This window comes from Onychostoma macrolepis, chromosome 22 (assembly GCF_012432095.1).
Source record: "Onychostoma macrolepis isolate SWU-2019 chromosome 22, ASM1243209v1, whole genome shotgun sequence".
Classification (NCBI taxonomy): Eukaryota; Metazoa; Chordata; class Actinopteri; order Cypriniformes; family Cyprinidae; genus Onychostoma; species Onychostoma macrolepis.
In genome coordinates, this window is record NC_081176.1 from 11,707,392 (window position 1) to 11,849,955 (window position 142,564).

Consider the following 142,564-nt stretch of genomic DNA (forward strand, 5'->3'; position numbering starts at 1 on the left):
GAAAATGTCCAGGATGGAGGGGAGAGGGGCACCGATGATCTTAGCAGCTGTGTTCACTGTCCGCTGGAGGGTCTTGCGGTCTGCTGCAGTACAGTTCCCGTACCAGACAGTGATGCAGCTGGTCAGCACACTCTCAATGGTGCCCCTGTAGAAAGTGGTGAGGATGGGTGGAGGGAGACTTGCTCTTTTCAGCCGGCGGAGAAAGTGTAGGCGCTGTTGTGCCTTCTTGGAGAGTGACATGGTGTTGGTGGTCCAGGTGAGATCCTCTGTGATGTGCACCCCCAGGAATTTAGTGCTGCTGACTCTCTCCACAGTCGTGCTGTCGATGGTCAGTGGGGGGTGATCACCGGAGTTTCTTCTGAAGTCCATCACAACCTCCTCTGTCTTACTCACATTGAGGGACAGGTTGTTAGTGCCACACCATTTCGCCAGCTGTGCCACTTCCTCTCTGTAGTGCGTTTCATCGTTGTTGCTGATGAGACCTACAACTGTTGTGTCATCAGCGAACTTGATGATGTGGTTGGAGCTGGACTTGGCAGTGCAGTCATGGGTCAGCAGCGTGAAGAGCAGCGGGCTGAGCACACAGCCTTGTGGGGCACCTGTGCTCAGTGTGGTAGTGCTCGAAGTGTTGTGGCCGACACGGACTGACTGAGGTCTTCCGGTTAGAAAGTCCAGAATCCAATTACAGAGGGAATTGTTAAGGCCCAGCAGGTTTAGTTTGTTGATGAGCTGTTGTGGGATTATTTTGTTGAATGCTGAGCTGAAGTCAATGAACAGCATTCTAACATAAGAGTCTTTGTTTTCTAGGTGGGTAAGAGCCAGGTGGAGGGTGGAGGAAATTGTATCGTCTGTAGAGCGGTTTGGACGGTATGCAAACTGGAGCGGATCGAGTGTGTTGGGGAGGCTGGTTTTGATGTTGTGCATGACTAACCTCTCAAAGCACTTCATCATGATTGGAGTCAGTGCTATGGGACGGTAGTCATTTAGACAGGACCCAGGTGATTTCTTTGGTACCGGTATGATTGTTGTGGATTTGAGACATGTGGGGACGACTGCCTGGCTCAGCGAGGTGTTGAAGATATCTGTTAGGACATCTGTCAGCTGTTCAGCACAGTCTTTCAGTACACGGCCAGGTATGTTGATGGGACCCGCAGCCTTGCGTGGGTTGATCCTAGATAGGGTCTTCCTTACGTCGGCTGGAGACAGACAGAGCGCCTGGTCGTTGGGAGGTGTGGGCAGTTTTTGTGCAGGTGTGTCATTCTGCATTTCAAACCGTGAATAAAAGTGGTTGAGTGTATCTGGGAGGGATGTGTCATCATCACAGGCCTGTGGCGGGGGCTTGTAGTTTGTGATGGTCTGAATGGCTTGCCACAGACTCCGTGTGTCTCTGCTGTCTGTGAAGTGATTGTTGATTTTTTGAGCATATGACCGTTTTGCATTTTTGATGCTGCGGGACAGATTGGCTCTTGCTGTTTTGAGGGCTGCTTTATCTCCTGATCTGAACGCTTCATCTCTGGTCTTTAGCAGCCCACGAACCTCTGCTGTCATCCATGGCTTCTGGTTGGCGCGTGTGGTGATGGTCTTGGTGACTGTTACACCATCAGTGCACTTTTTGATGTAAGCAGTCACAGTTTCAGTGTACTCCTGCAGGTCTGTGTGGTTGTTGTAGGTGGCCGCCTCTTTAAACATGTTCCAGTCTGTGTCCTTTTGTTGTCGTTTAGCCATGTTTCAGTGAAAACAGACACACAACAATCCCTTGCCTCATGCTGTGTAGACCGACTGAGTTTAATTAAGTCCAGTTTGTTTTCCAGAGAGCGAACGTTTGAGAGCATGAGTGTTGGAAGAGCCGGTCTTGTGGGGTTAGCCCTTAGCCTGGCTCGTATACCTCCGTGCTTACGGCGCTTCCGTCCTCTCTCACACTGCTTGCGACGCCGCCTTGTGCGGGTAGCGTCAGTAGGCGAGGCCGTGGTCTCGAGGTCCAGCTCCAGCAGTAAACAAAGGCCTCGTAGCTTCTCAGTAGCCGCCGGCGAGAGTTTGTGTTTGTATATGTTGTCGATATCCAAAAGGCTTTGGCGATCATAGATGTATCCCGGAGTGATCTCCTGATGAATTAGCGGTAAACTGACATTGTTTGGAGACGAACAGACGACATTAAAAGACATAAAAGCACCGTCTTTTGGACCCGGAGAAACCACTGCGTCTGAGCGCGCCGCCATCTTTATTTACCTCATTGTATGTTCACAATGGAGCGGTTCATAGAGTTTTATTTTGAACTTGCACTCAAAGTACACTGTTAGACATTTCAAAGGGTTTTTACAGTAACTTGCCAGTAAGTTACTGTAATTAAGATTTACACTAGCAAACTGCATTTGATTTATCAGTATACTACTGTAATTCATTCATTTTTATATAGAATTCATTTTATTTTTCTCTACATAGGTACTACTGGCATTAAATTAAAACAGACACAATAATTGCAAAATATCAAATACTTTATTTAAAACACTGCATGTATAACACTTAGAAATACAGACTTCCAATGCTGGAACAGTGCATCTTCACCATTTCTCCTGTCTTAAGACGTTTTGCAGTGCATTATGTTGTGTCCTCTGGATTCATCCTCACAAAGAATCTTTAGGCAACAGAAACATAATGGGGAAAAAGACAAACAGCCAAAGAATACATAGCCCTCTGCAAAACCCAGGTGCTGCTCCAAAATGTGGCCACCATCTTTGCTCACCATCCACTTTGACAGAAATGTCTTCTCTGAAAAACAAGTAGAAGAAATAGCACACTTTTAAAAGGCAAACCTCATATAGAATACACAAACCTCTCAAAACCATAGCTGTTCTCTTAACATGAATTATCCGTCTCAGGTTGGCTGGCCTGCTCATGTCTTTCTTGATGCTTCATTGCAGTTGCCTTTAAAACACAAATACAAAAAAATGCAGTAAATTTTAAATTCCATTAAAAACTATAACAAACAAATTCTAAAACTAGAAAGGCAGCTAGCCATAAAACTAGTTTAACCTAGCTAACATACGATTTTATTTTCTCAGGCTACTGGCCAACATTAACTACTAACACCTGAACTAAATTTCACATTAGTTAATCTAATGTTAATATAAGATAAGCGTTGCTCGTTAAAAACAATTTTAATTCGGTAACTTAATTCAATAAGCTGACAAAAGTCGTTTGAAACGACAGCGCAGTTTACCATGGTAAAGTTCTGTAGCCGCCATGTTGACGAGTAAATGATTAAACTGGTGTGCAAAAATCTGACACAAACACACAGACAAACGTACACATATTTTTACCTTGCTTATTCTCTCGTAAGGTGCATCGACACACAGTGCAGATGTTCTCCGGAGCTCTTCCACTCTCGCGGGTTCATCCCCGGGCAAAACCGCGACTCGACAACTGACAACAATATAGAACCCATTATATATATTATCTACAGTGGATGCGGACAGTAATGTGATGCCCCGGTATATTTCTGATGTACAGATGTACTCTGAATCTGACACAAAGTACAGACGGATTTCCCAATCATTACATGCCATGTAACACATCCAGTAGTCAGCCAAGCTGCTGAGGCGTTGTAGACACAGTGCAGGGCAAATTGTGTCAATCCAAATGTAAGAAATGAGGAAAATAAAACGACCTCAGTATAATGGCGCCAAAGAGACCATTACAGCAAATACAGTAGTATACAGCAATTAAAAAAAAAATACAGTAAGTCTCTGTATGTGGGGTCTGACGTCACAGAAAATTCCCATGATGCAAAGGGTATTACAGTTATTTACTGTAAAGGGAATTTGCAATATTAAACTGGGTGATATACAGTAAATAACTGTGGAAATTACAGAAATGTCTAACAGTGTAATACAGTCAGTGCTTATTTCGAAGCACGGTTTTGGGACATTCTAAAACGCTTAATGTGGCTTAATGTTTTAAAACAGTGACATTGGAGGACTAAATTCGATAATAATAAATCCTGATAAAAATTATTAGGCTAACATTAATAACCTTATTAATAATATTCCTATTAATAAAGCAGAATATGAACGCAACGCCCTGCACGTTAAGAATTTCTTCCCCATAGAAAACGCTTAAGGTAGGCTATAATGAAAGGTTCATGCAGCTCGTATGTTCACAATGGAGAGGTTCATAGAGTTTTTATTTTGAACTTTGACTCAAGTATAAAGAAATACAGTCAGTCAGAGGTTAGTTCAAGGCACGGTTTTGGGACATTCTAAAACGCTTTAATGTGGCTTAATGTATTAAAACAGTGACATTAGGACCAAATTCGATAATAATAAATACTAATAAAATTGTTAGGTTTATATTAATAACCTTATTAATAATATTACTATTAATTAAGGAGAATAGCCCAGAATATGAATGCAACGGATTTGGTATTTTTAAATCACTGTTTTCATTATAGCCTACCTTAAGCGTTTAATGGGGGAGAAAAAGCTTAGGCTACGTGCAGGGCGTTGCGTTCATATTCTGGGCTATTCTGTTTAGTAATATTATTAATAAGGTTATTAATATTAGCCTAATAATTGTATCAGCTTTTATTATTATCGAATTTGGTCTTCCAAGTCACTGTTTTAAAACATTAAGCCACATTAAGCGTTTTATTATGTCCCAAAACCGTGCCTTGAACTAAGCACTGACTTATTAATTTATTTAAATCCAAGTTCAAAATAAAACTCTATGAACCGCTCCATTGTGAACATACGAGCTGCATGAACCTTTCATTATAGCCTACCTTAAGCGTTTTCTATGGGGAAGAAAAGGCTTAACGTGCAGGGCGTTGCGTTCATATTCTGCTTTATTAATAGTAGTATTATTAATAAGGTTATTAATGCTAGCCTAATAATTTTTATCAGGATTTATTATTATCGAATTTAGTCCTCCAATGTCACTGTTTTAAAACATTAAGCACTGACTGTATTACTTTGAGTGCAAGTTCAAAATAAAACTCTATGAACCGCTCCATTGTGAACATACGAGCTATAACCACTGCAAGCTGCAAAGTAAACAGGAAGCGTTTGTCCGAACTCAAATGGTTTTGCGAGAGAACGCAAAAGTTTTGCGAGGGAACGCAAATATCTTTGCGAGAGAACGCAAAAGTTTTGCGAGGGAACGCAAAGTTTCTCGAGGGAACGCAAAAGTTTTGCGAGAGAACGCAAGACATTTGAAAAAAAAATGTCCCCTCCCACCCTGAATTTTTTCCATTCACCCCGAATTTTTCCCACCACAATGTCCTGTAAAGGGCTCCGTAAAAATCAGTATACTGTGAAGTTAAAGTTAATTTATGGGATGATACAATGTTATATTAATTTTTGTCATTGTAGCCAAAATTATGTAGAATTTGAAAGAAAATGTTTTAAATGATCAGAGTGTTTCTACTATCTCTGTTCCATTTTTCTCACATTCAGATTAGCAGAACTGTCTTCAGCTTTTAGTCAAACAGGAAACTTAAGTGTTCAGCAGGAAGTTAACCGTTTATTTTAGCAGAAACACCTTGAGCTCACATTAACTGTTTCCACAGTTATTTGCCGCCTGAATGAAGTGTGAAGATCTAATCTGACCTTTCTCTCTGATCATTTTGGTACTTTAGTGTGCTAGTAGCTACATTGATATTAGCATACTTACTAGAAGTACAAGTAAAAAAAAATATTGAACTTTATTTAAGTATACTTAATAAAATGAACGTGCAATATATTTTTAAGTTTACCTTATGGGTACATCAGAATGTGCTCTTAGTTCATCTTTTGGAGTGGATATAGACCATTATACAAAAACAACAAAAATATTTCACAAAAGTTTATTTTCTGTGTCCTCATCGCCCCCTAGTGTCCTGATGTGAGAATGTCTGATTCTTCAGTAACGGACTGATGTTGACCTCACAACACTGCAGCCACGCCCACCAGAGCAGAGACAACCAATCAGAACACAGTTTCCTGTGGTCTAAGGGAAAAACACCCTTATACTGTAACAGAACTGTTCAAAATCTTTTAAAATAGATGTCAGTAGATATATAGGGATTTTTTTCATAAAGTAAAATATTGGTTTGAACAAGTCAGGATCAGAATGTGTCTTGTTTTTGACTTTGAGACTGCAATTCTTCTAAAGCAGAAGACAATCCTGGAGCGCCACCTAGTGACTAAACATGAAAACATGTTTTGTTTTATATGTCTATGTATTTTTTTAATGTGTCAAACTACCATCCAATGTTATTTTACATGAATTAGTAAATATTATGTGATAGGAGCCAGTGTTTCTCACACTGAAAGATGGTCTTGTGTTTGTAAAAGTTCAACTTAGGTATGATTGAACTATTTTGACCGTTAACTGAATGTTTTAATCTTTTAGTGTTTGAAAAGAACTGTGCAGAGTAACCTAGAATTACAGAAGATTTATTATAAATTGTATATAATTCGATGATGATGATTGACTGAGAATTGAAATATGTAGTTATTTGAAGTATCTGCATCCCTGAAGATACAGTGATGGAGAATAATTGTGCTGTTGATCTGAACATCAGTATCATTACCTGCATCACGTTCAGATGATGAGGGATTTTGTGGAGTGACGGCAGGAGCGGGTGGAGGAGCTGAAAAATATTAGAGAACCACAGACTGAGAATAAATCAACAGTAAGTAAAAGGGCTGCTTCATTTGTTCAGTGTTGAATGAGAATTTGTCAGTTTATCTTGTTATCAGAAATTTACAGTTGACACTAGAAGCTGCTCTGGTGGATCTGCTGCACTGTCTCACTTAACCTTTCTCTGAAGGAATAGAGGGCAAGAATAAGGTTACCATGAGAGCTCTACTCACCATCAACATTAACACTGAATCTCTTGATTGACTCCCGATTCTCACTTAAGGTGCTTAGTTGATAAAGCCCAGAGTCTGTGGTTCTGGTGTTGGCGATGGTCAGAGATCCATTCTGATCCAGCTTCAGTCTGTCTCTGAATCTCCCATAATTATCATATTTAGAAATGTTCATGAGCAGTCTAGCAATGCGATTGACTCCAAACCTCCACTCGATCTCATCATGTCTCTGTATTTCAGTATCATCAGTGTTTAGAGTGACAGATTCTCCCTCCATCACTGACACTGACTGAACTCCATCAGCACCAAACACACCTGGAGAACAAAGACGAACAGAGAAATAAAGTAATAAAGCATCAGAACAGAAATACTATATAGACGATACATACTTTTCAGATGACTGATTCAAATAAACTGATTCCAAAAGGTTTTTATAACCTACTTTCAATCCTGAAATGGATAGGTAACATCTTAAGTGTTACAGAAATATGTTGGGCTAATGTTTTTATTGTATAGAAAGGCAGTTTACACACGTTGGAAATTCAAAAACTGTCTCAATCGCTCTTAATTCACCCCAGGTTTTATTTAATTCTGTATTATTCATTATTATTTATTTGTGGGCAGTTAAGACTAGCAAACTAGGCTGAATTGAGATGTTTTGTCAAATATATTCTATCAATATGTGCTCAATAACTTACTGTGCTCTCAAATAATATTTTAGGGTGGATAAAGCCAATTTAAAAAGAGCAAATGTATTTTACAATGTTTTATTTGCTGTAGGCTACACAAATCATCTGATGCTTGTTAAAGTGCGTCATTATCGCCCCCCTAGTGTCCTGATGTGAAAATGTCTGATTCTTCAGTAACTGACTGATGTTGACCTCACTGTAGCCACGCCCACCAGAGCAGAGACAACCAATCAGAACACAGTTTTCTGTGGTCTGAGGGAAAAACACCCTAATACTGTTCAATAATACTAGAACTGTTCAAACTTCAAACTTTTTCAAAAGGTTTCAATAGTTGTACTGGATTTTACAGACTAAAATTCTAGTTTGAACAAAACAGGATCAGTGTCTTGTTTTTTACTTTAAAACTCGGGTTCTAGTCTGGTCTTCAAAAGCAGATGACGCTCCTGGAGCACATTCTAGTGACTAAACATGAAATATCTCATATCTGCAATGTTATTGTGCATTGTTATTGTTATTAGGAATTAACTGAGCTCTAATTAAGGTTTTAATATATTGTGTTTTAAAGCAGTTAGTGTTCACTTTACTGCCATCTGATGATCATAACGATGAAGTGCGCCCATCAAAGCTGTTGTTTCATTTATGTATATTATTTATTAAAGTACATAGCCAACTGTATACCTAACAAATCATGCAGATCATGTGGGACAAAAATAAATGTGACAAAGAGAGGACTAAAATAATAAAATAAAATAAGAGAATAAAATTAAAATAAATTAGTAAACAACAGAACAGTGTTATTTGTCAGTGATTTAATGCGTTGAGTGTGTCTGTGTCAGTCCCGATTTAGATTCCTATTGAATGCATAATTACATCAGAGAATCCAATGTTATACAGTGGGGAAAATAATTATTTGATCCCCTGCTGATTTTGTAAGTTTGCCCACTTAAAAAAAAAAAAAAAAATTTATGGTGGGTTTATTTTAACTGATAGAGACAGAATATCAAACAAAAAAAAAAAATCCAGAAAAAAACCAGCATACAAATGTTAAAAAAAGATTTACATTTTAGTAAGTCAAATAAGTATTTGATCCCCAAGCGAAACATGACTTAGTACTTGGTGCAGAAACCCTTTTGGCAAGCACAGAGGTCAGACGTTTCTTGTAGCTGGTCACCAGGTTTGCACACATCTCAGGAGGGATTTTGTTCCACTCCTCTTTACAGATACTCTCTAAATCATTAAGGTTTCTTGGCTGTCTCTTGGAAACTCGAAGTTTCAGCTCCCTCCACAGATTTTCTATAGGATTGAGGTCTGGAGACTATCTAGGCCACTCCAGGACCTTAATGTGCTTCTTCTTGAGCCACTCCTTTGTTGCCTTGGCGGTATGTTTCGGGTCACTGCCATGCTGGAAGACCCATCTTCAGTGTTCTGGCTGAGGTTCTCGTCCAAGATTTTACAGTACATAGCCCTGTCCATTGCCCCCTCAATGTGGTAAAGTCGTCCTGTAAGTCGTCCATGTAACCACAGCACATTCTCCCAAGCCTTCTCTGAATCATTTAGATGTTCATTGGCAAACTTCAGACAGGCCTGTACATGTTTTCTTGAGCAGGGGGACCTTGCGGGAGCTGCAGGATTTCAAGCGTAGTGTGTTACCAATGTTTTGCTTGGTGATTGTGGTCCCAACTGCCTTGAGATCATTAACAAGCTCCTCCCATGTAGTTTGGGGCTAATCTCTCACCTTTCTCATGATCATCCTTACCCCACGAGGCGAGATCGTGCACGGAGCTCCAGACCAAGGCCGACTGATGGTTGTTTTGTAGTTCTTCTATTTCTGAATAATCGCACCAACAGTTGTCTCCTTCTCACCAAGCTTCTTGCTGATGGTGTTGTGGCCCATTCCAGCCTTGTGCAGGTCTACAATTTTGTCCCTGATGTCCTTTGACAGCTGTTTGGTCTCGCCCATGGTAGTGGAGAGGTTGGAATGGAAGATACAGATTCAATGGACTGGTGTCTTTTATACATATAGCGAGCTGAAATTAGGAGCATCTTCTTAAAGTGACAGGACTAATCTGTGTTCCAGATGTGCACATAACCAAAATTTCTGCTGGTTGGTAGGGGATCAAATACTTATTTGACTTACTAAAATGTAAAAAATAAATAAATAAATAAATAACATTTGTATGCTGTTTTTTTCTGGATTTTTGTTTGAAATTCTGTCTCTATCAGTTAAAATAAACCTACCATAAAAATGATAAACCCTTCTTTTCTTTTTTTTAAGTGGGCAAACTTACAAAATCAGCAGGGGATCAAATAATTAAAAAAAGAAAACAACAAAACAAAATAAAAAATTAATATGACTCAAGACAGTATAGGCCTGCAAGATATTTTTTTTTTATTTTCTACTCACCATAGACAGTAAGACTGAATGTGTTGAGCGGTGTCTCTGATCTGCTGCTGGTGACTTTATAAAGTCCAGAGTCTGTGGTTCTGGTGTTTGTGATGCTCAGAGATCCAGTCTGATCCAGCTGCAGTCTGTCTCTGAATCTCCCATCAGCACTATCAGCATAAAACCTGGGCTTATTGTCCTGTTTGTTGATCTTAGCTAGGAGATATTGTTAAAATCTCCACAGTATCTGATCATCTCTCTGTATTTCTGTAACATCAGTGTGTAGAGTGACAGAATCTCCCTCCATCACTGACACTGACCGCACTTCATCTGCAACAACAAACACACCTGGAAAACAATAACAGATTTTTCATTTTTTTTTTTTTTTATGTAACAGGGCCAGGATGTTGATATTTGTTGTCAGTGTGTTGAGGTGCTGACTGAAATTATATTTTTCCCCTAATGGTTGTGCTTTTTTTACAATCATTGGTCCCTGTCTTGTCTTTCTTTTTCTATAAATACTAAGTAGCAGGATTTATATATATATATATATATATATATAGATGTTCTGTTAAAATTGTATTAATGGCATATTACATACGAGCAGACCTTTTCGAACCCAGAATACATGGCTGAAGAAAGCATTTTCAGGACATTAACAAGAATTACATAATAATGTTTCTGAGATCAAAACTATACAAAAAATAACCATGGATTAACCACAAAAAACAAAAACAACAACAACAAAAAAACAATAATCAACCATGCTTTGCGGTACACTGACCATATTAAATCTTTTTCTAAGAAAACAGACAGATGGTAAAGTTAGTACATTCACAAAATAAGAGAACAAACGCGAATACGCATTTTCTAACGGTCCCTAAAACGAAAAACTTACCGCCGACAAGCAAAGAGAAAAGAAAGATGAAAATACTTTTATTCATGTTGCTCTTGAGTTCAGGCTAATAAAGATTATCAGGGGTTTTCATTAATACTTCAGCTGATCCTATAGTGCCAATGGACTTCGTTTCTGGGCGGTGTCTCGGGGGCTCGTTCTGCCAATCCCAAGCAGCAGTGGTGGCGACAGGGGGCGGGGCTTGGTGACTGCGGTCAAACCAGCCGCACTTTTTTTTGACTTATGCGTCTAATCGTGCACTTACGGTACGGGTGCTGAGAGCGGTCTAAAAAGATGTAAAGAGGCTGTCATACCGGCGTTTCCCTTACACTTTTTTACGTTTTTTTTAATTTTAATGTTCGCAAATACATTATTTTTGTACATAAACGTTTGTATTGTACATTAATTATCATATTAATGTTAATAAATGTTAATATTAATGTTGTTTATTCATTGTTATTTTTTATTTTTAATGTTTGTGTGTGTGTATGTACAGTATATATGTATTATGTGTATTATATTACATCTCATTTTCAAACACTCATAAAAAGCTTTTCTTTATGGGTTAGCTCATTCTTTCAATTAATATTTGATCCTGACTATCAACGTATTCATTTTCAAGTCAATTTACTTTGCAGTTTCAGAGAAAATTAAAGGCAATCACCCCAAACATTCTTGCACTTGGATTATTTCTGTATATTCAAACACTCATAAAAAGTGTTCCTTTATAGGTTAGCTCATTCTTTCAATTGATATATATTCAGAGTAACCCTGACTATCACTGTGTTAATTTTCAAGTCATTTTACTGTATAGTTTTGAAGATAACTAAAAGTAAAATCACCCCACACAACAAAATGCGTCCTACCACTTGGATTATTTCTATATATTCACTCATAAAAAGTATTTTGATATTTTGGGTGATTTTGCTTTTAGTTTTCTCCAAAACTATACAGTAAAATGACTTGAAAATACTGTACTTTAATGGATACAGTACTTTAATTGTAGTTTAGGTGAGGGAAATCTAAAACGACAGCGGACATGGAGACACGGGATGCTATTCGCTCTGTTGTGGAGAATATTCCCGCCATTTGTCAACTGAAACCCGAACAAGAAGAGTGTTTGGTTCACATTTTGAATGGAGGTGATGTTGTGGCCCTACTCTCGACAGGTTTTGGGAAAAGTTGAATTTATCAACTGTTACCAGTACCGTTTCTAGGCATAGGCGAGCTAGGCGGTCGCCTAGGGCGCCACCAGCTGAAGGGGCGCCAATGAGCGCACGTACTGGTACTACATTTTAGCAGGGTTGTGATAAAGAGTGGCACGGTCACCCTGAAATATGACTGCCGCCCCCACTGGATCCCCAACATCATTGGGCTAGAGTACTGTCAATCTGACGATACCTGTATGCCATTGGGTCAGAGCGCTGTCAATTGCTGCCTGATCGTTGCATGCTTGCATTCGGAGCGCTCATCAACGCCATTAGATCAATGGGCTCTGTTAGTGCTTTGGCAAGGTAACGCTTTTTTTTTTTTTTTTTTGCCATGCAATAAAGCTAAGTTCAAAGGCCAATTTAAAATATTGGTACAGTAAATAAAGTGCACAAAATCAGTATTTTGTTTAGGCAGTATTTGTGGCAGTTGATAAATCGTGTAGCGAGATTTGTCCAAAAGGTGTGCGTTTTTGCACCAATGCATTGTTAAAGGATCAGCGTATCATGTAATATTCCCATATAAACTTTAACAGCCAATTAAAAAATATTGGTGTAGTAAAATTTGCTAATTCACGAGATCAATACATCCTTTATTAAACTGCTTTGTCGAGTTTAATACATCTTTATGGAGGTGTCGAAATGCTGATCGATTCATTCACATCTAACACAGCACTTAATGGGAGATGCGTCATACACATAGAGGGCAGAGCGTCACGTTATTTAAAGGGGAAGTTCACGGGTAAATGAGTAGCAAAGGATTAAGTAGCTGTATTGATTACTTTTATGCCACTGATCAGGCTTTTATTTGTAATTTGGGGCAACAAAGGGTTTTATAGGTTTGACTGAAATAATAATGCAATAACTGACACTTTAAATCAATGTTTCAAGCAACAACAACAAAACAATTGAACAAAAAAAAAAAAAAAAAAACAGATAAAGACAAAAAATAGCCATTGATAGCATATAAACATGTATCCAAATCCATATGTAATCAAATTAATTTATGTGTGATTTATGTGTAAATTATGTGCAATGTCTTAGCTACTAGGCATTGTTACACAGGGCTATACAGGCATCTAGTGGCAACACAATGATATTACAGATAATAAATTGTGCAAAATTTTTCTCTTAAAGGGATAGTTCACCCAAAAATGAAAATTATGTCATCATTTACTCACCCTCAAGTAGTTCCAAACCTGTATGAATTTCTTTTTTCTGCCGAACACAAAGGAAGATATTTTGAAGAAAGTTTGTAATCAGGCTGTTTTGGGGCACTATTGACTTCCATAGTAGGAAAAAAAAAAAATACTATGGAAGTAAATTGTGTCCCAGACCTGCTCTGTTTCCCACATTCTTCAGAATATCTTCCTTTGTGTTCAGCAGAACAAAGACACTCATACAGGTTTGGAACTACTTGAGGGTAAGTAAATGATGACAGAATTGGGGTGCCAATAGGGATTTCGCCTAGGGCGTCAAATTGGCTAGAAACGGCCCTGACTGTTACCGATCGTCAGCGAGAAACTGGGGAGGCCAAAGTCCGGCAAGGCGATAATTGTGATTGTGTGTGTGTGATGTGATTACTTCACATAATCTGCAGAAGTCATTCACAGCCATCTTCACTCCGGTATTTCGCTCGATGGTTTTGTTTTCGCCGCATACCTGTGTTTACAGCGGAAGTTCGAAGCAGCTGAGCCGGCGAATAACATACGTCATAACCAACCGTTATGTGATTGGCTTACGGGTACACCAATGATTTTAAACTTCAGACAAGCGCCCGCCCACGAGAAAGTAAACGCTTGTCAATTATGCCCTTCCAGACTCTGTCTACGAAGCAAAGCGAAGTAGCAGAGTTTGGTATTACCAGGCTAACCATAGGCAGGCTAGGGGAACTCATATTAATGTTTAAAAACCTCATAAAGTGACATTTTCATGCCATGGGACCTTTATTTGGTCAATTTGTCCACGAAGGTCTCGTGTGTGATCCCAATTTTTTTTAATTACAGTTTTTCTCAATTGCTAACACGCTATAACTGATTCATTTGGCCCAATTTTCCAAACCATTCATACAGTTCTCGAAACAAAGACACATTTCTCAAAACGTTTAACACATTTCACCTGTTTACACACGTTCCAATTTGCTCAGTGTTTTCTGCAAAACCCTACACAAAAACGCCATAATTTTGCAGAGGTTTAACCATGTTCTTATTCAGAAAACACAAACACACAATATAATTAACTCAAGCATCAAAAAATTAACACAAATAGCACACATTTATTCATGTGTGAACATATAGCAAAACTGACGACACAGCAGTCAGAATTTTAGGATGATATGCACAGGAGCACAAGTGATTATGTGTTTTGCTAAATGAATCCTGGTGGATGAAAATAAACATGAAGAGGATGAGGTCAATGGTCATTTGTTCCTGATGAAATACAAAGCACTATAGTTGAGCATGTTCTTCTGCATGCACTGACCATGAGGGAAGCTGGCCTACAGGCTCATCTACAAGTTGCACACCCTCAAAGTCATTACTGTTGAATTGATTTATAGCCAAGTAGTCCTTACATGTACTCTATTTTTGCAGAACTGAGAGACGACTGTCTAGGCGAGGCAGAGAAGTCTTTTGTCAGAAGACTAAGAAACTGCTATAACAAATAAGGATACTACCAATACTGAGGATGCTGAATGAATGAATGAATGAATTTGTTTATTTATTTATTTACAGTAACTGACAGTATATTCCAATGTGTGTTTACTGTAAATTTAGTTGTTTGGTCGTTGATCTTTTCTCTTCTAGTGCTTTTCATCTACTGTAAGATTTTTTTACAGTCGTGTAATGAAAGAAACTTTTCCTAAAGTTTATTGCTGAATTTTACTGTATCTGCACCCCTCTATTTATGTTGTATACTGTAACAGTCATTGACTAGCAAAAGGATTCCTATTTCCCAAAAGAAGGTTTTTGTAACAGTGTTGATCTCACTAGTGTTGTCTAGACAGTGAAGTAGTGTGTGTATTTGGCATTATTGTTGTAACAAACTTAAATTCTTAAGTTTTAGATTTTATCACAAGTTAAAACTGTAGAATTATAAAAAAAAAAGAAAAAAAAAATACATTTGTCAAAATATGCTTACAGACAAATCTGACCATGCTATAAAGAAAAGACAAAGAAGGAGACAGTAATCATTTATTTCTAACAAAAACATCTAATTTCAATAACTCAATAAAGTAAAATGGTACCGAATGGTGCCAAACAGGTAAGAATAAACAATAAACCTATCAAGTAGCATGTTCCAGACATTTTTTGTTTGGAATCATCAACAAATCTTACGACTTTGATCTGACTTTGAAGTGTGTGTGCGCGAATGTGTGTGTGTGTGTGTGTGTGTGTGTGTGTACAGGTGGCAAACTTAGTAAAAGTAGCCAAGTCTTGTACTGCTCAGATTAAGGAAACTATTTAAAAAAAAATAAAAATGATTTGGACCAAATTTGTCCTGAAGAATGTTTGATGGTTAAACAAATATGATTTTTATTTCACTTAAAACTCACAATATGGTATAAAGCACAGATTAAGTTACTGTGGTCAGTACATCATTTGTGACGAAACAGATTCACAGAGAGTTTGATCATTGTTCTGTGGTGAAACATGTGTAAACTACCTCTGTCATTTCAGATTCCTGTAAGAAACACAAACACAAAGAAATCTGCTGCAAATGCATTGCACCTGAGAATCATTAGCAAACAAATGTGCAAATTGAATACTGAGTCAGTGTATGATTTTTGTATTGTATTGTATTGCAATGGAGGAGTCTCTGTGTCTTTTATGCGTTTAGGACTTTTATTATGAAATTTTAGAATGCAAATTTATCAACATTTTAATACCAGCAAACAGTCACAAAACAACTGAACTGAAGAAACCATAAAACATGTTCAACATTATAAAACAACAGTTAGCACGTGAAGCATGATGTTTTTGGAATGAAATAACAGCATATATTGCATACTATTTCACAAACTTGTTAAACATATTTGGTATTTAGTGGTGTTTAACACTTACCGCCATCTGTTTGTGGAGTGACTGAGGACTCTCATATTCATGGATCTGAGCTGAAATGATACATATCAAAATATGTATTTTCTCTAGAATATTGTTGATTCACAAAAAGACACATTGTTTTTGCAGATAGTTAAGCTTTAAGTGCACCTACCTGCCTCTTTGTGTTCTCTGCACACACAAAACATCCAAATTAAAATCATATACAACAGAGCTGCAGCAGCAGCTGAGATCAGCACTATCAGAGATTCACTGAGTAATGGATGAGGTGAAGGAGGTTGTGCTGCAGCAATGGCTAAAGAGAGATAGTCATTAGTGCAAGTGAATGTATCAGACACCTGGAAAACAAGATTAATAGCAGCTAATTTAAATACATTATCACTCTACTAGAAGTAAAGACAACATAAAAACACGTTTATAACTCACCTGCCAGAGAACACAAACTCAAAGAGAACAAAATAAACTTGTGAAACATTATCTCCAATAGCTTGAGATAAAATCATGAAAATATCTGTAAATAATCTGAGGCAAAGAAACTCTTCAGTCTGGGACAATAATGTTGTGTGTGCCACAGTTCGTCAGCAGGACCGTGAACTTCAATATGCTTCACACTCTAACTAGTCACATGATACAGTCTATGAAACCATATCATTTATGAAATCTAAATTGATTATCATGACAACTATAGCTTACGCCAAAATAGTTAATATACATATGGGATCTTCCAATGGTACATGTTTTGAGATTTCTCCAGTTGTTGCTAATGCCAATGTCCTGAAGTTTTACCAGTTATATTTTAGAAACAATATCTGTCATAACTATGGCATAAAAATATATTCACTTTACTGATGTTTGTACGACACCTGACCAAAGTTCATACATTTGTTGATGTGATCATGCGTAGCACTATTTGATTCATTCTTTTGCTTGTCATTTCACACTGCCTATACATTTGTCACTTTAAGGGCCAATGTGCTTCCTACAGAAATATATATGACTGTCATTTCCAGCAGACACAACTTAAAATTACAGTGATGAAATCAAATGGTAATACCATGGGGCCATTGATATATAGTCTAGTCTCGACATGCATGGCAATGCATGGTACAGTATTTTCTGCAGCTTATTGAATGTTGGACATTTTCTCTCTCTCTCTCTTTTTCTTCTCACTTCTCATTTCACACAAGAAGCAACATCATGTAGAGCAATTTGACAGTCTATTTCTGGTCTCCCAGCTTTCAAAACCAAGACCAGCAGAACTTGGCTGGCTTGTTAAAAAGCATCTTCATCGCCCCTAGTGGCCTGAGAATGTCTGATTCATCAGTAACTTAATGGACAATTGTTGACCTCACAACAGCAACCACAAACAGAGCAAAGACGAATTAGAACAACGTTTTCTGTGGCCTGAGGAAAAACACCCTAATACTATAACAAAACAGTTTAAAAGCTTTTAGTAGTTATAACCCTGTTTCACAGACTAAAATAGTAGTTTGAATAATCAGCATCTTCTTTGGCTTCAGACCTCCAAACTGTGCACTGGTCTTCTAATAAAGATGACGCTCCTGGAGCTCCTCTGACTAAACATGAAAACTTATTTAAGCATAGCTATATTTCATGCATGCTGGTTTAACTGGGCCCAGAAAACTGATTAAAGGTGATTATATAGGCCAATAATAAATCAATATTGCAGTCTACAGTAGTGATATTTGCATCAACTGTCAGTATACAAAAATATCAAATATGTGACCCTGGAGCACAAAACCAGTCTTAAGTCGCTGGGGTATATTTGTAGCAATAACCAAAAATACATTGTATGGGTCAAAATTATCGATTTTTCTTCTATGCCAAAAATCATTAGGATATTAAGTAAAGATCATGTTCCATGAAGATATTTTGTAAATTTCTTACCGTAAATGTATCAAAACTTAATTTTTGATTAGTAATATGCATTGCTAATAACTTCATTTGGACAACTTTAAAGGCGATTTTCTCAATATTTTGTTTTTTTTCGCACCCTCAGATTCCAGATTTTCAAATAGTTGTATCTCAGCCAAATATTGTCCGACCCTAACAAACCATACATCAATGGAAAGCTTATGTATTCAGCTTTCAGATGATGTATAAATCTCAATTTCGAAAAATTGACACTTAAGACTGGTTTTGTCGTCCAGGGTCACATATATGCATTCTGGACTGTACGGAACACGTTACAACTACATAATTAAAAGACGCCATCAACATTTACCAACTAACCAAAACCCTACTCTAGTATGCTATAGGTGATAGCGTTGGTAGCACATCATGCAAGAAAGAATTACAGTTTGTTGTGACTGGATCCATGACTTTTTAATTTCATGAAAGGTAACTGTGTAATTACGGTAACAAATAAAATTGATGGCAGGGCAGAGTTTGCGCTTATCATGCAATTGGTAGACTTCATGCCATATGATCTATTCCAACCACTGATCTATAAAAAGCCTCTTTCACACAGAGCATTGAAAAAGGAAAACTGCCATATGCAAACACGTCCCAGGATTAACGCTGGTATGGGGACCTATGTTTCAGACCTCTTCACATTAGGCTGTCCCAGCACTGATCACTGTTGTATCATCTGCAAGTTTTGATAAGGGAATTTGAGCTGTGGGCGGAAATTAAATCATGGGTAAAAAGTGAATACAGGACAGGGCTCAAGACACCACTGTGGTGCTCCAGTATTCAGGGTCAGATTTCTTGGTCTGACAGTCTGTGACTGTGTTCATCACTGTGTGACTGTATGAAAATGGAATTAGTCTACAGAATATAACATAATTTAATGCTGTCATCATATGGCTTTCAAACCAGTTAACTGCTATCAGAGAGATTTCTCCAGGGTGTCTCCATGGATGCCTTGTTTCAGACAAATGTACTCTCCAGATCAGGGCCTGTCCAAACTCTGTTGGTACTCTCTGACACTAAAACACTTGTTTTTCAGTTGATCTCAACTTCACTTTAGAAAATCAAAGAATAGTTAAAAAAAAAAAAAAAATATTATAGAATATGAAATACTGCATGGAATTAGCAAATAAATTACATTCTTGTTGTTTTACAGTACACAAAATTACCACTAGATGACATCCCAACTCCATTTGCTAATTTGAAGACTTAACACATTGTAAATGAATGCTTTGGACTACTGGTCTAATTCTGGTCTATTTTAAATGAAGACAAGGTTTCACTTTATTTTGATGGTCGATTCCAAGGGCCCGGTGTCAGAGGGGACATCCAAGATTTTTACACGATTTTTACCAAGAGGGGCCCGAGTAAATATGCTGTTCAGGCAGCCCACAAACCATAGCGGTGCCCCTGAGTAGAGTATTAGTAGACTGGTATGATTAGGGTTAGAATAAGTTGACATATACTTGCAAAGTTACTTCTAGTCAGTAGTAGAATGTCTGTTGGGAGACCATCACAATAAAGAGTTATCAGATATTAATCAAACAGTCTACTAATACTCTAATGAGAGTTAGATGACATGTAGGTGCAAGTTATGTGGAAGAATGACAATAAAGTTGAGCTGAATTGAGTTGAGCTACTTATTGTCAACAGAATGCTCAAAAGGGACCATCAAAATAAAGGGTTACCAAAGACACTTAGGAGTATATTGTTGAAGGGAAAGCAAGTATCAATAAGTGACATTAAAACAAAGTTATATAAGCTTATTGTAAAGTAAATGTACTGTAAAAGTCACAAAGTAGCAGGTCTTAAGCAAAGGCATCTGATGTCAGTGATGTTATCTGTTCAGTCACTAGAGGGAGCTGCAGTTGTCATCTGCTTTAGCTGATCATACTGATAGAGAGTTGCATAGAGTATGTGCGATCTTGTCCTGATTCTGTTTGCAGGTCTACAGTTATTATCTGAAGATGATGACGAATTACACTAATGACCCTTTACAATTTAAAATGGTATGACGTAACACATCCTCCTTCACAGAAATCACGTGACTTGGAGGGTTTGACAAGAGCTCGTGAAAACTACCTGATCGCAGCTGTCTTTCAGTTCGGATGCGGCCAAGCGCGACATGATGAGGAACCATTCTTTCCTTGTTTGGGTTTTATTACTTGTGGACGGTGAGTCACATTTATTTTCATTCATTCAACACTTTTGATTTGCTGTGTATACTAAATCGGGAACACAAAATTCGTATTTGCTCTATGATCTTATTCTCTACAAATTACACTATGAATAAAGACAGAGGACATGCACCTTGCGTGTATTTTGGGGGTTAGTTGTGCACGCGCGTGTTTTGCAGTGAACACTAGAGGTCGCTTGTATTAATATTCAATTAATATTGTTATAACATCAGTGATTTTCGTGAAAACTGATAGCAACACAAATGCATTGATTACTTGTTTTTGTAGGCCTATAATAATATGAAAAACACTGGTCTTTAGTTAGGTTTTGTGAGTAGTTGTTTGTTGTTGTTGGTCGGTTTGGGTGCGGCATAGAATAGACAAGCAGATCACATTAATAACTCCACTCATATTTATCATTTACTTTTCTTTCTTTATCATTTTTTTCCCTTTTTTTATTTGTTATTGTTTGTGGGCGATGAGTGATGTTCCATTGTGTTGTTTCGACACAAGCCTACCGGAAATAGAAAAAAAAAGCAGTAAACCACCAACAGACTTCTAGAAAGATTGATGTTTTAACAACAGTGAATCAGCTGTACTTGTTCAGAATAATAATGCCACCCCACCCTTAAACATTTTTATTCGATATATTTTATTCAGGCCCTAATCAAATATGAAACATTTTAATGAAAAACAGAAAATAATATTTGAAACCAACCCATACAGAATAAATAACTCAGTCTGTCAGTTGAGTCAAATAGACTCTACCCTGCCCTATTTTGTAAGTCGATGTGTGTTCAGTAAAGTACAATGTTTGCAGAGCCCTGTTCTGTTATTTAACATCCATTAACATGTTTGCGAATCCATTCATGAGCCAGTGGTGAAATTTTACTTTTGTACCTCAATTTTGTTGTTTTGTCCTGTAAATCCTGTTTATTTTTACACAACTTCCACTGTCACCTCAGGAGGGTGGTTACATATGTATAGTATACTGAATATTATTGGCTCTCTGACAAATTGCCAGTTATGTTCTAATTTGTAAGTCATGGATAAAGGTGTCTAGTAAATTTATAAATGCAATGTAAATGCATGATGAAGAAATGAGTCACAAGAAATGTGAACTTTTTGAATCAACAGTCACAAGAACTTGATTAATGAAGAATCTTTTGGATCATTTTGTATTTATTCACATCAATTTGTATTTATTCTAGAATGCTAAGGGTAATATTTCATGCAGGTTCTTTGGACTGATTGATTTTCATGCAGTAGGTTTTTAAACTGTGCTATTTAATTGAACATTACTGATGTCTATGCGTGTATTAATTTATTTGAGCATGTTTTTGTTTGCAACAACATGTACACCGGGTCTGTACAACTTGCACATCCAGTGACATTTAAACCACTTTTTCTTTTAACACAGCAGTGTTTACTTATTTCAGTGTCATGATGTGATCCCATTCTTCACTTATATTACAAAGCAGTACCCCATATGTATATATAACTATAAAAATGGCACTACCATAATAACAGGACTGTTTGGGTGAATTCACAGTAACATTTGTTGTACTGTAAAATAATGGATTTGTACTGCAGAAGTACAATACATTCCAGTATTATCATATATAGTACAACACTTTTACCACAATTATGGAGCTAGAATGGAATGATATCTTACTCAAGAAACTGCATCATTAATAAACTTTTTAAGCAAAATTTCTACACAAATGCTAGTGAATATATAGTTTGGTTTAGTAAGAGGAAAAAGTTACTGTAAATATACACTTTTAATTGTAAATACTGTATGTGTTACTATAAGAATAATCTCAGTCTGTTTCTGTTTGTTCTGCAGGTGTGTTTGCCATTGATGAAGTGTCAGTGTCATTAATGGTGAGAGATTCTGTCACTCTACACTCTGGTGTTACAGAAATACAGAGAAATGAGAAGGTGCTGTGGAATATTCAAGGTGAACACAAATTCTTAGCCGTAATTAATAAAGAAGACAATGACATCTCAGTACCTGGAAATAATGATGAGAGATTCAAAGGCAGATTGGAGCTGGATGATCAGACTGGATCTCTGACCATCACAGACACCAGAATCACAGACTCTAGAGTTTATGAACTACGGATCAGCAGCAGCAATGACATCAAACACAAGAGATTCAATGTTGCTGTCCACGGTGAGTAACTTAGTATGATAATTATTAACTGTCTGGAGATGTTCTGGAAAAATCACATAGTTACTTTTATGAATAACCATTATTTACTATATGAAATATTTTCTAAGCTTTTTTTATTCTTCAAACAATTACATAAAAACACAAAAAGTCATATGGTGTGTTGCATTACATTTCTTGAAAATTTGGATGAAAATTTGAAAATTTAGAAATTTGTATGACTGATTCTGAACTCAATTATTCCCACAAACCCAGATGTTGTGTAGAAATTTGAATCTGTATTTGAATAGCTGAAATGCATTTGCAGTTTTAATTTATGTTTTAAGGGATACCGGAACTATAAATGAGAAACAGGTATACAAATACAGATTCACTGTGTACAAATACGGTGTTTTGTGAAAATTACATTAAGGGCATTACGAGATTAATCTTCATTTTAAGCAGGTTCTGTTTGTTCTCCTCATGTGTTTGTTGCTGTGACAGATGTTGTGGAGTCAGTGTCAGTGATGGAGGGAGATTCTGTCACTCTACACACTGATGTTAAAGTAAAGGGAGATGATCAGATACTGTGGAAGTTTGGAGATCAAGGCACCATCGTTGCTGACTTAAACAGAATCACTGATGCGAGATGGAGAGACATATTTGATCAGAATGACAAAACTGGAGACCTCACCATACACAGGAGATTACAAAATGGAGATGAAGAACCGAAGTATGATCTTGCACAGGAAATTCCGCATTGCTCTTAGTGGTGAGTGGATCACATTTTCTCTAATGTTATGCGATTCAGTTATATAGTTATATTATTATCAGCACGCGGTGAACCGTTTAGGTGCTCAAATTAACAAGTTTACACTAAAATAAAAACATTTAGTATTAAAATAGCCTGCAGGCAGTAGCCTATTTCAGTTAAAGGAGGATAATTAAAGTTTCTCAGCGTTTTGAACCTGATGTTTGAAACCAACATCATAATCCAGTGCTAGAGAAAAGGTCTCAGAACCTCACAGTTACAACGTATTGTGTTTGGGTAAAATGCCCATTTAAGGCTCTGAAATACACATTACAGGCCTCTCTCTCTCTCTCTCTCTCCCTATATATATATATATATATATATATATATATATATATATATATATATATATATATTATTTTATTTTTTTATCAATTAATTTATTAATTAATTTTTTGATACTGAAATAGAAATATGAAGTTTCACCACTCATTATCAGAGGGTGTTTGTTAATGTACTAGTAGTCGATGACATAAAGTAAACACAGGGCACAATTTTACAGCATGCCTTTATTTATTTATTTATTTATCAAAAACATATGCTCCTTTAAGACAGACAGTTCCGCTGAGTGAACTGAGCTCTTAATTCTTTGTCAGCTTGTCTCGTTTGCCTTCTCTGTCTTCTGCTGCTGGCTGTCTGTCTGTCTATCTGCCCAATGCGAAAAAGCATCTAAAGATGTACACAGTTGATCAAATGTAAAAAATTACAAAGCATTTCTTGATTAATAATAAAATAATATTTTTTTTTCACAAACTTGAGACCCTACTATGGTATTCATACTCTGAACCTAAACAATTACTTGTGTGATTAAAAAAGTAATTATTCATATCTTTTAGTAACTTGTATGCTCTTCGCATGTTTTTGTTTGCTGTGACAGATGAAATGAAGACAGAATCAGTGAAGGAGGGGAAATCTATCACTCTACATACTGGTGTTGTTGAAATACGGGGATATGATCTGATATTATGGAAGTTTGAAGACTATATCATGGCTAGGATCAATAGAACAGCCAATCGGTTCTCATTATATGACAGTGCTCATGGGAAATTCAAAGACAGACTGGAGCTGCATCAGACTGGATCTCTTACCATCATTGACACCAGAACCACAGACTCTGGAGTTTATCATCTAAACATGAGCAGCAGCACACATACCGTTCAAAGGACATTCGGTGTTACTGTCAGAGGTGAGCTACAATCTTTCAGTATACTATTTAGAACTGTGCTCAGTCAACAACGAAGATAGGAAATAAACACTATCTAATTGATGAAGAGACATCTGATAAACAATGCCAGCACATTCTCAAAGAAGAATGCAGACCTTCACTCAGGTTATATAGTCCCGATGTTTCTAGTGTTTGTTACTGATCAGGCACATTCACACTAATGACTGTCTCTTTTTATCATGGTACAGATCTTCGCTCAGGTAATGTAGTGCTGATGTTTATACAGTGTTTGTTCAGATACACATTTAAACTAATGACTCTCTCTTTATCATTATGGATTCTCTCTTCAGGTGCTGCATCAGGGATACGTGGTGCTGGTGTTGGTCTGGTGGTTTGGGCTGTAACTGCTTTTTTGCTGCAAGATTTGTAGACAACCAAGGCAAAGGCGTAAGTATTGCATACAAATGATACAACAACAGATTTTTTTAATCCTTAAAGGAAGTGAAAAACTGTGGTCAGGTTTTGGTTTGATCTCACCAGCATTTCAGACTGTCAACAGATTCTCAATGAAATGAATCTAACAGTATATTTATATATTATTTAAAGGTACTTTTATCTATTCAAGGATTTACTCTCTGCTACAGTAATGTCACGCATTTGAGTTATCACTCAAAAGTGATAGTTATATCTAGATATTTTCACAGTGCCACACAATCTTTTAAAAATATGCAGAGAAATGCATTAAATGTGCTTTCAATATATAAAACTATATGAATGCGTAGACATACAGTATCTGCTTACATGTAAATATATTAACAACAGCTACTGTTTTTTTAAATCTAAGTTCATACGAGTGCTAGAAATCCTTGAAATGCATGAATTTTAATTTTATATTTTATATAAAATATATATTTTTTAAAATAAAAAAAACTAAAATATTTATTTTATTTATTAAAAAAAGTATTTTATAAAAAATGTAATATTTTTATTTATATTAACCAGGTTATGTAGGATGTCTAGACAGTCTATACAGACAGGTTGTACATTTTGAAAGTGAAAGTGAAGTGACCAAGTATGGTGGCCCATCCTCGGAATTTGTGCATTTAGATGCACTTGGATGCATTTAACCCATCCAAGTGCACACACACCCAGAGCAGTGGGCAGCCATATTGCTGTGGTGCCCGAGGAGCAGTTGGGAGTTTGGTGCCTTACTCAGGGTCTCACCTCAGTCATGGTATACAGACAGGTATTAAGGGTAGAAGAGAGCGTTGGTTATTCACTCCCCTCATCGACAATTCCTGCTGGACCTGAGATTCAAATCTGCAATCTTTGGGTTACAAGTCCAAGTCTCTATCCATTAGGCCACGACTGCCCCTTTTGAACCATAAACGTGTTTTCCTTTAATTTGTCACCCTTCTGTAGAATGACATCACAAAGCATATGTTTTTCTTAGCACAATATAATCTGATTTAAAGTAGTATATTTGTCTTCATAAATAGTGATTTACCACAGCTGGAAGGTGCTGGAAAAGTTTGAAAAGGCCAATAATCTATTGCCATTTACTTTACACTAAAAACAAATCAACTTGTTTTCCACAGTGTCTAAAAGTAAAATTGGTATAGGCTAAATAAATAAATAAAATGATTGAAAATCATCTAAATGAAAATCAAACATATAAAGATATATGAATATTATGTTGATTGTATGTTTTGCTTATTTTGCAATAAGTTTCCTTATTCTTTGATTTTGTTTGGCTGCAGAATCTGCTGTTTCCCAACTACTGAAACAGAATTGAAATCAACCATCTTTGCTGCTGAGCTGAGTAATTGTATCTTAATGATTGTGTTTTCAATCTGTGCTTAATGTAAATTTTGCACCTTGAATGTAAATGTAAAAAAAAATCTTAAATGTGAGATGAATGTAGTGAGATGTATCTAACTGGTGTTTTCAAACTCATCTTTAAAGAAAACCCAAACATGAAATGAATGAAAAAGATAGTTTTGAGTCTGTGTGGAGAATCTCCACACAATAAATGGCTCATATGCTCCTCCTCATGGCAACAATACCTTTGTATGGTACCCTGTAAAGACCAAAAATAATTCACATTAAAAATGTGAAAATCATAAAACATTGTTCAGACCATCTTCTGACGTGGTCAGTTTATTTGCTTTAGAGTGGCTGAGACTGCTTAAAAAATTTGTTTGGAGCATGCACAAATAATGTCAAAATTCAGACCCTTGAAATAAGCTATAGATGTGAAAACAACCTGATACATATATTGCTGTACTGTCTGATAAATAAAACTGCCATCTAGTGGAGAACTATTGACTAATGGTTTGATTCTATTCATTTAGAAAAATGTAAAAATCTGTTTTTTTTTTTTGAATATGCATGTAGGCTACTTGAATGAGTGAAATAAAAATACATATTAAAATTGCTTCAGTTTTATAATTTATTTATAAAATACACATTGTATTAATATATTTATGTTACGGTCAATCCACTAACAACTGGTTATTCAATATATATACAAGCAGGGCCTATGTCCCTAGTTTTTACTGAACTGTACAATTAACAGTGTTTTACTGTAAAGTTACATAAAATGTACAATGATTTAACAGTTTTTACCATAGCATTTTACAGTCTTTTACAGTTGCAATCACAACTATGTTTACAGTGTAGGAGCGGTTTATTATGCACCTGTAACACAGGCCTATCCTTACAGCCGTGTATCTCAGTCATATATAGCCAACAGAAGGGTTGAGCGTCATAAGGGCTTATTCTTAGAAAAGTAGAGAGGAACTGAAATCTGAATATTTGGTCAATACTTTCTCTAATGATTTCTTTTATTATAAGACAAAATAACAGAAAGTTTATTCTTCCTTAACAATATCTGATTCAGCAACATTCGATACCAATTTCTGTGATCTTCTGTTCTGTTCAGTTTTTCTGTATCTGATGTCATACACAAGAACAACAACAGCAGCTGCTGCAGCCACGCCCATCAGAGCTGTGACGACCAATCGGATCACAGCTTCAGTCCTCCCATAAGAGTGGTAATAGTCTGAGAAATCAAGCACACCAAAAAAATAAATAAATAAAAATACAACAGATCAGCTCAGTAAAATTTTGTACACACACACAATCTGTAAATACACCACTGATGTACCTGAACTCAGCCAGCATAGTTGATCGATGTCCAGATGTTTGGTCTTGTGGCTAACAGGATTGTTGACTACACAGCTGTAGGTGTTTTATCCTGATATTCCACCTCCAGAGGTAGAAAGAGACTGATGCTGAGATCAGACACACTGATGCTGGACAATAAACTGTTTCCTTTGTACCAGGAGAGAGTCACATGACTCACATTCAACACTGAACACATCAGTGAACATTTTGAGAGTGATGATCTTTCTGAAGAAGAGCACTGTGAAGTGTCACTGAAGATGACAGGAATAGGTGGAAGAGCTGGAAAAAACAAAAACAAAAAGTCCAGCAAGAGAGATGCTTACAGTACTTTGTCAGTCATTAAATGTGCCATATGATAGTTTGCTGTGATGTCGGTAAGTGATTTGTGATATCAGACAGTATTGTGATGCCTGTCAGTCATATCATCACACATAGATCGTATTGTCTTCTCTCTCAACATTTATAATAGATTCAAATTTAACATAGAAGTAATCTAACAAAAGTAATCTTGAGATATCATTATGGCTAAATATGACTTGTTGCCTAATAACATGAATGTGAAAGGACAGGACAATGCACTGCAATAATTTACTCACCATAAACAGTAACACTGAATATCTCGGTTGAGAACCCCTTTTTCTCATCCATGATAGTTAGTTTATAAACTCCAGAGTGTTCAGGTCTGGTGTTTGTGATTGTGAGAGATCCAGTTTGATTATCGAGCTGGAGTCTGTGTATGAATCTCCTATCAACACTACAACTTGTATTGAAGGCCGCTCTCTTGATTCTAGCTATGAGAAGGTTTCCATATCTCCATTCCATGTCATTATAATTATGTATGTCAGTAACACCAGAGTCTAGAGTAACAGAATCCTCCTCCATCACTGACAGTGTCTTTTCTATATTTGTCTCAGCAACAAAAACACCTGCAGAACAAAAAGGGAATATATTTTTACATAATACACTTGTTAATTCCTGTTTGTTGATAATGCATTAATATTAAATCATGCAATGTGATTGTATTATTATAGAAATAAACAAAGCCAGATTGAGAAATGCTAATTGTCATTTTTAGTTCATATGCCCAATGCATTATAATGTTAACGGATGTAAATCCTCTGATTTAAACATTAGTACCCTTTGATTTCAGTGACGTCACAAATATGTACTTACCAACCAGATGACAAAAACACAAACAGAAGAAAATAAACGCGCGGATCAGTTTCCTCATACTTTTGAGATAAATCGCTTAGTCTGCATTCGAATGTGTAATTAATCCTGCTTTACTATCGTTAATAGCATGCTATCAGATAATTTGAGGTTAAGAGTCAAACAGAGAAACTCTCCCAGTCAGCGCGCCCCTGTTAATGTGCACGCGACTGTGTACGAGAACGCGCTCAATTTTACAGCTTACTCTCTCTCTCTCTCTCTCTCTCTCTCTCTCTCTCTCTCTCAAACTAATAGTATTGTGTTAAATAAGTCTCAAGATGTGTGATATATAACTGAATGATTCTCCTGACTTATCTTTACTATTAAGCTCATAGTCGTGCTGTTATTTTTCTGTTCAGTGTTGCAGCAGTTGTTTGGTTCAATATTTCCAATCTCTGTGTAGAGTGGAAAATAATATCTGCAGCACACAATAGTAAACACGTTAAGTGCAAGACGTTTGTCCACTCAGAAACCACATTCATTTGTGTTATTTTGGCAGTAAACTGACCTGAATTAAACTCAGACCGCAGCAGGTTTCACTTTGACTCAGAAACAGAGTTGCAAGAGACTCAGATGCATTCAGCGGAAACAATTGTTTTGTCTTGCAAGTCATCCTAAATGTATATTGGGGTTCAGCATCTTCTGTTCATAGGGTTACATACCCTGTCTATGGGGAACAACAGCACTAAAAAACTCTCCTCATTTCCATCCTTCGTAACCTCACAAAAGAAGCTGAATGGAGTACACTGAAGAACAGACTTACAGACTTGACTCAAGTTTACACATTAATTCTTAATTAATTCATTAATTCTTCATAATTTTTTTTTCTTTTCACTTCTTATTTCATATTGACTGAACTTTATTTTTTGTCACTTTGAGTTCCATTGACCACATCCTGTATAGCTGTTTGATAATATCTTTCTCACTTTCAACAGATACAAACTGACCCTAATTGTTCTTATATTTGAATTGTCTGTCTGTGTGTGTGTGTGTGTGTCAGAGGTGTAAAGAGTACCTGAAAACCATACTTGAGTAAAAGTAAAGATACCTTACAGTGAAAATTACTCCACTACAAGTTACAAGTCACCAATTCCAAAACAACTTGAGTAAAAGTCTTAAAGTATCTGATTTTAACAGTACTTAAGTATTTTACTTATACTAAATATAGGCTCAAAGATGCACAAGTCAAAGAGACATGCCAGTCAAAAACTATAACGTTGTGGAAAAGCTGGGGAAACAGGCAGAGGCAAGGATCTATGTGCAGATATTTCATGGAAAAACTAGAACAAACAATAAGCCAAAAACCAAAGGGAACCAACAAGACAACCATTACATTCAACAACTCACAGAGAACTAAAGAAACACTAGGGCTGTATATACAGTATACAGGAGGCTAACAAGCTGAACAAGATAAGATACAAACTGACTACAAGCACCACGGGAGACAGGAAGTGACATAAAAGTCCAAGACTAGGCACAGAAAACGCAAAAAAAAAAAAGAAAGAGCTGATTTGTGAGGAGAGCAATCACGCTTATTCTCTGAAACCAAAATAAACCTGAACACCTCAAAATTGCAAAAACAAAAAAAAAATATCCTTCAAAAAGTTCTCTTCAGTGTAACGGATAAATAAAATAATGTTAAGTAAAATTAAAAAGTCAAAGACTTCTTGCACTGGATGTGCTGGTTTCGGCCTCATTGCCAGCTGCAGTCATGTCCTCATCTCATTTACAAAACACCTGTGATTCACAACTACTTGCTAAGAAACTCACATTCACGTAAAGTAGCCTTGTTGACAAGTTTGGGTAAGGGCAAAATGCACAAGATATAGTACTTTCAGTGCCCTGTAGTTGGCAATATCACATCTTTTGTAACATAAATAAACTGCTGCAGAAAAGCTAGGTGCCATGCAAAATGTAATGTGTAACTGCAACACTCATTACAAATGTAGTGGAGTAAAGAGTACAGATACTCAGTCAAAAATGTAGTGAAGTAGAGAGTAAAAGTTGCTAATATCTTTGATACTCAGTACAACTACAAAGTACCCAAAAAGATACTTAAGTACAGTAATTAGTTACATTTACTCAAGTACTTTACACCTCTTGTGTGTGTGTGTGTGTGTGTGTGTGTGTGCGTGCGTGCGTAACCGATTTTTATCAATGGGGTCAATATAGTCAATGCACTGTGTATTTTGACACATTCCTCTTTTGACACAGTAGATCTGTGTAGGTGCCCAACACCCTATCACCAGTTTGCGGTTTGCCCTCTTTGGACCACTGTTGGTAAATTCTCACCTCTGCTGACTTCGAGCTCATAATCCTTGCTGTTTCAGAGATACTCTGACCTAGTCATCTTGCCATAAAATCATCACTCAAAAAAGTCGCTCAGATCTTTATTTCTAAACGTCCTGCATCCAACATGTTGATTACAATTGTTTGTTTACCATCTAATCTACCCAGACCTAATATGTGGCCTTGTTAGGAGTGACTGGTCTAATGTTTTGGCTCATCAGTGTATATATACATACATACATCGGATTGTATGTTTTACTTTATGTCTTCTCAGATCATCATCTTGAGTAGATATAGGCGAATGTATAAAAATAAACTAAATTATTTTCTAATTTGTCATCATTGCCCCCTAGTGTTCTGATGTGAGAAAGACTGATTTATCAGCAATGTACTAATGTTGACCTCACAACTGCAGTCACGCCCACCATAGCAAAGATGACCAATCAGAACACTGTTTTCTGTGGTCTGAGAAAAACAAAACAAAACAAAAAACATAGTGAAACTTTAATAAAACTATTGATTTTTAACTAAAAATATGTTTCAGTAGTTCTATTGGACCTTCTTTCACAAAATAAAATACTATATTAAACAAAACAGGATCAGCAGTGTCTTGTTTTTTTTTTGACCAGACCTCAAATGGGACAAAACATAGAAGTACAATGATTCTTTGTGGTGGCTTCTGTAGGCCTATGTGTTATTTTCATTAATATTCATTATTATTATTCATTGGTGGCCACTTGAGTTGAAATCAGTAAAACACATTCACCTGTTGTCAGCAGGGTAGAAAATGTTCTTTATAAAAATGTTTGATAACACATGTACTAGTGTAAAGAATGATTCATCAGTGAAGGACTGATGTTGACCTCACAACAGTGGCCATAACTATTCATAACACTGTTTCCAGTTTAGAATGTTTCAAAAAGGTTTACATTGTTGTAGCCTTGTTTCACAGACTAAAGTAGGCTACTAATATGAACACAACAGTGTCAGAGTGTCTCATTCTTCAGCCTCAAATTGTATGTTGGTCTTCTAAAGCAGATTACTCTCCTGGTGCGCATCCTGGTGACTAAGCATTAAAACATATATTTTCTGCAGCATTCATGGATTTTTTTTTTTTTTTCAAATTGAAAATGAAAAACATATTTCAAGCATCCTGGTTTAACAAAGCAAATTTTATAATACAAACTTGTATAATTAATAAATAAGTTGTGAGAATCACAACTCTTCCTCTCCATTTCTGCTTTTACTTAATGATTTTTTCAATGATGATGATCAAATTCAAAATTATGAGTATAATCACAAAAAAAAAAAAAAGTTTAAGACATTTATGTGTACAACCCGAATTCCGTAAATGTTGGGATGTTTTTTAATTTAAATAACGTGAAAATTAACAGACTTTCAAATCACATGAGCCAATATTTTATTCACAATAGAACATAGATAACATAACAAATGTTTAAACTGAGAAATTTTACAATTTTATGCACAAAATGAGCTCATTTCAAATTTGATGCCTGCTACAGGTCTCAAAATAGTTGGGACAGGGGCATGCTTACCATGGTGTAGCATGTCCTCTTCTTTTCAAAACAGTTTGAAGACGTCTGGGCATCGAGGTTATGAGTTTCTGGAGTTTTGGTGATGGAAATGTGTCCCATTCTTACCTGATATAGGTTTCCAGCTGCTGAAGAGTTTGTGGTCGTCTTTGATGTATTTTTCATTTAATGATACGCCAAATGTTCTCTATAGGTGAAAGATCTGGACTGCAGGCAGGCCAATTCAGCACTGGGACTCTCCTACTACGAAGCCATGCTGTTGTAATAGCTGCAGTATGTGGTTTTTTGCATTGTCCTGCTGAAATACAGGGGAGCATAGGTTGCTCTAAAACCTTTATATACCTTTCATCATTCGTAGTGCCTTCCAAAACATGCAAGCTGCCCATACCACATGCACTTATGCACGCCCATACCATCAGAGATGCTGGCTTTTGAACTGAATGCTGATAACACACTAGAAGGTCTCCCTCCTCTTTGGCCTGGAGGACATAGCATCCGTGATTTCCAACAAGAATGTCAAATTTGGACTCGTCTGACCATATAACACTTTTACACTTTGAAACAGTCCATTTTAAATGAGCCTTGGCCCACAGGACACGACAGCGCTTCTGGACCATGTTCACATATGAGCTCATTTAGTGGATAAAAGTGTAAAATTTCTCTGTTTAAACAATTGTTATGTTCTCTATGTTCTTTTGTGAATCAAATATTGGCTCATGAGATTTGAAAGTCTTTTATTTTTATTTTTATTCAAATTTAAAAACCCCAACATTTCCGAATTCGTGTTGTAGTTCTTTACATTACGATATGTAGTTAGAGTCCCAATTCATATTTCCATAGTAATCTAGAAAAGTTTGCACCTGGATCTGGGTTATCCAATGGAATGCAGTCCACACACAATTGGTAGACACCATAACATCTGATCTATTTCAGCCTCCTTATTGGTTGATTGTAAGTTTGAATTCTGTTATTTTGTATTTAAACAACTTTTGTATAAACAATTTACTCTTTTGTCCCAGATTAAGCCTTGTGTTCCACTGCGTGTCGACAAATATAAACCCTTTTCAAACTATTAGTTGTTTCTCATTTCTTCCTACCACCAAGTGTTGCTGTTGTGTGTTCAACAACAACTTTCACAACCAAAGTTATATTGTAGGTTTTGCTGTTTTAAATCTTGCATTCCTAAATTTGAACTCAAATGTATTAAAATAGGGTTCACAGAGTTTGTACTGAGTTTAGAAACGTTTCATTTTAATTTAAATAGTTGTAAATACTCCACAATGTTTGTGTTTTCATCTGAAGTGTAGACTAGCCTATTTTTAGAGCATTTGCTTATCCGCTATAAAGCTTGGATCCTGTTAAATGCTAGACATTTATAAAATGCCTTTAATATGTTTATGATTGAGAACGTGTCACGGATCAGTCAGGCCCTTCACTCCACCGATCACAGCGTTCCACCTCACCAGAGTTCTGATCACGCACACCTGCACCTGATCACTGCCTCATCAACACCCGCTACAAAAGATCCTCACACACTCACTTCACTGTCCGATCTCGTTTGTTTAACGTGGACTCTGACAATGCTGTATCCCAAGACCAAGAACATATCCTTCCAAGAGAATTGACTTACCTTATTTGCCTTACCTTCTGTGTTTCTTCCTCCTTGTGTCCTCCTCTTCTCCTAGAGTGCCTGTCATTGGAGTGTGTGAGTGTCCCTGTGGATTCCCCCGTCTTGTCTCCCAGAAACGCTGTGGAAAAGGAAAAAGATATCATCATCCTATCACCGATCCACGAACTACTCACTTCAGGATTATCTACTCACCTCTCCACTTGATCATCTAACGCCAGTGTGCTTCACCTGTTTAAATAAACCACTCTATATTCACCACTCACCTTCGTATCCGAGTCTATCCATAACAGAAGATCGGACCTAACACCGTCACTAACAGGATGAGCACCGTGGACCCCTTCCAGGAGCTGGTGGATTCTCTGAAGAAATTGTTGTTGCAATCGCCCACACCAACGGCACCACCAGCTCCACCACCACCACAGCCGTCAAACACCACCATGAGCACTCCCTCACCGATCGTCTTCGCCAGTCCCATGGCCCGGCCAGCGCCCTTCTCTGGTTCGGCGGAGGAATGCGATGGCTTCATTCTTCAATGTACCCTGACGATCAATCTACATCCCCACGTCTTCACCACTGACCAAGCGAAAATAGCGTATGTAGTTACCTCACTCACCGGGCCTGCTCTAAAATGGGCTGAAACGATCCTCAACCAGGCAGGACCTGCTAACCACACTTTTGCAAACTTCATCCACCATTTCAAGGAGGTATTCAGCGTATCGACTCGACTATGAGTGAGCAACTTTACCAACTTCGTCAGGGTACAAATCCAATCCATCAATACGCCTTGCAGTTCAGGACCCTGGCAGCCGCCAGCGGGTGGAATGAGCCCTCACTCATCACGGCTTTCCGCCAAGGATTAAACCCCCGCTTACGTCTACATCTCAGCGCATATGATGACAACTATGGTCTGGAGAAATTCATACAACTAGCCATTCGCTGTGCGAATCGCATTCAGTCTTTCCCTCCGGATCCAGCCTCAGCCATCGCTACTCCTCCTCGCCGACCAGAGACAAATGACCCTCCAGAACCCATGCAAATGAATTCCACTCGTCTACCACTGCCGGAATGACAAAGACGAATCTCCCAGAGACTATGCCTATATTGCGGAGATGGACATTGCGTGCTGGAATGTACCCTAAGACCACCACGCGTCCTGGTGAGTTCGGTACTTGCCACAATGCCTAAACTCAAACCTCTCAACTCGAGCCCTGCTTACTGCCTGCACAAATGTCATTACAGTCACCGTCCTCCTCGACTCTGGTTCTGCGGGGAACTTCATCTCGGGGAACCTCCTCCAGCAGCTCCGCATCCCTACCGCCAACACCCCGAAGATTTATGAAGCCCAATCCATAACGGGCCAGTCCCTCACCAAAGATTCCATCCGTCTCTGCACCGAATTGGTACAATTACAGATTGGGCAATTACATCGAGAGGACATCCAATTGCTGGTTCTGGAGGGTTCAACTGTGGACATCATTTTGGGTCGTCCGTAGCTGGTGCAGCATGATCCACACCTATCTTGGAGGACAGGAGAGGTCCTAAAGTGGGGTGAGAAGTGTTTCCCTCATTGTTTTCCCAACTTACCTCAACCGAATCGTCGAAGGTCGCCGCAGATCCCTATTGGTACCACCTCCATTGAGAGCCCTCAAGAAAAATTATCCGTCGAGATCCCTTCATGTTATTCCCACTTTAGTGACGTCTTCTGTCCGAAGAGGGCTGCCCAGCTACCACCACACCGGCCATGGGACTGCGCGATTGACCTCCTTCCGGGTGAGCCAGTACCACAGGGAAAAATCTATCCCCTTTCACCACCAGAGCAAAAGGCCATGGAGTACATTGCGGAGGCACTACAACAGGGATACGTTGTACCATCTACCTCCCCTGCTGCCTCCAGCTTCTTCGTGGCAAAGAATGACGGCAGCCTACGCCCTTGTATCAACTACCGGAAACTAAACGACATAACAATCAAATATCGATTATCCCCTTCCCCTTGTCCCAGCAGCTCTGGAACAACTACGCGGCGCCACCATCTTCACTAAGTTGGACGACCGCAGCGCCTACAACCTCATCCGCATAAGAAAAGGAGATGAATGGAAGTCTGCCTTCATAACCCCTACTGGTCATTATGAATATAGGGCGATGCCGTATGGGCTTGTAAACGCCCCTTCCGTCTTCCAGGGGTTTATGCATGAGGTGCTCCGGGAGTTCCTGAACCGCTTTGTAATTGTGTGTGTATATATAGATGACATCCTCATCTACTCCCGGAGCCTGGCCGACCATCGCCATCATGTTGCGGAGGTCCTCCAGAAACTCCGGCATTTCCAATTGTATCAAGGCTGAAAAGTGCAATTTCCATCAATCCTCCGTACAGTTCCTCAGATACATCATTGACCATCGTGGCATCCGCATGGACAAGGGGAAGGTGGAAACAGTCACCTCCTGGCCAACTCCTACCACAATCAAAGAACTTCAACGATTCCTTGGATTCTCAAACTTCTATCGACGATTCATTTCCAGTTACAGCACAACCACCAGCCCACTCACAGACCTCCTGAAAGGGAAAAACCAAGACACTCACCTGGAACCCGAAAGACCTTTGAAGACCTCAAGACCGCCTTCACCAATGCACCGCTCCTTGCTCACCCAAACCCGAAATTGCCATTCATCGTAGAAGTGGACGCATCCACCACGGGCGTAGGAGCCGTCCTATCTCAGCAGCAGGGGAAGCCTCCCAAACTCCATCCATGTGCCTACTTCTCAAAGAAACTCAGCCCGGCGGAGAGGAATTACGACATCGGGAACCGGGAACTATTGGCCGTCAAATTAGCCCTTGAGGAGTGGAGGCACTGGCTGGAGGGGGCAAAACATCCTTTTCTAGTTCTCACTGATCACAAAAACCTACAGTACCTTCGTGACGCCAAGCGACTCAACCCTAGACAAGCAAGATGGGCGCTGTTCTTCACTCGATTTCACTTTACGATCTCCTACAGACCCGGTACCAAGAATATCAAAGCAGACGCTCTATCTAGGATCCATGCACCAGAGAGCAACAATCAAGAACCCGAAAATATCCTACCTCCAGCGACCATCTCCAGCCCTATTCAGTGGACCTCTCCGCCAGTTGCCTCCTCCACACCACCCGGCAATCCGCCGGGCTGTCCACACAACCTCCAGTATGTATCCAGAACACAACGGACCCCACTAATCCATACCACCCACACCTCACTTGGTACTGGCCACCCAGGGGCCAACGCAACTTTCTCGCTGCTACGAAATCGCTTCTGGTGGCCTAACATGGCCAGGGACATAAGGAGGTTTGTGCAAGGCTGCCCAGACTGTGCCATTTCCAGAAGTTCCCGTCATCTTCCAGCAGGCAAACTCCACCCATTACCCATACCTCAACGTCCGTGGTCACACCTAGGAGTAGATTTCATCACTGACCTGCCCGCATCAGACGGAAAAACATGTATATTAGTCATCATTGATCGATTTTCCAAATCCTGTCGTCTCATTCCACTCACTGGCCTTCCCACAGCTCTCCAAACTGCCGAACTCCTGTTCAACCACGTATTCCGATATTATGGTATCCCAGAAGACATAGTATAGGATAGAGGACCCCAATTCATCTCCCGGGTGTGGAAAGCCGCCTTCTCTCTCCTAGGTGTGACCATCAGTCTCTCCTCCGGATATCACCCACAGTCAAACGGGCAGACCGAGTGCAAAATTCAGGAAATAGGGCGCTTCCTGAGAACCTTCTGCCATAGTCGCCAGAACTCCTGCAACCAGTTCTTAGGCTTGGCCGAGTAAACTCCAATTACCACCTCAATACAAGATTCACCCTACGTTCCATGTCTCACTACTAAAACCCTTCTCTCCACCTGTTTCCACAGGGCCTGACTTCGATGAAGAGACCCCTCTCCCACAAATCCTGGACAAAGGCGCAGTCTACCAGGTAAAGGAAATCCTGGAATCCCGGCGTCGTGGTGGCAGGTTAGAGTACCTCGTCGACTGGGAGGGCTATGGCCCCGAGGAACGCTCTTGGGTACCCAGAGACGACATCTTAGACCCAACACTACTCGAGGAATTCCATGCAGCACACCCAGATCGCCCAGCACCCCGAGGCAGGGGCAGACCACCACGATGCCGAGGTCGGCCCTCAGGAGCGGGCCGTGGAGAGGGGGGTACTGTCACGGATCAGTCAGGCCCTTCACTCCACCAATCACAGCGTTCCACCTCACCAGAGTTCTGATCACGCACACCTCCACCTGATCACTGCCTCATCAACACCCGCTACAAAAGATCCTCACACACTCCCTTCACAGTCCGATCTCGTTTGTTCAACGTGGACTCTGACAACGCTGTATCCCAAGACCAAGAACATATCCTTCCAAGAGAATTGACTTACCTTATTTGCCTTACCTTCTGTGTTTCTTCCTCCTTGTGTCCTCTTCTCCTAGAGTGCCTGTCATTGGAGTGTGTGAGTGTCCCCGTGGATTCCCCCGTCTTGTCTCCTAGAAACGCTGTGGAAAAGGAAAAAGATATCATCATCCTATCACCGATCCACGAACTACTCACTTCAAGATTATCTACTCACCTCTCCACTTGATCATCTAATGCCAGTGTGCTTCACCTGTTTAAACCACTCTATATTCACCACTCACCTTCGTGTCCGAGTCTATCCATAACAGAACGTATGATAACCTGCTTTTCAAAAGATGTTTATCAGATACTTTTGGGGGAGGAATATGATTTAGATGATCGTTCATCCAGCTAAATCCCAGTCAGCAAACAAATTTGGCCCAGGCTTGGCATGCATCTGGCACAGTTGGCATTCATCCGGCACTGGCATACAGCATGTGGGCCAAACATGGCCCAGGTTCGGCAGACATGGTACCGGGTTTAAGACGGCACACAAGACATGGGCCAGATGTCAAATGCAGTATTTGGCCCAGATGTCAAATGCAGATATGTGGGCCACACAAGTATTGCCGATCTTGACCCATATTTAAAATCCATTTCAAATATTTTTGAGTAAAATGCCAATGTTTCCCCATACAGAAAGGTAATATATTCACATAAATGTGAAACTGTTAAATATATTTTTAAAATGCATAACATAAAGCTCATACTGTGTGTTATTATGTGTTTGTATGCAAAATTATATTCATGCCTCATGATATTATATAATATATGATATTATATAGTATATTATAGAATAATATATTCTGTTTTATTTTTATATATATATATATATAATTTTCATCTGCCATTCATCCGGCACTGGCATACAGCATGTGGGCCAAATGGTACCAGATGGTACCGGGTTTAAGACGGCACACAAGACATGGGCCAGATGTCAAATGTAGATATGTGGGCCACATAAGTATTGCCGATCTTGACCCACATTTAAAATATATTCACATATATATTCACATATATGTGAAACACTGTTAAATATATTGAAATACATTTTGAAAATATATTTTTAAAATGCATAACATAAAGCTCATATTGTGTTTAATTGTGTTTGCATGTGAAATTATATTCATGCCTCATATGATATTATATGTTATATTATAGAATAGTATATCCTGTTGTTTTATTTATATGCAACTGACTTCAAACAATGTTTTGCATTCACTGCTTTCATATTCTCATTCAATTTACAGTTTGATGTAGGCCTACTAAACAATACATGATGAAATTTCAGGACATTTTATTTGACTTTTGTACTATTTATGTAAATGCGTAACTTTGATGTGTTTTAGGCCATGCTGGCCAATCAGAAGCCTGACAAAGTTTCAAGTAGGCGGAGATAACAGCGCAGGCTCTGACGTCACAAGCCAAAAACTCCGGTTTAGCTGTCTACATGATAACACTGCAGCCAGAGTTTTTTTTAAATCTTCACCCTGGCAGGAGTTTTTTCAAAATGTTCGGTTTCAGTGACCTGGGGCAGTGTTTGCGTGAGGACGAACGGAACAAACCGCAGAGAAAAAGCTGCTGTTTTGAAAATAACCGCGTTCGTGTGGACGGCCAATGAGCGCGCGCCTTGAGCATTCAAATCACATTTAAACTGAAGCGGAGGAGGTTACCATGGTAACAGGGCGTCAACTCACTCAGTTGACAAGTAACGAGAAGCTGTCTCTCTGCTGTCTTCACTGCTTTCAGGTAAGTTTAGTCCCTAAAGTTACACAAATAATATATACAACTGTTACTGACACGTTTCTGTTGAATCTTTACTTTACAGGAGTGGTATAGTGTCTTCAAAAAGACCGTTAGCATCACAACCGTTAACTATAGAGGCTAACAATTAGAGGTAAGCTAACTTATACATTTGAGCTCTTATTAATGAACATTTGAGCTTTTAAGCACCTTTTATGTGTAGATGAGCGGCTTTGATAGTTTTGTAAATGTTTTGCTGATACTTTGTCAATAGATAAATGGAAGTCACTATAAGCTAATTAATTTAACCTAAAAGTCTGCACTGTGGGGTCAATCGGTGACGTCACTTACATGAACTAATGGGCTGAAACTATTTCAAACACATTTTGAACTTTCATTGCAAACAAATATTGATCAATTGTACTATGATTTCAGGAGCGTCAGAAAAAATACCTAAAACAGGGAAGTTAAAAACAATTTGTAATGTGAGCTGCTGACAGAGATACAGGAAACACAGGTGATCTGAGAAGTCTTATTAAATAACTTTATATGAATTTTTCACAGTATATTTCAACTATATCATCATGCATCTGTAAAACCTAAAAATATGAATTCTGGTATCTTAAGATTTTTTGTATGTTTTGTATATTATTATTATTATTGCATTTCACCTCTCCTGTAGTTTGTTTATTTCTAATAATCCTGACATTGAATACTACATTTGTTGGCTATGTGACATATTGTTCCTATTCTTCCATGCTTATGGCTGTGCTGCAGAGCTGGAGCGGAGCAGATCTCCTGTCGAAGAACATCTCCAAAGCACCATGAACCATCTGACTAGTAAGTAAAACCTCAAACATTCAAAAGTTTGTCGAATATTCAAAAAAATATATCAAATAAATATCAAATATTTCCCAGACAGCAAGCAGTGTCGGCCCAGATCCGGCCCACATCTGGCCCGCATGGATTTCACGGGCCAGATGTGGGCCGGATCTGACTGACACTATGTTGCTGTCTGGGTTCCTGTATGTCCTACAAGGCCATCTTGTTTAACTCTGCTCTGAGGACACTTCATATACAACAACCTACAGAGGGGTCAATCATAATTCAAAAAAAGACACAGATGATAATAAAAAAGTTCTTTGAAATTAAAATTTATAACAGTAAGACAGAACCAGTACTGTGAATGCACCTCACTTCAAACTGTAACGGTCTGTATATTATTTTCTAAACTTTAAATGTAGTGAAATTTTTGTTCAAGCAGACTTTGTTGCTCGTGGAAACCTCACGAGCCTGAAAGATACTTAAAACTTAAAATATTATTTGCACTCTTGAAGACTGTTCACCAAATACTAAATTTCAGTCCAGCAGAATTTTCTGCACACTTCACCCCCGTGGCCAAAAATGAGCATTGTGAATGTAAGAGCCTCACACTACATTGTTTGTTTGAATTGTATTTCAGGGCAGTTCGTGAAGACGGATAACCTGGACAGAAGTCGGTTCCAGATCCAGCCTCCACACCAGACATCTCACTCACAAGGATTGCTGTCTACTAGATATTATGTGTACTCTTCAGACTTAGGTTCATGCAGATATTATTCAGGGACATGAACACTTGAATACTGCAAAATATACCTTATTTAAGAATTTTGTGTTAATTGTGAACATTAAACAAATATATTTATTTTACTGTTTTTGTTTTGTATTCCAAAGCACCTAAAAGCCAATTCACACTGCCATACTCCAACAGGGTGAACACACTGACCAAGCAAAACAAATAAGCATGTTTTTATAGTTTTTGTGAAAGTGTGAACTGACAATGCTGTATGTTAGGTGTGAGATTCATTCAACTTGGTTTGCTGATTAAACATGATTAAATATTTGTTCAGAATATTGTTGTTGTTGTGACTATTCATCTAGGAGGGTGTGTATCAAGTGGCTTGGTTATGGTTTTGTTGAGGCTGACATGTGGAACCCATCTGATCCAGCATATAGGACCAGAACAGGGCCAGCTATGGTCATACAGAACCTCAGATCCCACATAGCAATTTTTCTCTGGCCCAGCTCCGGCCCACACAATCAGCTTTTGCTTGGCCCACATACCGCAATGACTTACGGTCCTAGTATGTACCAGGTCTGGATTCCAGACAAGGGCCACACATAGGCCAGAACTGGCCCAATTCAGGGCCAGTTATGGGTAATTAACTTGGCTGAGACTTGGGCCAGTTATGGCCCATGTGTGGCCCTTATCTGGAATCCAGACCTGGTACACACTAGGATCTGGGCCAACACTATGTTGCTGTCTGGGCCAGAATAGGGCCAGCTATGGTCATACAGGTATGGTCCCACATAGCAATTTTCTCTGGCCCAGCTCCGGCCCACATAGCAATTTTCTCTGGCCCAGCTCTGGCCCACACAATCAGCTTTTGCTTGGCCCACATACCGCAATGACTTACGGTCCTAGTGTGGACCAGGTCTGGATTCAGACAAGGGCCACACATAGGCCAGAACTGGCCCAATTCAGGGCCAGTTATGGGTAATTAACAGCTGAGACTTGGGCCAGTTCTGGCCCATGTGTGGCCCTTGTCTGGAATCCAGACTTGGTACACACTAGGACCGTAAGTCATTGCGGTATGTGGGCCAAGCAAAAGCTGATTGTGTGGGCCGGAGCTGGGCCAGAGAAAAATTGCTATGTGGGATAATTGACCTACCTAAAGTGGCTTTAGGTAGGCCTAAATGTTATGTGTGTTTTTGATGCTGAAATAGAAGTTGAACTTAGGCCTACTACTTGTGCAATGCAATTTGCCAGATGGGTCGTTGCGATCTCTATTTTACGCACGTGAATTTGGATTTCTTCAGTCTGGTGCTTTTTGTTCTGTAAAAGACATTCCCTTTGGTAGGTAGGACCTTTGGTGTTTTTACGTTCTAAATGTTTTATATTTGATTATTAGATTGTGTATGTATGGTTCCAATGCAAAAGCCTTTAAAAGCCATCTTGGTCAAATGAGAACTATACTGAGTGTAGGCCTATATACTATATGTGTGTGTGTGTGTGTATGTATATGTATATATATATATATATACAGTATTAATGGATGGCACTGTATACATACATATACATGTATGTGTATGTATACAGTGTCCTCCACTAATATTGGCACCCTTGATAAATATGAGCAAAGGCGGCTGTGAAAATAAATCTGCGTTGCTTATCCTTTTGATCTTTCACTCAAAAAATTCACAAAATTCTAACCTATCATTAAAGTAAAACAACTGAATGTGGGGGGAAAATCTCATGATGTTTTTCTCCAATGAATGTTGGCCACAATTATTGGCACCCCTAGAAATTCTTATGAATAAAATATATCTGAAGTATATTCCCATTCTTTTTTACTTTTTTTAGCACACCAGGGTGACTAGGAGCATGAAATTGTCCAGCCATGACTTCCTGTTCCACAGGATTATAAATATAAGGAACACAAAGGCCAAATTCCCTTAATCATCCATCACAAGGTGTAAAACCTAAGAATATATTTCTGATGTGCAGAACAAGATTGTTGAGCATCACAAAATAGAAAGTGGCTGTAAGAAAAGAGTTAAATCATTGAAAATCCCCATTTCCACCATCAGAGGAATAATTAAGAGGTTCTAATCAACTAAAGATGTTAAAAATCTGCCTGGAAGAGGATGTGTGTCTATATCATCCTAATGCACGGTGAGAAGGAGAGTTTGAGTGGACAAAGACTCTCCAAGGACCACAGCTGTAGAATTGTAGACATTAGTTGAGTCTTGGGATCAGAAACCTAAAAAAAAGATATATATACATATATCTAACATCCCCTACATCACCACATGTTCGGGAGGGTTTCAAGAAAAATTCTCCTCGCTCATCCAAAAACAAACTCCAGCATATTCAGTTATCAGACATGACTGGAACTTGAAATGGGACTGGCTTCTATGGTCAGATGAAACTAATAAAAGAGCTTTTTGGCAGCAAACCCATCAGATGAGTTTACTGCTGGATCTTTAATGTTGTGGGCCTGTTTTTCTGCCGGAGGTCCTGAACATCTTGTTCAGATGCATGGCATCATGGATTCTATCAAATACAGACAGATAAAAAATCTAAACCTGACTGACTCTGTTAGAAATCTTATAATGGGCTGTGTTTGGATCTTCCACCAGGACAACAATCCAAGACAAACATCAAAATAAACACAAAAATGGGTCACTGAGCACAAAACTCAAGCTCTGAACTTTACCCTGGGAAAAGGACGTTGCAATAATTGGGTGCCAATAATTGTGGCCAACATGAACTAGAGAAAGCATTATTTCAGAATGAGATTTTCCCCCCACTTTCAATTGTTTTGCTTCAATGATAGGTTGGAATTTTGTGAATTTTTTGAATGAAAGATAAAAAGGATAAACAATGCAGATTTATTTTCACAGCCGCCTTTGCTCATATTTACCAAGGGTGTCAATATTAGTGGAGGGCACTGTGTATATATATATATATATATATATATATATATATATATATATATATATATATATATATATATATATTTTATACTATATATATATTTTTTTAGACTTCATCTTGCTCTGTTTGGTGCGGATGGACCCGGTATTATGCATTTATGCAATAATTAAATCTTGATGCTACTTTGACATGTTTCTCTCTTCCTACTGCTATAATCCACCTCTCTATTTTTCCTTTCGGAAAGTCATCGAATCGCAATGATGGATTTTCTTTTCCTGAACTGAGTTTGATTCAACTGCTTGTATGTGAAATGAACTTCATAGCTGATGAACTTCACATGGTGTACTGAATTAAATCAATACTGAACTGACTTCCCAGTCAACACGTGAGATCACGCGATGATCACAGTGATATCACACCATTCTCATACGGTGATCCTCACAGTGTGAGTAATATATGAGCTCATTGTGAACTCAAAAAGATGAGCGGGGTTCTTATTTCTGTTAGACATCTACAAAAGCGCTAATTGAGAATTAACAGATTTAGATGATGATGTTTTATTGTTTTGTTTGATGTTACCATCAATGTGAGTAGTGTTTGCTTTAGTTGGGCTCTTGACCCTTGACTTTATAACATTATGTTTTTTGGGGCTGCTGTAACTGTGTTTGTAAAGCACATTTGTTATGGCAAGAAAAACCAAAAAAGAGACCGCAACCAGGTGATATTGGTTTGTTACTGATGATAACAGCGCAACCATCACCTAGATTCAGCATGCAGTCTTTGTGAGGAGTTATTAATCTAAAGCTTTTAATAATAGCTCTGTGATTATACAGTATAGGCCCCAGCAGTGTCATAATTGTTTATTAAGAATTTTAAAAGCATGAGAAAACACAAACATTTTGAACTACTATGTCATTTAAACACAAAGAGAGACATCAAGAATCGGTGTATGAATCTCAACAATGGTGACAATCAAAAGCTTCATGCTGCAATGCATGCTGGGTACCTAGTCTCTGTGCAGTGAGTGCACTTTGACCTCACATTAGTATGAGCACACAGTGAGGGTGCTGTGAGGTTACACTTTTAGCTCACTGTTACCTCACATTGTGACCTCATCACGAGTATCCTGTGAGCTCATGGTGACATCGCTGTGAGATCAAATTGTTGACTGGGTTGCGTGTTAGCCTACAATTGTCTTTTTAAAGGCGCTTACAGCATAATTTGAATTTCTCATATTTAAATTTTGCATCATTAATTGTTTTCCCGTGTGTGAAGCTGCTAATTGAAACAATCTGTGTTGTATAAAGCACTAGAAATAAAGGTGACTTGACTTTTAATGTTGGAGCAAATGATAACACGAACATTTTTTGCTCTTCCATTCACAAAGTTCACCTTATTGTAATTTACTTCCGAACACTATTTGCATACATTTTGTTTGTGATTATTTATTGCACATTGAGATTCCAATAACTGCAATTTGTCCTCCCTGAAGCCAGTATATATATATATATATATATATATATATATATATTTTTTTTTTTTTTTTTTTTTTTTTTTGCTGATTGGATGACCGCAGGATTGCACAGTTCAATTTAAGAGACCAATAACGATTGTTATGGTTTATAATAAACAGCTTATTCGAAGCCACACTTTACTGCCATCTAATGGTAAAAGATGAAATGCAGCTGGTCTGATTCATTTAACCAGTCATTTAACGCCTTTTTGATTTTAAAATCAAATACGGAAACAAGTTTATGCAAAACTATTGTATTATTCACAAAGCTTACAACGCAGCTTGTCGCTTACATTAGGCCGGATTCATCATTTTAGATTTGCTACGAAACCGAAAGTGTTGAAGGCAGGCGATGAATCCATTCAGTGCAGAAATAATGGGTGGGGGAAGAAAAAATAAAAAATAAAGATAAGTAAAATATACTTCATGATGAGTTTAGGTTAATGGAGATGAAGTGAAGTTAATGAAATTGGTTATTAAACTGATCCGTTAGGACAGAGCAATTTGAGGCGCCCATTTCCGTAAATCACAATCAGATATATCAGATTTATAATGTACATATCATAGGTAAATTGATTAAGCCGACAGAATGATGAACCTGGTAAAGATCTAGCACAAATTAAGAATTGAAGACTCAATGTGCAGCATTTTTTTTTTTTTTTACTTTATTAAGGCAGAATGAGAATGTCAGAAAGTCTACCAGCAGGAAAGATCCGGGTCTCATTGTCATGAATCGCACCATGTGACAGGGTCGTAAATGGGAGAAATAGAAAGCATTCTTCAGCGTGCTGGGTGCTGAAGCTCGTCGTACTACTGCAAGTAAGTTTTAAATGTCCTTGATTACAGTTAGTGCTATGTGAATGAACAGTTAGTGATCTTTGTTTGTTTGTTTTTTAAATAATGTAGGCTATTACAGTTTTTTGTTTTTTTGTTTTTGTCTTTTCTTTTTCTTTTTTTCTTGATGATGCGAAATCGAAAGCTTGAACGGAAACAGTCAGGCGGGTAAGTACCCAAGCACGGGGTGTATCATCCGATCATTCGTTTTTTGATTTAATATTTTGTAGTAGACAAATGAGAAAACGGCGCCTATTTTCGTTTGTTCAGAAATTTTAATTTTTTGGATCACGGGTAGAACAGATAAATTACCTCAAAATTCGTTTTCCCCTTGTGGGCGGTCATGAGACGCCCCTTTCTGCCGATTGGTCAACCAAATCTGAACCCGTGACATCATCAGTTTTTCCTCTGTTCTGTTACAATAGTCCTCTGCTGCTATTATCAGTAGGCTATACCGATTCTTAAACTGTAGGGGGCGGGTCCTAGATCGGGATTTCGTAAACAATTTAAGCGCGTTATAAATGCCATTCCAAAAAGTTTTATAAATCTATTTGTAAATCTCTACAAAACTTTTGTTAACAAGCCAGATGGATCGTGAACTCTCATCACTTCTCTTTAATGGTAACGACCTCAAAGCTTCCCAACAAACTTATTCGTTCTTGTTTGTCTATAGACGGGCTTTCTTCTGTCTATTCTTTGCATCAGCTGGGCATGGCAGGGTATGATATGACGGCTGTTATAGCCTACCCTGCTGGCCCAGTAAGTTTGTTTGTTTAATTAAACTCAACTCATAAGGTGGCCCATTTTAACTGAAATTAATGGCTCATTTTATCTTAACACATTCAGGTAAATTGGGCCAGTAACTAAAAATAATTTTTCTTTATAAAAATCTGGATTATTTAACAAAATCAGTATTTTATCTCAGAGAGGCCATCAAGACATGGGTTATAAATCATTACTTCTAAATGTGCATTTGTTTTTTTATTGAGTTATCATCCTTATTATTGAGGAGTAATATTGGATATGTCAGGCCACTCACCTTGCCTTTTTCTGGTGTGGTCTCAGAATGAGGCATTGCCCCTCCCCCGTTAGCTAAATGTCAAGTACTGTTATGGCAACAGTTTGAAATTCTTTGCAGTCATTGGCTGTTAACTTTTAAAGAGATAAGCTACTTCAACCTTAAATGGCCCATTTTACCTGATGGCCCAATATGCCTGATATCACCCTACATACTCTCCTGAGTTTTATAATGTAGTCTTGTATTTTATTAAAATTGATTATAATTAGTATCTCAAAATATGCGCTCGTGCGCGGCGCGAGCTGCTGCCCACTCGTACATAGGAATACGAGATTTTCAGAAAAGTAAAAACTTGCCATTTCGGTTGTTTCTCACCAAACCCATATACCCTCAGAACACTTGGAATATACACCACAAGTTATTTTACGACAGATTTGCATCCGCTTCAAAAGGAAAATAAAGAAAGAGAGCATTCTCTGCCATTAAAGGGATAGTTCACCCAAAAATGAAAATTCTGTCATCATTTACTCACCCTCAAGTAGTTCCAAACCTGTATGAGTGTCTTTGTTCTGCTGAACACAAAGGAAGATATTCTGAAGAATGTGGGAAACAGAGCAGTTCTGGGGCACCATTGACTTCCATAGTATTTTTTTCCCTACTATGGAAGTCAATGGTGCCCCAAAACAGCCTGGTTACAAACTTTCTTCAAAATATCTTCCTTTGTGTTCAGCAGAACAAAGACATTCATACAGGTTTGGAACTACTTGAGGGTGAGTAAATGATGACAGAATTTTCATTTTTGGGTGAACTATCCCTTTAAATGGACAAGTACGAGCAGGGTGTGGGTGGGTGTGTGTGTGTGTGTGTGTGTGTGTGTGTTTCGAAAAAAGAAGGTATAGCCTTTAGAACAGGTGAGTTGCCCTAGTTCACACAGTTCCAGTATGGGTTAAATTAATAAGCAGACAAACGCGACTACAGTCAAGCACAGACCAGTATTGAAGTGCACAGGAAATATGCAGCAGTCATTTTAAAGCAGTTTATTTAATTAATACTGTGTATTAATTTATGTTCACTTGGATTGAAATGTCATACTTTTGATAAATAAAGAAAACAACAGCATGCAACACTTTTGGCACATCTCGGTCTCCCTGAACATCTTTCTGTCGCAAGCCACAAACACGAACCAATCCACAGTGAATACTTCACGCGCCTACTTTTAAAAGTCTACATTTAGATTATTTGGCGTAAAATGCATCATATAAGTCACTTTGGAAAAAATCACAGTATGTATCATGATAAAAAAAAAAAGTGACAACAGTCTGAAAAATATGGTAGGCTACAGCAAATTATTTCGAGGATCACTTTAAGAACCGCTGGTCTACACAGAAAAAAAGCCTTGTCTAGACTCTGCCCTGGTATGAGTTGTGTCGAGCTATTCATTAGTCTGCTTGTTTGATGAGAAAAAGAGGAAATGTAGTTGCAATAAAACGGTTTATGAATCCATACACCTGCAGCAGCGGAGGACTACTATTTTGCTGCACGGAACTGCAGAAGTACTGATGACGGCACGGTTGATCTTTGGCTGACCAATCAGCAGAAAGGGGCGTTTAATTCCGCTCACGTGTAGACATCGAATATTTAAGATGTTTATTCATTTTTCTATGCCTGAACGAAAAACGAAAAATTAAGCTGAATTCTCGTTTTTCCTTTTTTTTGAACAAATGAAAAAACGAACATAGGTGCCGTTTTCTCGTTTTTCTACTATCAATATTAAATAAAAAAACGAATGATCGGATATGATACACGGACCATGATGCTTTAATGTCTTTTAATTTGTGTCAAAAGAGAATGTTATAAACCAGCTGTGATTAAATAGGATATTTCAGTTCACATAGCTCAATAGCCTATACATTTAGGCTATATATTCAGCTGTTGTGGGAGCAGTTGAAATCAATAGGCCTAAATTGTGAGCATGATGTAATGATCCCATAACCTACTGTATTAAATGGTTAATTGGTTGCATAAATATGAGTGTAAATTCATGTAAAATTGCTATACAGAAAGTGAATTTTCTCCCTCTTTAATATTTCCAACGCTGAAATAATTTTAAATTATAGTTATGTTTCTATGTTTACAGCTATATGATATGAAGAATTGTCTGAAATAGGCCTACACTGTTTGGCTAAACTAAATTAAATGTAATATTAACGTTAGTTTCAGAGCCCGCGTGTTCTTTTTATACAGCTTGTTTGTTGCCAGCTCAACAATTGTCTTTTTTTTTCCACCTCATGTCCAGGTTGTGCTGAGCAGCTGAATGTCTTCAACACAAAGATAACTGTCCTGTATGGCAGTTTAGATGCAGTATGTCAGAGGAGCGAGGAAATAACTCTCCATCTGAGATGAGTGTCTCAGAGGAACAGAGGTAAGACTGAGTCTATTTTTAAAGAATCATTTAAATCACAACTTCAGTTTCAATATTGCAGCTAAAAGTTCAATAAGAAAACGGGATAATATTATGTGTTCCTTAATAACAGTCTATAAAATTCAAACACTTCTCTAGAGTCCAGAGTCCAATAAAGATGTTGTTTGCGCCTCAGTTACAACTTTCATTTCTCTGAAACAAAAAGGCATTCATAATGTCACAGCAATGGCGATAGTGATAACAGTCTATTAGCTGAGGTATTTAAACATTGGGGATCTGCCAGGTCTCACACCTTTGTTCCTGTTTGTGTTGCTCAAACTCAAACGAGTAGATCATGTTTTTGATAAAATATGTGTCTTTACTGAATGTGTGTTGCTTTACATGAAAGTGTATGCCACATGCTAATGAAATTTCTAGGACAGTTTGGTGGTGGTAATGTAAAAAGGGTTCAATAAGAGACATTTCCTTATCCAATCAAACTCAAAGTGACAAGAATATTAAGTTAATTATATCATGTCAAAAGATGAAAAGAAGAAAGAAACACACACACACACACACACACACTTAATATAAGTACCTCGTGCCATAAAATGTTTGTTTCTTTCTCTCTTTCCTCGTTGTGTCATTAGGGGAAGATCAGGCTCTGAGGTTTCCAGCTCTGAGTCTGTAAAGAGTGATCAGTCGAAAGGTGATGTGCCACTTTTCAATGAGGAAACACCTACCAAAAGGTATTTCATGTATTTCCTATTGTCAGACACACATAGACTGTGTTAGGAAGTATTTGATTTACTTTATCATAACAATTTAGAGTTTTGTTTCTCAAAAAAGCAATTGCTTTATAGCATTGTGATAGCTGTTGATGGGAGAAGAATAATAATGCATGGTTATAGCTTGTTAAATTGTACTTACTGTAATTACCATCTGAATGAAACCTCTTCAAATGAGACTGAGGAAACTTCTTTGTGTTATTAGTGAAAAATTGGGCCTACATGTGTCCTTCAGTGATAAAACACCATCACAAGCTAAAAGGTATGTTATGTGCTTTACATTCATTATTTACATTTCTTCACTGTGTGTCTGTGATTGAACTTGACGGATTAAACAGAAAACCACACATAAACACATTCATCTGTCCATAGTCATGAGAATGGCAAATGCTCTTCAAATGAGACTGAAGAACCTCCTTTAATAGTGTTTTTTCTGTTCTTGTCAGTGAAAGATCAGGTTCACCTGTATTCAGCTCTGTGTCTATGAAGAGTGACCATTCAAAAGGGGATGGACCAAACTTCAGTGAGAAAACACCATCATCTTCCAAAAGGTATTCTATTTATTATTTAGGTATTTCTTATTGTTGATCATGAACAAACTGTATGATGTATTATTATTATTTTTTTTTTTTTAAGTTTGAAGTCAACAATGTGTCACAGTTGGTTTGTCAAATCTTTGTCCAAATGTTTGGTTCACTACAATTTAACTTGCCACCAAGAAAATTGACAGAGATCATAAACTTGAAGTCATTAAACCAAAAGCATCAGAAGAAACTCACTTATGGGGCGAGCCTTGTAACTCAGTCATACTGAGTCAATAGATAACTAACACTCAGCGTTTGTAAGCGTTTATAGAAGTAGGAAATTAACTTTACTAGAGTCTAAAGTCCATGAAGGGATGCAGGCTGGTAGCTGGTAATTCATATATGGTGGCAGAACAAATGCTGATAAGACATGTCACTGCTGATAGTTGTGGTGTTTATGTAGGAAATGTTAGAATAAAATGGAATTAACTGCAGTTAATGGAAAATGCCACTCATATTGGGGAGTTTTGGAGTGGTGTTCAATAGCTAATTAGATAATTTCTTCTCTTGCAGTCGAGTGAAGAATAATAATGAATTATAGCATATTATAGCATGCAGAGAGAGAGAATTTGAATTTTAACCAAAAATGTATTCCACAACTTTTCTCAAATTTCTCAAAACAAGTCTAACACAATAGTAAACCAAGCAAAATTGACATTAAACACAATCATTGTAACAAACAAGAAAAAAATAAAAGTTCATCTACAACAGAGCAAATTGCATCATTGTAACACCACTGAACTGAAAAGAACATTAAGTCTTTCATCATCTTATAAAATTTAAAATCAACACCCACACTCTTGCTTTTATCCGATTTTTAAAAATAGATACAACTTCACATCCTTCTGACCCTTCAATTTTATTCCTCCTGCTTATATATACTGCCATTTTTGCTTCTCCCACAATGAAATTTAAAAGTTGACATTTTATCCTGTTTTTCACCACATATCGATATCCAAGAATAAAACTCTGAACAGTAAAAATTTCGTCTAGCTTACCAAACATCAATGTAAGAAAATCAAATAAATAACACAATCTTGTACACTCCATAAAACAATGAAAAATTGTTTCTCTTTTTTCACAAAAAGGACATAAATTAGAAACATTTGGATTGATAACATGCACAAAAGAATTAACAGCAACTGCACCGTGTAAAATTCTCCATTGGAGATCCCCCACCTTTTTTTCCAAAGGAGGTTTATAAAAAACTCTCCACACAGGTTTTATATTCTGATCCAAACCTAATTTGTCTCTCCAAACAGTATCAACTCTTCCGTTTAGAACTTTCGAGTTTAAAATTTTAACACAACTTCTGTACAATTGTTTGCTGTTAGCCTCATTAATAGTTAATTCTTCAACAATTCCCCATTTGCCCCTTTAAGATCAGGAATAACATAAACTTCTGGAAAGGGATCTTTATTATCTGGAACCACCCTTCACCAAAGCTTATAAGTAGAGACTTTTCTTCTACCGTAAGCTTCTGTTTTAAAAGATCCAGTAATTTCCCTGCTAATCTTGTTGATCTAACTCCAATGCAAGAAGCAACCTTTTGTGAATTATTTAACTCAGGACCCCCAGCAGCTATTATGTGACACAATTTAACTTTTCTTGCTCTGCACATTGCACTTTCAAAACCCCATGCAGCTTCACTTGAAACATCGAATCTAGCTCCAAACACAGTCGGTTCTTCTAATAACCAATATAAAGACAAACCAAAAGCCCCTCTTCTTTTCTTGAATAAACTCCATATTCTAAAGACCCCTTTATAGAAAGGAGTCAGTCCATTCAGCTGAATTTTGCTAGAGTCCATTAAAAACAAAGCAGAGTCCAGTCCCAGGCCTCCAACTTGACTCAAAATAAAATTAGCAACATTCCTCCAAACAAGATCTTCTGGTCCAGTTAAAAATCTTTGAATAAATTGTAAACGAAAAGTTGCTCCTCTGCTGGACAGATGTACTAGTCCTTGTCCACCTTCCTCCTTAGGGAGATAAAGTACACTCTGCGGCACCCAGTGAAACTTAGTCCAAAAAAAATCCACAATGAGAGCTTGTAGTTTTGCAAGTAGTCCATTTGGTGGCTCAGAACATGCCAAGCGATGCCAGAATGTTGAAGCCACCAAATTATTGATGACTATAACACGTCCTCTAAATGACAATTTGGGCCACAGCCATTTCCATTTTTCCAGTCGTCCTTTCGTTTTTTTCTAGAACACCCTCCCAATTTTTTTGCAATACTAAATCATGTCCAAGATATACACCTAAATATTTAAAGCCATTTTTCTTCCACTCAAGTCCAGCAGGTAAATTAGGAAGGCATTTACTGTCCCACTTTCCACATACAATGGCTTCACTCTTTTACCTTAGCTGAAGACAGCTTTCCAAAATCATCAATTATTATTCTTAAAATATCTACCTCTTCTTGATTATTCACAAAAACAATAACATCATCAGCATAAGCCGACAACTTAATTTTAAAATCACATTGTGGTATACTCCAGCCATCAATTTTTGCTCTTATTCTTATTAACAATGGTTCAATTGCTAAAGCATACTAAAGCATACTTAAAGCATGCTAAGCATGCCTGACAACGCACATCCTTGCCTTATGCCCCTTGTGATCTTAAAAGTAGCACTCAGGCCACCATTAATTTTAAGTATACTTTCAATGTTCCCATATAACACCCCAATCATTTTAATAAAACTCGGACTGAAACCAAACTCTCTTAGCGTTTGCCAGAGGGTAGTTATGCTCAACCCGGTCAAAAGCTTTTTCTTGGTCCAAGGAAATGAGACCAACATTTAAACCCAATGATCTAGAGATATCTAAAATATCTCTAATTAAATAAATATTATCAAAAATAGATCGATTACACAGTATGTCTGGTCCACATGGATGACCCAACCAATCGCCTCTTTTAATCTAATCGCTAAGGCTTTGGATAAAATCTTAAAATCAGAGCATAGGAGTGACACAGGTCGCCAGTTCTTTATATTTCTGGAGGTCACCTTTCTTCGGTAAAAGGTTGATTACTGCTCTTCTGCAGCTCATAGGCAGCAACCCTCTGTTCAAGCTGTCATTGAGCATTTCTAGCAGATCATCCCCTAGCACAGCCCAGAGTGACTTATAAAACTCAACAGGGATATCATCGATCCCCGGAGCTTTCCCAGACTCCATACTCTTTAGGGCATCATACAATTCACCTTTCGTAAAAGGTTTTTCCAGTTCAGCATTTGCTCCTTCTGGAACCTTAGGTAGACGCTCATAAAAGCAACTAGCTATCTCTTCCTCCTCCGTGTATTCACTCCTATACAGCTCTGAATAAAAAGCCACTGCTCTTTTCCTAATTTCCTTAGGCTCTGTAATTTCTATGCCAGATTCTAATAGCAAAGAATGCATAATTCTATTTTGACCATTCTTTTTTTCAAGTCCAAAGAAAAACTTGGTTGGACCATCCATTTGTGCTGCGCTTTGAAACCTTGATCATACCAGAGCACCCTGCACCCTAATACCCAACAAATTATCTAAAACTTTCTTTTTATTTTTGAGAATCTTAATACGTTCTCGGTCCCTTACAGATTCCAAGAAATTTTGTATTTCTAATATTTCTCTCTCTAGATCTTCCAACGATCGGGAAATGTTTCTAGAAGCATTGAGAGTGTACATACGGCACAGTTACTGTATCTGTATTTTTCCATAATCCCACCATTGCTGCAGAGAATCAAAATATGACTTCCTATTCTTAAAATCTTTCCAAAAAAAATTAAACATCTCACAAAAGGAATTATCTTGCAATAGACCAGTATTAAAGTGCCAATACGCACTTCTTGGCTTAACTTTATTAATAAAAACATTACAGCAGACCAAACAATGACCAGAAAAACCTACAGGTGAAATTGCACAACACTTAATAGTATTAAAATTATGTTTAAAACAATACCACCTGTCTAGTCTAGCCATTGTTACATGATATTCTCTCACTTGTGTCCATGTATATTGCCTCTGTGTTCTATTCAACACTCTCCAAATATCATACAAATCATGTTCTTTTATAATTTGTTGCAAAACACGTTGTGATTCCATATGAGGTTCTTTATTATTCCTATCAACACTAGCGTTTTCTGTGCAGTTAAAATCACCCCCAATAAACAGATACTCCTCATATTTGCAATTTTTGACTACATCTCTAACTTTATTTAGAAACAAAACCCTTTCACCTCCCAGAACCGGTGCATATATATTTATAAATACAACAATACAATTTTCAAACTCAACCCTCAATTTCAACTGTCCCTTAACTAAATTTTCCACTTCAAAAGAAACTGGAATTATATTTTTCCTTAATAAAATAGCTACACCTCCACTGGTATTAGTCTTATGACTCATAATCACCTCTCCTTCCCACTCCATTTTCCATGCACTTTCATTCTGCACATCAGTATGAGTCTCCTGAACAAACATGACATCAATATTTTTTTGCTTTATCAGTTCAAACAGCATTGCTCTTTTCCTTTGATCCCTTGCACCATTTATGTTCAAACTGCCCAGCCTTAAATTACTCATAAATAAATGAATTAAAAAAAAGACTGAGCATAACAAAAACAAATAATTAACAAAGAAAAAAGAAAACTTAAAGCATTGCTTTTTCACCATTCAACATGGTGGATCTCAACTTCTGAACAATTTTCTTGAGCCTGTATATTTCTTGTTCTGTAAGGCCCCCAATCCCTTTTTCTTTCATTGACACTCTTGCTGACTCTATAAACAACTCCCGATCAGGAAATAAATCCTCCACTTGAACTCCCTTCATTCCTTTTGTACTTTGCAAAAAAGCTTTAATCTTTTCAAGGGTATAGGCATTCCTTTCAGATCTCCTAAGAGAAACTGAATCAACTGAGCTCACTGATTCACTCTCACTCTCTATTAATGACTCATCAGAATTACTAGGATCATGGAGTTATATCTGACCAATCTTCTCTTTCATCTGTTTTTCCTGAACTTGTTCTTTCCTTGCTTTTTCCCCCCTTCTCTTCCCAGTAGTTTTTCTTTTCAGTGTAGGTGTTTTAAAAAGACTGTCATCATCCGTCATATCAATGTCTCTAGACGTTTCTACTTCCACAAGACTACCAACAACATCATTTTCTATTTCGGTTGTGTCCTGTACTAGTTTTTCCTCAGTACACTTGTTCACTTTTTTCACCATCCTCACCATTTCTATCCCTGTCCTTTTCTTGTTGGTCTTCAATCACATTATTTTCTTCTTGTCCCTCTCCATCATTATTATGAATTTTCTTCATTCTCTGGACAAGCTCGAACAAGATGTCCTACCTGACTGCACTTAAAACATTTAATTGTTTCTGATGTTACATAAATTACATAGTCAAAGTCATCAATCCTAAACTTTAGTACAAGATTCAACTCCTGTCCATTATTTAGAATCATATACACTTGTCTTCAGAAAGTGACAACGTGCTTAAGTTGCGCAGATTTGCAGTTTAAGACTATCTTTTTAATCTTCGATACAACTTTCCCATGCCTTGCCAGTTCTCTTTCAATTACTTCATCTTTGATAAATGGTGGAACATTTGACAATAAGATATTTTTTGCTGGTTGCATCAAAGGCATTACCGCTGTAAAAGCCTCATTTAAAACAATTCCACTTGCAACGATCTCATTAACTTTATTGACGTCATCTAATAACAAAACAATTGCACTGTTAATTCTTGATGCTGACAGAATGCTTCTGTGACCAACAACTTGTGCAACAGCTAAACTGCAATCTTCCACAGAGTAGCGTTCCGCGGGGACAACTTTAATGCCATGCCGCCGCGTTAGCTGATCAAGCGTCACACTTCCAGGCGCTGCCATTTCAACCAGCACACGCTGATCGACAGCGCCTTACTTTCCTTAACTGTAGCAAAAACCCCTAAAACAATCACAGATTCTACCTGAATATAATAAAAGAATAGAAAGATAAAAAAAACTTACTCAACTCACAGACAAACGCTCTCACTCCACCACACATCCAACTCCGCCCACTCGCTCCCAGCATGCACGAGAGAGAGAGAGAGAGAGAGAGAGAGAATTTTTTTGAATTTTAAGACTACTTTATTTAACAATTTTAACAACCATCCATACAATGGATCTTAATTAAAATCCACACAAACCACCAAATATATTATTCAATACAACTTGAAAAGAATAATTCATCATCTATAACAGTACGCAAAACATCTTCATAACTCCATACATCTTTAAAACCTTGAATATTATTCACTAATTTATAAAACATAAATTCATGTCTTATTCTTGCTTTAACTAGACTTCTAAAAGTGCCATCAACATCATTTCCTTCCTTCCCTTCTACTTTTTTTCCTTCTAGTTAGAACAATTGCAGTCTTTGCTTGGCCAACAATAAAATTTAATAAACATCCCTTTCTTCTACTTTCTTTCCAATATTTAAAACCATAAATAAAAACAACATTAGAAAAAACAACCTTGAAACCTACAAACAAATCTTGAAGTCTTAAGAACAAAAGACTCAATCTATTACAATACAAAAAACAATGAAATATTGTTTCTGTATTTTCACAGAAAGGGCACTTGCTTTCAACAGATCGATTAATAATGCTTACAAACGCATTCACAGCAACAATTCCATGTATTAGTTTCCATTGTAAATCTCCAGTAATTTTGATCAATGGTGGTTTATATAATTTTCTCCATTCAGGCTTACAATTCTCATCAATCCCAAAATGTAATTTCCAAGGGATATCTGTTTTACTCTTATGCTTTTCTTTATTCAAAACTTTAACACTCATTTCATAAAGTTTTTTCCCTGCAACTGAGCACATTTCCAAATCCTTTACTCCCGTATCATTAAGAAAAGGGTAAGCAAACTCCTCTTCTACAAAACTTAATGAAATCTCCATATTTGTGAAAGAGTCATTGTTATCAAGTGCACATCCATTGTCATCTCTCGTTATTAGACTCATCTCCTCTTCAGTTAAGAGCCTTTTAACTCTGTCCAAGAAAGCTCCAACTATCCTCCTTGATTTTATTCCCAGACGCTGTGCCGTTGCATCCACTTTATCAAAATCACATCCACAAATGTCCAACAATTGTCCCAAGGTGATCATTTTCACATTTTTCAAGCTTTGGGTTATTCCAACGAAAGACTTTTCACCAATGTCCAATCTTGCTCCTCCCACTAAAGGTTCCTTCAGGAGCCAGAACAATGACAAAACAGGTATCTTCCTTAATATTTTCATAAGACCCCATGCTTTCAAAACACTATAATAATACAGGGGTAACTCTTTCAACTCTTTGTCCACACACTTTGTCAAAAAAAGATTTTTAGCAAGTCCCATTCCCCCCACTCTCTCCAAAATGAGACTTGCTCCAGCCTTCCATACATTATTTTCACCATAAAGATACTTTTGTACAAACTGTAATCTGAAGGCTGTTTTTCTGCTTTCTAGGTGAACAAGCCCTTGCCCCCCTTCATCTCTTGGTAAAAACAAAATACATTGTGGAACCCAATGCAACTTATTCCAAAAAAAATCAACAATTAATGCTTGTATCTTTGATAACAAACCCATAGGAGGTTCGAGTGATGCCAAACGATGCCACAGTGTAGATGCCACCAAATTATTAATTATAAGTGTACGCCCCCTGTAAGACATTCTAGGTAGTAGCCATTTCCACCTTCTTAATTTTCCTTCAATAATTTCTACTACCCCCTCCCAATTTTTTTTAATATGCTGCTCATCACCCAAAAAAACTCCTAAATACTTGATTCCACCTGAAACCCACTTTAAACCTCCTGGCAACTGGGGTTTCCTCTCCTTCCACCCACCTATCTCTAAAGCAGCACATTTACTCCAATTTACTTTGGCTGATGATATTTTTCCATACTTCTCAACCACCATTCCCATTCTTTTAACATCTTCTTCTCCAGTAACAGCCACCATTACATCATCTGCATATGCAGACAAATATAATTTTTGTTCACCATACAAAATGACACCCATTAAAACCTTTTTCAATTTGAGTAAAAAAGGCTCAATTGCTATAGAATATAACATCCCTGATAGGGAACACCCCTGTCGTATCCCTCTATTAGCTCCAAAAGGAGCACTTAAACCACCATTGACCTTTACAATACTTTCAATGTCACTGTATAGCATCTTAATTAACTTAATAAATTCATAGGGAAAACCAAAACATTCCATAAATACTTGTGCTCTACTCGATCGAAGGCTTTCTCCTGGTCCAACGAAATGAGACCAAAATTCTGACCCGTCAATTTTGCCACTTCAAAAACATCTCTGATTACAGCTATGTTGTCAATTATCGATCTTTCAGGCACACAATATGACTGATCATTATGTATTATTTGCCCCATCAGTTTCTTTAAACGATTGGCCAAAGCTTTTGACAGTATTTTAAAATCAACACACAAAAGGGATACTGGTCTCCAATTCTTAATTTCCTTCAAGTCACCCTTCTTTGGTAACAAAGTTAACACTGCACGCCTACAACTCAAAGGTAACTTCTCCCTTAATATACTATCACAAACAACCTCCAAAAGATCACTGCCTAAGATGCCCCAGTATGCTTTATAAAAGCCTACTGTAAGGCCATCAATTCCTGGAGCTCTTCCATTATCCATACTTCGCAGAGCTTCATATAACTCATTCTTAGTTAATTGTGCCACTAATTCTGCCTTAGCATTTTCCTCTATTTGTGGTAAATCACTCAGGAAATCTTCACACAATTTATCATCTTCCACATATTCACTTTTATATAGCTCTCCGTAGAACTCAACAATTCTCCTACGTATATCTGATGCTTCACTTAACTCCTGTCCATTAATGTCTTTTAGGCAATGAATAGATCTGTTTTGGCCATTCTTCTTTTCTAAACCAAAAAAAAACTTTGAAGGAGCATCCATCTCAGAAAAATCCTGGAAACGAGATCTAATTAAGGCCCCTTGTACTTTATATCCCAACAGATTTTCCAGGACCTTCTTTTTCTCTTTTAAAATCTTAAAATGCTCATTTTTCCCTGTTACTTCAATCAGACCTTGAATTTCAATAATATCATTTTCAATTACTTTGATCTTTTTGGCCATGCTCCTAGTGACATTGAAATGGTATTGTTTACACAACTGTTGTATTTGTTTTTTCCCAATTTCCCACCATTGTTGCATACTTGAAAACATACTCTTTTTACCCCTCCATTTTTCCCAAAAAAACTCAAAACACTCTTTAAAATGTGAATCTTCCAACAAAACACTATTAAAGATCCAATATGCACTCTTTTTCTTTAAATAATTAATAAAAACACTAGCTGTTACCATTGAATGATCAGAAAAAATAACAGGATTAATATAACATGATCTCATCACTTGTAACTGATGTCTGAAACAATATATTCGATCTAACCTTGCCATAGATAGCAAATTCTCTTTTACATGCATCCATGAATATTGTCTAACATTTCCATTTAACTCTCTCCACACATCTACCAAACCATTTGCTTCAATAAGACGTATCAATGACTTCCTTGAAGCTGTGTGAGGTTCTACATGATTTATATCAATATCATTCGCCGTACAATTAAAATCCCCTGCCATAATGAGATAATGTTCAGGATCACATTCTTGTAACACATCAGTTAAGGTCTCTAAAAAAAACATTCTCTCAGCTGGTAATACAGGAGCATAAACATTTACTAAAGTAAATTAAATTTTATCATATCTTGCAACAACCTTTAAAAGCCTTCCTTTCACAACCTCTTCTACTTCATAACATGTCGGAGAACAATTCCTTGCAAAAAAAATTCCAACACCAGCACTCATATTAGTTTTATGACTTAGAACTACATTTCCATCCCATTCTTTCTTCCAATCAACTTCATTAACATTGTCACTGTGTGTCTCTTGTGCAAATACTATATCAATATTTTTAATTTGCAACATTTGAAAAAACTGGCTTCTTTTCCTTATATCTCTTGCTCCATTTAAATTTATTGTAGTTACTTTTAAATCAATAATTAGAAAAAAACACCAACTTAAAACCAGCCAAGCTAAACAAAACCTAGTTGCCTTCCATTTACTTTCCACCATCACACAATTGTTCTGTACGCAACTTTTGTACTATCTTTTTTAAACGATGTATATCCTGATTTGATAAACAACCCTCACCTCTCTGCTTCATCAAGAACTTAGCTGAATCAATAAAAAGCTCACGATCAGGAAAAAACTCTGTTACCACCACATCTTTTACCTTTTACATTTACATTACATTTACATTTATGCATTTAGCAGACGCTTTTATCCAAAGCGACTTACATTGCATTCAAGTTACAGTTTTTTTTACATTTTATCAGCTCTTGCTTTCCCTGGGAATCGAACCCACGATCTTGGCGTTGCTAGCGCCATGCTCTACTATTTGAGCTACAGGAAAGCACCATTTGTACTACTCAAAAATTTCTGTACTCTTTCTAAACTATATCCACTCTCTTTTCCTACTTCCTGTCCCATTGATTCCAACACTTCTACCTCCCCATAACTAAGAACCGACGAATCATCAGCAGAAGAGTCATCTGATACTTCATCTGCATCTTCTTTATCTTTTACTACTTCCTGATTTTTCCTAAATGCTTTAGACTTTGAACCCTTCTCACTCTTACCAGCCTTCCTTTTTACCACTGGAATTTTAAACATGTCAGTTTCCTCATTCATTATTATCTCTTCCTCATCTAACTCTATTTCCATACTTCCATTTGCTTCCCTGCTTTGTGACGTTTCAACCTCTATAATATCACTATCTTTAACCTCACCCCTCCTTCCATCCACAATTCCAATTTCCTCACTTTCTCTAAGATTTCCAACCATCAGCTCCTGATTACTTTGATGCGCTCGACTTTCCAACTCTAGCACATTAACAGCCCTCTCATCTTTGGCGCTACTTGTTTGCGCTCTATCCTGTACATTACTCTGCAAAAAAGCGCTACTTGTTTGCGCTCTGTCCTGTGCATCACTCTCCAAAAAAGCGCTACTTGTTTGCGCTCTGTCCTGCACATCCCTCCGCAAAGGAACAATCTGCTCAGGACACGCACGAGCTAGATGTCCCTGATTTCCACATCTAAAGCATTTCATTGTTTCAGTTGTAGCAAAAATGATATAATCAAAACCTTCAATCCTGAATTTCAGCGCAATGTTCAGTTCCTCCGTATCATTCTTCAAAATCATATGAAGTTGTCTTCGAAAAGAAACAACATGTTTCAGGAGAGGAGACTTACAACCTAGTGGTATCTTTTTGATTGTCGAGACAATTTGTCCATGTCTTTTTAATTCACACTCAATTATCTCATCACTTATGAACGGAGGCACGTTAGAAAGAACAACTTTCCTCGCTGGATTACCAAGCGGAAAAACTTGAATATACTCCTCTCTAATAACTACCCCTCGTTCAACAATCAAATCAACCTTCTCAACCATTTCCAAAAAAATTACCACAGCACTATTCATCCTTGCTGCGGACTTTATACTGCTGTGTCCCACTACCTTTCCCACAGCTAAACTACAATCCTCAACTGAACATTCCACGCCGACCGGTATTTTAATACCATGTCGCCTGGTCAACTTCTCAAGCGCCATGCCTCAAAAAGAGGCACTGGCCAAAGTCCGAAAAAAACCTTCAAACACAACTCTTAAATAAGTCTCTCTTTTTTTTTTTTTTTTCCCCAACAAACTCAAACCGAGAAACCATCCACTATAAGATAGACAAAGTTTGAAAGAAAGAAAAATTAACACTCACCACGCTCTCAACCATGCACCTCACCTCAAACACTCACCACACTCGCGCACGCGCAGAGAGAGAGAGAGAGAGAGACCTTTCAACATCTCTTTAATTACAATCCATTAACACAAAATACATACATTCAGTAACCACAATACATTACTTCAAGAAACCATTCGAAAAAATGAAAATAAATAACAGCTTCTTTTACAACAATATATCACAACCTCCCTCTTCATTGGGTTGACATAAAATATTTCCAACTCCCCACGAAAAAAAGAAAGACTCAGTATCATTCACCAATTCATAATACTTATACTCCATAACCAGCGTACTTTTTACCAGCGCTCTGAACATATTCAAAGGATCAGCATCACTATTAAACAGCATTTTGCTCTTTCTTGTCAACCAAATTGCCATTTTTGCCTTACCAAATAAAAAATTTATCAAAACAATTTTACTCTTGTTTGAAACACTATATTTTGGTCCAAAAATAAAAAAACTATTTGTAAAAATAAAACCAAAATTATTACTCAAATCTCTTAACACATCAAGAATTCCTGATAACCTTGAACATCCGATGAATATATGAGATACTGTTTCTGAAAGACCACAAAATAGACACTCTTCTCCTTGCAAAGGATTTAAATGAACTTTATAACGATTTGTTGCCAAAATCCAGTGTGAAATCCGCCATTGCAAATCCCCACTTCTTTTTTCAATTGGTTTCTTATACAATGATCTCCAACATCCTTTTGGAGAAGTACCCAATTCAACAAAATTAGTCCATTTGGTCTCTGGAAGGTCTTTCAATGCTCTTAAATTTAAAAATTTGACACAAACCAGATAAAAAGACTTCTTCGATATAACACCAAAGAGGCCAAGTTCAGGTGTTTTAAAAGAAAGTAATCTTCCATCAACCTCCTGCCAGTCTCCTACATTTACATCCACACTGATATTAGGGAATACATTCTCAACTATCTCTTCTTGCAATGGAATTACAGGAAACAACTCCTGAATCTCAGATAATAATTTTTCAACAGTCCGAACAGAATGAATACCAATCTTCATGGCCAGATTTTCTGCAGAAATCCATTGGTCCATTGACCTAAGATGACCAATTTTACATATTCCTGCTTTAACCAGGCTTGTGCAGACACCCTTAGATTTTAAAATCACACTGGATAAAAGAGGATTAAAAATTAAAGGTTCTTCAAGAACCCACTCATGGGTTATCTCAGACTGCTCTCTTTTAACAATAAATATTTGCCATGCATTTAGTACTGATGTGTAAAAAGGAGGAAGTCCATTAAGATCCACTTCATTCAAATTCATTAAAAAGAGGTGTCTATCCAAATTCATCCGCCCAACTCTCTTTAATAAAGCACAAGCTATTTCTGCCCAGTTCTGAGACTGATGATAGAGGAGTCTTTGTGCAGTCTTCAGTCTAAAAGCAGCTACTTTGGACTTAATGTCCATAAGGCCTTGGCCTCCTTCACTTAACTGCAGATACAACACTGACTCTCTTAGCCAATGTTGTCCGTTCCAAAAAAAGTCAACAAACACTTTTTGAATTTCCCTGAGGAGTCCATCCGGTGGATTCAACACAATCAGTTTATGCCATAGTACAGACGCGGCAAGATTATTTATAACCAACACTCTTCCTCTATAAGATAGTTGAGGTAAAATCCAGTTCCATTTTGATAATCTATTACAAATTTTGTCTTTTACACCTTCCCAGTTTTTCCTTTGATACACTTCTGAACCTAAACAGATGCCAAAAAACTTAAAACCATCTTTTTCCCACTTTACATTTCCAGGAATAACAGGTAAAAACATTGTTCTTTTGTCATTGCACCAAAAAGCTTCTGTTTTACTCCAGTTCAGTTTTGCAGATGATGCTTTCTCATATAAAGAGATACTGTAAATAACAACATCAATATCTCTTTGATCTTTCACAATTACAGTAATGTCATCTGCATATGCTGTTAACTTGAACGCATTGCAGTTACCATCAACCTTTAAACCAGTCAGATGTTTTCTTAATAGAGACAGGAGTGGCTCCACTGCTAAAGCATATAACTGACCAGACTGTGGGCATCCTTGTCTTATACCTTTAAGTAATCTTATTGGTCTACTTAACCCACCACCTATTTTAAGAATACAAGAGGCATTCATGTATAAGAGTTTGATCCAGGAAATAAAAACATCTCCAAACCCAAAAGCACTCATTGTTTCAAACAGAAAATCATGGTCAACTCTATCAAAAGCTTTTTCCTGATCTAAAAACAGAAAGCCAACATTCACTTCATATAATTTAGAATAATCTAAAATATCTCGAATCATAAAAATGTTATCATATATTGTTCTTTCTGGAATGCAGTAAGATTGATCTTGATATATTAAATCACCCAGTACAGTTTTCAGCCTGTTTGCCAAAACTTTGGCTATTAGTTTATAGTCAGTTGTTAAAAGTGACACAGGCCTCCAATTTTTAAGAACACTCAAATCACCCTTTTTTGGTAATAGTGTTAAAACTGCCCTTTGGCAACTTGTGGGAAGGCATTTTTCTTTAAAACACTCTTGGATCACCTCATAAAAGTCTTTTCCAATGTACTTCCATACAGCTTTATAAAAGTCCGCTGATAGTCCATCAATTCCAGGTGCTCTACCCAGCTTCATCTGTTTAACGGCATCAGTCAACTCCTCAAACAAAACTGAACTGTCCAGATTCTCACTCTGCATCTTAGTAAGAGTAGGCAGCTGTTGCAATAGCTGTGGAACACATTCAGTATCAGTTTCTTCTTTACTGTACAAATCTGAATAAAAGTCCACTGCAATCTTTCTCATTTGTCTTGAATCAGACGTCTTTAGTCCATCAGGTGTTGTCAAACAATACATTTCATTTTGTTGTTTTGACACTTTTTCTAAATTAAAAAAATAAGATGTAGGAGCATCCATCTCATGTACAGACATAAAACGGGATCTTATCAGGGCACCTTTAGCCCGCACTTGCAACAAAGATTCTAGATCTTGTTTCTTTTCACATAAAATGCCAGCTAAAGATGAATTAGAATGCTGAATCATACCAGATGTAATGTGAAAGATCTCATGTTCTATTTCAGAAATTTTTTGTTTTATTTTTTTCATTGAAAAACATGTATACTGCTGACAAAAATTTTTTATTTGTGTCTTTCCTATTTCCCACCACTGTATCAAATTGTCAAAATCATTTTTCTTAGAAACCCATTCATTCCAAAATAATTCAAATTTCTCATGAAAATCTCTCTCTTTCAACAATGCAACGTTAAATTTCCAATAAGGACTTTTGAATCCAGATTGTGTCAAAACAATATTGACTGTAATAAAATGATGATCTGATAGACAACATGGAAAAATATTACACCCCATTATTCTATTATTTTCAGCCCGGTTGACATAAAACCTATCAAGTCTTGCCACACTTATCATTCCTTGTGAAACTTTTGTCCATGTATACTGTCTCATATCTTTATTCCTATCTCTCCATACATCTACCAAATCATTCTGAATTATAATACTTTTTAAGAAAGAAGCCGATACAGAATGTGGTTCCTCATTATTTCTATCTAAAAGAAAATTAAGAGTACAATTCCAATCCCCACCAACAATTAAAAATCCATCCAAAGTATAACTTTTTAAAAATTCTCCTAACTTTCTAAACATTAAAATTCTATCTGATCCTTTATTTGGAGCATAAATATTTATAAAAACAAATAACTGATTATCAATCTTAGCTTTCACCATTAAAATACGTCCTTTCTCTATTTCCATTTCTGATAAAATGTTGACATTAAGGTTGAAAATAGAATCGCTACACCTGCACTGACATTTGTGCCATGGCTTAAACACATTTTTCCTTCCCACCACAGGTTTAACTCAGATTCATTTTTTATATCGCTATGAGTTTCTTGTAAAAACGTTACTTGAGTATCTTTAAGCCTAAAAATTCAGATAGTAAAGCTCGCTTTCCCCATCCCTCAACCCATTCACATTTAAAGATCCTAATCTAAGAATCTGCATTACAGAGGAGAGAGAAAGGAAACACAAAAAATGACAGAAAAGCAAAACACAAATAAAAATAAATCCCACACCCATGTGCTTTATTTTTTCCATTTCAACAATTTAACGTTACCTTTTGAGCTTTACGCACAGTTGTTAAAAACTTTCTCAGCCGAAATCTTTTTGTTTTGAAATGACGCCATAGCCAACCGCCTTCTGAGCGATCACTACTGATTTAACAAACTTATTAACATCTGGGAAGAAATTTACAACATCAACCTTCTTCCCTTTAGTTGAATCCAGAAACTCATTTAATTCTTCAACAGAATAAACGTCATCCAAAATCTGACTGCAATCAATCTCTGAAAACTCCGAACAATTATCACAATCTTCCATCAATTCTTCATCACTATTTTCATTCTCCACAGACACCTTTGACTGCAACCCACTTACACTCGGAACCACATCACCATAAACATGTTCATTATCCTTAACAGCAACAACATCGTCCTTCAAAACACTCGGGCCAACAGCATAATCACCAGCGCGCACAGATGAAATAAACTCACTCACCTCTGACTTTGAGCCTGGATCTACAGGACTTTGCTCGGCTGAAGAACTGGCCTGGGGAATAATGCTGGGTTCACCTGCCGAAGCCAAAGCCTCCGAATCCTCATCATTAGCCCCTTTTGTCTTTTGTTTCTTTTCTGGAATCACATCCCTTACAGCTGTAGGCCGTTTTTCCTTATCTAGACTTTCATTATTTTCGCTTCGATCGGTTCGCTCATCATTTCTGACGTTCTTTCCATTTTCTGATTGTTTCTTATGCGGACACGTGAGCTTCTTATGTCCCAAATCACCGCATTCAAAACAACGTAAACTATCTGTCGTTGCAAAAATCATATAGGAACTATCACCGTGTTGAATGCGAAACGAGATATCCAAAGACTCAGATTGCGTATTTAAAAACATAAAAACTTGTCTTCGAAAAGACAGCACATGTTTTAAAGCAGCGTTTTTACACCCAAGCGGAACCATTTTGATGGATCCAGCAAACTTTCCAAAGCGACTCAGTTCTTTTAAAATTTGCTCATTAGAAATGAATGGCGGCGCATTTGAAATGGTGACCTTAATAGCAGGTGCACGCAAAGGCATTACTTGCAGCAGGGTTTCGGAAACTACAATTCCTTTTTCAACAAGGCTGTTTACGAGTTTCTCATCTTTAAAGAACACCACCACAGCTTTGTTCATTCTAGAGGCCGATACTATATTTTCGTGCCCTACAATCTCGCCCATCGCTAGAAGCACGTTTTCTACCGTGAACGCTTGATCCGAAAAAACTTTACATCCATTCTTGACAGAGAAACCCGGCGCTCCCTCACCTGAGAGAGACGCCATGGCTTCCTTTGTCAATGGAGAAGTCACACCTGTGTTTTTCTTAAGACTAAATGATATACCAAAACGTGATAAAAATAAACCCCCAAAAACATAAATAAATAAAAAACAACCCAATAAATAAATAACCTTGAAACCAAATTCAAGCGTAACGCTCTCACACCTCACACCACACTCACTCCCAGCATGCAACCCAGAGAGAGAGAGAGAGAGAGAGAGAGAGCTTTAAGAACTTAATTGAACTTAATTAGAACATCAAATCCCTTCAAATGAAACTTATTTTTTTCATTAGCGAAAAATCTGGCTCTGATGTGGTCAGCTCTGTGTCTGTGAAGAGTGACCATTCAAAAGGTGATGGACCAAACTTCTGTGAGAAGAAAACATCTATCAAAAGGTATTTAATGTTTCCTATTGTTGGTCACACATTGACTGTTAGAAAGTATTTCAGTAAGTATTTATCATAAACCCCTACAGTTTTGCTTATCACATTTGCAATATTGTGTGTGTTTAAATAATGCGTAGTTAAACTGTAGTTTGTCACTGTGAATTGTATCTAATTATCAACTTAATTACAAAATATCTAAGACTGTAATAATTTTCTTAAGTTTTTGCTCTTGTGTTGTAAAAGATCAGGCTCACGTGTATCATTTAGTGAGGAAACACGATCACGACCCAGAAGGTATTCCACATGCTTTGTTACATTCTTTAAATTGTGTATGTATTTTTAATTTAGTGTTTCATGTCATTTTTTAAATATGTATTTTTATACTGTCTTTTATGTAAAGTATGGTGAAGCCAGAAACTATTTTCTAATGAAGACAAAGTAAACTGAAACCATTAATGTTTTCACTGTGTTGTATGTGATAGAACTTGAATGAATAATACAATAAATGTACAGCCATACTGCATTTAATTACCATTTGCAACTCCTGTTCAAAATTAGACTGAAGTAACCCCTGTAGTGAAACGGGTTTTTTTTTTTTCTTCTTTCTGTCATTAGTGTAAGATCAGGCTCACATGTATCCAGCTCTGTGTCTGTAAAGAGTGACCATTCAAAAGGAGATGGACCAAACTTCCGTGAGGAAACACCATGTAACAAAAGGTATTTCAAGTGTTTCTCAAAGCATTTTACAGTGATCCAGTGTTTAACTATGTAATAATATTATTCAACATTATTAAACAAGCCAAGCCCTATCTCAACCCCAACCCTATAATCAAAGTGAGTGATACAACAATGAAGGTACAGTAGATTCTTTGTTCATACAGTGACTTGAATATTGTATGTGAGCTGTTATGTGAATGCTTGAATGTAGCTGGAAGAATATCCTGTAATAGTTTTTCTTTCTGTTCTTTGTGTCTTTAGTGTAAGATCAGGCTCACATGTGTCCAGCTCTGTGTCTGTGAAGAGTGACCATTCGAAAGGTGACGGACCAAACTTTAGTGAGAAAAAAACATCACCTTCAAAAAGGTATTTCTTGTGTTTTACATTACAATGATGTTAATTAATCTCCTCACTGTGGTGTATGTGATGGAACTTGACTAAATACAATAATAAATCAGAGAACACAATGTCTCCTTTACTCTTTATTGAACTCAATCTGGAGCTTTATTACAGTAATACCGTTACACAGGCAACCACAAGGAGGCATAAATTCACCATGGAAAATAGATCATGCAACCAAACATGAATTTGTCCTTCCATTTATCTAATTAACATTTGCAATATTAGTCTAAAGAATCTCCTGTAATATTGTTGCTTTTTTTTCTCTATTATTTTTGTCACTAGTGTAAGATCAGGCTCACATGTGTCCAGCTCTGTGTCTTTGAAGAGTGACCATTCAAAGGGTGATGGACCAAACTTCAGTGAAAAAACACCATGTAACAAGAGGTATTTCTTCTCTTCCTCCAACCATCTTAAGGCCCGTTCACACCAAGCACGATAACGATAAATATATAGTTCTAAAAATCATTCTCAGTATTAAAGAATAGCAGCGTCCACACCACAACTAACGATAAAGGCACAAAGAAACGATATAGTTGGAATCACTTCCAGAACGATTTTTTTCCAGCTGATGAACGATACAAACACTGACAGCCAATCGGAATCCATCCTGCTATAATGTGCTCGAGAATTTAAAGCGGCAGACGCACGTGCACTTATAATAAACAGACGATATTGTTCGCTGGTGTGGACGCTAATATCGTTATCTTTATAGTTATCGTTTTTGGTGTGAACGGGGCTTTGCAGTGATCCATTGTTTATTTATTACTAAATTAAGCCAGGTCTGTCATCATGCATAACATACTGTACATACTGTAGAGAATTAAATTGACATGTATGATTTAATTCTGTAAGATTTGCTGAAATATTTGTCATTGTACTGCAATATCATCAAAACAACTAACAAAAGGTATTTCATATCTTTTGCATTGTAGTGATGTTATTTCCTCACTGTGGTGTATGTAATAGAACTTGACTAAATACAAAAATGAATCACAGAACATAATGTATTGTTTAATCTTAATGAACATATTCATTCAGTTACACAGGTAGCCACTAGGGCTCATACATTCACCATGGAAATACAGAACAGTTAGTTTTTCAACATAAGAGCTCTTTAAATATGACTGAAGTACCTACTGTGCTATTTTTGTTTCTCATTAGTGAAAGATCTGACTCGCATGTATCCAGCTATGTGTCTATGAAGAGTGACCATTCAAAGGGAGATGGACCAAACTTCAATGAGAAAACACCAACACCTTACAAAATGTATTTCTTTTGTTCTGTTTTTTTTTCTTTTTTTCACTTTTCTGTGCTAATAAAGTACTGCAGGTAGCAGTAAGCAGCTGGTTTGGCAGTGATTTGACCATATGATATTGACGGCTGTGAACCTGTTATTTTTATGTGATTTTCTTCTTTTTGTGTGTGGTTTAGTAACAAAGGACAGAAGACCACAGTAAATATTGGTGAAGAAATTAAACGTTGGGAAGCTCTTAAAGAACAGAAGGGATTGAAGAGTGATGTAGAACTGGCATCTTTTCTTCTCAATAGGTGGGAACACAATATACCACAGTTTTTTTTTTTTTTCAAATTTATAACAATAAATTACAAAATAAATGAATCTACTTTGCCAAAATGTGTAATTACTTTTTTTCCCCTTAAAATAATAAGCCAAAATACGTAACATAGTTTTGAAATGTAATGTGCTTTTTGAAGCAAAATTATCATGTGCAGTGATCCATATAACAATGAAAATATGAAAAACAATACCATTTTTTAAGTTAAATTCAGCACCTTTAAATAAGATCATACATTTGAGTCATCAGGTTCATGAGGAATTCATATGCAACTGTATTAAAGTCTGTTATTACAACCAAGAGGACAGTGCCTCCACATAACTCTGCCCCTCCTAGTAACTGAGCCAAAAGTTTGTATTTAAAAAAACCCCCATAAAAATCCACATTTATTTTGCTACCAGGGTTCAGTTTGAGAAATCAGACTCAAACTACAAGAATTACCGCAACCGCAAGAATTTCAGAGAAAATCTCCTCTGGATCTTCAAGGCAAGTAAAAATTCATAAATGCTATAATTAATTAATTAATTAATTAATATACTAAAAGGTTATTGAACAAATTGTGCTTAATTTTAAATAATTTTTTTAATACTTTTTAAAACGTTACTTAATATAAATAGATTATTTTTTCTCGTTAACTGATGTTCTAACAATCCCTCATTTTTTAAATCTCAACTCAAAAATAAAATAGTAGTCATGTTTCAGCCGTGTGACAAATTAATGGCAGTGAATACAAAAGCACATTAACTGAGATATCAAAAATTATGTTGATTATTGGATTTGATCCATACAAGGTTCTTGGTATCTCTGTTTGTGTGTTTGTATTCATCGCCACTTTACCTTGCTGATGGTCTATTCTGTCAGTGTTGGGAACCTTCATGAGTGTAAATTGTAGTATGCATAAATTGTTTATTTTAAATGTTTTAAATGTATAGGTTTTTTTTTCTTGCTTTGTTTTCAGGATCTTGAGAACAAAATAATTGTGTTTCTTAAAAATGAGCTAGAAAAGTTTAAGAAAATATTAAAAAGAGAGAACACACAGTACTTTGTGCAGGACTTTATAGAGGAGATGCGTGATATCAAAGAAGCAGCTCTTGATATGACACTCTTCTTCATGAGAGATATGAAGCAAGCTGAGGCTGCAGATGCTCTACAAGGTAAAAGGTTCATGGGCATAACAATCTTAAATTGTCATTTATATAATGTAAAATGGTGCATGTCTTGATGCATATCTTTCTATTTTTTGTTCTTGTTTGTGTGTTAGATGAGCTAGTCCTCATTCATCAGCGACCACTAAAATCAAACCTGAAGAAGAAGCACCAATCTGTATCTGAAGGAATTGCAAAGCAGGGTGACTCCAAGCTGCTGAAGAACATCTACACTGATCTCTATATGACTCTGGGTGTTAGTAAACATGTCAATACCCAACATGAAGTAAGACAAGTTCAGGCTGCTGACAGGCGACATGAATCAGAAGAGATTCCAGTTGAATGCAAAAATTTGTTTGAAGCACCTGAACAAGACAAGGAGATCAGAACTGTACTGACAAAAGGAGTTGCTGGCATCGGAAAATCCATCTCTGTGCAAAAGTTTATTGTGGATTGGGCTGACGGAAATGAAAATAAGGATATTACTTTCATATTTCCTCTTGCATTTCGAGAGATGAACTTAAAGGAGAATGAAAAACAAAGCTTGACAAATCTTATAAGTCAGTTTTTTCCAGAGATAAAAGGACTCAACCTCGCAAGAAATGATAAATTTAAATTCCTGTTCATCCTTGATGGTTTGGACGAATGTCGTCTTCCTCTGAACTTTGAGGATAATGAGACTTGCCGTGATGTATCATCACAAGTCTCTCTGGATGTTCTCCTGACGAACCTCATTAAGGGAAATCTGCTTCCTTCTGCTCTCATCTGGATCACCACCAGACCAGCAGCTGCCATTAAAATTCCTCCTGAATGTATTGACCGCGTGACAGAAGTACAAGGATTCAATGATGCACAAAAGAAGGAGGAGTACTTCAGAAAAAGATTCACAGATGTCGATTTGGCCAACAAAATTATTGATAATGTTAAACAATCAAAGAGTCTTTTTATCATGTGCTACATTCCAGTCTTCTGCTGGATTTCAGCCACTGTTCTCCAGAACATTTTAGAGGAGAAAAGAAAAAATGATCTGAAAAACAATAAGGCTGATGATGCCTCCAAAACACTGCGGGAATCAAATACTGAAGACACTCCCAAGACTCTGACACAAATGTACACACACTTTCTCCGCTTTCAGATCCTGCAGAGCCTTCGAAAGTATGATGGAAAATACAGACCAGATGTTTCCTGGGATAAAAACGCCATGCTTTCCCTGGGGAAACTGGCATTCCATCAGTTGCAAAGAAACAATCTGCTCTTTTATGACACAGACCTGGAAGCCTGTGGTATTGATGCCTCCCAAGCATCAGTGTATTCAGGCATGTGTACCCAGATGTTTAAGGAGGAAAAAGGGATCATTCTTGGTACCACATTCTGCTTTGTTCACTTGAGCATTCAAGAGTTTATTGCAGCCCTTTATGCACATCTGTTTCTAGACATCAACAAGAAAAGTGTGTTTGCTCATGAGTCTACAGAACAGGAAAACAAAAATGAAACCATGACTGATTTGCTCAAGACTGCAGTGGACAAGGCACTCGAGAGTGAAACTGGACACCTGGACCTTTTCCTTCGCTTCCTTCTTGGTCTGTCACTCCAGACTAATCGTCCACTCTTACGAGGTCTGTTAACACAGCAAGAAGGCAATGACCAGAACTACAAAGAGATAGTTCAGTACATCAAGCAGAAATTAGAAGCTAATCTGTCTCCAGAGAGATCCATCAATCTGTTCTACTGTCTGAATGAACTGAATGATCAAACTCTGGTGAAAGAGATTCAGACTCAGCTTAGAGAAGGAAGTCTCTCATCCGCTGAACTTTCACCTGGCCAGTGGTCTGCTGTGGCCTTTGTTTTGTTGACATCAGAGGAAGAGATGGAGGAGTTTGAGCTTCAGAAATTCAAGAAATCAGATGAGTGTTTCTTTAGGCTATTGGAAGTTGTGAAAATCTCCAAAAGAGCTCTGTAAGTAATATAAATCATGTTTTTGCATCTAAAAACAAATCTCTAAAGTTCATTAATTTAAATTAATCATTAATTTAAATTGGGTGATATGATATTTTTACTCAGTACGCAAAATACTTTGTATCCTGTTTTTTTTTTCTTCTAGGCTAAATGATTGTGACTTAACAGACGAGAGCTGTTCAAATTTAGCTAAAGCTCTTGGATCAGAAAACAATCTGATAGAGCTGAATATGAGCAAAAATACTCTACAGGATTCAGGAGTGGAGCAGCTCTACACTGGACTGGAGAACATTACGTGTAAATTGGAGATACTGAAGTAAGTTGTGACAACAGACAAATGCCATTATTGTTCTAGATAATCTTTTAACAAGTGTGCATAAATAATGTATTGTTATTAGGGCTGTCAAAATTAACGCGTTAATAATGCGTTAACGCAAGTTTATTTTAACGGCACTAATTATATTAACGTACGATTAACGCAGCGCGCATTTTCTGTTTTACCCGTGGCCTTGCCCGTAGTTGGAGAAATGGATGGAGATGCTCATAGATGCCAACTTAGCGACTTTATTTTTTCTTTTCTTTTTTCTTTTTCAAAAAGCGCCTAGTGACCAATCTTTAGGGTTTTCCCAAACCTTATTTCGTTTCTGAGACCCGCTAGTACTGCCGCACGAGTGTGAGGGCTCTCTTTCCCAGCGCGCACACACCTCTTTCTCTCGCTGTACGTCTGCTTTGTTCAGCGAGCGGCAGAGGAGCAGCGCTTTCAGTTAAAACCGATATTATGTTGCTGCTCTAATTTTACATGCAAGTACAGCCGAAATCACAGCACAGCTATTGTCTTTATCTTATGTGTAGCCTATTTGATTTTAATCAGACAACGGCTCGATTATAAATCAGGGTTTTTGTGCAGATTAACATCTTGGAAGGGAAAGATGGTTATGTAGTCTTAATGGGTAAAATATATCAAATGAAAACAGTTTTATTGAGAATTTCGCTGCATCAAAATACAGTATGTGGGCACAGAGAGGCAAACAAATCTAATAATAAATAATAAATGTACATTTTGCATGTTCAGAAGAAGTGAGCTGCCCTGTCATGCGTAAATGTAAACAGATTTGTGTAAGTAAATTGCTCAGTGCAAAGAAAGAGAAGTAATAGGAACCTAGTATTTCTATGTTCTGTTTTTCATGTGTCTAATAGAAATGAAAAAGTTCTTTGAAAAACATCTATGACCTATGAAACACCTATGTCTACTCTTCATGCTCTATTAACTATGGTTTCACTAATAATAAACATACATTTGCATAAAGCATCCATATTTGTCCATGCCCACGTTGATTAGACTATTAAAAACTTGAGAAGTATTCATTTAAGGTACATTTAGAACAGATAAAAATGTGCGATTAAGTTACGATTAATCGCGAGTTAACTCATGACAATCATGTGATTAATCACGATTAAATATTTTAATCGATTGACAGCCCTAATTGTTATACAATAATGTATGTTCTAATGACTGTTGACCTTTTCACTGCATGATCTCCTTTGTTTAGAAACATGGGCAATATGCTTAATTTACATCTTCTGTTTGACTGATAAGTATGTTTAATGATACATTATTATAATGTATTCATGGTGGTGTTGATCACCCCATGAGGATTTACCTGCCCTTTGCCTTTTCTTTATTGTGGAAAAAACACGTTTTGTGGCAAGGCTCATATTGAAAGAAACAAGGAATAAGAATTAGAAAAACATTACCCTACTCAACTAGCTATATGTTAGCCAATTATAAGACATTTGAGAGACAAGACACATATGACATGAGAGCATTAAAGATAAGTGGATTGGAAAATTATTGGCAGCAATATAGTTACTGTAAATTATAGCATCAGCATTCTGCCCTAGCTGCAGATTTTAAGATTTGCAGATTTGCAAATTTTAGAATGTGAATACATTGACAAGCTGTTTATTTTCAGGCTCAGTGAGTGTGATCTAACAGGGAAAAGCTGTTCAGCTCTGGCTTCAGTTCTCAGTTCAGACTCCAGCAGTCTGAAGGATCTTGATCTGAGCAATAATAATCTGCAGGATTCAGGAGTGAAGCTGCTCTCTGATGGACTGAAAGAGAACTGTAAACTGGAGATACTCAGGTGAATTGATGTATTTTTCGTCATATTTACTCTTTCCCTGCTAGCACTTTAAAAAAAATTGCTAGTCACTGCCAACATTTTTATTATTTTTGCAAACATTTCATGGCCCCCAGAAAATTTTGCTGTAAGAATATCTGAATATGCAATATGTCAAAAGAAAGAACAGTGGTTCTGCTTTTTAACAAAAAAAAAAAAAAAAAAAACTTAAAATAAAGCAATAGTTTGAATAAAAAGCAGAGAAAATCATGTTTTTGTTAAATAGTATGATTGATTTATTTAATTAATAATGTTAATGATCACATTATTTTACATTTGCATCTGCTTACATATGCTATCGCTTGTTTCTGCTTTGTCATGTTTTCATCTAGATGTTCAATATTCTTTCAGAAGATGTGTAATTGTGCCTCCTACCGTATAACAGTGAAAACATAGAAAGCCGAAAAATAGGGAGGCGTTATCTTATAAATGATGGAAAATTCCATCAGTGGCGAGGAAAGAGTTAAAGAGATATATATTTTTTTAATTTGTTTGTACAAGGAACTAAGAATAATTAGTATTTATTGTTAAGTACATTTCTAGAATAATAGATTAATTAGCATAATGGAACATTTTTCCTGTTTTAGGCTTTCAGACTGCAGTATCACTGAAGAAGGTTATAAAGCTCTGGCTTCAGCTCTGAGATCAAACCCTTCACACCTGATAGAGCTGGATCTCACAGGAAATGATCCTGGACAATCAGGAGTGAGGCAGCTCATTGATTTACAACATGATCCAAATTGCCAATTAAAGACACTGTTGAGGTGAGACGTGATGAAATAATAAAAAATAAATGACATGCATGTGAATAAATTACAGAAATATGATCTGTTTGTTACACCAAGTTTTGTCAATCAAATTTAATTTGCTTCAACTTCTCTTCTGGAGATTTTTGGGTCCTGCTGCAGATGAAGCATGTCAGTATGTGGCTGGAGTTGTAGATGAAAACCCATTACTTCTGAGAGAGCTGAATCTGAGTGAACATAAACTAGACATGAAGCTGCTCGCTCCTCTACTGAAGGATAAACACTGTAAATTGAACATACTGGTGTGAGTTTTATCATTATGATGACATTTTATTTAGTATTGAATCTGCTGCTGAGTGTTTTATCTTATTTATGTTTAATACATGTAATAGTAAATGTAGTGTCTAAAACTAAAATGTAATTTTCTTTTTATTCAGTCTGAATAACAGCTCTATCAAGGATGAAGATTGTCGTGTTCTGGCTGAAGCTTTAAATTCAAACCCTTCAAATTTAAAAGAACTGGATTTGACTGGGACTAAACTCAGAGACTCAGGAATGAAGATCTTCTCAACTCTGTTTAAGAATGAACAGTGTAGACTGGAAAAGCTTAAGTAAGTAAATCTAAAAAAAGCACAGTACTGCAAAAAAAGTGATTTATGAAAATCACATTAGTGAATAAAAGTTGTATTCATAGCTTAGATTTGTTTTTTTTGTTGTTGTTGTTTTTTTTTAACTGTGTTCTCTCTTCTACAGGTCTAATTGTATTTGTATTACAAAAGAAGGTTGTGCTGCTTTGGCTACAGCGTTTAATTCAAATCCCTCAAATCTGAAAGAGCTGGATCTGAGTGAGACTCCACTAGGAGACTCTGGAGTAACAGAAATCTCCAAACTACTGGGAAATTCACAATGCACACTGAACATACTTAGGTTTGAATTTAGTAAATTTAAGCATGATTCAATGTAAAATTGAAGCCCCAGACCGGCCGGTGAACAAGGTCTGAAATTAACACCCACCAGTCTCTAATTGTGGGCAAAAGAGAGAATTTTATTGTTGATTAGATTTTCTGTGACAGCATATCTATCTGTGTCACTTACAGTAGTAAAAAATGTGTTTATTTAAATTAATTATGTAGAAACATATACAAATATTGACAAACACTGTTTTTAGAGAGTGCTGGGCATTATAGATCATAATGGTATAATCACGGTAATTAAACTTTGATATTATTCAATGAGTAGTTAATATATTTGGTTGTTTTTGTCTTCCTCTAGAATGTCAGAATGCAATATTACAGAAGAAGGTTATAAAGCTCTGGCTTCAGCTCTGAGATCAAACCCTTCACACCTGATAGAGCTGGATCTCACAGGAAATGATCCTGGACAATCAGGAGTGGAGCAGCTGCTTGATCTTATAAAAGAACCAGATTGTAAACTAAATCTGAGGTCAGATATGATGAAAAATGCATGTTTATTATTTATATTATTATTATAAGTACTTTTTCATTATTGCAACGTGTTGCTTCAAAGTAAAAAGTATATTAAAAAAAGGAACACAAAATCAGATGCTATTTTTTATTACACCAAGTTTAGTAGTGAATTCATTCAACTTACTTCTCTTCTGCAGGTTTTTGGGTCCTGCTGCAGATGAAGCCTGTCGTTATGTGACTGGAATTGTGGGTAAAAACCCGTTACTCCTGAGAGAGCTGAATCTGAGTGGACGTGAACTAGGAGACACACGAGTGAATCAGATCACTGCTCTACTGCAGGATAAACACTGTAAACTCAACACACTGACGTGAGTATTGTACATGGTTTTATAATCAAATACTTTGATTCTTTATGTATTTGAGGGCTAAGATTAGGTGAAGCATGATATTGATTTATCCTTTTGTTATTGTAGTTTTGGGTTCAGGCTAAATATTCCTGTCTTTTTATTTCTCTGCAGGCTGAATAATAACAGAATTACAGCAGAAGGTTGTGCTGCACTGACTTTATCATTGAATTCAAATCCTTCAAACCTGATAGAGCTGGATCTGAGTGGAAATAAACTAGGAAACTCAGGAATTAAGGAGATCTCTCCTTTGCTGAAAAATACACAATGCAGATTGGAGAAACTGAAGTGTGTATTTTTCATGTACATGTCTGCATATTAATATGCATTTGTAAATGTGTATTTAATTAGATTACCTAGAAACTTTAATTTCTCTATTTGGACTGTTTCACTTCTTGTGTTGCTTGTACAGTATTGTATTAAATACTGTTACTAAATGTATAGTTAATGTTCTTCCAAGTAGTTTGGAAGTCTCTGTCCCAAGCAATAATAAAATAAGTTTTTGTATCATAGACTTTCAGACTGCAGTATCACTGAAGAAGGTTATAAAGCTCTGGCTTCAGCTCTGAGATCAAACCCTTCACACCTGATAGAGCTGGATCTCACAGGAAATGATCCTGGACCATCAGGAGTGAAGGGGCTCACCGATTTATTGCTGAGTAGACACTATAAATTACAGACTATTAGGTAATTAAAATCTTCATATATTTACTAAAGTGCATGCAACAGAGGATAAACATTCTGCAATTATGCTGCCTTTAAGAAAGAAAAATGGAAGCAGCAAAAGGCATCAAATTAACAAGATTTGTGCACTTACAATTATCATCTGCTTTCTGTAGATTTTTGAAAAGTTCTACTGCAGAGGAAGCATGTGATCATCTCACTAAAGCTCTGGGTACAAGTCCATTATTACTAAAAGAACTGGATCTAAATGAAGATAAATTAGGAGACCTGGATGGGATGAAGCTCTCTGCTCTTTTGATGGACTCTCATAGCAAAGTGGAGAAAATCAAGTGAGTGAACATGATTTTATACATTATACATTTAGATTATTTATTATAAAAGAAAATCAGCCGCATGTGTGAGCAGATACAAAGACATGCTAATCTGATAAGTGTTCAATATGTTCTAAATAATAAATAAAGATTTTTTTTTTAGATTTAGGCTGAATAATTGTGAGCTGACAGAGAAAAGCTGTTCAGTCCTAGCTACTGTTCTCTCCTCCAAAACCATCCTGAAAGAGATGAACCTGAACAACAGCCGTCTGCTGAACTCAGGAGTCAAAGAGATCTGTGAGGGACTGAAGAATCCTGTGTGTGAGCTGAAGATACTCAAGTGAGTACATTTCACCATCATCATCAGTCAACACAGCAGTAATGACATGTTAATGTGCCATCATGTGTCTTTGTTATTGATGTTTATTATTTTAAATGTCAGGCTCAGTAAATGTGATCTAACAGAGGAAAGCTGTTCAGCTCTGGCTTCAGTTCTCAGTTCAGACTCCAGCAGTCTGAAGAATCTTGATCTGAGCAACATTAATCTGCAGGATTCAGGAGTGAAGCTCCTCTCTGATGGACTGAAAGAGAACTGTAAACTAGAGAAACTCAGGTGAGTTAATGTCTAACATTTTTAAGATCTCTGGACCTTTTTACCTTCATTTAGAATAATCAGTTTTTGTTTACTTTTAGGGATTTATATTGTCTAGGTATAATATTGTTAATCATCTGAATGTTACATTTTTATTCCTGTTCTAGACTTTCAGACTGCAGTATCACTGAAGAAGGTTATAAAGCTCTGGCTTCAGCTCTGAGATCAAACCCTTCACACCTGATAGAGCTGGATCTCACAGGAAATGATCCTGGACCATCAGGAGTGAAGGAGCTCATTGAATTACAACATGATCCAAACTGTCAACTAAAGACACTGTTGAGGTGAGATTAATTTACAGAAATATTATTTCATTAACACAGTCTGTTTGTTGCATCAGAGTAGTTATTTCAAGATAAAAACATGATTACTGGGGTTTTAAGAAGTACTTTCTATTTTTTACATTATACCATAAAAGGTGAGAAATAATTTGAATCTTGCTTCATCTTCTCTTCTGCAGGTTTTTGAGTCCTGAAGCAGAGGAAGCCTGTCAGTATGTGACTGGAATTGTGGGCAAAAATCCATTACTCCTGAGAGAGCTGAATCTGAGTGAATGTAAATACTTAAAGAATGTGAAGCAGCTTGCTGCTCTACTGAAAGATAAACATTGTAGACTGAGCATAATTCAGTAAGTATTTTACATGTTTTTCATATTTGTACTTTGCATTAAAATATCTTTAATGTAACAGTTAATTTTTTATTGTTTTTTCAATAACTGGTTAGAATTAACACTTGTTCTACAGTATTAATTTACCAGATGCAACTTAAAAATGAAAATAATATGAGCAGATGCAATTAAGCCTGTTACTGATGTTTATAATTACTGTGTTTGTTTCCTGTTTTCTCTGCAGGCTGAATAATAACAGTATTACAGCAGAAGGTTGTGCTGATCTGACTTCAGCATTTAAATTAAACCCTTCAAACCTGATAGAGCTGGATCTGAGTGGAAATAATCTTGGAGAAACTGGAGTCAATAATTTATGTTGTCTGTTGCAAAATCCACAGTGCAGATTAGAGAAACTGAAGTGTGTACTTTCATTTATGTACATTTACATATGTGAATGTACATTAGTAAATGATTAGAAAATGAATAATTTAATTAGATTAACTGAAGGCTATTATGGCTGAAATAACATTTTCAATTCAATTTAAAAAAAATTCTACATGCATCTTTATTGCGTTAAATATTTAGATGTTCATTTGAAACATTTTAATGCATTTGTTGCTTATCTATTGAAAGAGATTTTTGCAAATATTATATGAGATTTTTGCTTTTATAATATACAGACTTTCAGACTGCAGTATCACTGAGGAAAGTTATAAAACTTTGACTTCAGCTCTGGCATCAAACTCACACCTGATAGAGCTGGACCTCAGAGGAAATGATCCTGGACAATCAGGAGTGAAGCTGATCATGGATTTCCTGCAGAGTGGATGGTCTAAATTAAAAAACATTAGGTAATAAAAGCCTTAAAATATTTCAAGATAAGATATAGACATGGAATCAGGAGTGTTAAACTATGATAGTAAGACAAATAAGCTGGTGCAGCATTGGAAAGACAGAAAGAGTTTACTGAATTGCAATTCAAACAATTTCAAATCCTTTTTATTATTTATTTTTTTAACAACAACAACAACAAAAAATAATTATATATATATATATATATATATATATATATATATATAGTAAAAACATAAGCAACAAATTATGTTTACTTATTCCCTGATTTGTCCAAAAATCTTTTGGTGACATTTTATTTTATGGTGCCCTTGTTACAGTGTAATTATAAATTTAAGTATTGAGTAATATTAATTAGCTACATGTACTTACTATATGGTTAGGGTTACTTGCATGTAATTATGCATAATTTATTGTTATTATAATAAGTACATGTAACGTAAAAAGGACACCTTAAAATAAAGTGTTACCCAACTTTTCTCAGTGAAACCGTTTTTAACCAGACTACACAGCACTGCACTTTACTACACTTTAGTACCACACTGCATCCATAGAGATGATGAGAGCTGTAAAAGGTATAAAATTGTAATAATATGGCAGGATCTAATCTAAAACTCTCTTGTTTCTGTAGCTTTTTAAGAAATTCTGCTGCAGAGGAGGCATGTAAATATCTCACCGAAGCTCTTGGTGAAAATCCATTACTAATGCAAGAAATGGATCTGAGCAGAATTAAATTAGGAGACCTGGACTGGGAGAAAATATCTGCTCTTTTGGTGGACTCTCATTGCAAAGTGAAGAAAATAAAGTGAGTGAACATGATTTTATACTTTCTAACTTTTCTCTTAAGGTGTGGTCACATTTACTGTAACTCAGCAAAATGTGACCCGTGCTGGCAAAATGAGTTGGAATGCGCACAGACTAATTTTGTGCTAACTAAAAACAAAAAAATCTTGATTTTGGTGGAATTTGAAGTTTTCACAAAAATTAGTTCATTAAGCCCTCGTCTAGTGATCCCAATGCTCCAAATAGTAATTAAACATCTAAAATGATCTTTATTTGTATGTTTTCTGAGAGGAGTACCTTTTCTATGCCTGCTTCTTGCATGGACTGTCATCCAAAGCTCCTGCACACAATCCCGTTATATACACATACACAGAATTACAGTATTTAAGTATTCAGACAAACATAATTTGTTATGTCTTAAGTGAACTTCTGGGGGAAAACACTGGATGTGTAACATAATATTAGGTCCGTGCATTACAGTAAGTCATAATATAGGCCGTCTGTCGCATTAATATTAATCAAACAATAAAAGAAAAGAGGGAATCACTCGCTACACTTGATTGTACTGCTTTTGTATTTTTAATAATCAGTTTATTTGTAATAAACACACTAAAGTGATTTTTACATTTGATTATTCTTACTTAATGCTTTTGTGTAGATGTAAAATTAAAAAAATGCAGTATACACATTTCTTTCTTATATTTATTCTATTTTTGCATCTTTTCTTATTTATAACAACAAAGATGAAATAAAAAAATAGCAATATTGTGATTATTAATATAGTAATGATCATTTAAGAAAGGAATTGGATGAAAAGATGCAACAATGCTAGGTTATTTTGCTTTGGAACCTTCATACAACTTTAACTCTTGTAACTATTTTTCTCAAAATTGACTTTGCTGACTCCTGTTGACTTCAAACAGGTGTAGCTCAGTCATTTTTTGTCCGATTCAGACAGCTCATACATCATTTGGAAGGCCCTTTAAATAACTCATAACTTTTTGATAATTTTCTCATTGTGACTTATTTTTCCAGCACAGTTCACAAATGTTTTGTTAACATAAACAGTTATGGTAACATAGGTAATATACTAGTTAGGCAACTCCTATACGGTTAAAGACAACACCCAGGTCTTTAACTGTAGAGGAGTTTAAGAAAATGAAATTGCTGAATTACTGGTAATGCAGCAATTTAAATCTTTAAAACATTGTTAGCTTTATTTAGAAATGTTATTTTAGAAATGTTTTCTGTTCTAAAATTTGTGAAGCACAGAGCAGGAAAAAGGGTATCACAAGAAATGTAATCATGTGTTGTAACAATGGACACCATGTGTAATGGAAGCAGAAAAGGACCTACGACAGATATTTGTGGAACTCCATACTTGTGTTACACATGTTAGATCTGACTGTTCCTCAGAGACAAACATAACAGTAACAGTCAGATAATATCTGAGCAGCCCTGATGACTGTCCATACATATAATCCATTTAAAAGAAACATTAATGAAAGTGAAAGTGAAGTGACATGTGGCCAAGTATGGTGACCCATACTCGGAAATTGTGCTCTGCATTTAACCCATCCAAGTACACACACACACACGCACGCACACACACACAGAGCAGTGGTCAGCCAATGGTTCAGTGCCTTGCTCAAGGGTCACACCTCAGTCGTGGTATTGAAGGTGGAGAGAGCACTGGTTACTCACTCCTCCCACCAACAATTCCTGCTGGACCTGAGACTCAAACCTGCAACCTTCGGGTTACAAGTCCGACTCTCTATCCATTAGGCCACGACTACCCCTAATGGGTACAAATTTAACATGAATTGACATGATGGCCAAGTATGGTAGTCCATACTTGGAATATGTCGTCTGCATTTAATCTATCCAAGCTAGTGCACACACAGTAGGAGCAGTGAGTAGTGAGCACACATACACACCCAGAACAGTGGACAGCCATTTTTGCTGCAGCGCCCATGGAGCAATTGGTGGTTTGGTGCCTTGATCAAGGGTAACTCTATTGTGGCTATTGAGTGTGGAATAGGGCGCTGTTCATTCACTCCCCCCATGATCAAGGGTAACTCTATTGTGGCTATCGAGTGTGGAATAGGGCGCTGTTCATTCACTCCCCCCACCTACATTTCCTCCCAGTATTGAGAATCGATCTTGTGACCTTTGGGTTACAAGTTTGACTGTCTAACCATTAGGCCAAAACTGCCCCCTTAGCCTATGTGTTTTGTGTTTTTAAGTGATAAGTTTTGTTAGCTCTTTCTGTGCTATAGCAGTAAAGGACTGCAAATGTTATTGGGGATAATACTGGGAACTAAATTCTACACTGCTGTATCTGCAACAGTATGGTGCTAGAGAAAATAGCACTTTTAGCCATTGTGGTGCACATATGTTAGCATATATCAAGACCATGGTCTGATACTTTGAATAAATAATGCTGTTTTTCTGTTTAGGCTGAATGATATTAAATTGAACAAGAAAAGCTGCTTAGTTCTAGCTACTGTCCTCTCCAAAAACAACACCCTGAAAGAGATGGACCTGAGCAAAAGCCATCTGCTGGACTCAGGAGTCAAAGAGATCTGTGAGGGACTAAAGAAACCTGTGTGTAAACTGAAGATACTGAGGTGAGTACATTTCACACAATACAATAGGTCCAAAATGTTGTAAATGCTAAATGTTGTTGTAATGTTGGTTGCTTGATCATTTTTAATTTTTCAAATTTTTAATCTAAATTTTGAGTATGTATTGGTATTGCAAAACCACCATTTTACTTGGTTTAACCACAGTGGATCACAATTTATTTCTGGTTTGCAATTGCATTTTTACAGAGCCTCTAAAGGGACATGGTAGTGGGGAAAATACGGGGTGGGAGGAATTTATTTATTTATTTTTAAATCTTTTGTGTTCTCTTGCAAAACTTTTGCATTCCCCTGAGAAACTTTGTGTTCACTCACAAAACTTTGCATTCTCTTGCAAAGATATTTGTGTTCCCTCAGAAAACTTTTGCATTCTCTCGCAAAGATATCTGTTCTAAACCAGTTCAGTTCAGACATTTACATTTAGTTAATTAGCAGACGCTTTTTATCCAAAGCGACTTACAAATGAGGACAATGGAAGCAATCAAAATCAACAAAAGAGCAATAATATGTAAGTGCTATGAAAAGTCTCAGTTAGCCTAACGCAGCACACGTGGGAAAAGTTTTTTTTGTTAATTGTATAATAAATAAAAAGAAAACAAATAGATTAAATAGAAAAAGAATAGAGAAAGCTAGTGTTAGAGGCCTTTTTTTTAAGAGAACATGTAGTTAGAAAACAAATAGAGTGCAAGTCTTAAAGGGTCAAGGTTTTTTTTTTTATATATATATATATATATATGTGACCCTGGACCACAAAAGCAGTCTTAAGTCGCTGGGGTATATTTGTAGCAATAGCCAAAAATACATTGTATGGGTGAAAATTACCAATTTTTCTTGTATGACAGTATGTAAGTAAAGATCATGTTCCATGAAGATATTTTGTAAAATTCTTACCGTAAGTGTATCAAAACTTAATTTTTGATTAGTAATATGCGTTGCTAAAAACTTAATTTGGACAACTTTAAAGGCGATTTTCTCAATATTTAGATTTTTTTGCACCCTCAGATTGCAGATTTTCAAATAGTTGTATCTCGGCCAAATATTGTCCGATCCTAACAAACCATACATCAATGCGCGCTTTTGTGGCCCTAACTTAACTTCTGGTAGACATCCAAATACAATCAGTAACAACAGCTAAGTCCCTCTAGAGTAGATTATATTTTGATAACAAGCAAAATATGTTTGCTGCGTAAATCAGACGGACTGAGATGCAGCGATAACTACTTGGACGGACTTATTAAAAATGCAAATTCATTCTCTGCCAGCAGGAGGCGCTTTAAAGCGGGAGAACTAGAGGTCTCCCCAGTAACGGCTGTTGGGCTGTAATGGCGCTTTTCCACTGCATGGTACGGCACGGTACGGTTCAGTACGGCTCACTTTTGGGGGGTTTTCCACTGGGTATAGTACCTGGTACCTGGTACTGTTTTTAGTACCACCTCGGCCGAGGTTCCAAGGGAACTGCACCGTTACCAAAACGTGACGTGTAAACTCTGCTGATCACTGATTGGCCAGAAGAAAATCGTCACAGCCTGCGTCATTGAACTTGCAGCACGAGACACAACAGACCCGCTAGATTTAAATCAGCATAGCCAGCGAAGGATCGAATGCAACTGTTTTGAATGAGCGCACCTTTCTTTTAACAACCAAAAAATGGCTGTTGAGGAAGTACAGACTGTCCTCTCGTTGATAGCCGAGGAGCGGATCCAGTGAGAGCATGATGGAGCGACCCGGAATTAAAATGTTTTTCAGGAGTCACGGCAGTAGAGGCAGCGTGACTATAACGACACGTGAATAATCCCGCCCACTCTAAAGCGGTACTAAACTGCAGTGGAAACGCAAACCGAGCCAAACTGAGCCGTGCCGTTCTGAACTGTGCCGAGCCGAGTCGTACCACGCAGTGGAAAAGCGCCATAAGTTACACAAAGCAGCGCTGAGCTTACAAACACTGCTTTATCAGGCATATAACATGAAAGATGAAATGAAAATAACATCGAACATTTTCTAAAGACAGTGTTCCTTCAGAAATACAGTGATATAAAAACACCTGCGTCTCGTTTTGATTTTTAAACGTGCGTTACGATCATGTTTATTCAACAAAGCCTTTTGGAAAATCGGTCAGTTTTGATATCGCGGCGGTCGCCACAAATAAATAAATGTATGTGAAACACATCCCATAGCACAACAACCTGAGCCCAACTTCATTAACGTTACTCATCACTTTAACTTTAACTGTGTTTGTAGCCGGCACCACTAACAAGACCGATAAACAAACACAGACCGGAAGTTAACACTATATATATATATATATATGTATGTTAGGGGTGGCACGGTACACAGATGTCACGGTTCGGTACGTACCTCGGTTCGGGGGTCACGGTTCGATACGATTTCGGTACAACGGGGGAAAAAAAAAATCTACTATGCTCAGTTTCTTTTCATTTATTTTGAACAGACAGTAGTGCAAATTACAATTTTTTCCATCTAGATGTGAAAATACTAAATATTATTACATGTTATATATATATAAAATCTGTTTTGTTTTCATTGTGAGTGTACACAAATAAAAGCAGACCTTTATACAGTGATTATTAATAAGACAATAAGTGTTTACAGTTGATTCTGCTGGTATAAGGAAACAGTTGAAGTGATCGCGCCGGAGTGTGCGCACACACACACACACACACACACAAGTAACTTGAAAAAGTAAATACCAAAAACAATAATAACTGCCTTTATTTGTGATATAACCTTTGTTATAGGGGTGTGCGATTATATATCGTTTGCGATAATTTCGTAATTGTTGTTTTAGCGAGTATATTGCAAGAATCAAACAAAGAGTGCACGCATAATTACGTAAAGTCGTCTAGGTTAGACTAGCTCACGTGCATTCTTTCACTGCATGATTCAGTATTACAATTACAATGCATGAAGAATGATCAGAAAATTCAAGACATGGGGGAGGAAAATGTATGTATTTATATCATTTCATATAGTTAATATCACACGAAGATCGAACGCCGTTTTTTTTTTTTTTGCTTCAAAAATCATCATGATTACAAATATGATAACAGTTCAATAAACAAGAAGTTAACATTAAGAGACATGTTTTAGACACCATATTGCCTGTTTTTGCTCTATTCACCAACAAAAATAACTCCAAACACAGCCACAGTGCTGTTTTGCGTCTCTGAGCAACATGACGGTGTTTTGTGCCTGAATGAATCAACCGTTTAAATGATTCGGTTCAGTCGCAATGACTCACTTATTAACAGTGACTTGATGCCACCTACTGGTGGTTTTAATTTCACATTTACAGTATTTAAAAAAATAATAATAATAATTTCAAATATCAGTATTCAACGTTTTATGTATCAAAACATTATTTATTCATTTGTAACTGCAGGTTAAAGCATTCCATATCCCTCAGAAGTAAATATTAACATGTTATTTTTAAGTTTACTATAAAATAATTGTATTTGTATTTAATTCTAACTTTTTATTTTAAAATATAATAGTATTATCACACTTTATTATTTTGATCATTATTTCATTTAAAAAGAAAAAATCTAAATAAACTAAATGTGTTTTGTATAACTACAATAAATAATTATATTTATAACTCAATTTAACTTAATTTTTTCTCTCCGGGCAAGTAACTTTTATACTTTTATAAGGACAACCACATGAGAATGCTTAATGTCAAGCCCTGTAGAGTTAGAGCAGGGGTTCCCAAACACGTTCTTGGAGCCTCCCCAACACTGCACATTTTGCATGTCTCCTTCATCAGTGACACCTGATTCAACTCATCAGCTCATTAGTAGAGACTCCAAGACCTGAAATGGGTGTGTCAGACAAAGGAGACATGCAAAATGTACAGTGTTGGGGAGGCTCCAGGAACGTGTTTGGGAACCCCTGAGTTAGAGGGTCAAATTAAGATGAAAGAGATGTGTTTTTAGTCCTTTCTTGAAACAAACACTTCCTGTTTACTTTACAGCTTGCAGTGGTTCATACTGTTTCCTAGGTTCATAATAGAGCGGTTCATAGAGTTTTATTTTGAACTTGGACATATTTTTCCCACCACCATGTCCCTTAATGTGCTCTGTACATTTTTCCTACATTCAAGATGAAATTTAGACCCAAATCAAATCACACACACACAAATCACTCCCGGTGACTTTGAATTGTAATGAATCAACTTGAACTTTTAATGACATAATTAAAAATAGAGATTTAGTGGAAATGTGATTTAGGCTACTTTAGACATAAGACTTTAGACATGCTACCAACTACATGTCAGCTACCAGTCATTAGAACATTAGTAGACTGTCTGCTTAATGTATGCTAACAGTTTATTTTGATGGTTTGATGTAACTTTGCAAATACATGTCAACTTATTTTACTAACCTTAACCTAGCAGTCTACTAATACTTTAGTGACAGTTAGTTGACATAAAGTTGCAAGTTACTTACGGGTAGTAGAATGCCTAAAGTGGACTATCAAAATAGTATAATCTGATTTGGTAATATTTAATTATTTGGACTATAATGAATTTGATCTGCAATGTTCATTTTAAATAAAGTTGTTCTTTTTTGTAGACTTTCAGATTGCAGTATCACTGAAGAAGGTTATAAAGCTCTGGCTTCAGCTCTGAGATCAAACCCCTCACACCTGATAGAGCTGGATCTCACAGGAAATGATCCTGGTGAATCAGGAGTGGAGCAGCTCATTAAAGTGCAACAGAATCAATCATGTAAACTGGAAACACTGAGGTGAGTGTTCTTAAAATACTTTGCAATAATTTTACATCTTTATGTTGGTTTAATTCTCTTTCCACTAAAGACATGTATGCCTACAGGGATGTACACAAAGATAGATATGTCTATTTGATTTTGCCTTTTATCACATTACTAAAATGTGCATGTCTAACTGCAGGTAATGTCACTGTATTTCCTTTGTCTTCAGGTTTTTACAAAGTCCTGCAGATGAAGCCTGTCAATATGTGACTGGAATTGTGCGTAAAAACCCATTACTCCTGAGAGAGTTGAATCTGAGTGGGCAAAATCTAAACCTAAAAAAATTTAATCTGCTCACAGCTTTGCTGAAGGATAAACACTGTAACATCAACCGACTTCAGTGAGTATTTATTTCATTTATTATTTTACATTTAATATATGTTACTTAAATCAGGTGATCAAAGCACAATTCTCCTCAATAATAACTGAATGTTGGCATCAAGCACTGTTTGTAAATTCTCCCTCTCCTGTTCAACACTTTAGGCTGTGTGATTGTGGTCTAACAGAGGAAAGCTGTTCAGCTCTCGCTACAGTCCTGAGATCAAACTCCAGTCTGAAAGAGCTTGACATGAGCAACAATAATCTGCAGGATTCAGGAGTGAAGAAACTCCAAATGGGATTAGAGAATGCAAAATGCACACTGGAGAAACTGAGGTAAGAGAGGGAATTGAAACATTGTCTGATTTTAATAATAACATTCAGTTTCAGAGTTGGTATAACTCGTTACATAGTAACTGTATTATAATTACTTTTCCAGGTAACGCAGTAATGTAATGCGTTACATTTTAAATTTATGTAATTTGATTACAGTCACTAATGTCAATAAAATTACTTAAGTTACAAATGCAGTGTTAAAATATATGAAGTAAAAATCATGTTTTACGCATCAGTATGCCCTTTAATAAATCACTAGAGTCCTACAACATTTAGATGCAATGAAAGATTGCATATTTCAAAATGTTGCACTTGATTTCACATATTTTAGTCTAGCATTATAGTTTGGGAAAAGTTCAACTAGTGAATGTGTACAAGTTTGTGTCACAATAACACTCATCACTCAACACTCAAATAAATGACTCATCAGAATGAGATCCTCTGGATTAAGCCGCATCGCATCTCATTCTTCTGAGGTAAATTCAAGGTTTATTCCTTATAGCGCGTCTTCTTCCAAAAACAAAAAGTAGCCGAGATGAACTTGATGAATCTTTGTTTGTTTACGGAGGTGATGTAAGCGTTTACATGTTTGTCTTAAGCCTGGTTTCAAGTGGATGATTATTTTACAGCGCGCGATGTGCGTTGACGAGATCACATAGGATAGATGAGCTCAGACAAAAGACTGTAACTCGCGTTGGTTTCATAAGAATTATTTTATCAGAGAATATTTGTCAAGACAAGACTTAATTCATTTAAAAAATAGACACTTCAAGCTTTCTTTATATATATTTCTCATGTCGGTTTGTTAAGTATTCGCTAAGGTTTCGTTTATTGAATGACGCTTGTCAGGAAGATATTCACGGAGACTGAGACTGCAGAAAGTGCACCCTATTTGTTTTCTTTATTTTACAAAAGCACAGTGTTTAGTTGATATTGCGAGTGTATACAAATAAAAGTAGACCTTTTACAGTTTCAAAGAATGTATTACTCTTATGTGTATGATAATGAAACATTAAAAAAATTATGAAACATTTTAAGTTCGTTTCCCTGTTATCAGGAAAAAGTTGCTGTTTTAATATTTATGTAATTTTTCAGTCAATATTAAATTAATGAAAGAACTTTGAGTTTCACTTTGTAGTGTATTTTTTTTAGGTTTGATAACTTGAAAAGTAAAGAACTTGAAAGCAACTTGAAAGTAAAGTAATCTGATTACTTTTTAACTGCAGTAACCAATAATGTAATCAAATTACAATTTTAAAGAAGTAATTAGTAATTTGTAGTTGATTACTTTTTTTTGAGTAACTTACCCAACACTGTTCAGTTTTATTCAAAGTTCAGATTACTGCAGAAAATTAAAGGTAAAAGAAAGATTTAAGATGATGATTAATTGTTCTCTGATCACAAGATAATTTTTTTGTTTGTTTGTTTTAAAACATTGTTTCGGTGATATGATCACTTTTCTGTAGACTTTCTAAGTGTGGGATCACTGAAGCAGGATATACGGCTCTGGCTTCAGCTCTGAGATCAAACCCTTCACACTTGATAGAGCTGGATCTCACAGGAAATGATCCTGGACAATCAGGAGTGAAAGAGCTCAATAATTTACTACAGGATAAACACTATAAACTGAAGACTCTGAGGTGAGATGTGATGAAATGAATAATATACTGGCTAATTATTTTTATGTAAATATTTCAGTAATACAGCATGCTGTTTAAGTAACATTAAAGTGATTTCAGGATTAAAACAGCTGACTTTTTTTTTTATTTGCATCACACAATAAATGTGTGGTAACTGAATTATATCCCCATATCCTTTCATATTCGTTCCTGCAGGTTTTTGAGTTCTGCTGCAGATGAAGCCTGTCAGTATGCAATGAAAGTTCAGGGTAAAAACCCGTTACTCCTGAGAGAGCTGAATCTGAGTGAAAATAAACTAGGAGATACACGAGTGAATCAGATCACTGCTCTACTGCAGGATAAACACTGCAAATTGAACATAATTCAGTGAGTATTTTACATAGTTTAAAATGTTGCAATAGAATATCATTTTGTTTTGTAATTGTGAAGGGAATCTGAAGTGTTTTTCTACGTAAAGCAGGAAAGACGTAATGTCAAGCTTAAACAGTACTTTCAGTTATTAATTTAATATTTCAGCTGTCGAAGATAGGACATTATGTAATTACAGTCAATTATTCTGACATAGTTATTGACATAGGTTTAACTGAACCACAACATTATATATATGTATGTATATACACACACACACACACACACACACACACTTTGGGCAGCTGCCATGTTGAACCTCTGTCTGTGGTTTGATATCATATAATGAATAAATCTAAGGCTGCATTTCCCAAAAGCATCGTAAGCCTAAGTTGATTGTAGCTTCATTGTCACCAATACAGCTATGATACAACTTAAGCTTACGATGTTTTTGGAAAACGCAGCCCAAATAGTCAAAAAAAGCAGGAGATGAAATAGTTAAAAAGAGCAGAGTTTAAATAATCTTATTTGCAAATAATCGTCATCTGACTAGAACAAATTCAACAAGTGTTAGTATAAAAGCAAAAGCAATGGAAAATTACTGTTTCACAATATCGTCCTGTGATGTTAAATACCTTGAGTTAAAGACACTCTTATCTCTAACTTACTTGTGAAGAAAACAGCACACAACATAAGAAAAAGCTAAAAATAAAATGAGTGAATATGCAGAAAATTATATTAATGAGATAAACAAAATAAAGTAAGTACAACACAGATCTCTTGAAGGCCCAAAAACAGGTTACTATTAAGAATCCTTAGATCATTCACACATCTATGGGTCATCGTTGATCTGAGCCAGTTTCTTTTCTCTTTCTGTCTTCAGTCTGTGTAAATGCAGTATTACAGAGAAACAGTGTCTCATCCTGACTTCAGCTCTGAAGTCAAACTCATCACATCTGAAAGAGCTGAACCTGAGTGGAAATAAACTGGGAGATGGTGGAGTGGAAAACCTTGGTGTTCTGCTAAGCAATTCACAATGCAAGCTGGAAAAACTGAAGTTAGTAATAATATACTGTACAGCTACAGTGCGATTAAAGTTTATTTTAAGGCAACAGCTCCCAAGTTACATTGTTTATAGCAGTGCACTTTCTGGGCTTTCCCATTTGGTCACACTTTAAAAAAAAAAAAATTAATCTAGTAATTAATTTCAAGCATTTGATACAGTGTACTGATTGTGTGCTTGCATGAATCTGCTATAACAACAGAGAATAAAGAGAGACATCAAATAAATAGTTAAAAAAAGAAAGAAAGAAGAAACAGTATCTTTCAGCATACAGAACTAGTGTGAATGAGTTTAAAACAAACAAAATTCCTGCTGCAGCTCTTCACTAAGATGGTCATCCTTGTCTTTTCTCTTTCTGTCTCCAGTCTGTGTGGATGCAGTATTACAGAGAATCAGTGTGCCATCATGATGTCAGCTCTATTTTCAAACTTTTCACACCTGAGAGAGCTGGACCTCAGTGACAATAAAATAAAGAACACAGGAGTGAAGATCTTATGTGACGTACTGAAGGATTCACACTGTAAACTGGAGAGACTGAGGTGAGGAACTTTCACAAATATTTCAAACCAAAGCCTGAGGAAAATTTGTTTTGGTATTTGAATGTAACAATAAAGAGTTTCTCTCATTTCTCTCAATGTAGGTTAAGTCAGTGTGAAATAACAGATGAAGGTTGTTCTGATGTGACTTCAGCTCTGAAATCAAACCCATCACACCTGAGAGAGCTGAACCTGAGTGAGAATACACTAGGAGACTCTGGAGTGAAAAACCTCAGTGATCTACTGATGAACCCACAATGCAAGCTGAAAAACCTAGAGTTAGTAACATTACTGTACAGCAGTTACAGAGTGATTAAAGTTTACCATTTAGTTTATTTTAAAGTTGCCATGAAATCTAAACCGACCCATTTATTTTCTTAATGTCTGAATGAAACAGAAGTTGTGATCATATATTTTCCTTATTGTGTCATATCTTAAGCATCTATTATGTAAACAGCTTTTCAAGTGGGAAAAAAAATGACTTATTTTGTACCTTGGGATTTGATTGGATCATTGTAAATTATGTCGTTTGCTGATTTTTCTTGTTTGATGAGCTGTTTCACTCATTTATGGAAATACTCCATAAAGTCAATCACAAATTCTTTCATGCCTACTATAAAGCAAAATTTGCATTTTTTTAAACTACACTTTGAAAATAGCTTAAAAATATTACATTAAATAATTAAAGTCTCTACTTATATCCATATCTTGTACTATTTACCCGTACTCACATGTACACGTACTTTACATGGATCTGAGTCATTGTCGTTTCTTTTTCCCAGTCTGTGTAACTGCAGTATTACAGAGAAACAGTGTCTCATGCTGACTTCAGCTCTGAAATCAAACCCATCACACCTGAGAGAACTGGACCTCAGTGAGAATAAAGTAAAAGACAAGGGAGTGAAGCACTTATGTGACGTACTAAAAGACTCACGTTGTAAACTGGAGAAACTGAGGTGAGGAACATTAACAAAAGAATCAAAATGCTTAAAATTGCTGTTTAAATCAGGACACTTGATTGAAGCGCTCATGAAGAACTCACAGTTCTTCACCATAGTGATTTATTTGGTGATCTGTTGAAAATAAGATGATCTCTCTTCCTCTGTCTTCTTTGTAGTCTAAAAGACTGTGGCATTACAGATGTTGCTTGTTTGGCTCAGTCTTTGGCTGAAACCAATGCACAGCGGTTTTTAAAAGAACTTGATTTGAGAAAAAACAAGATTGGAGACTCAGTGAAGCAGCTCGGTGATGTGATACAAGACTCAAATTGTAACCTGAGGTGAGTAAACATCTCCTTGTGATATTAAAGAGAGCTTCATTTGTTATGTACCTTTGATACCACAATTTTATAGAACAATAGTTTTATTAATTGCTTTAGTAGAAAATCGCTGAAGTCGGCTAGAATAAAAATGGACTGATAATTGTAGGCTTGGACAGACTGTAGCACAATGCTGCATCACATTACTTTATTGAAGTTACTTTCTAAATATCCTAGACACACTTTAAACATATTTAACTTAGCATTTATGTATATTAGAGTGTGTGTGCGTTAGAGATGAGTAAATTATTGGAGCATGAGACTCAAGAAGGTCAAGGTTACAGTAATGAAAATTTCTGTAGTGGAAAGTTTATAAGTGTGTGTATAAAATTTAATTTTATACATAGATATTTCATAAGAATCTTAAATATATTCCATCATTTGTGTCTTTATATACACTACCATCAAAAGTTTGGAGTGATTGAGGTTTAATGTATTTATTTATAGAGGTTTTACTTATTGGGTTTTATTTATTTGATCAAAGATACAGTAAAAACTCAAATATTATTACAATATTAAATAGATGTTTTGACACTGAAGACTCTGGTTTGGGAGTGTTTCACTAACTTTGGGCACGCACTCACTCATTTATTTAGTATCAAATTTGCAATTTGTTCTACCCAACACCAATTATTTTATCTTCTGATTCTTCTTTACAGCCTAGACAAAGAAAACTGGGTCAAAGCTGGTCTAAACTACCTTGGTGGATTATTTCGACCTTGGTCTAAAACTCAGGAACCTGTGAAATCAACAGAACCAGACCCATCATCAGGTGAGGATCCTCAGAAGAGCTTTATATCTATGAGGACAAATTAATGTGATGAGATGTCTGCATCTAAAATGTACATTGAATATTTGAATATGAACTCAGCTCAGTCTTTGTATGAGTTTTAGATCTTCAAGAACAACTAAACGCTATTATGAATTCAATGTGTTTTACACACATTTATCTAACAGCAGGTTTAAATACAGTAGCATTGTTTTAACAAATGTAAGGTTTATTATACTAACTCATTTATTACTATGTAAAATAATTGAGAATGCATACAGTTCGAAAGAGACTCAGACTTGCATATTAAATAATGCAGCATTAATAGATACACAAAAATGATAATTTGTGTTTTACAGGTGGAATGGAGGAGGTAAAAGGGCCTGGTCAGAGCTCACATGGGTCCCATCAGAAGAAATCTGGCTCTTCAGTATAAATCCTACATACAAACTGTTGGGTTTAAACGAATCCATAATGAAGTAATTAATATGTTGCTAATCTGACACATATATTAAACAATACAATAACAGTGTAAGTCTAAAATGGTATAGTTAAATTATTGTTTCTTTTTTTTTTTTTTTTTTTTTTGTATTCTTTTTACCATAATTTAAGTTTATATATGCATTTTACATTGTTTCCTACATTTTCTGTATATATTTATTTGAATTTGTATTAAAGTCAGTTATGTCTCCGCACAAATATATTGTCCCAGTTCTGTGAAGAAACAAAGGTAAGTTCTTTATTCTGCTTTTGTACTCTCAACACAAGACACTAATGCTTTGACAAAAGCGGTGGGAAAAGCCTATGTTGGGTGTGCTAACAAATGAAAAACACACTCTGTTGAATGCCACAAATATCCCAATTGTTAGTGGATGTGCTATACTTTTATTATTTAGAAAGTGACCAATATGTCACCAATATTTTATATGTAGATTGATTTCTCCTCTCTAAACTCTTTCTCAAGTGCGTTCTCTCATTGCTGCTGCATAAATATGATGCATCACAACACTACAGAGACCTGAGGCCGGTTAAGACGCTAAGAAAATCCTGACTTGAAATAACCTAACAAATCAATCAGGGCTAAAGCGGTTCCATAATTGACAAATAAAGTCACTCACTAATTTGATCAAATCGATTCACCATGGCAAACAGCGAAATATATTCATACTGTTTAATGCATTTGAGATGATGTGTTTATCTCAGAGTATAACTGACATGTCACAGGTATATTTTTCATCTGTAAATGTTAGAAAGTCATACAAACATATCCATTTGCTGTCAGGAGTGGGCGAGGCTTACGCTGCTGCGCACATGCGTGCTAAACAGATAGAGCGCAATCGAATAGTAGCGCAATAAAAATAAAATATACATTTTTCTAAAATATTTGTTGTTGGACATTAAAGGTGCCTTTTGTAGAATTTTAAACTTACATATAAGTGTATTTGTATGATAGCAGTAACTGTAAAGGCGCTATTAATGGGTAAATCAAATTACTAAACTCAAATGAGACTGTGTTTCTTATAGCCTACCAGTTAAAATGCAGTCTTTTTCTTTATTAGTTATTTTCATTTTTAATTTAATGATTTTAACTTTTAAATTTAGTGATTTTAATGCTTTAAAGAGCAATTTTAGATTGTAATGTTAAATGTTCTGCTTCTGGTAACTATAAAAGGTAAAGCTGACATAAAACCAGAAAGAAAGGCTGCATGGATAGAAATAGTAAAATACATAAATAAATAATACAAAATAATAAAAATAAAAAAAATACAAAAATAATAATAATTATATGAGCGAGTCAGTGGTATCATTCCGTTCCTGTCAGTGTTAGAGGAGCTCAGCTTACACTGACAGTTAGCCTGCCCCGGATCAGGTTAATTTCCCAGCATAAGTTGCCACAGTGACTGAGCTTGATCTATGATAAATTTGCTTTATGGAACCAAATCATTTGACAATGAGTCAGACTAACTGAAATAAGCTTGGCTTATTTGGTACACTTGTTTTATGAAACAAGCCTTGAGGAAGTAGCAGTCAGAAGACACTTACGTTAATTGATTTGCTGTCTGTCTAAACCAAGGAAAAAAAAGCATTTCCATTGTATCGTATTGCATCGAATTGCATTGTGTTGAATCGAATCAAACTGAAATCGGATCGCACTGCATCTTAATAGGGGTGAATCATATCGAATCGGTAGCTACTTCATATGTATCTTTAATGTACACTCTTAGAAAAAAAAAAAGGTTCTTTGGGGTTCTGTATAGAACCCTAGGGTTATTTACTCAACTCCAAAGAACCCTTTATGCCAAAAAGGTTCTATATAAGGAGAAAGAACCCTTTTTGGCACAAAAGGGTTCTTTGGGCTGAACCGTGCTTTATGTATGTTAGGCTATTAGGCTATTTAAAATGATTATACTACATTATATTCGTGTTTTTATTTAAATTTTACTTTGACACCTTGAAGAAAATAAACTTAAAATTGACATCTGTACTGAATCATCCTATTAATTTATACCAACAAACTGATCAGGTATAAATACATGTGCACTAGCAGTGTATAGCAATCTGGACAGTTTTATCAATTTATTAAAAGGTACACGGTAGTCTTCTATTAAATCAGCACACTGACATGGTTGCAAGTTCATTATCATGTCATGTAAGATGCCGTGCAGCTCTTTTATTGACGAGCAACATGCTCATATGGAGTTTCAGTGTTTCATTTAAAAAGGCTAAATTGTAACTCGTCCATCCTAACAGATGCATAAAATGATATTTGACATAAACGGCAAACAACTTGAACGTGTATATGCGCTGATCAGTTTTGTCCCGTCTGCACAGCGCCGCATTTCAGTTGCGGGCCTCTCGCGAGAGTGATCACCAAAAGCGCGCGAGCGCTGCTGTTTAAACTTCAACGGTTCACGGTGGGCTGACTGCACTCAGCGCTCGGGAGAACGACGACGATTACATTGGTAAGTGAGAATATTAATTAATTTTAGCTTATTTTAATTATTTTTACATAAACCCTTGTCATTTTTAGTTAGCATAACGTTACACGTTCTTTCAGGAAGCTAAAAGAAGAAAGGTGGTTTATGGCGTTGTCCAGGCCCGTGCAATTCTCCGCCGGGAGGTTTGTCATTTTTAACATTAATCCCTAAAGTATCTTGATAAAACTGTTGTGAATTGATCAATAATGCTGGCGAGAGTTCATGTTATAGCCTAACGTAATATTTTTTTGCCCTGTAGATTGTATTGTACCTGTAAGTATAGGAAAAGATGAAACAAATTAATTTTCAGTCAAATTGCCGTCAGACTGCCGTTATAAACATGAATTCAAACCAAGAAGAACAAATAGAGAAGCTGATGGAGATTTTAAAATTTTTTCAGTGGATAACTGTGAGTATTTGGTGTTTGCAGTTATAGTATAGTGAAATATAAATATTTGTTTTGCTGAAGTAATTGTATATCATTCAAAACACACTGTGTTTCCAAAATCCATCACTTAGTTAATTTCAATCATTACTATTTAGCCCTTCCCAGTGATGAAATTGTCATGGGTCCTTTGTTTTTATTGTTTAAATGCTTATCTGAATGTAAAATTAATATTTAATGCTTATAAACAAATAAAAAAAACAATACTATGGTTAGTATTTTAGCTCCCTTTTCAGAATCATGTGGTTCACCATCTTTCATGGGTTACAGAACTGGGGAAAGTTGCAGCATACAAAAAAAAGTCAGACTACTTGGTTTATAGGTTTATAGGAGAATGTGGAGTAAATACTTGACATTTATTTAAGGTAAAGGGTAATGACCTGGTGGTGAGATGCAAAATAAGAGTGTCATTAATATACTATTTGATGACAAACTTTTCACATTCTAATTTTACTTATGTATTAAAAAAAATTTAATTATTTTTGCAAGTTAACTTTATTTATTTGAGCAAGTTAACATTCAATTGTTTTGTTTTTTTTTGTTTTTTGTTTGTTGTGGTTTCTAGCAATCAACATATATTTGTGACTGACATGTTGGATGGGTGAGTAAGGTGGAGGGGGTTGAAAAAACAATATTTCTAAAATGGAGAGTGCTATTTTAGGTTGACAGGTAAAAATATATTTAAAAAAAAAAGTATAAATAAAGAAAGAAACATGGATTTATGTTAATCCCTGTAACTGTTGCACTACGAATTGCTGTGTTATATATTGCTTGTCATTGTAAATTCTAATAAAAGTGTCTTAAATGATCACACAACTCCTTGATGTCTTATGCTTATAGTTATGTAAGTTTTTCTAGTGATAAAGTAGCTATATGAGCTGTTTAAGTCTTAAAATGTAATTAAAATAAAACAAAAATTAAATCCCAAAAATGATCCCATGATGGGAACCCCCTAAAGGGTTCTATATAGAACCCTTTTTCCTGGCTACAAAGAACGCTAAAGGGTTCTTTTGATTGAACCCTTAACTCTACTTACCAATCAGACGCCATAAGCACATGCAGAATACAAGTATTGTATGAACCATTTTCATTTGAGCAGCTCTCTAAATTTGAAACATGAATATGAATTAGTTGATGTGTGTATATCATGTTTCTGATATCAGCATAGGTTGTATTTATTTTGTCCCATCCACCCAACCAGTGTTGGGAACTGATTACTTTTTGATTACTTTTCTAAATTTTCTAAATTAACTCTCCTACAACTACATTGAACTCATGTTAATACTTGTTTAAAAGTTACAAAGTTCTTCTTCAAAGAGATATTGAAGTTTATGATATGGTTCATTTTAGGCAAACAAAGCAAACATTGAAAAGAAAACAAACCTTTAATCTCTTCAGAAAACTGGAACATACTCTCTCAGTATTGCACGTTGCGCCAAAGAACCGTCTTTTTTAATTTTGCCATCAACTGATCAGTGTTCATAAAATGCTCAGAAATCAGTTAACTTCACAACATGTGGCTAGGGTTGGGTATTGTTTTAATTTTATCCATTCCGATTCTGATTCTGCTTATTGATTTAAAATTCTTATTGATTCCCAGTTTAGATTCTAAAGTTTTCATTTAGCCTACTTTTTGATCATTTGTTTGCAAAAAATATATGTATTTATGTGCAGTGTTTTGACAATAAAATAGAAATATAAAAGATTTATATACTTCCCTGACCAGTTTTTAGCAGCAATACGGAAAGTATTCAGACCCCCTTAAATTTTTCAGTCTTTGTTATATTGCAGCCATTTGCTAAAATCATTTAAGTTCATTTTTTTTCCTCAATGTACACAAAGCACCCCATATTGACAGAAAAACACAGAATTGTTGACATTTTTGCAGATTTATTAAAAAAAGAAAAACTGAAATATCACATGGTCCTAAGTATTCAGACCCTTTGCTGTGACACTCATATATTTAACTCAGGTGCTGTCCATTTCTTCTGATCATCCTTGAGATGGTTCTACACCTTCATTTGAGTCCAGCTGTGTTTGATTATACTGATTGGACTTGATTAGGAAAGCCACACACCTGTCTATATAAGACCTTACAGCTCACAGTGCATGTCAGAGCAAATGAGAATCATGAGGTCAAAGGAACTGCCTGAAGAGCTCAGAGACAGAATTGTGGCAAGGCACAGATCTGGCCAAGGTTACAAAAAAATTTCTGCTGCACTTAAGGTTCCTAAGAGCACAGTGGCCTCCATAATCGTTAAATGGAAGACGTTTGGGACGACCAGAAGCCTTCCTAGAGCTGGCCGTCCGGCCAAACTGAGCTATCGGGGGAGAAGAGCCTTGGTGAGAGAGGTAAAGAAGAACCCAAAGATCACTGTGGCTGAGCTCCAGAGATGCAGTCGGGGGATGGGAGAAAGTTGTAGAAAGTCAACCATCACTGCAGCCCTCCACCAGTCGGGGCTTTATGGCAGAGTGGCCCGACAGAAGCCTTTCCTCAGTGCAAGACACCAAGATAGAATTAAGGCCAAAAAGTTCTAAGCGGTATGTGTGGAGAAAGCCAGGCACTGCTCATCACCTGTCCAATACAGTCCCAACAGTGAAGCATGGTGGTGGCAGCATCATGCTGTGGGGGTGTTTTTCAGCTGCAGGGACAGGACGACTGGTTGCAATCGAGGGAAAGATGAATGCGGCCAAGTTCAGGGATATCCTGGACGAAAACCTTCTCCAGAGTACTCAGGACCTCAGACTGGGACGAAGGTTTACGTTCCAACAAGACAATGACCCTAAGCACACAGCTAAAATAACGAAGGAGTGGCTTCACAACAACTCTGTGACTGTTCTTGAATGGCCCAGCCAGAGCCCTGACTTAAACCCAATTGAGCATCTCTGGAGAGACCTAAAAATGGCTGTCCACCAACGTTTACCATCCAACCTGACAGAACTGGAGAGGATCTGCAAGGAGGAATGGCAGAGGATCCCCAAATCCAGGTGTGAAAAACTTGTTGCATCTTTCCCAAAAAGACTCATGGCTGTATTAGATCAAAAGGGTGCTTCTACTAAATACTGAGCAAAGGGTCTGAATACTTAGGACCATGTGATATTTCAGTTTTTCTTTTTTAATAAATCTGCAAAAATGTTAACAATTCTGTGTTTTTCTGTCAATATGGGGTGCTGTGTGTACATTAATGTGGAAAAAAAATAAACTTAAATGATTTTAGCAAATGGCTGCAATATAACAAAGAGTGAAAAATTTAAGGGGGTCTGAATACTTTCCGTACCCACTGTATATGGTAAAGTGAGGGCTGTCATTTTTGACAGATATATTAGCCTACCATTTGTATTGCCATAGTTTAACTACAAAAATTAAACTATAGTTACTATAATGAAACTATGGTAAATTTGTGGTTACTGAAGTTACTACAAATAGCACAATTATGGTTACTATAGTGAGATAATGGTAAATTTGTGGATACTGTGATTTTACTGCAAATACCATAGTTATGGTTACTATAGTAAACACATGGTTAATTTTACAAAGGGCTTTAATGAGTTAACACATGCCTTTTTAGAGTGCTTTTAGCTGTGCAGTAGCGCAGACGTTTACATTAGTTTAGTGGGGAAGATCCCGAGGTTGCCAGATTTGCGTAAAAAATATCAGCCAAATGTCCATTCAAAGCTAAGCAGAAAACTGCAGGCTTAGAAATTCTGTAAGACTTGGCAACACAAGAAGGTCTTGGCAGATAGCAGGCCGGATTTTCGCAGAAAAAAAAGGGTTCAGTGAATCTGAAATGCACACACTGTAAAAACTGCTACATATTACGACTTTCTACTTGGGTACCTTGATAGAAATGTAGTTGAGTAAAAAGTACGATATTTGTCTTTCAAATGTAGTGAAGTTAAAGTCGCAAGTTTCCAGAAAAAATAATACTCGAGTAAAGTACAGATACTCAAAAAGTGTACTTAAGTACAATACTCAAGTGAATTTACTTCGTTACTGTCCACCTGTGGTTACAGGATACAGGAACAGAGAAAACAGTTTTAGCATTAGATTTCATGCTATAGTTGTACCTGGTGGCTGAGGTTGGTATGGCATTCTAATATTAGCAAGCCATAATTTTTTTTCTCTCATGTTGCCTCTTGCAGAGAGAGAGAAAAAAAAAAGTTTTCGAAGGCGGAAAAAAGTTTCTGAAGTGAGAAAAAAAGGACTGAAGAGAAAACTTTTTGAAGAGAGAAAAAACGTTTTTATAGTTGATATTGCTGTCTAAGCATTTCATTCATTCAAAATGCTTACACATACCATGTTGAAGGAGTTTCTCATGTTTTAATAACCAGATCAAATATTTTGTTTTGATCAAATATAGATATCATTATCAGTCTAAAGGAAACCCCAAAACAGTTTACTTAAACAAATCTAAAGTTTATTTAATTTGAAACAGTAATACATTATAAAGCACAGATACATATAGCAAGGTGACATTGATTCAATGTTGAAATTCCATCAGAATCATCATTTTGGTTGAGGTTGAAAATTCAGTGCTAAATAATATTGGATAAATGTTGATAATTCAATGCTTTTCAGTGTTGAAAAGACAAATATTGAATCAATGTTGATTTTTGGTCAGCATTTCACTGGTGAAATTTTAGACTGTCAATCCCTCATTCAGCACATAAATATGGTACATTTTCCTGAATTGTAGTGAGCACATGCTCATCAAACAATAAATTCTGTAAATTTTGAAAACTTGTCACCACTAGCAGCACCGTTAAATAAAACTGTCTGCTGGGTGTGTGGATTAACAAAGAACTGTGACCATTAGATAGAACTCAGATAAACCAGCTGAATATTATTATTATTAGCAGCAGCAGCAGTAGTGGTAATGTTTTTACATTAGTAATTAATGTGTTCATTACATGTTTTTGGCTAGCTAGAGGAGTACATTCAGCCAGAGACTGATAATGACTAAATGCTCCAATGAATGTCCTTATAATTCTTGTGGTCATCCAGTTCATTAACTTAAATTAAACATTTTTATTTTTAAATCCAAATATTTTTAATCTACAATTAAACATTTAAATTATAATCATTTATATTATTTATAATTTATATATTCATTATAATTATTAGATTTAAATCATGTGGAATTTACATACATTTAATGAATTACCTAAGGAGAATAGAGAGAATTCAGAGGGTTTTTTTCACGCACCACAATCCAGTCCATTAGGTGGCAGTAATGCAGTTTAAAGCTGGCTGCCAACCGCCAATCAAATCAAAGCGCGGGATAACAGATTTCAAATGCGAAACGGAGGGAGACCAGGCCTAAAGGGTAACAGCAAAGTGTTTTTTTTTTGTTTGTTTTTTTGAGGTAAGTAATAAAAGATTACTAAAAAAAACTTGACATAAAACATAACGCATAGAAATAATAAAATCCTTGTAACTTAACTTACTTTCTTTACAGAGAGTTCATTTATATGACGCCAGTTGACAGATGTTGATCCTTTACTTAGCTACGAACACAACGGATTTACCTCAGAGAAAAGTAGTAGTAGTGATTTCATTTCGCGTATATTTCACTATTCATCTTCCGATACAACTTATGTGTTTTTCTGGACAAGTCCGAGTGAACTGCGAGTCTGCGACGAGTCACATGAACGCGCGCCGTCCAGACCAACGAACGGCCAAGGTACATGGTTTCCACGGAGTCATAAAAAGTCATAAAACGTCTTAAATTTAATAATAAGAATTTTAGGCCATAAAAAGTCATAAAAACATCCGGATTTTCCATACAAGGTCATAAATTACATTTAGCCACGTCTTAAATTGATATGCTTGTTCATTCATTGGTTCTACCATCGCTTTTTTCCCCCCTGAAAATGCGCTGGTGGCAGCATTCATTCGTTTCGCCTGTTGTAGTTCTGTCTGAGGAATCTGGGTGGTATCACAGCATTCCAGAACTACAAGGCCCATGTGGCAGTGCAGCAAACAGACTTGTCGGAAGGACTTTAACAGAAACCCGCGCGAACTCCCAACTCCCAAGCTTCACTGCCAATGTTCTAATGTAGCCTAGGCCTACAGTCTATGTTCGCAAGAGGTACTGTCTCCTCAGCTCATCTCTCAGCTTATTACTGTATTTCGTTGAGTCACTGCTTAGTTTAACTGAAATCTCCCGGTCTATCACAATGGGAAAGTGTACATTTAACGGGCTATGGCTCGAAGACAGTGCGTTTAGTAGTTGGCTCAAGCCCGTCGCAAACAATCGGCATCAAGCCTATTGCACACTGTGTAAGAAGGCGTTGGAGCTGTCTAATTTAGGCATAAAATCCTTACAGTCGCATGCAAAGTCAGAAAGCTTAAATCACACAAGCAAGAAGAAACAGCTGGAAATACACGTTCGGTTCTGGGATGACGACAAGGTGCATTCCCGGTACCTGGGATCACACTTCATTGGCCATTCCACAGCCCAGGATTTGCTAAAGCACTTTAAAGTAAGTAATTCAAGTTTAATCTTTAAACAAATGTGATTTCTAATGCTGCATGTAATATTTGAAATAATTTAATCTGCAAACCTACGACTATGAATAGCCTAAAACATGTGTTTGATCCATTCATTCAAACCAATTTGGAGAGTAGGGAAACCGCGATATCATGTAATGGTCTCTACTCTGCCCCACTCTAGCCATACTGTTTTGAGAAAATAGAAAAAGAACTATCCCAATGTAATCTAAATTGTTTAATTTGTTTTATCAACTGCATGGCGTGGGTGTATTTTCAGAAACAGCCTACATGGATATACTTGATAGAAACAGACATGCAGGCCTAGTCAAACATGGTGATACTTACTTGAACTTGAAGTAGAAAAGTGCAAAAGTGTGTGTGTACAACACAGTCTCATCCCAACTCGTCACATATTGACGCGTGGTCAGGACCGTTTTGGCGTCGCTTTATGACGCTCAAGGTACCCCTTTAGCGTCACTTTTCTACGTGAAGGGTCCTCCATTGTTTTCAGTTGTTTTCTTAATTTAATGGTTTGCATGCATTTGTAAAAAATATAAATCATTTTATATAAATGTTTACTTTCATTGGAGCACCTAACCCCACCCATACCCTAAACCTACCCACCTCTGAACAATATAAAACACACAGGCAAATATAAGTGCAGTCACAGGTATTTATTGCAAAAAACAACCATAAATAAGCATTATAAATGCATTACAAACATGTCGTGTTGCATTCCAAGTCTTCTGAAGCCATACGATATCTTTATGCGAAGAAGAGAGCAAAACATAAGGTTTTAATCGCTGAAAATGATCCCGCTCCGCTAACGTGCTCACATCTCATTCAAAATGATACTCCCGTAGCATGACGCAATCGGTCACGGTCACGGTCACGAGATACTCAAGAGCCAATGGCATTTCACAACAAAATGATGCAATTGGTCACGAGACACACAAGAGCCAATTGCTAACGCAAGGCTACTTCTGGGCATTTTTTGAATTCGCACACAGAGACAGCACACATTAAGAGCTTTAGGGCGGACGGAGACGGCGATCTCGTCTATTCCTTTCACAAATAAATCGTTTTGCCTCGAAAGACTTGGAATATTATTAAAAAAAAAAATTTATTATGACGGTAGTTGCATCTGCCTGTTGTATCTTGTGCTTTATTGACAAATGGTAGGTTTAGGGGCAGGGGTTGGGTTACGTGCTCATAAATGTGTAAATAGTGTAATGTAAATAAAACCCCAACATATATGCAATAATAGCAATATTATTGCCCAATATATAATTTAATCATGACGATAAGCCTTTTGCGTCGGCATATTGACGCTAAGGGTTTCTTATTTAAAGCAATGGAGGACCCTGTGCGTCAAAAAACGACGCCAAAGGGTCTTGACCAAGCGTTAATATGTGACGAGTTGGGATGAGACTGTGTTGGTGTGTATGTGCATGTGTGTATGTTATCAATTAAGTGGTATATTTATTTATCCTCATCTTTTTATTGTTTTCCCTCAAGGAGTGTGTGGAGCAGCTGAATCTCAGCAGGCTGGTCTCCGTATCAATGGATGGGCCCAATGTAAATTTTAAGTTCTTTGAGCTTCTCCAATCCGACTTAAATGAAATGTATGGGGGTGCTCAGCTGGTGTCCGTGGGCAGCTGTGGGCTTCATACTCTGCACAACGCGTTCAAGGCAGGTTTCTCCATGTGGCAGGTGGAAAAGCTGTTAAGATCAATGCACACACTCTTCAACAACGTTCCAGCGAGGAGGGAAGACTATGTGACAGTCACAAAGTCATCAGTGTTCCCGCTATCATTCTGTGGCCATCGATGGTTGGAGAACCTGCCTGTGGTAGAGAGAGCTCTGGAGGTCTGGCCTTCACTTCAGCTGTATGTGGATGCAATGAAAAGAAAGGAGCTGCCAAACCCTGGTACAGGCTCGTATGATACAATAGAGGCCGCTCAAAAGGATCCCCTGATCTTGGCAACGTTGCATTTTTTCACGACCATCGCCCGTACCTTTGAGCCCTTCCTGAAGAGGTACCAGACGGATGAGCCAGTGATGCCATTCCTTTGATGAAGTTGATGAAGATAATTTAAAAATAACTTGTGTGCTTGTCTGGCTCCTCAGCTACTATGATGTATTAGATATGTGTATGAGTATGATGTATTATGTACACTGTGTTTAATGGATGAAATTCTTCAACCTTGTTGTGAGTGCGCATCTTAGTTTCAGTTTCTGTTTTACTCGCTCCGTGACCAATAAAGCAATCCACGTAATCCGTTCTCTGATTCAATATATTGCTTTAATCATGGCTCAGAGATAAAACAAACAAATTAAATAAAATAAACAAATATAATCCTAAATCTCAAAATCTCACGGATGCGGTAAAAAAACTGTGCGACTCTGCTGCTACCAGACTTAACTGACGCTATTCTTAAAGAGCCAGTACACAATTTTGAAATAGTACATATTTTCAATGTAAAATACAGAATATTTATCAAAATGGCATATATGAATAAAGTAAATTCACAAATGCAAACAATCCAAACCAAAATATTTAAAACTGAAATGCACCGCATAAGATAACATTGATTACTGAATCTGAACAAAAATAGGCTCCTACATTTGTTAAAACTGTGACATTACTGCATGAAAAATATGGATGTAGGGCACTTACATTTTTCATCTGGAATTTTCTTCTGACAGAGTGTACTGAGGCGGTTTGTGAAGCGAGAAGTCCTGCAGGACATTACAAAACTACAGCTCACCAAGCTGGACTTGTGTGAGAAGAAGAACTTGCTCCTCCCACAGAAAATTGACATCGGCCTTGGTGCAGAGAAAGCCCTGAAAGTATTGTGGTCAATTTTGTTGTTGAAGTAATTTTAGAAATTGTGGTCAGGATACAAGAAGCAGGAATCATTGTGTTGTACATTCTACTTACTTGTGTTTTTATTGTACATCCCTCTTCAGGACACTAAAATATCAGATCTCAAGGTCCTTGAGTTTAGAAGGGACTGCATGCAGGGGCTGACTAATATAGTCAGAAAATTGCAGGAGAAGAGCCCACTTAAATACGCCACTGTTAGGCAGATGGCCTGTCTGGACCCCTCTAACATGTTCAGAGACCCAGACAGGTGTAAGGAACAAATTAAAAGTCTGGTGCAGACCTTTCTACAGGCCAAGCAGCTGGCAGGAGGTGTATCTGCTGGTAGGAGTAGTTCTGGAAGGGGCTTTGACCAAAGTTAGAGTACCACGCTGAATTACACTCTAAGTGTTTATTAGACTGTGTTTACAGCATTATACATAACTGCCATCTTGCAGACATTTGCTCCATTTATATACCTTTTCTCTTTTTTTCCCATCAGGGCATTTTTTAGCGTGGATCTCTAGCTTTTGTCATTTCCTCTTGTAATGGTCCTGCACCTGTTCTGTGTGCAGTGGCTCATGATTTAGGATTATTTTACATAGGGTTTTCCGTGCTTACAATATGAAGTTTAGGTGCATCACCTAAGTGTTTTTAGGAAGCACAGAAACCTAATAAGTGTAACACATTTGAGAAAATAAATGTAAAAATCAGATGGTAGCTTAGTCTCAAATGGAAAGGTATCCTGACAACAGTAATCAACAAAACAAACTGGATGAGCGATCATGCAGGTGTTGCAGATTAACTCATTTTCTGGTCATGAGTTTAAAATTGTATTTATCTGAGTTTAGTGGAGTTTCTATGCCCTTTGAAATCTTAGGGAAAACCCTGAATTTAAACCATCATAACCAAATGTTATTGTAGTCTTTATAGAGGTTAAAGTGGATCAATATACCCTTTGTAACATGTTTTGTTTTTTTAGGGGATGTCATTCTACAACAGTTTGAGGCTCTCCTGACTCTTGAGTGTAGGAATGAAGAGTTTCTCTCCTTCCAGCCAATGGTAAAACGGCTGGACACCTTCTTGTGCGGCTGGTTAAGCCGTGCCTATCCAGTGGCTTGGGCATTTTGCCAGAAGCTGCTCCTCCTTTCTCATGGGCAAGCTTCAGTTGAAAGGGGGTTCTCTGTGAACAAGGAGGTTGAGACTGACAATATGCAGGAAGAGACAATGGTTGCACATAGACTTGTGTGTGATTATGTACATTTGCACGGTGGGGTGACCAAAGTTCCCCTCACAAAAGAACTGCTGGTATCGGTGGGTGCAGCCAGGTCGAGGTACCGCATTTTCCTTGATCAGCAGCGTGCAAGGAAGGAGAGTGAAGCACGGACACAGAAAAGAAAGCTGGCAGAGGAGTATTTGACCGACCTTAAGAGAAAGAAAACCACTGTTCAAGAGGTTTCCACCTGTCTCGCCAGAGAGGCCGACATGCTGGCAGAGGAAGCGGAGGGCAAATCAGGGTCAAAGATGGCCCAGCTCCTTTCAAAGTCAAACGCCCTCAGGCGGGCAAGCAAGGAAAAATTGGCTGAGCTGAAAAAGGTTGAGGAGGAGATCACCGTTAAAGGGGTCGAACTGAGAAAAATGTAGACAGACACTGACTGACTGACTGACTTTGGAAAGTAATGCCATAAAATAATTGTTACTTTACAATGTTACAATTTACAATTGTTAAGTGTTGTTCCTGTGTTCTTGACACTTAAGAAAAGGGAGCCTTCAGTTTGTTACCCTTAAGAAAATGGAACCTTTAAATAATAAAACTTGTTACCTTCAATTAAAGTCAATAAAAAAAAGTTATTTTTCGTAATTCGTGTAGTCATAAATTTCAATCATAATGGTCATAAAAAGGTCTTAAAAAGTCTTAAATTTGACTGACTAAACCCTGCAGAAACCCTGAAGGTAAGATTTTTCATTAAATATATTTCACTTTGTTTTTCCACCAAACCCTACCAGACACAATAGTGAGAGTGTAATGTTTGTGTTTGAACACTGTGTGTGACAGCACATGCAGGCTGATCGCAATTTTGACTTTTCTTCTTGAAGATAAAAAAAACAATTCTACAAACTTATTCGTGCCATCGACCTTATTTGAATTTCGTGGGAGGGAAAACCTTGCATTGTTTGATTTTGTGTAATTTTTATGTCATGTGAACAATTTTATATATTACTTTTGTTTTACTGTACACCTGTGACACACCTTAAAGGGATAGTTCACCCCAAAATGAAAATTTGCTGTTAATTTACTCACCCTCAGGTCATCCAAGGTGTGGGTGACTTTTTTTTTCTCCAGTAGAACAGTAAAGAAGACACGCAACCAATTACAACCAATATTTGAAGAGCTCTTTTCCAAAACGCGATAAACACCAAATAAATAAAAAAAGAGTTTGTCATGCCATTTTGCTGTGTACTGAACCTATTCACTGCTCCATCAATGTTTCATGCCAAATCGCTGTATTTACTTGTTTAAAATGTACTGCAAGATGCAGTTCCTTTCCAAACCACTATAAGCGCCAAACCTGTTTTTAGCCTAAATGTGATATGTCCTCTCGACCAATCAGAATTCGTTCGATGCAATCCAACATGGCGACGCTTTGAAGCGTTTGTTTCTGCTCAGTGTTCAAAATGAGTGCTTTAAACTCTAATAACACTTTTGATGGCCTGGATGAGCCAGTGAGACCTACACCTGGGGGTAGAAAACGCCGACTGGACAAAGAAAATCACAAAAAACAACAAAAAAAAAGAAGGTACCGTTAATACCCACTGTGGAATGTCAACACAAGGCTGGTGCGACCGGTTTCTGTCAGGCCGAGAAGCTGTCACCGGACGACCTGATGATGAATTTCAACAAGTTTTATGAAAGACCAAAGAAGGTTGACCAGGACAGGGCCATACTTCAGGATGGATTTGTAGCGTTTTGAAAAAAATAAAAATATACTTTGAATTTATAATCGACAATATTGTTGTTTCATTTAACAATCATTGTTTAACATGTTCAGACTGAGCTAACAGACCATTTTAACAGGATAAATTGAATATTAACAAAATATATGGGTCTAGGTAAAAAAAAAAAGTATTCAAATGGATTTATAGCATTTTGGAAAAGAGCTCTTCATTTGGTTAACCTAATAGCTATGTTTTTCATTCTTCATTTTTCCCTTTTTGTAGGCCCATCAGAGGGACATTTCCTTGGTTTGCTCACATCAGGTAAGAATGAATTTCCGTTGATTGTTACCTGTGACAGGTGTTGCAGACTCTTAATTTTTACTTTTACCTTTTTAAATCTAGATCAGAGGATGGAATCTCCTGGATCAAGGTTGATAATAAAAGGCAAGTCATTATTAAATGTATAAAATACATGTCTTAAAGCATCTTAATGTTCATACAATTTTTTATTTTTTTAAGGGAAATAAGATGCTTTTTAAGCTATTTATTTAAGCTGCAGCAGTAAATAGTAAAAGAGGCATAGTCTCATCTCCCGTCCTCAGGCCCCCCTCCCAGAATGTTTTAGACGTCTCACTAATTAAAACACCTGGTTGTGCTGTGACATTCTGGGAGGGGGGCCTGAGGACTGGAGCTGAAAAACTCTACACTAAGGGTTGTGAAAAATTAAGGCTGTGTATCATAGAAGTTGTTGATATACTGTTTTTTTTTTTTCTCAAACTACTTTCCCATTGCTTATTCTGAAGTGACTGTAATACTGGCTGAACTAGTGTCTGGAGGTCTGGGGTTTCATCATGAGACGCAGCTATCAGAGCGGATTCTTCAAAGTGAAGATGACAGATGTGTGATGGTAATTTACATTAAGATTTTTTTATTTATTTTTTTATTGACAAAAGCATGTTTTTCATTCAACACGAAAACTACATTCCCATGACATTTATTTGTAACCTATCCATGTTTTTTGCAAATATGTTCCTGATACACTTATAGGCTGGCTGTTTTGCTGTTGGAGGAGCATCAGTTGAGGCATATATTAGGATGCTGGGCTGTACTCTAACCACTGAGCCGGCTTCTCAGATGAACTGTTCAGTAGGAGACCGAAAGATCAGCATGAACAACAACAACAAAAAAACTCATTTAGAGACACCAGGCTCCAATATGTGCATGGTAAAGCCCAATTTATACTTCTGCGTCGGACCTACGCCGTAGCCTCAATGCCGTAAGCTGTGCTTCGGTTTTCATTTATACTTCTGCGTCGATGTGCAGTATACATGCGGACCGCTAGTCTGCAGTGTCCACGGGCATGTTGCTGGTGTATCCCGCAGTACCACGGCAAAAGCTGAAGAAGAAGCGGCTAGGCGGAGAAGCATAGCCGTGACAGCGGCAAATAAATATAAATTCATTAAATCATTATTTAAAACTACAAAAAGGAGACAACAACAGAACAGAAGATGGGTTTCTTTCAATCTCCACAAGGACGTGTACCACGGCAGATCAACATTGTTTGTCGCAGACAACTAGTGATGTATAATGCTATGTAGTATAATAAAGGATAAGACACTTGTTCTTTGCTTTGTTTTATTTTAAATAAGAAGGTGTAACATTAAACTATATTACAATGCTCATAAACGCACACATAACTCAAGTACATACGGAGGGAGGGGTTCTAGCAGACCAATCACAGCGCTTGCGATCTGCGTAGAATTGACGCGCTGTTAGATTTTTGGAGAGGCACACGTCAGGTACGGCGTAGGTTACGGCGCAAGCCTGTGCATCTCTGCGACGCAGAAGTATAAATTGGGCTTTAGTCTCCACATTGGTCTTAAATTCAGTTTGATCAAATTTAAGTCCATTAAAAGTCTTAAATATATTAAATGGAATGAAAAAAGCCTTAGTTATGTTTTCAAGAGGTCTTAAATTTGGAGACAGAAAAAAACAGGACTTGCAAAATGGCCTAATATGATTATTAAGGGTTAAGGCCCGTTCTGACCAAGAGCGATAACTTTAAAGATAACTATGTTCATCTGTTTATTCTAAGCACACTCATCTTTATCGTTATCTTTAGTGTTATCATCCTTGATGTGAACTAGGGCTGTCACGATATTCGATTTTTAACACCACGGTTATTGTGGCCAAAATAATTCACGATATCTCATAATATAAATCGCGATATCTATAGAAACCTTTGGGGAAAAAACTTTATCAGTCAAATTATTTTTTGCTTTGTTTATTTAGTTTTTCTTTTTTACCCATGCAACGAACATAAGGAGACAGATAAACAGGGCACATGCATTTTCACTTCTTACATTCTCAATATGGCAAATTTTTGTGAAGGAAGACAAGCATGTTAAGTTTCTCTGGTTTTAAACTGGAGCGAAACACTGTCTGAATGTTTCCTGAAGAACTGAAAAGTCTTTCTGATGCAACACTGGTGGTGGGAACCACCAGTTTTGCCAACCTTGGAAACTCCTCCTCATTGTCTTTCCACCACTGCAGTGGGTCTTTATCCACAGAAATAGTGGGCAAGGCTGTGTATGCAGAAACTTCTTGAAATGCTGGTGTAGATTTTACCATGTCTGCTGATTGTCTGTTCTCATGTTTTTTCATTGTTATCATTTTGAGAATACCAGCCAAGCCTTTTGGGGCCTCAGGGATAGAGATACTGGTCCCCTCATCTTCACATTCTCCTCTGGCAGAAGACTCCTGTGAGAGTGTAGAAGTGTTACCTACATTGTCAGAAGACTCCTGCGTGAGATGCTGCTCTAGCTGTCTTTTGTTTGAATCTGCCTCTTCCATGAAGTTCAACTTGAAGCGGGGGTCAAGTACGCAGGCCATGTTCATCACTGTAGATGAACCAAAGAGAAAATGAATTATTAACGGAGCTCAAAAAACACAATCAGTCATGATGAGTAGTAATTATATAAGACTATGAATAAGGTGAGGTTGGAGAAATGTGTGGTACCGGCCTACTCACCATTAGCCATATTAGAATCCTCATACCGCTCTTGTAAGTTCTTGCAGATTGCATGATTCATGCTCCTCACAAGGCTGCTGTCATCATCCTTTTCTGCCAGGATGGATTCAGTCAGATGCTGAAGGACAGGCCTCAGGGATGAGATTGTGATACAGGTCTCTGCAGCCAGGGAATCAGTAAAGGTTCTGAGTGGCTTCAGCACCTTACATTTGTCCTCAAGTGTAGAGATGTATGTCCCCCTTAGCACAAGATGCCTGGTATTTCTGTCAGCCATGAGAGTTGCTGTCACGGCAGCATGTTGTTCAACAAATCTGCAAACATTATATTAAATAAAGTTAGAAAAATGTTCCTAATCTACACAACAGGCTTGCTGAGAAGCATCCAGCGTGTGTGTGTGTGCGTGTGTGCGTGCGTGCGTGCGTGGGTCTGAGAGTGAGAAAAGGCAAGTGAATTTGTAAAACTAAAGCATTTCTTTATCACCCTTTGCCTTTTAACCTTTTCAGTGGTGAGTTTAAAATATTCCAGCAGTCCCCCCAGAGTGAGTTTTTTTTAGGCGACCGTTATTTTAGAACGTTTCCCCTTAATGTTTCCATGGCGACGCGTCATGATTGTCACGTGACACACCGCGCCCACAATAACACTGTATGACAGATGTATCGCTTTTATTTCGTTTTTCCTTTTTTATTCAAAATATTCATAAACTTGCTTACCATATAATCAACTATCTGATATTCCGATTCACAAATATGTGCAAATGAGTGTGTTTTATCGTTTAAAAACAGTTCTAAATGATCTTGATCGTGATCTGTAATGTGAGATGGGCGCCGCCATGTTTGTTCGCGCTGCAGTTCAGAGAGTCCTGTCAGTCGGATTTACATCACGTAAATTCATCAATTTCTCGCAAAATACATGCAAGTAAGTGGCGGGTGAGATGGGAGAAGAATAGAGATAACTTTATAGTTACTTACACTATGTGTATTTGATCTTAATAAAACACGTCTGAAAATTATATTTGAATGGATTGTTATTGCTGCTTCCATAAACATCTGAGTGTATTTTACGAACTCTAAATGTATTGTTTTACTAGTACTTATGTGTATTTAAATGTCTAAAGCATAAAATAAACATTATGTGGTTAAAAACACTGCATAGATGCGATTATATGACAACTGCAGCTGCATCTCAGCGTCAGACAAAGCGCGAAAACGCAGTTTGAATTTGGCAGTTATGCCACGTCACCGAACGTTCTAAATCCCATATGTGGGACCGTACCGCTCAAAAGGTTAAGGGGTAGTTGTGGCCTAATGGTTAGGGAGTCGGGCTTGTAACCCCTAATTGCTCCCCGGGCACTGGAGGTGTGTGTGTGTGTGTGTGTGTGTGTGTGTGTGTTGCAGAGCACTAATTTCGAGTATGGGTCACCATACTTTACAATACGTCACTAACTTAAGCATAACAAAGCTTATGCTGAGTTGACACTGACAAAATAATTAAATGAACAGGATTATTGCCATGCACAAGAAATTCAAACCTACTTAGAAATCATGTCGTACGTAGACCCCCATCTAGTCACAACGTCGTGGATCAGGGTATGTTGAGGAAGATTAAGTTCTGCTTGTTTTTTTTCCAGCACTTCCATGAGTAGTTAAATCCTTGTACGACACTCCTGCAAGCCCTCACAGAAGCATTCACTTGGTCAATCTTCAGGGCCTTTCCAAGAGCAAGATTTAAATTATGTCCAAAGCAGCTGAGCCAGTTCGATGGGAGGGATTTAAATGCAGCCTTCATATTTGTGCCATTGTCAGTAGTGACACACTCCACTGCTGACTGCCAAATTCCCCACTCTTTAATTAGGTTTTCGAATGTCTCTTTAATGTTCTCACTGGTGTGGTCATCAGGTAAAAATGCTGTCTCTAGACATGCTGCTTTCATTTCCCATGCTGGTGTGATGAAATGAACCGTTAAGCTCATATAGGGGTGTCCAGTATTTCTGGTCCAGAGATCAGTTGTAAATGCAAAGTGTTTGACTTCAGCCGTAGTGTTGGCAATGTCAGATTAAAATTTTAAGTACATGTTTGGGATTTCTTTTTCAGAAAAGTGTTGTCATCTTGGGATTTTGTATTTTGGAGCAACTGTTTTCATCAGTGCATTAAATCCTGGCCTCTCTACTATTCTAAAGGGCATCATGTCATTTGCTATGAAGTAGGCTAGTGACTCAGTGATGGCTGTGTCCTCAGATGCACTAGCCATGTAACATTTCCCATTCCATGATTAATAAAATAATCGCAATTTACTCTCTGTAAAAGGGCGTAATCCGCGGGGTGATGGACACGGAGGTGGGTAAAAAGGTTGGTGGTGTTGCCCCCCTTCGCACTGACCGTAGCCCGACAGATTCTGCGAACTGGGATGTCTAAGAAGAAACTGTTTTCTCTGAAGCTGAAAAGCTCCCATACTGGCGAGCTTACTTTTTTCGGATGCGGACAAAGCCTCTCACTCTCCCGCTCAGAGGACATGATTCTTGCGTGCGCGCTGCGTCTTCTTCTTGTTTGACAGCAGGTGTCAGCGTTAAGGCGCAATACTGCCACCTGGGAGAAAAATGGAAGCTGCTCGTGTTAGCGTGTGTTTAGCAATTTTTAAGTTAATGTACAATTGGAGCCTAAATAACGAAGTGATAAGAAGAAGAATATTATGAAGAAGGAGAGCACAATTTCCTCCAGCGCAGAATTGTGACGTCTGTCGCATTTCAGTGATGTAAAAATCGCATGAAATGCGACATGGCCATTCAGACTGAAGTCGCATTGCAAAACATCGGATATGTATCCGATTTAGGACCACATATGAAAGTGGCCTGGGCCTGATTTGAAAAAAATCGGATTTGTGCTGTTCAGATTGTCATAAGAAAATCAGATATGGGTCACATTTGGGCAAAAAAGTAGTATTTGGGCCACTTTAGCCTGCAGTGTGAACTAAGTCAAAGATGATACTGTCGTCCACTGTCAGTTAGGCCCCACAATCACCTTCACTGTCAGAAGTAAATGGATAGGTGAGGTGGACTTGGTGGATAGTTGGTGGTTTGAATATTTTTTAACTTAAGATTCCTCCTTATAAGTTTACCTAATCAGCCTACAGATTAGGTTGTACTGATCCTACAGAGGCGTTAGCATACACACTAGTGATGCGCGGATGAGCTCAAATGTCACCCGAATCCGCTGCTTCAAATAAATTATCCGCCCGCCACCCATCCGCACCTATATTTTTCTCTGATTTAGATAACCAACCCGACCCGCACCCGATCGTCACATTACAATGATTCTAATTAAACTAATTCTTAGTTTTGCACGATGATATGATGAATGGATGGTTCATTTTTAACAGCAGATTCAGTGATGTGAGAGCTGATCTGCGCATCACGTCCACCGCGCATTACGGCTCCGACGCGGGACACTGGAGCTGATCACGGTCGCTCTAGTCAAGTCAATGCTTGTGTTTATACCCATAGATATGTATATATATTATACCAGCCACGCCGCGGCACGTTTCAGAAGCATCCCAGAATCTCGTGGTCTCGCGAATCCAGTTGCTTCGCACCTGGTGTGATTTGGCACCGCGTGAAGGACGGAACAAAACGTCGTCGGAGCCGTAAGGGGTAAAGGTAACAGGCTAATACAATGATAATAGGCAGCTTTTAAATGAACATTTAATTAAAAAACAAAATTTATTATTTAGCCAGATTATAGTCTACACTTACTTAATAGCATAAACACGCGCTTTACTCCATTCAAACTTTATCTGGAATGCCACTGTATCTGTCACTGCAACTTCCGGAACAGGCGAACACACACAAAAATTAAATCTGTGTGTCTGTCTGCCTGATGAAAAAATGAATTTAAAACACGTTCATATTTTAGAGAATATTTGCATCACTAATGATTTATCTCATCCATCCGCGACCCACCCGCAATTAATTAGAATGTATTTTTTATTACATGACCCACCCGACCCACAGATTACCCGCGGGCCCCGCGGATACAACCGCCATCCGCGCATCACTAATACACACATGCAGAGAAAGAACATGCCCAAACATAACACCTTTTCAGAAGCATATAGAAAGTGTGATGTTTAATGATCAGTTTTTAGGTGCTTTATTGGCACCAGTAATATTTTGTACATTTGTATTGCCAGAGCATTTCAGTATTGTTGCAAATAATCAAAAAAACGATGTCTTCAACATTTAGCATATAGATCAAGCAGAACTGAACCGTTTAGGGGTTTGACATGGACATATGTCTGGATGTCTTCCAACCCCCCAAACAAAGCACATTCCCGTTAACAAACCTATTATATCGGACACCGACTACATCAAGGAAACAGATTGGGGAGAAGCTTTGGGCTCTGGTGTCTAGACACCAATCCACCAAACGTGTTGACCTAAAACACAAACATGGAAGCCAGACGCCCCAGACAACCTTGTAAGAAATTATAGTCTGCCTCGACCCAGCTTTCACTCCAAATTGTGTATTAAACTATACTCCTTTCCCTACAAAGAGCCTAATTATCATAGTGATAGTTCTTTCCATTTAAAAGATATGTAAATAGTATCTCCGGAGTGATAATTCATCACTTATAGCGTGGGAACGGCAGTAGGCCATCAAGAACCATCTGCTGACCAAAAGGGTACATGAAACAATGATAGGGATTCTGTTTAATCTTGTCATCCTAACATTTGGTTGTTCCCACCTGAAAGTCTACCAAAGATGTGGGAACGGAAGGCTATCACTTTCATTGTTATCCGTAATTTACATTTAAAACAAAACTTCATTTACATGTTGAGCGGGAAGAGGAACGTAATACAGTATAAAATGTTTGAGCTTAGGATGTTGGGGGTTAATTCTGACTTCGCTGAATCCGAAGTGCTATTTGTACTTTGTCACTGCTACGCTGTAATAAAATATTATTTTTCATCAAGATCTTCGATGTCCTCATCACTTTTTCTTACACCTCCTTATTCAGAGGTGGATGTAGACAGGCCGATAGGGACAAATTGGTGACTATGCATTAACATGTATAGATCAAACAAACATTGATCCTGTTAAGGTGACAATACACACCCTTTGCTCAGCCATTTTTCCACAATCAGGAAGAACCCAACACCTCCAGACTGGACATTAGCTACAGGTCAGGAAGGAACTCCATAAAAACGCCATGGCACAGGTGAGAGGTAAAAACATCATAAATCCATCAAATGTCAAATCTAACATCTGTTTTGATCTTTTGATTTACACACCCTACTGTCATGTCAGTCAGGGGTGACAGGCCCCCGGTGACATGACAGGCAGGGTGACAGAGGGGTCATATAGCCATAAATCAGGTCATAACTCTGACCATGTACACATTTGACATATGACAACCTGTCAATCAACACTGACAGGGTCATAAATCAGGTCATAAATCATCAATCTGACACAAAGTATTGGATATTACCAAAGACTATAGAATACCCAAGACATGTCACTCATATAGTTTTGAATGGGGAAAAATGCAGCGCTCAATATGGCCGCTCAATCGCAGGAAGCCTGATCACTAATCGGTAAAGTCAGCGCGTCACTGCAGCTGCCGTTAGAAGTCCCGGTTGCTATAGAAACAGTCAGCGTTCTGAGACGTGCGTTTAGGACTGCGCTTGCACACTGGCTGATCTAGCCTGAAAAATAAGCTTTTTATAATGCTATTTGAGCAAAAGAAACAACATTTATGATACGGTTGTTGTCAGATTTCTTTGGTGATTTCAAATATGAAATTTAATTGTAAGCTTAGTGAACAGTTTTGGAGAATTTGATGTTTCCCCATTCAAAGAGATAGGAGCTGCACTTGGAAAAAAAAAAAGTTTATTCACTATTCTTATTTTATTTATTTTTTTTGATAGAGCTATTAGCTGTGTAATACATTGGCTTAATGCACAAGATTGAGTGCCAACAAAATCAGTGATGATAATTTAAATACAAGTAATATTTTTGTGGGAGTGATTTATTTTTATTTTTTTAATTAAATGTTACAAATCTCCAAAAAAGTGTTTAAATGAACGTTGTATGTTAAATTAATTGCAAGTCATTTTTAGTGATGTTCTTAGTGGATAAGTTGGTATTCATAATAAGTCATTATATGACACATTGAGTAGCAATTAGGACTGCCAATGAATTTTTTTTTCATCTTAATAATTACATGATTTGCTCATTAATTAATCTAATTAGTCAGAAATAATTATCAATATTTGCTGAGAAAAAACTCTAAATGCCCCAAATAAACAATTAAAAGTTTAATTATCCTTTTAGACAGTGACGTTGAATAGACAACACAAAAAAGTGGCCTTTCAAAACGTTATTGTTGTATTTTTTAATTCTATGACTCTCCTCATTTATTCAACACATTCTTGTGTTCTGTCACTCTCATGTCGTCCCAGATGTTTATGTTTTTCAGATGAACACAAGCAAAGACTTTTAGTCCGTATAATATAAGGGGACAGGACCACTTCAGAAACCACACAAAGTGTAATAAGACGGTCAAGTTTAAAATATTAGTATTTGTATTTTTTTTCTTACACATGTCTATCATTTTGCTTAAGAAGACACTGATTCATCAACAGGGGTTGTATGATTTACTGTCATATTCACTTTTTTATATTCACAGTTTTTGAAGTGTCATTTTTGGACGTTCATACACTTGCATTATACAAAGAGAGATGTTTTTTTTTTTTCCTAAAACTCTCCATTTGTGTTCATTTGATAAATGAAAGTTATATATGGGATGGCATGAGGGTGGAAAGAGTTTCCTTTTAATCCCATTCCCTGTATTTTTGTTTTGTTTTGTGTGTTCCGCTGTGCTGCATTTTAATTGTTTTTGTTTCTGCACTAGATTTATGTGTTTGACCTGTGCCATTGCATTTTGTTTTGTTTTCTCCCTTTAATCAAACTTCTGTATGTCTGTCAGAAAAAAAAGTACTTCTAATTTTTTAATACTTGAGTACAATTTAAAGTTGTACTTTTTTACTTTTACTCAGTAAAATCTAATCTAGTATCTGTACTTTCACTTGAGTAAAAATTTTTAGTACTTTTTACACCTTTGATTATTTGTATTTTGGTCTACGTGTTGTGCTATCCCAATTCCCCGATTCCTTGTGTTTGCTTTTGTGCATTATAATAAAAGACTTTATTGGACTAATCCTGAGTCATGCGCTCCTTAGACAGCCAGCACACGTTACAATACTAATATATATATATAGAAGTTGCACAATGTCGTTCACACAAACACTAAACACCATCATGGTGACACTGAAATATGCAATAAACTAGGGATGTCAACGTTAATGCGTTAACGCATGCGATTAATCAAAACATTTTAATGCGTTAATATTTTTTTTTAAGCAAATTAATCGTTTGATAAGGTTTGACCCCAACTTCTTCCCGTCATTGCAGCGTGGAAGGTCATCTATCATTGTGCGATGAGGGTACAATGTTGCCAGGGTAACGGCACAAGTGGGCTATTTGGAAAATACAGTCATGGGAAAAATTACAGAGCCGTGGGTTGCGGTTTTTTTGGCTACTTTTATAATGTACCGCGGCCACCCAAAGTGTATATAGACAAATAAAAAATAAAATAGATCTTTTTACTAATGTGTATTATACTTGGAATGTATCCCTGGCAACTTAAGAACGGACAGGCGGTTGTAACATCACAAACAACGTGAGTTTCAGCCAGAGCATAGATGTTAAGGCTTTTACACAGCAGAAATAAACATGACAACAGCCTGTTAATGTTAGCTCTAATGCACCTGAAGAACAGGTCCAATTCTTCTTCATAATGAATTTTGTCATAATACTTCATGTAAGGTCGCAAGAAAATGTTTTGTTGTATTTATTTAGAAATACTTTTGGGTAAATGTATACAGGAATTGAAGTGATGTGGCTTGGTAAACGTTTTATTGCCAGTATAGAGGCTGATAATGGCTGAATAAAAACAAAAAAATAATGATAAAAGAATAATAAGGATTATGTCTCATACCTGGCGGAAGTGTGAAAGGTTCTGTTTCCTTAAACTAGTTTGTCATGCATTTCTTTATTTCAACACATTTACTGGTAAATCCTAGTATTTTAAATTTGTGATTAATCATGATTAATCACAGTCCATGACTGTGATTAACGTGATTAAATTTTTTAATCGATTGACAGCACTACAAAAAACATTAAATAACAACATTAGATGTAACATACAGCCCTAATAAACATAACTGATAAGACAAAAACTAAGAAGAAACTTTTTTTTTTCAAAGAAAAAACATCAAATTTGAAATGCAACGCAGGGAATTCTGGGAACGTCAATTTATTTAGTCTTCTTCACTTCCAAAAACAGTATTTGTCTAATACAGTTTTTCACTGTATAGTAGGGGAACTTACCATTAACCATTTTCACAGTTTTTTACCATTAAAATCATGGTCATTTTTACAGTGTACAGTGACCTTTTACATGTCAAAAGATCAAATAAATTTTGATTTCTCAATTCATGACCCCTTTAAAATAAAAACATACTGTTTGGTGAGGATATAGTATATCACCTCTCCTTTAGGCAAACTGGTTAGCTGACAAATATTCTCTTGGTAACAATAAATTATAAATTAAAATAAATTCAAGGCTGATTTAGAAAATTCAATACACAAATGACACATTTTAAGCTTGGTAACACTTTACAATAAGTCTCATTTGTTAACATTATTTAATGCATTAATAATTAACATGAACTGTTGATGAACAATATATTTTTACAACATTTATTAATCTTTTTAATGTTAGTTGATTAAATTTTAATGTTCATGTTAATTCACAGTAGATTATAGCTAATGTTAACAGCTAAAACTTTAAATTTGAATGTATTAGTAGTACATTTTGAACTTAACATTAACTAACATTAATACATTTTATATAATTATTTTTTATGTTAACTAATATAGTTGATTAATGTTAATGTAACAACTGAAACCTTTTTGTAAAGTGTTACCTTAAGCTTTATTAAGGCAAAAAAAAAAAAAAAAAATGGATGTCAGAAGGGGTCAGTCAACACTGAACAGTGAGCACAGTCTACAAGCATAAAAGATAGTGCAGTGCTGTATTTGTCTGATACCAGGTCTCTTTGGAATAGAATCAAACCATGTGGCAAAGGTCATAAAGGGGAGAAAAATAAACCATTCTGCACAGTGTTCTTAGTGCTCCAGATGGTCATACTACTAGTAATTTTTCCTAACATCGTCAATTAAAGTTATTTGGGGAAATTATTTTTATATGTATATGTATTCCTGTAGGCCCTTTTTAAAAGTGTCCTCTTATTTTAGGCTGTTCTTTTGTGATGATGCAAAATCAAAAGCATTCTTGTGGGAAATCAGACCTTTCCAGTTAGGCAGGTAAGTGAACTCAAGCACACAGTGAATAATGCTTTAATGTCTTTTAGATTGTATCACAGAAGAATGTAACGAATATCAGCTTTGAGTAAATATTTCAATTCTCTTAACATAATAGCCTATACATTAGTGAAATATTCAGTTACACTTTATTTTAAGATGTCCTTGTTACAGTGTAATTGTACATTTAACTACTGAGTAATATTAATTAACTACATGTATTTACTATATAGTTAGGATTAGGATTAGGGTTTGGTTTAGGGTTACTTGCATTTAATTATGTAAGTACATGTAACGTGAAACAAGGACACCTTCAAATAAAGTGTTACCAAATATTCAATTGTTTTGGGAGCGTTTGAAATTAATACGTGAGTATGATGTAATGATCAAATGACGTATGCAAAAGAACTGTGGTTATTTGGTTCATGAGGAAATATGAGTGTAAAATCATAAAAAAAATTGCAACAAAAAGTTCACTGCACTGTTTGGTTACACTACATGGAAATATCTGTTTTAGAGCCAATGTTATTTTTGTACAGCTTGTTTGTTGTCATCTTATCATTCGTCATTATATTCACCTCATAACATATCATCATGTCCAGGCCATACTAAGCAGCTGGTTGTCTTCATCACAAAGACACCAGATATTTGCATTGGCTAGCTGCAGTACGTCAGAGGAATGAGGAAAGGACTCTCCTCTAAGATGAGTCTCTCAGAGAAACAGAGGTAAGACTGAGTCTTCATTTTAAACACTTTAGCTTCAATATTGCAGCTCCATTACTATGAAGCTGAATATTTATCATAAAATTTAGAGTTTTATCTCTCAAACTCTTTGCCGTCATTCATAAACTTGGAGTATACAACTCATTACAATGCATGCTTTACTGAAATCAGAAGATCATGCCAGGAGCATTAGCAAAAATAAGGGGCTGTTCAGTAAGATGGAGGAAAACAGGATAAAATTTTGTGTTCATTTATTAGAGCCTATAAAATGCAAACACTTGTCTAGGGTCCAGAGTCCAGTAAAGATGTAGGGTTGAAAATTAACAGTGTTTCGCAATGGTCTGTGAAAGTGTTTAAACATTGGGGATCTTGATTGAAATGTATGTTGCTTTGGATAAAAGTCTCTGCCAACTCTCAATGAAATTTTTTTGGAATTTTGGGTGGTGATAATATAAAAAAGTTTCTCCTCATCGAATAAAACGTAAGGTGATATGAGTATGAAGTTACTTATTATACTGGAACATATCATGTCAAAAGATAACAAATAAAAACACTATCACAAACCAAAAGGTGTTCCATGTGTTCTATGTTACATTATTTTCATTTCTTCACTGTGATGTACAGTATTTAATAGAACTTCACGGACTGAACAATCATATATAAATACATTCATCCATCCATAGTCGTGAGAAGGACAAATGCTCTTCAAATGAGACTGGAGAACCTAGAATAGTGTTTTCCCCCCCCCCTCTCTCTCTGCTCTGTCATCAGCAAAAGATCAGATTCACCTGTATTCAGCTCTGTGTCTATGAAGAGTGACATCAAATATTTATCAAATATCAGTCAAATTTGCATTCAACAGTGAGTTTTTCATATTTTTCCAGGTGTTCATTTCATTACAATTTATTTCACTAGTCACTGACTGAGATAAATTTGAATTAATCAAGCCAAAAGCATCAGAAGAAACTCAGATTGTGTATGGGCCGAGAAGGAAGGAAGGAATAGCCTTGTAACTCAGTCATACTGAGTCAATGGATAACTAACACTCAGCGTTTTCAAAAAAAGAAAAAAAGGCGGAGACATGATGCAGGATATAGTTAGCTGATAGTTTATATTGTGGCCAAACCCTGATAAAATGTGCCACTGCTGGAAAAGTTTAAAACAGAATTAACTGCAGGGCATATCAATGGGAAAAGCCACACACATTGGGGAGTTTTGTAGTGCTGTTGAATGCATTGTTAGCTAATTAGTAGGGGTGGCACGGTACATGTATTCGTACCGAACCGTCACGGTACGGGCGTCTCGGTTCGGTGCATGAGGCCTTACGACGAATACAGGCAGTTCACCCCCAATCCAGAAGGGGGCGCCCACAGTAATGCAACGCTGTTTGATAACCGCCAGCAGAAGAACAGCGAATGCCATGAGTTGCCGCTTGAAACAAAGCCCACTAGACAGTGACCCTGTGCTGATTCTGAACGCGTCTCTCACATAGACTGACAAGGGAGTATACTTTAAAGGCTTGCGCACTCAACTGTTTGCGAAATGGAGCTTTGTGCTCGAGTATCCTACCTCTCTCATTCGGCAGAAATCCAAATATTTCAATATTTGCGATGTAACGTATCTGAATGCTAAACTATTATTTATTATGTAAATGATAGGCTTTGTACTTCAGTCGTGTTCCAACGGTGACACGGAGGAGGGTGCGCTGATGTTTGGCTCACTGTATTTTATTTTGATAAAGTACCAACTGTGATGTCAAGTTAGCAATGCTGGAACTGATGTGTTTTGTGTGTGAGTGTGTGTGTGTGTGCGCGCGTGCTCTGCCGCGATCACTTCAACTGTTTCCTTATACCAGCAGAATCAACTTTAAACACTTATCATCTTATTAATAATCACTGTATAAAGGTCTGCTTTTATTTGTGTACACTCACAATGAAAACAAAACAGATTTTATATATATAACATGTAATAATATTTAGTATTTTCACATCTAGATGGGAAAAATAGTAATTTGCACTACTGTCTGTTCAAAATAAATGAAAAGAAACTGAGCATAGTAGATTCCCCCCACCACCCCCACCACCCTCCCCCTTTGTACCGAAATCGTATCGAACCGTGACCCCCGAACTGAGGTACGTACCGAACCGTGACATCTATCTACCGTGCCACCCCTACTAATTAGCTAATTGCTAACTTCTGCAGACTACACACACACACACACACACAGGGAGGTGCACAGACACGTTGAGGGCCAAGAACTCAAGTGGAAAAAAGGGCACTTATATTTATGTATTTTATTTTTTTTTTTTCTAAACAAAATATTTAATATATTAACACAACTCTAGCTTACTTACCCATTTATTTTAATTCCCTCACACTCTAGCCTACTACCCTCGTCTGTTTGCTTCTGTAGATTTCTTCTAAATTAACCAAAACAAGCTATCTGCATAAGAAGTGATAGCAAAGATTTATATTGTTAGAAAATATTTATATTTTGAATAAATGCTGTTCTTTTAAACTTTTTATTCATCAAAGAATCCTGAAAAAAGTATCACCGTTTCCAAAAAAAAAAAAAAAAAAAATTTTTATATATATATTTGGCAGCACAACTGTTGCCAACATTGATAATTCTAATAATAAATCAGCATATTAGAATGATTTCTGAAGGATCATGTGACACTTTAGACTGGAGTAATGCCTGATGGAAATTCAGCTTTGCATCACAGAAATAAATTATATATTAAAGTATATTAAAATAGAAACCCATTATTTTAAATTGTAATAATATTTCACAATATGACTATTTTTTCTGTATTTTTTTATCAATTAAATGCAGCCTTGATGACCATAAGAAACTTCTGTCAAGAAGTCTGTCATATTTACCCGAAGATCCAGTTGTCAGATCTAAATTCTCACAGCAGTGGTATATGCTTGTCAGTCCTGTATTTGACTCCTTAATATAAGTTTGATTGGATTTGTGTCAAACGTGACTTTTGAGACATTTTGTAATGTCATTGAAGGAATAGTTCACCCATAAATGAACATTTCTTTCATCATTTACTCATGCTCAAGTTGTTCCAAACATATATGAGTGTTTTTTTGTTTTTGTTTTTTTTTTCTGTTGAACACAAGAGAAGATATTTTGAAGAACCAAACAGTAGCCACTGACATTTTTTTATTCCATATGATGGAAGTCAATGGATAAGTTAACTGTTTGGTTACCAACATTCATCAAGATTTCGTCTTTGGTGTTTAGCCGAAGAAATAAACTCAGTAATACTTTATTTTAAGGACCAATTCTCACTATTAACTAGCTGCTTATGAGCATGCATATTACTAGAATATTGGATGTTTATTAGTACTTATAAAGCACATATTAATGCCTTATTAATCGGCTGACAGTAATAACTGTAGCAGAATTTGCAAAGGAGTTGGATTGGAAGTTGATATACAAACGATTAGGACACTAATATGTTGCATAGGTATCAACATGTAATATTCACTCTCACTTAGATCATCCAAAGACGAATTGATAGAGACCAGACATGGTATGAGTTAAAGTGATATTAACAAGTGATTTATCATAAGCATGCATAAAACAGTATACGATACACAGAAACATATACAAGAACAGTAGTAATATACACAATGACCTGAATGATATGTGTGTTCATTCAAAGAAAGGTTTTTCTATGAATTAATTAGAGAAGAGTCCATTTTTATGGCATAATGTCTTTCCTATAGAAAAAGGTAGTAAGAGTTGCTGCTTGCATTCCTTTCAGCAATAAAACTAGTGTTATCTGATGGTTTGCCATGGCACCAAGGGGGGCCTGGGAGGCATCCACAGACATAGGGGCACCCAGTATGTGTATTGGGTGAGGGGTCTGTGATTATTTGTTAATCTAATAACTAATTGATTTGTTAAATCAAATGAAAAATTGGGTGTCTGATTGGTCCAGATGCTACACCTTATTTTTTCAGAATAATTCCTCTTTGCCACTCTGATCTCCTTTTCCAGTGTGTATTTGGCCTGTTTTACAAGACTTTTGTCCCCCTTCCTGTAAGCATCTTCTTTGGCCTGACGGAGCTGTCTGAATTTTGCAGTGAACCACGGTTTGTCGTTGTTGTAGGTTAAATGAGTCCTGGTAGGAATGCACATATCTTCACAGAAACTGATATAAGTCTCTGTGAGCTCATCCAGATCGGTGGCAGCAGCTTCAAAAACACTCTAATCAGTGAGAAATAAGTAATGTCCTATATGGCCTATTTATAAAACGGTTAGTTCCATTCCTCGATTCTGATTGGTCGGCAGCTGTGTTTTATTCACTACACAGCACGGCTATGACTGCTTCACCTAACCGTTCTGTGTATCACTGAGCAACACCCTTAGCAACATAAACAATCAATAGCATTCAAAACTGTTTCATGTTTTATGTATTTCGGCAGAATTAACTGTCTGTTATTTATTTAATGAAGCATGAGTGACCCCTGCTGGCATTATGTTGCATCTTTCATCTTTAATTTTGAGACCCTGCCCGTCTAAATAAACGCTTGCAATGCGTTGATATGTGTGCGGGGCGCGTCTGAGTGAAGTTTCCGAAGTGAGGAGGAAATATTACTGAATTTATTAGTTTTCTGTTTGAGGTATGATTCTGTGTGTCCATCAGTTTACACTGTAATTTCGCTTGCAAACTCGCACTGTGCCACGAATCGGTCTGTTTTAAAATCAAAAGATGGAAAACTGAAGTTTGAAGCCACCATAGTTTTCTCAAGCTGCGAGATAAGCAGATGTATGTGTGTGAGAAAATATCATATATGGTGTTTAAAAAATAAATGACACAGCGGACGATAAGAGCTCCTATTCTCTGTTTTTATTTAAGCTCCATTAGATGAGAGGCAGGTTCGAACATTCTCTTGCTGTTTACTGTTGCTGTCAGCATTTAACGAACTTGCTTCAAAAAAGTAACATTTTAATACATAAATTTCGGGTTTTAATATTTTTTATTGTGTGGTAACCGTTTTATAAAAGCAATAAGGTACTCGAGGCCGCGCTGTATCTTTCACGGCGTTGTTAGGCACGACGCGATTCATTCACGATACAGCGCGGCCTCTCGTACCTTATTGCTTATATGTCCTATAGTAAAGTGAGTTTTTCTTTCTGTTCTTTGTCATCAGTGCTAGGTCAGGTTCACATGTGTCCAGCTCTGTGTCTGTGAAGAGTGACCGTTCAAAAGATGATGGACTGAACTTCAGTGAGAAAAAAACATCATCTGCCAAAAGGTATTTCATGCATTTTACATCACAGTGATGTTAACTAATCTCTTCACTGTGGTGTATGTTACAGAACTTGACTAAATACAAGAATAAATAAAAAAACACAATGTCTGCTTTACTCTTTAATGATCTCAATCTGGAGCTTCTTTCCAATAATACAATTACACAGGCAGCCAAGGAGACATAAATTCACCATGGAAAATGGATCATGCAGCCAAACATGAAAATGTCCTTCCATCTATCTAACTGCCAGTTGCAACACTAATCATTTTCACAGGCCCGGATTAACACAGTGTAGTGCCCTTTAAAGTGCCCCCCCCCCTCCCCCCTCCCCCTTATTTCTTGACTTTGTGCATGCAAAATAATTACCGTATTGTCCCGAATATAAGTCGACCCTGATTATAAGACGACCCCCCTTTTTCCAGATGTACCTTTTGGAAAAAGGCTTTTTGAAAACCAAATCTTGTTTTGTTGTTTTGTTTTTCTTTGTAAAATTGCATATTTTTCCTATTTTAATTTTTGTTTTGAAAGTATGGTAAATACTGGTAAAATGTACCAACATACAACGACATTGAAAAATATACACTTTTTGATATACCATTGAAATAACAGGTAGCCCATCTGAATTATATAAGATTTAGGCTATCCATCTCATAGTAGCCTACCAAAAATTTTTAACAGTAGAAGTGAAATCTTATTGTAGTCTTCATATCTGGGTACTGTCTTATATTTTAAAATCACTTACAGAGGAAGTTTGGTCCCATCAGGCTAACATGACAGTCACGACTCCTGTAAGCTTTTCTTTTTCTTTTGTTTTCATTCGCGATCTTTACAACGCACATTACATTACATATTTCATGGCACACTCGTTATATGTGTTTTTGGCGCCACCTATTGTTGTGGGTGTATTACTGACATGTCAAAGTCTAGACCCTGAATATAAGACGACCGCATTTTTTCAGATGTATTTCCAAGAGAAAAACATCGTCTTATATTCGGGTCAATACGGTAATTAAATCCTCAAAATCTATTCCCTTGACTAGTTCGGATTCAATAGCCAGTAGGGAGAGTGCAGACAGCTGCTTCTGTCTCATGGTTGTCCTGAGTTCATTCTTTACTCTTTTAAGTTGAGAAAAGGATCTCTCGCCCTCACAGTTGGCAACGGGCAGGGTTAAGAATAGTCTGAGTGCAACGAATACACTTGGGAAAGTAGTCTGTAACCCATTTTTTTTTTTTGTAGAATTTGCAGCATATCCTCTGGTGAACGATTTTTCTCTGAAGAAGTTCATCTCCAAAGTCTTTGTCCAGGTCATCTGGATATGTGGATGAGAGCGCACCATCACAGTCTGTATCGGTATCAAACAAAACCCCAAATAGTCCATTCAAGTCCCTGTATGCATCAATGCGTTTAGCAAGACAGGACAGCAACCTGTGATCACATTATATGTTTCCACCTTAAATCGCTGACTTCCATTTAGGATCGCGTCATTCTCCGTGGACTCATCTGCAAATATTTTTCTTTTTCTCCCCCGCGGTGTCTCGTGTTGTTAGAATTGAGTCACACACTTCATGTCCCGAGATGACTTTTCGAACTGAGAAAATTGCAGAGATTCCAGCAATTGCTGTGCAGTATCTAAGTTTATGTCACTCTTTTGCACTTGTGGCTTTGAACCTACTCAGCACAGTATCCCATAAATTTGCCATTATTGATGTCTCCAGTTTGTCAAGTTTATGACACTGCAGCCTCACACTGTTTGCGTCATTCTTCTCCTCTGCATCTGTTGCGAACCTTCCCAAGGCCTCTCTTATTGAACTGTAGTTTTCTCTCAAAGCTTTGGTGGAGTCAGCTCTACAACTCCATCTAGTATTTAACAGTGGTTTAAGAGTACAGCTGATCTTCATATCCTTGTGGTTAAATATCCGACTCCAACAGTGAGGGGATGCGGCACAAAACACATACAGTGACTGAAGTAGATCAAAGAAATCACTTGCATCTTTACAGCTGTTGTCAATGCTGTTTACACCAACAAGCAGAGGTGGGTAGTAACGAGTTACATTTACTTGAGTACATTTTTTGGGTAACTAATACTTTTAGAGTATATTTAAAAATGGGTACTTTTACTCTTACTCAAGTAAATTTTTTGTGAAAAAACTGTACTTTTACTTCGTTACTGTGGGCGACGCTCCTCTCGTTACTTTATCTTAATGCAATACAAGTTAAAAATCCTTCAATTTATTCCAAGTGCGCCGTCTACTTTTTTTCTGGGCAATGAGCGATGCCAGTTCGCGAATGATTCATTCTTTTGAGTCGATTCTGTTCGAAGGCTTGATCAAACCAAACCAGTTGGCAGACCAGTGAATCGGTTCGCGAATCAGTTTGAATGATTCGTTCAGTTCCCTGCCGCACGCGCTGAGTCGTCTGAAGTGGCTCTCACTCAGAGTTGTAACATCAAGAGCGTTGAAGACGTGGCTCTGGATCAACAGTCAGTTGAAAGCAAATCTGCAAAGGCTATGGTTTGATAGCTATGAAGATCTTTATTAGATGAACACCGCGTGTGCTGTCGGTTCCACAGGTATAGATTCGATTACAGTGCACGATACCACTATGACATTACCAGTTTGTTGTACATGTACCTTACACATTAAATAGCCTACAATGTATAATTTATTCATTAAATAAGCTGTCACAGAGTATGAAATGAGCACACGCCAAACCCGCGTTAGTTCCAACTTAAACCAGCTAAGGATCAGCTTAAATCAGCTCAAACCAGCATCCCATGCTTCAAAACATACCTTACCAGCATATGCTGTTTTTTTTCATCAGGGAACAGTTTTGCTGCTTAATATTTTTTGGAACCTGTGACATTTTGTTCAGGATTATTTTATGAATAGAAAGCTAAAAAAGAACAGCACTGATAATAAATCAGGCTGATAAAAATTCTGATTTGCATCACTGAAATAAATTACATTAAAAAAAAAACATTAAAAGAACGGCAAATTTTGAACGGCAGTGTGTGTGTGTGTGTGTGTGTATATAAAAATGTATCTAAATATCTATATATCTAAATAAAAATATACTATATTCAGTATATGATCCAAAGTAACTAGTAACTAACTACTTGAGTAGTTTTTTTATCCAATACTTTTTTACTCTTACGCAAGTAACTATTCAGACTATTACTTTTACTTTTACTTGAGTAAATATTTCTTCAAGTACTTTTACTTTTACTTGAGTACAGTTTTTGGGTACTCTACCCACCTCTGCCAACAAGATTAAGCGAATGTCCAGCACAAGGCACATAATGAATCAGAGGATTTATTTTTTTCAGATGTGCCTGAAGACCGTTATATTTACCAGCCATGTTACTGGCATTGTCGTAACTTTGTCCCCGGCAATTTGACAAGTCTAACCCCAGATCATGAACCATTTTTATCACGCATTCAGTGAGACTTGCTCTAGTGTGGCTGTGAATAGGCTCAAAACCAATGAATCTCTCCACCACTTTCCCTTCCTTGCTGACAAATATAAAAATGAATGTCACCTGGTCAACGTGCGACAAATCAGGGGTTGAGTCTACGATGACTGAGAAATACTTAGCATGCTGAAGTACCTCTGCAATTCTTTTCTTTACTTTCTCGCCCATTAAGCAAATGAACTCACAAACAGTCGATGACAGGTATGATGTTGTCCCTCGTCCCTTTTGACCATACTTTTCTTAGTGTTCTCTTAAAAATGGATCAAACTTTGCAGTAATTTCCAGCAATTCGAGGTAATTGCCATTACCTGATGAGCACAAATGTTCGTCATCGCCTCTGAATGGTAGGCCTCTCTCACTCAAGAATTTAATTACAGCCACAATGCGTCTCAATACCTCCTTCCAATATTTGCCCTCAGCACCCCTCTGCCACCTGAGCGAAGCATCCACTGTGCCCACATTCTTCGATCTGTGCAGTAAAGTCAGCATGCTGTGCCTATGGTTTGCACTCTTCTTATGGTCCGAAATTCGCTCAGGATAATTGCCTAATTGCCATTTGCAACACTAACTGTAATAGTGTTTTGCTCTTTGTGTCATTAGTGTAAGATCAGGATCACGAGTGTCAAGCTCTCTGTCTGTGAAGAGTGACCGTTCAAAAGGAGACGGACCAAACTTCAATGAGAATACATCATGTAACAAAAGGTATTTCAGTTTCTCAAAGCATCTTTCATTGATCCATTGTTTAAATATTTTTTAAATGAAGCCAAATCTATCATCATGTGTAACATGGAGGATTATATGTAAGATTTAATTCTGAAAGATTTGCTGAAATATGTATCTTTTATTGTACTGCAATATCATTAGAACCTGTAACAAAAGGTATTTCATGTGTTTTGCATTACAGCAATGATAACTAATCACTGTGGTGTATGTAATAAAACTTAAGACTAAATACAAAAATACTCACAGAACCCAGTGTTATTTTAAACTGCTATAATCTTTAATGAACATGGTCGTTTAATTACTTGGGTAGCTACTAGCGTTCATACATTGCCTGGAAATACAGAACAGGCAAAGCACATATTGTTTTTATACTGGGGCTATTATGACTAAAGTACTTGTTAGCTAATTTTTTTTTTTTTTTTTTGTGTGTGTGTGTGTGTGTCATTAGTGAAAGATCTGACTCACATGTACACAGATACGTTTTATTTATTTATTTTTATTATTATTATTATGAAGTAGTAACTAGTAACTGAGCCAATAGTATGGATTAAAAAAAATCCACCTTTATTTTGCTACCAGGGATCAGTTTGAAAAATCAGACTCAAACTACAAGAATTACCGCAACCACAAGAATATCAGAGAAAATCTCCTCTGGATCTTCAAGGCAAGTAAAAATTCATAAATGCTTAAGCTTAATTAATTACTTAATTAATTAAAAGACTAATAGCTTATTGATCAAACTATATTTAATTTTTATTTTTTTAAGTACTTAGGTAATATATTTATGTATTTTACTTAAAGTGTCATGAAACCCCCCTGTTTCAGCAATGGTCTTTCACACCTTAGATCTGAGAAATACTCAAGAAATGGGCGTGTAAAAATGTGGAAAAGTGGGAGTGTAGAGGGTGGGAAGAGGAGAGAAAACAACTAATAAAACACAGACCTACAACACACTCATTATACAGACAAATGAATATTAAAATATATTTTAAACAAAGAGAATAAAGACATAGTTACTTTTTGTTTACTCTTCTTTGGATTTTCGGTCTATATCATTGTTTGCTTTGTATCACAATAATCTGTTGTGTCATCACATTGATGATCAGACGTACTGCTGTATCAGTTCCCTTATTTGTGCATATTTAATTTGAAGAAGACATGATATGTGTGCGAACATGGTGCTGGCTCATGTTTGGAGCTTGAGAGAATATGAAATAAAGTGGGTACGGAAAGTATTCAGACCTCCTTAAATTTTTCACTCTTTGTTATATTGCAGCCATTTGCTAAAATCACTTAAGTTATTTTTTTTTCTTCATTAATGTACACAGAGCACCCCATATTGACAGAAAAACACAGAATTGCTGACATTTTTGCAGATTTATTAAAAAAGAAAAACTGAAATATCACATGGTCCTAAGTATTCAGACCCTTTGCTGTGACACTCATATATTTAACTCAGGTGCTGTCCATTTCTTCTGATCATCCTTGAGATGGTTCTACACCTTCATTTGAGTCCAGCTGTGTTTGATTATACTGATTGGACTTGATTAGGAAAGCCACACACCTGTCTATATAAGACCTTACAGCTCACAGTGCATGTCAGAGCAAATGAGAATCATGAGGTCAAAGGAACTGCCTGAAGAGCTCAGAGACACTTAAGGTTCCTAAGAGCACAGTGGCCTCCATAATCCTTAAATGGAAGACGTTTGGGACGACCAGAACCCTTCCTAGAGCTGGCCGTCCGGCCAAACTGAGCTATCGGGGGAGAAGAGCCTTGGTGAGAGAGGTAAAGAAGAACCCAAAGATCACTGTGGCTGAGCTCCAGAGATGCAGTCGGGAGATGGGAGAAAGTTGTAGAAAGTCAACCATCACTGCAGCCCTCCACCAGTCGGGGCTTTATGGCAGAGTGGCCCGACGGAAGCCTCTCCTCAGTGCAAGACACATGAAATGGTGAGAAATAAGATTCTCTGGTCTGATGAGACCAAGATAGAACTTTTTGGCCTTAATTCTAAGCGGTATGTGTGGAGAAAACCAGGCACTGCTCATCACCTGTCCAATACAGTCCCAACAGTGAAGCATGGTGGTGGCAGCATCATGCTGTGGGGGTGTTTTTCAGCTGCAGGGACAGGACGACTGGTTGCAATCGAGGGAAAGATGAATGCGGCCAAGTACAGGGATGTCCTGGACGAAAACCTTCTCCAGAGTGCTCAGGACCTCAGACTGGGCCGAAGGTTTACCTTCCAACAAGACAATGACCCTAAGCACACAGCTAAAATAACGAAGGAGTGGCTTCACAACAACTCCGTGACTGTTCTTGAATGGCCCAGCCAGAGCCCTGACTTAAACCCAATTGAGCATCTCTGGAGAGACCTAAAAATGTTCCTAAAAATGTTTACCATCCAACCTGACAGAACTGGAGAGGATCTGCAAGGAGGAATGGCAGAGGATCCCCAAATCCAGGTGTGAAAAACTTGTTGCATCTTTCCCAGAAAGACTCATGGCTGTATTAGGGTGCTTCTACTAAATACTGAGCAAAGGGTCTGAATACTTAGGACCATGTGATATTTCAGTTTTTCTTTTTTAATAAATCTGCAAAAATGTCAACAATTCTGTGTTTTTCTGTCAATATGGGGTGCTGTGTGTATATTAATGAGAAAAAAAAAAAAACTTAAATGATTTTAGCAAATGGCCGCAATATAATAAAGAGTGAAAATTTAAGGGGTCTGAATACTTTCCGTACCCACTGTATACTCACAAAAACTGGAAACACATTTGCTCCGGTCCGGATATGAACTATGATCCACGCAGCGAGTGTTGTTAACCCTGAAAGACCCAAATTTAGAAAAAAAAAAAACCTGTGAAAAAATTATTTCACCATTTATATGTTGTTGTGGGAGGCCTCTAATGCAGAAATAAATTAGCTTTAACATTTTTGATAGTTTAGTACATTTTTAGTGAAATGTTGTAATATTACAACTTTGGACCTTTGGGGCAGCAGAATTTCAGTGATTTTACTAACTGTCTGAACAAATCTAAAGATCTAAGGGTTCATTTGCAGGGAATATGGCTTATGTAGCCCCATAATGGCAGCCTATATATCCATACACAAATAATTACACAATAATAATAATTAGTTCAATCAGTTTAGTTAATAAGTTCAATCAAAACTGTTTACTGGTATTTATAATGTCTAGCTCTGTTCATACACTCTAAAAAAAAAAGGTGCTAAATAGCACTAAAAGTGGTTCTTTGGCTCATAATCACAGGGGAACCACTTTTAGTGCTATTTAGCACCGATCTTTAAAGGTGCTATATAGAACCATAAGAGGTGCCATATACTGTAGCACTTTATTGCAGTGGCTTATCATAGGGAAACCTCTTTTGGTATTATATGGCACATATTCTTAAAGATAAGAAGCTTTATAGCACATTTGTCAAATTGTGTTACACAGAACCATTAGAGGTGCCATATATTACTACCGTAGATGAGCCAATATGCTTCTAAATTACACTTTTACTTAAGATGAATGATAACTAATCATTTCTTACCAAATTGCAGCTTTAAAGATTCAAATTCCTGTACTAAATGCTTACTGAGAAACAAACTACATCCCACTTTCAAAACCTTTTAATTTATTTATTTCAGCAGCAAATAAAATGAGTGCTGACAAGCCAGGGAATATACATATACAACATCACAATATACGGGGAGTTGTTGTTTTATACATATACAAAATAGTGCAACAAGCTTGAAATATGTAAATTTTTGAAGAAGAGAGTCCTGGTTTACACACACACACACACACACACACACACACACACACACATATACATACTGTAGCCCTATAATCAGGTAACTTTTTCACCTTTTTCGTCTTGGGCCTACATTAGTTCTTTAATTTATTTGGAAAATCTCATCTTTTAAACCTTAATGGTGAGTGAGTGAAATTACTGAAAATACACAACCACTTGCAAACTAAGTACTGCAGTATCTTTCACTCTTTCACTGTCAACAGTGTATTAACATTTTTGTAAGTCCTTCAGGATTTAAAAAATATAAACTACAACTAGACCTGGAAGAGGCTCAGAAATAGAGAATATTGACTTACAGTGACAGGAAGTAGTGTAAATCTGAAATGTTCCGTGTAGGGACACTGTGTAGGGACCATGTTAGTCAGAGCACAGTTCATTCATGGAGCTCTTTTCTAACAAGCTCATGATCTGAATCAGGTGTGTTAAATAAGCGAGACGTACAACATGTGGGGGCAGGTCGGCAGGACTGGAATTGAGAACCGCTGCTTTAGGATACTGGATTCCAAACACAAAATATACACACAGGAGGAGTCCCAGTGCCGTCGAGATGTCCTCGCTCTCCTCTGTGAATAACGGTCCATCCAACGTGAGCACAATGTGGTCATACTGCACGAGATGACCCTCCCTACAGCCTTTAAGCTTCATAGGTGTTGGGATGGGCTGATCTGAGAATGGATCTGGGGGAGAGGGGATAATAGCATTAACCATCTTCTCATTTATTTGCAAGGCAAACCTTAAGAGTTAAATTAATTTTAACTACGATCATACACCTGCTCAAATACTTTTGGCCATGAACTGAAAATGAACAACATTTTCTCTTCAATTTGATAGCATAGATTGTGTAGACCAACAAACAAAAAAAACTAATGTTTGCATTGAAATCATCTGAATAATAAAATGTGCAATAAGTGTAGTGCTTTGATTAGATTGTGTTTCATGCACTGTAGTTAACCGTTCATGGCTCACCTCAACTTCAAACAGCAACCCCGGGTCCTCCTTGAACAGAGCAGGCAAGAGCAGAATATCTGCTTCCAACTGTAGGCCTTTAAACAAAACAACCTCAGTTTAACATAACATGGTTGATGCTTTTACCCAATTATTATTATTTTTTTATATCCATTACTGTGTGTAATAGATAAATGCAGGAAGGAAGACAGGTATGATCTCAGGCAGAGTGGTAGGGTGTCAGTCAGTGGTACAATGAAAATCTAAGCAGTAATGATAGAATTACCTTTTTTCAGTCTGCCATGTTCACAGTCATCAATAATGGACCTGAACTTCACAAAACTTGAAGGACTCGGGGTGTCATTACAGAGAGCTGTGTGAGAATTTGTTGGTCCACATCAACACTGGCGTGGTCTCACAGATCCAAAAGGAGTTTGTTAAAGGGATAGTTCACCCAAAAATGAAAATTAGCCAAATATGTACTCACCCTCAGGTCATCCTAGGCGTGTCTGATATTCCTCTTTCAGATGAACACATTCGGAGTTATATTCAACATTGTCCTGTCTGCTCCAATCTGTATAATTGCAGTGAATGGTGCCCCTGTTTCTGAATCCGAAAAAAAGTACCCATCCATCGCAAAACTACTCCACACGGCTCCGGGGTGTTAATAAAGGACTTCTGAAGCGAAACGATGCGTTAGTTTAAGAAAAATGTCCATTCTTAAAACTTTATAAACCGTTTAGTCCAGCTTCCTGTCTCGACCAGGCGCGGTCCCGACAAGGCGGTTGAGAGTATGACGTAGGCGCCGCGAAATACGCAATGTAAGCTCCGGGGAGAAGCGCACAAAAATCTCAGTCTCCTCTTGCCTTATATCGAAATCCTCCGACATTTTTCACTTGAATTTTCATTTTAATAGTGAGTGACAGGTGTATTGTTTTCCTTTCTCTTCTGTGCTTCCGTGCCTCCCAGGAGCTTACTCTCGCGAGACTTCGCGCTTCAGGAGCTTACTCTCGCGAGACTACGCGCTTCTCCCCGGAGCTTACATTGCGTATTTCGCGGCGCCTACGTCATACTCTCAACCGCCTTGTCGGGACCGCGCCTGGTCGAGACAGGAAGCTGAACTAAACGGTTTATAAAGTTTTAAGAATGGACATTTTTCTTAAACTAACGCATCGTTTCGCTTCAGAAGTCCTTTATTAACATCCCGGAGCCGTGTGGAGTAGTTTTGCGATGGATGGGTACTTTTTTCGGATTCAGAAACAGGGGCACCATTCACTGCAATTATACAGATTGGAGCAGACAGGACAATGTTGAATATAACTCCGAATGTGTTCATCTGAAAGAGGAATATCAGACACGCCTAGGATGACCTGAGGGTGAGTACATCTTTGGCTAATTTTCATTTTTGGGTGAACTATCCCTTTAAGAGGAAGGCAAAGGAGGAAAGATGTATTAAAATATAATCATAACTCATACAATTAAATAAGGAGGCAATTAACACTACTGTACCGAGCATTTTGGCCAGTCTGAAACGCAGGAACTCAGAGGGTCTCCTCTGTGCTATATTTGGACAAAATTCGTCTGATAGCATTTTATCAGCACCATCCTTTCTTTG

At 37.0% G+C, this 142,564-nt stretch overlaps 3 protein-coding genes, 1 long non-coding RNA gene and 1 pseudogene across 7 annotated transcripts; 2 read left to right on the forward strand and 3 right to left on the reverse strand.

The window, feature by feature from the left end:
• Positions 1-19,920: 19,920 nt before the first annotated feature.
• LOC131530585 (uncharacterized) lies at positions 19,921-26,714 on the forward strand. 2 transcript variants are annotated; one of them, XM_058760936.1, is made up of 6 exons: positions 19,921-20,187; positions 22,040-22,153; positions 22,235-22,369; positions 24,034-24,342; positions 24,672-24,768; positions 26,082-26,714. In XM_058760936.1, exons 1-5 carry the CDS (start codon positions 20,139-20,141, stop codon positions 24,749-24,751), a joined length of 687 nt encoding a protein of 228 aa, XP_058616919.1. In that variant the 5' UTR covers positions 19,921-20,138; the 3' UTR covers positions 24,752-24,768; positions 26,082-26,714. The 2 variants fall into 2 exon arrangements, with proteins under 2 accessions (XP_058616919.1, XP_058616918.1); XM_058760935.1 differs by having other exon boundaries at positions 22,040-22,369; positions 26,082-26,711.
• Positions 26,715-26,813: 99 nt separating this feature from the next.
• On the reverse strand, positions 26,814-28,877 carry LOC131530584 (uncharacterized; annotated as a pseudogene).
• An 18,219-nt stretch (positions 28,878-47,096) lies between these two features.
• rnh1 (ribonuclease/angiogenin inhibitor 1) lies at positions 47,097-98,501 on the forward strand. 3 transcript variants are annotated; one of them, XM_058760583.1, is made up of 47 exons: positions 47,122-47,165; positions 47,326-47,348; positions 50,495-50,620; positions 51,250-51,348; positions 51,593-51,649; positions 51,834-51,938; positions 69,507-69,608; positions 69,843-69,893; positions 70,215-70,316; positions 70,578-70,682; positions 71,001-71,102; positions 71,880-71,984; positions 72,150-72,266; positions 72,694-72,778; positions 73,251-73,446; positions 73,554-75,393; positions 75,539-75,709; positions 77,367-77,537; positions 78,161-78,337; positions 78,462-78,623; positions 78,757-78,930; positions 79,073-79,246; positions 79,592-79,762; positions 79,944-80,114; positions 80,265-80,438; positions 80,664-80,837; positions 80,990-81,163; positions 81,309-81,485; positions 81,588-81,758; positions 81,905-82,081; positions 82,258-82,425; positions 82,649-82,822; positions 83,085-83,255; positions 83,888-84,061; positions 86,499-86,669; positions 91,277-91,450; positions 91,644-91,814; positions 91,958-92,128; positions 93,595-93,768; positions 93,964-94,134; positions 95,000-95,173; positions 95,545-95,718; positions 95,820-95,993; positions 96,498-96,671; positions 96,833-96,994; positions 97,693-97,805; positions 98,162-98,501. In XM_058760583.1, the coding sequence occupies exons 3-47, from the start codon at positions 50,562-50,564 to the stop codon at positions 98,236-98,238; spliced, it is 8,310 nt and encodes a 2,769-aa protein (XP_058616566.1). In that variant the 5' UTR covers positions 47,122-47,165; positions 47,326-47,348; positions 50,495-50,561; the 3' UTR covers positions 98,239-98,501. The 3 variants fall into 3 exon arrangements, with proteins under 3 accessions (XP_058616565.1, XP_058616567.1, XP_058616566.1); XM_058760582.1 differs by lacking the exon at positions 47,326-47,348 and having other exon boundaries at positions 47,097-47,165; XM_058760584.1 differs by lacking the exons at positions 47,326-47,348; positions 81,905-82,081; positions 82,258-82,425; positions 82,649-82,822 and having other exon boundaries at positions 47,097-47,165.
• A 17,308-nt stretch (positions 98,502-115,809) lies between these two features.
• LOC131530883 (E3 SUMO-protein ligase ZBED1-like) lies at positions 115,810-118,399 on the reverse strand. Its single transcript, XM_058761377.1, has 3 exons — positions 118,088-118,399; positions 116,556-116,866; positions 115,810-116,424 (listed from the first exon to the last, which is right to left on the reverse strand). Exons 1-3 carry the CDS (start codon positions 118,189-118,191, stop codon positions 115,892-115,894), a joined length of 948 nt encoding a protein of 315 aa, XP_058617360.1. The 5' UTR covers positions 118,192-118,399; the 3' UTR covers positions 115,810-115,891.
• A 20,542-nt stretch (positions 118,400-138,941) lies between these two features.
• LOC131530524 (uncharacterized) lies at positions 138,942-141,946 on the reverse strand. The gene is made up of 3 exons (XR_009268409.1): positions 141,236-141,946; positions 140,971-141,047; positions 138,942-140,681 (listed from the first exon to the last, which is right to left on the reverse strand). It is a non-coding gene; the product is annotated as an uncharacterized LOC131530524 (long non-coding RNA).
• Positions 141,947-142,564: the final 618 nt, after the last annotated feature.

Excerpts from the sequence above, each read along its gene's own strand:
- LOC131530585 (XM_058760935.1), top strand. The coding sequence starts at position 20,139 with ATGATGAGGAACCATTCTTTCCTTGTTTGGGTTTTATTACTTGTGGAC. Across the intron at positions 22,370-24,033 it reads ATTCAATGTTGCTGTCCACG|ATGAAATGAAGACAGAATCA; the intron begins GTGAGTAACTTA and ends TTGCTGTGACAG. Across the intron at positions 24,343-24,671 it reads ATTCGGTGTTACTGTCAGAG|GTGCTGCATCAGGGATACGT; the intron begins GTGAGCTACAAT and ends TTCTCTCTTCAG.
- rnh1 (XM_058760582.1), top strand. The coding sequence starts at position 50,562 with ATGTCAGAGGAGCGAGGAAATAACTCTCCATCTGAGATGAGTGTCTCA. Across the intron at positions 70,317-70,577 it reads GAAACACCATGTAACAAAAG|TGTAAGATCAGGCTCACATG; the intron begins GTATTTCAAGTG and ends TTGTGTCTTTAG. Across the intron at positions 92,129-93,594 it reads TGCACACTGGAGAAACTGAG|ACTTTCTAAGTGTGGGATCA; the intron begins GTAAGAGAGGGA and ends ACTTTTCTGTAG.
- LOC131530883 (XM_058761377.1), bottom strand. The coding sequence starts at position 118,191 with ATGGAAGTGCTGGAAAAAAAACAAGCAGAACTTAATCTTCCTCAACAT. Across the intron at positions 116,867-118,087 it reads ACGTACGACATGATTTCTAA|ATTTGTTGAACAACATGCTG; the intron begins GTAGGTTTGAAT and ends TAATGTTTGCAG. Across the intron at positions 116,425-116,555 it reads GGATTCTAATATGGCTAATG|TGATGAACATGGCCTGCGTA; the intron begins GTGAGTAGGCCG and ends GTTCATCTACAG.